General features: G+C 33.3%; 5 protein-coding genes and 1 non-coding gene across 8 annotated transcripts in view; 2 read left to right on the forward strand and 4 right to left on the reverse strand.

Moving 5' to 3' along the window:
• The first annotated feature begins 6,579 nt into the window (after positions 1-6,579).
• On the forward strand, positions 6,580-6,653 carry TRNAI-GAU (transfer RNA isoleucine (anticodon GAU)). The gene has a single exon. It is a non-coding gene; the product is annotated as a tRNA-Ile (tRNA).
• A 9,061-nt stretch (positions 6,654-15,714) lies between these two features.
• Positions 15,715-16,041, reverse strand: LOC137929508 (uncharacterized). Its single transcript, XM_068772532.1, has one exon. It carries the CDS (start codon positions 16,039-16,041, stop codon positions 15,715-15,717), a length of 327 nt encoding a protein of 108 aa, XP_068628633.1.
• LOC137929969 (uncharacterized) lies at positions 16,038-16,613 on the reverse strand. Its single transcript, XM_068773151.1, has one exon. It carries the CDS (start codon positions 16,611-16,613, stop codon positions 16,038-16,040), a length of 576 nt encoding a protein of 191 aa, XP_068629252.1.
• A 10,504-nt stretch (positions 16,614-27,117) lies between these two features.
• On the reverse strand, positions 27,118-75,712 carry LOC137920701 (eukaryotic translation initiation factor 4 gamma 3-like). 3 transcript variants are annotated; one of them, XM_068763897.1, is made up of 30 exons: positions 75,187-75,712; positions 60,376-60,401; positions 60,152-60,306; positions 56,032-56,141; positions 55,536-55,670; positions 53,862-53,923; positions 50,535-50,693; positions 49,767-49,826; positions 48,258-48,340; positions 46,987-47,749; positions 40,639-41,031; positions 39,904-40,230; positions 39,618-39,748; positions 39,384-39,486; positions 39,082-39,251; positions 38,543-38,746; positions 38,325-38,468; positions 37,959-38,043; positions 36,585-36,712; positions 35,815-36,036; positions 35,551-35,724; positions 35,218-35,377; positions 34,262-34,336; positions 33,853-34,114; positions 33,351-33,537; positions 32,986-33,165; positions 32,422-32,580; positions 32,118-32,334; positions 31,473-31,574; positions 27,118-31,389 (listed from the first exon to the last, which is right to left on the reverse strand). In XM_068763897.1, the coding sequence occupies exons 1-30, from the start codon at positions 75,240-75,242 to the stop codon at positions 31,310-31,312; spliced, it is 5,112 nt and encodes a 1,703-aa protein (XP_068619998.1). In that variant the 5' UTR covers positions 75,243-75,712; the 3' UTR covers positions 27,118-31,309. The 3 variants fall into 3 exon arrangements, with proteins under 3 accessions (XP_068619998.1, XP_068619997.1, XP_068619996.1); XM_068763896.1 differs by having other exon boundaries at positions 39,333-39,486; positions 46,993-47,749; positions 75,187-75,711; XM_068763895.1 differs by having other exon boundaries at positions 39,333-39,486; positions 75,187-75,711.
• Positions 75,713-106,545: 30,833 nt separating this feature from the next.
• LOC137919493 (facilitated trehalose transporter Tret1) lies at positions 106,546-137,816 on the forward strand. Its single transcript, XM_068762589.1, is given in 13 exon segments — positions 106,546-106,747; positions 117,282-117,414; positions 124,217-124,321; positions 125,895-126,097; positions 129,159-129,314; positions 130,562-130,645; positions 131,316-131,403; positions 131,976-132,109; positions 132,838-133,088; positions 135,462-135,570; positions 136,057-136,202; positions 136,485-136,605; positions 137,233-137,816. Coding segments are annotated over 13 exon segments (1,620 nt in total). The 5' UTR covers positions 106,546-106,744; the 3' UTR covers positions 137,320-137,816.
• Positions 137,817-139,514: 1,698 nt separating this feature from the next.
• LOC137918743 (zinc finger protein ZFP2-like) overlaps positions 139,515-144,179 on the reverse strand; it is a 13,979-nt gene continuing 9,314 nt past the window's right edge. The window contains exons 11-15 of the mRNA XM_068761632.1: positions 143,207-143,308; positions 142,136-142,296; positions 141,068-141,151; positions 140,567-140,745; positions 139,515-140,149 (exon numbers count right to left, since the gene is read on the reverse strand). Of these exons, the coding sequence (XP_068617733.1) occupies positions 139,988-140,149; positions 140,567-140,745; positions 141,068-141,151; positions 142,136-142,296; positions 143,207-143,308 (688 nt within the window). The 3' untranslated portion in view covers positions 139,515-139,987. The remainder of the gene's footprint in view (positions 140,150-140,566; positions 140,746-141,067; positions 141,152-142,135; positions 142,297-143,206; positions 143,309-144,179) is intronic.

Genomic DNA, 144,179 nt, shown 5'->3' on the forward strand with positions numbered 1-144,179 from the left:
GTCTAAACCGTTACTTAATTAATGAATACTCTGATTGTCTATTGTAAAGAAGGGTATCGATTTATTTCCGTTGATTGGTCACTATAGCTAGTAGGATTTATTGTACTATTGAGATGAGTTTACCGTAACATTAGTCCTTTTCGGTATGTTCCCACGACATTGTCAGTTTCATTTCCGTAGCACTTTCGTAGACATTTCGTAGCACTATGCGTATGAGCTACAGATCTACGTCACCACTATCTTACATGTGATAATGTACCAAAAATAAGAAATTAATGTTCTTAAAAAAATTTGTACATAGCTCGAGAGTCGAATGCAACAGATTCTGCAAAACTCTTCTTACAAGTAGTAATTTGCGCAAGCAATGTCCTCAGTCAACCGTAACCACGGAATAAGTTATTAATTTTGAAATGAGGCTTCATCAATATTCAAGTTTTGATTCAGATTTTAATAATAAATTGTCATTCATTTTTTTATAATTCATATTCTTCAGAATAAGAACCGCTTGACCCATTTAAGCCACGGAGCCGGTTGCATCAATGCTTATAATAAGGCTTCCGTTTCCTAACTTGTATTTCCAAAACTTGGAAACTGAACAATGTACAGTTTGGCAGCTATATATAAATATTACAACTTATTTACTTCGCTTCATATTATGTATACATTCTACTTTACAAAAAATAGTTGCTTATTATTCACTACAAAAGAGCTACTATTAAAATGAAACATTGTTAAATATTTGATCTAGTTGGTGCGTCTAATGCCTCTTTGTCTAGATTTCCTTTTTGTCTAGGTCATGTTAAAAATGCTATTTCCGACCTCTAGAATATACTTAGGGACGTTAAAGAATATTCTTTACTTGTTACATTTATTAAGTTAGTAATATCAACGATATAAAATCAATTTTAAATCATTATATAATTAATATCTTTACATTAAAATACGAACATCTTCTCTTTTATATACCGCATATATACGGTGTAGTAGCTTTAAAAATGAACTCATAGCACTTATTACTTTAAAGTTAACCATATTAAGTTAATTAGAATTCTGTTTAATTATTACGTATAAAATATTTGAACAGAAATAATTATAAAACTGTAATCCTCTTATTAATTTTATTCTTTTTAAAAATTGTTAAAATGCTACAAAAGTAATTTAAAACGAACTTGAATCTCGTATTTATTTGTAATATAATAGCATTTTATTATATTTTTCAATAAGAAAATTGCAAAGTTTTAAGAGTGTTACTTGGAGAATGCGAAACGAATATGCGGTTGAAATTTTGGATCTTATTCACTAACATTGAATGTTCTTTCAAAGCGCTTTTATGATGTTTGTAAAAGGATGAGCCGATAGGTGGCATGAACGTAATTTCATCTAGTGTATTACACAAAAAGTGAACAGCGTTACCTTTACTCACGCTATCTAGTCGACAAATAATAAAACATGCGCACAGCGGTGAAAACAGCATTGATAAACGTCTTGTAATTAGGCTTTAATTTAAAACCTACTACATCTTTAAATCATTAAACTTTCGAAAAATGCCATGTACTACTCTAGCAATATATATTCACATTTTCAATTTTTAAAACTAGGTTCTCATAAATCTTATCTTAAATTTATAATAATTTTAAGAAATTAAACAAATATATTAAATTTTAATGACGCTGAATTAAGTTTATATGTAGATACACTGTTTAAACTTAACTTGGCACTCGACAACTGACTCGTGCTAATCTGTTATATTTGTTAATTTTGGCCACATAGCTAAATATTGAAAAAATTAAATAAAAGAATTTTGTTCTTTCCTTTAGTTGAGGATATTAATAACATTTGTTATTTAATTATAATATCTTAACTAAGTGTAAAATAAGTTGAACTCGTCTCTTTTTCTCCAAAAAACTATACCTCTGCACCGTTTTGCACCTCGTGTAAAATTATTTGTAAACAATAAAGTTGAGAAGTGGCTTTAATATATAAACAATTAAAACGTAGCACTTAGTGTAGCTCTGCTACGAAACATGTTATGAAGGTATTTATTATATCTTTTAAGTCTTTATATCGTTTTATTATATCTTTATTATATTATATCGCTTACAATTTTATTTATCTTAAATAGATTTATTATAATAATTCGAGTAATTTATTTTTACATAAAATGCAGACTTAAATTTTATTATGATTATGTAATTAATAATTGTCAAAGACCCTTAAACTACATCTTAAATTAGGTAAATATCCTACTTTACGGGAAAAGCAGTTATTCTATCAAGCAATTATATGTACTCGTATGAACACACATATTGAATTCCACTCGAAAGTCACTACTTTCGGGCAACTATTACTAGATACTAAATCATCGGTAACGTAATTAAATAAAATTTAAAATTCCTAGGAGTGAAGACATAACATGTACAATGCCTTTGTTTGTTTCGTTTCATTTAGTGCGATATACAAATATTATAAAAATTCACTTTACTTAGTGAACATAATTTGCTAAAATATTGATGTGGTAAACTATAGCAATATATTTTACATCCTAATGATCTACCAGAAAAACTGTGTAAAATGAATTGACAAACTTATGTTTAACAAATAAATAAAATCCGACAATTTCTTGTTATTTAGATAATAGACAATATATAAAAAAAAATTCTTTCCATACTTTTTTATTCACATACATTGATGGCGTAATTTTAATGAAGGTAATTACACCATCAAAGTAATGAAAGGAAAATGAATTTATGATGTAAAACTCTTAATTTGGTCACAATTTGTAACAAAAAATCGTATCAACTGTAAATGTGGCGTTAGGTTTATAAGAAATCTATTAGCAATTATCGCGTAGCACTTATTATAGTTCCGTTCGTATTTAGTACCACAGTTATATTTATGAATTTTTTTTGACAAAAACATTAACCCGTAGCCTTTACGTAGCACTATTTTACGAAAACATTAAGGAAATATTTTGTAAAAATTAACAAAAATGAACTCGTAGCATTAATTGTAGCACTATATTCTATCGCGCTACGAATTTACGTATTCGATGGTACGATATAATAATTAATACATAGTTAAGTATTAATTATTATATCGTGTACAATTACATAAAATTTAATTGGGTATTTACTATGTTACGTGCAAATATTGAGAGAATTTGGTTGCGCAAACAGCTGCAGCAATAAATTTAATACAAACATATAACGTATTTTTTGATTAGGTAATCTCGAGCACATCGTTTTCAAAGGTATTTGATAGTATAGCCCATATGTAATGGATTTATACGTTATTTTGCGGAAGTCCATCCTAAGTAAGAAAAGGACCAATATAGCTACTTCCGACAATGCAGTAGTAGTCGTGCAATAAAAAGCACCGCCCGCCAGCCCGCTGATAAATGCGCATGTGGCAAACAATGCGAATTAAACAACTACCACCGTTAAATCACTCAACACGTGTTTCACCCCTCCATGGGGCATCTTCAGGAGTAATGTTACACCGATTAGTGCCAAACACAGAGTCTGACTTTTAGAGACTCCGTGTTTGGTACTATGGAAGTAGCTATATATTAGTCCTTTGCTTACTTATTATAGCCCATAACAAGAGTATTAGTAAATAGAGATTGATAAGAAGTAAAATAATTCAAAGTATGTGTATAATACGGTAAATGAAACATTAAACACTAACTGTGCAAGTTGAATTATAATTTCGTTATTGATTAACGAAAAATCATATACAATAAAAATTTAAACAACATTTATTTTATTTTATGGAACACTTTTTACTAGCCTAACCTTCAGGTTGAAATTCACGTAATACTTACGAGTATATTAGAATTCTCGAGAAAGTAGTAATTCGGAACTAACTGCGCAGTATCGCAAAGAAAATTTAAAGTTAGTACTGAAATTTGACATGGCACAAAGTGCAGCTTTTGAAGAATTTTTGATTATAAAAATAAATGCGTCTTTCGTATCTATTTATCTAACAAAGGTATTTTAACTAGGCAAACGTAATAAAATCCAAAAAGAAAAGTAATTTTAATAACTAACTTTAAATACAATACAAAACATGTTGGGATTTTGCGGTGATCTATATAAATCACCTTCTAGAGGACATTAATAAAAAAAAATGTTATAATGTAACACGATTACTAAGCAACTACTATTTGTCAAAATTAACATTTTTTTTTAATACGGTAAAATTAGTTTGAGAGATGGCTACAAAATATATATAGAATTACCTCGTAGCACATCTTGTAGCACAAGAAGTTAATGCTACGAAAATATTTGGGGATGTATATTTTTAACAAATTAAATCCTACTGTAAATATATATCTGTAAAGTAATATTTGACTGGAAATAAAGCAGTGACATGAAATTGTTAGTTGTAAGTGAGTTATATGACATAAAATTATTTTCGTCGCCAAAAAGAATTATCGATGCATTTCTATATTAACTTTTATTACGTTACGTCTTTTATTATTATCTTGATGTTTTGATTTAATGAATAGTAATTTTTGTCTCATTTTATTTCGGCAATGGTATGGGTTAAAGATGTAGTTTTGGTGATGAAATTCATAAGATTCATTTCATAATTTAATTACGCAATTTTCGATACTATTATTTATTTAGAAGCATTTGCTTCTTTTGTTAAGTCATATTACGTACTCTTAGTAAGTCGCACGTAATTAAATAAAATTATGGTAACAAAGACTACTTTTATAAACAATGACTTATTCATTACTAAATGAATAAGTCATTGTTTATAATATTTTAGAATCCTTCCTTTAGTGTGTGTGTACGTTGGACTACTGTGCTGTGGACACTAAATATAAATAAACTTTTATTCGCTGTGAAAACTACCGGAGAACAAATTTGAGTCGACCATTACACGACCATAACCCAGACGTTGAACTATGAATATTTGAAACTTAAATATTGTTAATTTAATATTATAATTAACGCATAGTGTATCAAAACTTCAAAACCTTTTTTAAGGGACACTGTGGCCGAGTTGGATAAGGCGCCCGTGTGTTGGGCGGGAGATCGCGAGTTCAAATCTCGCCGGTGTCTCATTTTTGATGTAGCCTTTTTCTTCGTCGAAATTTCGTCACATTTTTTACTGTACATTATTGTAACAAAAGCTAATTTATAATATTAGTTTGACAAAAGCAGTTTGTTTGTGCTGAAAACTTTTGAATTATTTTTATGAGCGAAAACTAAATATTTAATAAACATAACACTCATTTATTTTATCATAACTTTATAAATGTCCCATATATATTAAATACAACGTGAACATTTTATCACAAAATCAATCTCTAGAAATTTTTAAATGTTTGTGAATTGTGCAACTTGTGTATTAATTGCACAAATATGTAAAAGACATTTTTATCAAATATTGAAGAAGGTTTATTTATAACCAAACTATAAAGTGCCGCGCACGTCGTATTTGAGGTAGTAAAATTATTTGTAGCTTACCGTATTCTAAAATATTCATTAAAGATATCCACATTAGGACATTTGTAACACTGAAATAAAAATTATAGTAGTTTGGAAGTGTCTATAAAGTGTAATAGCAAGGTAGCAGCACTTAAAATTTATGTCATTTATTTTGATATAAACACGCAACCTAATTATAAATAATTTAGCAGGCACAATTAAATTTTGTATTTCATCTTGCGAATACATGTTCTACATCATAATGAAATCAAAATGAATTGGATAATACTACCGTCATAGATTATACGTTAATACACAACGTTCTGTTAATTATTAATAGTTATTGTAATATTATAAAACACGGGGTCCATATAAGGTGTCTTGAGAAATCAACAGTTCCAATCTTATAAGGGCCTCACGTCTTGATTAAAATTATTTTTGCCCTCTGATTATGAAATTATTTTAAATTTTGTTCGTACGTATTAAATACTCCTTAACACCTTAGAATAGTTCACTACAGATTTAAGTTATAACTGTACATTAAAATTTATTGCAGAAATGACCAAAATAGAGTTTTTAATGTATTTATAAATATTAGTAAATATGTATTTATAGTAAGAGACCAAAGTTTTTTAAAATTATTTTATGTTATTAATAACATAAAATATAATTAAAGGATTTTCTCTAGCACTCGCTAGAGGGAATTAGCTGTATTTTGCAACGCCATACGGTTTGTTTCGCAATTCGCGGAACATAAATCACATTGAAGATAGACTACCTATGCCACCTATCGGATTTTCTTTTTACAAACATCACAGAAGGGCAACTAAAAAGTGTCCTGAAAATTTAAAAATATCCTGTTTGTTAAAATACTCTTATTTCACATAAATAGCATCATTAAATAATTGTAAGTTAGAAGTAAAATTTTATTTATGTATTTACTTGTGTATATAGTCATAATTCGGATTTAAGTCATAAAACAAAAGCTTGACAATTTATTGACGAATTGTACCCGTGTATGGAATCAATAACTTTTTGAGGTTTTGTTAATAATGTCTTCATTTTTAGTGACATTTCTTTTAATTTCAAGGTACACGTTTTACGAAATATATTAAGTTTTTAAAACTGAATTCTAACAGGCACTGTAGCTTAGTTGGTTAAAGCATTCGTCTGATAAACGGAAGATCACGAGTTCGAGTCTCGTCGGTGCCATATATTTTTAAATTATAAATCTAAGTTTTTATCTATTTTTTCTTTAATAGTTTTACTGTATCAAATAACTATTTGTATACTGTAGTAAGACCCATATGAGACACGGAAATGGGGAACTGTAACAACAATGCATTGCATTTTTATATTTGCTATTAAAATTTGTATTATAGGCAATTTCTAGAATGGAACTATAGCGGGTCTACGTTGGTACATGCCTACCTAGAAGAAACCTATTCTCTCTAAACTCCAAAGTTGTAGTATATGTAATAATAACAACAAGGCCGGTAGGTTGTTCCACTCATTGGCTATTCGCACTATAAAATTAATAGCGAAATGCCCAGTGGGAGTGAAGGTATATCAACCGTGTGCGACTATCACGAATCCGTCGTGTTGTCCAATGGAAGAAAGTGTATGGAGAAATTATTAAGTGTAATTCCGACGCACACTCTCCAAAATGCAGTATATATATAGAATACCAATATATTGGCAACTTTTCGCCGATACTCCAAGCTTTGAAGCTTAACGTTCTCTCACCAAAACATCATTACTAATCAGCAAATTGGCTCGTCACTGTATGTTGTCCAAAGCTATGAGTTGATGCTTCGCCGATCACACGTGGCTACAGTATTTTACTCCTGACCGGACTTGTTCTACATACAGACTTAAGAGTTGTCCTGGTGCAATTTTTCCAAACCTTCTCCAGAATACTCAGCTTTTCGACAGATGATTTAGCTTTTGGAATCAATAAACGATCCGACCAGTTTCAAGGAATAGGCCAAACAAACAACTTAACAACAGGCGCGATCTCGCTAGCACAGGACTTTAGGACTATGACTGGTATACTATACGGGCCACTAGTTTTGTTAACGTCAACATTTTCACAATATAACAAACTAAATTAGTTATATACAATGCAACTTGATATAAAGAAACTACACAATAAATAGAAATCCATCGTATAAATCAAGAAATAACGTCAAAACTTCGCTTTGCGGGAGAGAAATTTAAATGTGCGAGTATATTTATTGAAATTATAAATACTATCTGTATAATTTATGGCTAGACTAAGTATAGAGCAGTGGTTAGAGTTTCGCTGCAAGGTTGAATTAAAATTGAGGAAACTCGTAGGTGGACTTAGTTCACCGACGAATAATTTCTCGTCTAAAGAGGCAATGGACCACATCGCTCGTGTAACCGGCCATAGCCGTTGGGACCGAAAAGGTCTCGATTGACGACCACAAACCGGTAGACGCGGGTTGGGTAGGCCACCCATTAAATAGACCGACGACATAATTAAGGTCGGGAAAAGTCACTGGAAGCAGACCGGTCATCGTGGCAAACTTAGGCTGAGGCCTGCACCTTGCAGTGGCCGTGCGTATATTTGATAACACTGAAAGGGAATACAGTTTGTCATCCTATCGTTGCTTATATTAATCCAATCAATTAGGGATCTTTACATTATTTGTTTTTTGTTTAAATCAGTTCTAATTGTTTAACAAAACTTACCATTTCCAGAATTAGACCTTTTAAATTTATTTCTCCTGACAAGTTTATCCACTGATCGTATTTGTGTAACTATTTCTCGGATATCTTTTTGAATTAACCATTTAAGAACACAAAACTCTGTTACAGGATACAAGCATCCAAATGAAAATCACTTTTGAACTATCTATGCTTTATAGAAGTTTTAATGACTGCTTATTTCACATGAACGTCTAAAGGGAAAACTTTCAGTTTTATTTACAAAGTTTTAACTACATTCTGCATAAATACACTACAGCGCTGACTACTTCTTAGGCATTATTGTTTGCCTTGGTGACATTTACAGTTTCCGCGAATTGGATTTCTACATATAAATAAATAAGCTAGGAGTATTTCAGAAGCCTCGGCACTGGCTGATAAAAGTTTTGGGTATTTGGTGGCAAAAGCTCATGAGAGAAACTCGGCTTACACTGTCACTCGATATGCGTTTGGCATTTCAATTCAAGTCTGCCATTATTACTGTCATTTTAAAAGCTTTTACCTTTACTGGTGAAAGAATAAATGACAAGAGCTTTTTCTCGAGTCGTGAATTTTTTTTATAGATTATGATTTCCAGTCCATCGATTAGCTTTCCCTTAACCTGATTAAATCCAAATTCTCTTTTTTGGTAACATAGAAAATATTCATTTTCATTTTGTATCAATAAAAAATGATTCAAAGAGGATTTGATTGAAATTTTTCTTCACAGGAGGCCGGCAATCACGGAATTCTTAAGAAAACTTACACACCGTAGCCATTACTCATAAAAACTTTTTAATGGGTTCTGACTAGTTTAAAGCGCACTTTTGCGTAGTAATATTATTAACATTTGATTCAAGGAAATAAGTGTTTGTAATTTTAATACTTTAGAGATATTTTAATATACTCTGTGGATTTAATGGGAAAACAAATGTTATTCCGGCTATTTATTTAGCATTATTTCTCTTTGTAAGAACCTTTATGGTGCCATAAAAATATGAAAAAAATTCCCAATTTATCGAGACGTTTTCGGATTTCGTGCATAGCCATACATTGGGAAATTAGTTTTTATTTATGCATATTTATTTCCTATATTTTTTTAAATAGTACATAACTGTCCTTTTCCAATAAATAACAATTTTAATAAGCCTCCAAATTTGAATTTTTTGAAAAAAATTTGTAGTGATTTATGCAGGCTGTCGAATTAATGTAAATAGGAATATATTGTTAACAATAGAAATTTAACAGATTTATATGCAGTTTTTTCAGTCAATTATGTGATTCCTATACAAAGAACTAAAGACTCTAATACAAAACAAAAAACGTAAAATAACGAGAAACATGGTGACGAGTAAAATAAAGGTCGTTTATTATCCAAACTTATTTTAATGTTGGTCTGCATGATAAGGCTACATGTGGCTAAAAGAAGTGATCAGGTTACCTTTGCTTCTGTGACATTTTAAATTTTATTACTTACATTATAATATTTATCAATAATTCTTTCATGTATATATAATAAATAAAAAAAAATTAAAATACATAGTACAATAGTACCGTATAAACAAAGTTAAATATACTAACTATAACGATAATTCTATTATAGGATGTACTCGTATATTAGACTTTCATCAGGAAAATAAATCCAAATTAACCTAATACTTTATCCATTTCTGTCATAAATACTTAATATTTCTACGTCTTAGATTATTGTAAGGTTATTTAAGGAGTGCAGAGAAGTTAATAAAGCAAGAATATTAGTAAGATTTTCAAACAGATAGTGTGTATCATACATTATTTGGAAGCAAGTAAGCGTTATATTCACAAATTTAAAGTTTTTACAACTAACGTATGTTATAAACAAAAAAATATAACAACGTAATGTATGTTGCCATAATTGGCCAATAGTTTTATTAGATTCAACACGCATTAAACTGATTCATAACTATGCGCTTTCTCAGATATCAATAAAAAAATGTTTCTATTCAAATTAGATTCCATCGGTCTAACAAAACCTGTTTCTTCTCATGTTTAACATATGGTATTCATAAATACTATCATTTTTAAAACCTCTTATACACATTTAATTTGTGTGACAACATGTAGTTGTTATTAAATATAATGTAATCTTTAAAAATAATATAATCATAGGACAATCGCCGATCTTTATTCTTTAATCTGTGTTCAGTTTTTAAGGTACAGAATAGAAATAACAAAAAAAGATAAATTTGCTTTCAATCGTTTTTATTTATAAATCACTTTCATAAAATATATTTCGTTAATAATGAATCACAATTTTATTTTGTTTAAGAATTGTCTGTTACCCTGGCAACGCACTCCTAGTAACGTATTCTTCGCTCTGCAAAGCATTCGCTCTGCGTAGCAGTCACTTTACGTAGCAGTCGCGTAGCATAATATTCGCTTAGCAATCAATGACTTGTCGATTTATACCTATGTGATATCTAGTAATGTATACAAATGATACCAATAATAAAATAGAGCCGTTGATAAAATACATTACCTCGGGAAATTTCACGGTCACCGATAATTCTTAGAATATTTAAGAAAGCATTTGAACAATAGAGGCAGTATTCATTCAAACTTTGTTATGAATATAGATGTACGCTTTTTGTAGATTGTCCATTATTTCTGAGGGCTTCTTGCCAGTTGACGTATTTCAAAAACGGCTCTTTTTGAATATAATATTGCAATAATACTAAAATTACAGTTTTAATAAGTAAATTACAAATCCCAGAAATAAACACAAAAACTGTTCTGTACTTTTTGCTTCATTTGTCTCTGAGAATGCGTAGATAATAAGGATAAAATTAAAAGTTATAATTTCATAGTCATCTTCACGTACATTCTGATCTCATCACCATAACTGTTTCACAGTAAATATGTCAAAGCAGGCTTTATCGTTGAAGTTAACTCGGCTATTTTAGACGCAATATGGATTAATTCTGAGCGCAGTCAATATTCATATATCGTTATAATGGAACATTGACAAAAAATTTTATTTGAAGTACTGAATTAATTTTTAATGTTGCAAAGGGTATTACCGAACAAAGAAAAATGCTCACTTTAATTCTTTATCAATTTTAAAAATAGATCACAGTTGTCTTATTGAAAATTCTGTGAATAAACCATATACCGTGTAACAGATAAAAAGAATTAATAATAAGTTAAATCCATTGATATGTGTTCGTAAAACAATTAATGAATACATAAATAAAAATAAAAAACAAATAAGTTTAGTAGGTCATTAGTTAAGCTATACGTTTAAAAGAAACACGTAATATTAGCGTTCCTCTACCTCTAGTAAAATATTTCGCCAAATAAATAAATATTTTTAGTAAAATAAACTATGAGTCAAGGTAAAATTAACAAAATCTAATCCAATAACAAAATATTGATCGAACTTTGATCTTAAATTCATTATTGACAATTAATGACATGATGCTTTAAGAAGTGAAAACATTTAAAAAAGGGGCGAAAAAAACTTTTAAATTTAAATCTGTTGACTTGGATCATTACATTAGCGCTGGAGGGATTCGAACTCTCAACCCCAAATTCACCTTCAACTTAACTGCATAAGAGTATTCTGATCTAGGCTACGGCGCCCATCTTTATATAGTTCAAATTTAGTACTGTACCGGTTGCTTATGTAACTGTTAAATTTAACATTAATATATTTATTTACAATAACAAAGGTTATGCATAAATGTGGTAAAAAATCATCAAGAATTCACTCGTAGGTTTATGAACGGAGCGACTAGTAAAACTTATTGTATTTAATGGCTTACCATTAACAAAAACACAAACAGTAACACAATACACATTCACCGATATATTAAACTTATTGCAGACGTCAGGACGTTGTGGAGTCATGTGGCTGTCTGCGACTTTTACATTATATTTTCCAGAATAGCGTCACTCCATTACAAGTATGCTAAGCTCCTCATAGATAGCGCTTGAGTTTTCGCAACACGGTGACGTAATAGGCAGACATAGGTGGCAGCATAGACAACTCCAGCATATAATTGAAGGTTTATTTAGGTGGCGCTGGAAACCACTGTCATAGAGAAACTATACTAACGTAATAGAGGGTTACCTTCCATACTTCAATTGACACCTCGCTAAATCGAGCAAAAACAGCGCCAGCACTAATGAGAGGAACTACCTCAAGGTGATAGTTATCTTTTATTGCTAGTTTTGTATCTACAGATGGCGTTATCATTAAAATAATAAACTTTTATATTGATATGTCCAGTATTCCCAGTATTAATAATAGCTATCTGCCTTACGCCAGTATTAAATATTCTCTGTAATATGAATAGGATAGGTTAGTGTAATATAAATAGTTTAGATTGATTTGTTTATTTTTAAAAAGCTTGTCTCTGATCACTATCACTACATAGTATAAAAACCAAAGTCGCTATCCGCCGTCTGTCCCTATGTATGCTTAGATCTTTAAAGAAACTACGTAACGGATTTTGATGCGGTTTTTATTAATAAATAGAGTGATTCAAGAGAAAGGTTTATATATATAATAACATCCATTACATAAAAAAAAATCCAAAATTAATTTATTCAAAATAGGTTGAACAAGGAATTCTTTTTGAACAATGTATTGAAATACTTTTATTTTTGAGGTTTAGCGCGGGTGATGCCACGGGGCAGTAAGCTAGTGAATTATAAAAATATGAAATAATGGAAGTGCGCGACTGAATAGGTATGCTTTTTAAAAATAATCAATTTGATCAATAATTATTTTGTTTATTATGAAAGCTTAATATTTTTGGTATTTTAAGTGTGAATATTGTAAATGCAACTTCGGGTAAGGAAATGTACGGCGTACTGTAAGTAATTTAAAAAAGCAAAGTTTGGTAAAACTGTAAACAGAGAAAGCTATAGACTATAGACCTTGAGCTAGCGTGTAGCTGAAAGGGACAAGAAATGAAAATAAGTGCAACTTCAAGGTTACCTTGTCGAAGATTATTTTACCCCATTTATCTCACTTCAGATCCAACTGCAACAAGTCAGTGGCTACTTGCATTGATACTCCGAAAAAGATTTAAGAATTTTACAAGGCTAGGCTAAGAATAATAATTGATTTTGCCATTATAAAACGGGAAAAAATATTATTTTGTAAATTTAGTTTTTATTGTACTACAAACCTTAAAATCTTGCGATAAGGGTGTTACAGAAAGAGTAGCCATACTTTAAAGGGGGGGGGGGGGTATATCTATCCATTAAACTGAAGAACTTTCCTCACGACAGTGTCGAAATCCGAAAAAAATTGTAGAAGTCCCATACTAAATTAATCAGCTGATAAGCACTTTTGTATGGAAGACCAATAGTTTTTTTATCGGATTCCCACATTTGTTTATTGGGAAAAGTTGTTCACTTTCATTAGTAGTTACACTTCCTAATATATGAGAACCCTTTGTTTTACACCCTGTATAAACATACAAAAACCACTGGAAATTCGTCAACAAATGACAAACCATCAAATGTTATCTATATCACAGAGGAACTATTCGACATGTTACCGACAGTCTTACCAACAGTGTATAAAATGCCAATGTATAAAATGTCTATGAAATTTATAGAATGCGAGATAGGGATAAGGTAGACTGAAATGTATTACAAATAAAACAGGGAACATTCATTCAATCAACCTTTTATTTAAAATTGTTTTTGGCTAAATATCCGTAACGATATTTTAATCATATTATTAGCGTACTCAAATAATCATAAACCTAAAATCGCTTCAAAAATTAACAATATTCAGACATCCAACGAAAAGAACTTTGTTTTCAGAGGCGGCTCTAGCTCGTGTAGCGCCCGTGTGCAATAAAACTCTGGCGCCCTATAAGCCTGACCCCCTTCCCCCCCGGATATAACTATTAACTTTGCCGTCATAACAAGAAAGTTTTTTCATATCCAAATATTATTTTGAAAATATGACAGGTGTTTCAATTGACACACAAAAATTTCAATTGCAATTGCTATTGAAGTTTTTAACATTATTGCATGGTAACAAATTCGAATTCGCAATAATTGTCGGCTTGCTGATCAAACGCTTGCCGGCGGGTGTCGGCACGTCCTTTTGATAGCAATACCGCTTTACGCGAGTATAAACTTTAAAAACGTGTAGTAAGGTTGATTTTAAGTTGAATAAAATGATCGAAAAAGGAGCCGCTTGCGTTTTAAACCACCGCACTTACGGCGCCGCGCTGACTGGCCGCTTCTAAATTTTAAATACGTGAAATAAGTTTTATTTAGGAGTAAAACGTTCAAAAAAGAAGCCGCCCATAGGGCGCTCGCGTTTAATGACTGCCGCCACCGCGCTGGGTGGCCGCTTCAGTGATATCATTGTTGTACCATAATGGTCCAAGATAATGCTCTTAGTTGTCTCAGGGAACGCCGTTATATTTTCAATATTTTTTTTTCCTAACCACCTAAAAGTAGGCTACGGAATATTTTTCTAAGGTGTTACCTGATCGAATTCGGTTGTATCGGCTGAAGAAGTTGAGGGCATGATGTTCATGTCAGCAGATGAAGTTGCAGTCACGACATTCATCTCGGCGGCTGATGGAGAAGCCATGCCTTGAAGTTACTTCTGAGGTTGTGACGAGGAGAATGCAAACCACCGATCTGTAAGAGTTAAATCCGATGATATCGACGCGGAAAGTTGTGGCGAAACCCACGAACCTGCGTTTACGATGGAGGAACTTCCATGGTCAACGTCAATCTCAAACGCCAAGAAGGCACCTGGCGCCGACGATCTCAAGGCGTACATCTGTCAGGCGGCGATCGACGTGGAACTCGTCTTATTTTTGGCTCTCACAAATAGATGTCTCGCACTTAACCAATTCCCCACGTAGTGGAAGGAAGTGGTTGTCATAGCTTTCCGGAAGCCCGACAAGGAAGACTATACGTACCTGAAATCTTATAGGCCAATCGGACTTTTGCCTGTTATGGACAAAATATTCGAATTTCGGTGCAGTGTACCACCGGAAAGAATCCGGTGGTACACTGCACCCTATATCAGTAGTCACCAATACGACTTTATGCCACAAAGATGTACCAAAGATTCCCTGTATAACCTGACCCAGTACCTACGAGCTAGATTGGAGGAGAAAGAGATCGTGGTACTGGTGTCATTGGATACAGAGAGAGCCTTCGATGACGCCTGGTAGCCTTTTTTTTGGTTTCGGAGGGACAATATTCCGGACGTTCAAGATGCCCCGCCTCTGAAGGGAGGATAGGGGTATGCGGGATTCCTACCCACGATGACGCCTCGCAGGCAGGGAGGGACCTCGTGCTGGATCAGTCCCTCCCTTATCGCATCCCAGGGCAGTGAGTTGAAAGCATTGACGATGTCGAGGCTTATCGCCAACGCTTCATCACCCCGAGACACGGCCTGCTCCGACAAGGCCCGGACGCGCATTATCGCGTCGACGGTCGAACGCCCCCGACGGAAGCCAAACTGGCAGTAGGCGATATCGGGACCGACGCGAGACAGATGCCCGCCGATCGGGCGGCTAGTATCCTTTCAAAAAGTCTGGCCATCTTCTCCTCTGGAGCTAGCCTTCGCCTCCTTTGGGCTCGGGTGTACTGGCTGGGTGTACAGTGACTCCCGGAACCAGTTCGCTCCCCTCTCCGGTTCGGACAGAACCTTTTTGGCGTTTGGCCAATCGGCAACGCAGGCGGCGGCCTCCAGCCGGTCTTTGTCTAGCCGCTTCAAACACCAGGGTCGCATAGTGCTGCTGTCACGGCCGCCGGAGTCAGCGACGGGCCTGCGGATCGCAACATCGAAGACGATGTGGCGATGGTCAGAAAGAGTGACCACCTCCTCTGCAACCCGCCAGCCCAATATCATACGCATTGCAGCGGGAGTCGCCATGTTAAGTACACGACCGTCTCCCCCTGCCAGCGCACGCATGAGCTGACGGATCCCCTGTTGATAAGCCGGAGATCCAGTCCGGCCGCCCACTCCAAAACGGTGTCTCCCTTCGGATTGTCTCTAGTATTCCCCCACGCCCTGCTGTGGGTGTTGAAGTCTCCAAGGACGATGGACGGACAGGGGAGGTAGGCCGCAGCGCAGTCCGCCACCCTGTCCAGGTACTCCTCGTAGTCGGCGATAAGTCTGCTAGGTGACACGTAGCAGCCTATCATGGCCAAGAGACCCCATTTAACTGCAACGCAGCCCTGTTCCTTTAGATAAAAGGTGCAGGGTGTGGTACCCTCTCCACCCCTCCAGTAGAAAGCTACGGACCCAGAGTCGTCGCCGAACCAACGAGGGTGGTCAGGCACGTTATAAGGCTCCGCTACTACTGAAAAGGCAACCTGAAACTCGTCGACGGTCTGCATCAGCAAGTGCTGAGCATTCCGGCAATGGTTCAGGCTACCTTGGAGGACTCTGAAGGGCGGGAACAGAGGTCTAAGCGACATCCATGTCCGAGATTACGCCCGGCGCTGCGACAGCTTCGGCTGCGGCCGCCGTGCTGGTGGTCGCAGGCGGAGACTTTTGACTCCTCCTGCCCTTACAGGGCGTTGGGCCGCACCTCTTACCCAGCCGGTGGTTGGAGGGCAACCCAAGGTCCGAGCACAGAGGGCATTTGCTTGCGGATGCGCGCTCTCTTACCTTGTGCCCAGCTTCGCCACATGCGAAGCATCGCATGCTCCTCCATCTCATGTATAGTTCTGGGTTCCATGGGTGCCACCCTCTCTGAACCCCATGCACGCGCCCCGTAGTCACGATAGAATGGGCCACATTGACCGGGCACTGCAACCAGCAGGTACCCATGCAAGTGTTTGTAGACATCCCCGAATTTAACGTCGTCCACCGAACAACCGCCCGCCTCTGCCACCGCTTTCGCGATCTCGCCCGGTCTGGCGGCGTTGTCGAGGTCCCTCAAGCGGATCTCGCTCGTCTTCACGGGGCATACCTGATGGGTTGCTATAAGGTGCAGACTGGCCGAAACACGCTGCCCTGTGAATCTGCGGTACCTTGTCGATAGCTATTTTAGTGATCGCAAGGTGACCGTATGGTATGCGGGAGCGGAAGCGGTAATACGACAACCCATTAAAATGAAGTACGGATTTTAGGCCTCACAATTTACGATAGACTGACGTTTAACAACCACGTCAAGAATGTCTATAAGAAGGCCGAAGGCCTCTATCGTCAACTGTGCCGGGCCGGTAAGGTATCTTGGGTCTGAACTCTGAGGTCATCAGGGCAATATATCTGGCGGTGCTGGAGCTTATAATATTGTATGGGGCGAATGCATGGGCGCCAGCAGCTAGGAAGCTGGTGGTTCGTAGGCAGCTCGAAGAGGTGCAGTGGGGATTCGCGCGAAAAATCGCGGAAACCCACAGGACCGCTCCCCTTGGACCTCACGATTCAGGAGGTGGCAGAGTTGTTCGCGATAAAACGTGGGCACTCCCGGCGAGAAATGGGTGACCGAGAACTAGCGACACCTGAAAGCTTCCTGAGACTACGCCACCCGTCTGTTCAAGTCGGCGTAGGGTTCTCATGTCTGGAAGAAGGTGCGGAAGAGGTCTAACTTGCCACTGCGGCTACCGATCTGGCAATTTACACCGACGGCAGGTGCATAAATAACAAAGTAGGTGCGGCGTTCTGCGTCTCGCGGGACGCTGTAGCGTTAAATACCAAAAAACTATAGTTGGGTAACTTCTGCACTGTATACCAGGCAGAGCTGGCATTGATGTACGTGACAGGGTATGCATGAAATCCTAGAAACGGTCGCGATATCTGACACCCTCCATCCCTTAGCATGCAGAACAAAAGAGAATATTATTAATGCGAGAGAGAAAGGCAATAAGCTGAAATTGTACTGGTTGACAGCGCATGCAGAGATGGAGAGTAACAAAAGGGCGAACCGGCTAGCTAAGGATGCGGCCCTGAAATGTAAAAAGAGACCGGAATACTAGAGGTGCCCCATTTCATTTTTTAAACGACAGCTTAGGCTGGACACGCTTGACGAATGGAGCAGGAGGTACGCGCAAAGTAGTACGGCTTCCACAACGCGGATATTCTTCCCGGACGCAAATGTAGCGTATCGCGTTCTCCAAGAAATTCAGTTGGACACAGTCTTGGTCCATATGTTCACGAGGCACAGGGGATTCTCCGAGTACCTGCACAAAAAAATAGGATTAGTTATAAAATAGTTTTATTTAAACTAGCATTAAATAAGAATAACTGATTTTTCTTATAAAGATATATTATATGCCACCTAGACCTAAGTTAATGTACCATATAAAATAAATACAGAAATAAATTGTACTATATTATAGAAGAAGCATAGGCCCAAGTAAATTTTTACACCCATTCTTTAATATTATTTAATAACATACACCTAAAGAATATAGCAAAAAATGTAATAAATAGACATAAGATATAAAGAATGAGATGATGAATGAATAGAAAGCTATGTATGTAAGTAAAGAAAGATTTTTTGATTTGTTACGTGCAAATATAAAGAATAAGTAGCATTCGCAAAAATATCGATAATAGATATCAAACTTATTTTTGCAATCCTTACTAAGAGTGTAAAACGGGATCGCGAGATATAAATAGTCGATGAATGTTACAGCAATAGTATTTCATTGCATTGATTGAAACAAAATATAGTAATTGATAGTGTTGCCATTGTACTAAGTAATAATTTATTATATTTCAGGAACAAACAGTAGTTTAACTATAGTTTTTCTGTGATAAGCTTCATTACATACTTATAGTTCGCTAAAATATAAAATTTAATCTTAACAATATAACAAAATAACTGCTACACATTGTAATACGCACGCATCATCATAAATAGTTTAATTATATTAGGACCTTTCTCTTTTCGTTCTCGCTGTTTTTTGAAAGATGGCGTTGCGGCACTCTGTGCCGGGAATTTCGTACGGTAACAAATCACCAAAATAGTACTATATGTAACCTCAAATTATAGTAGAATAGAGTTTACCACAGTGTCAACTACATATTTATTTGCCTTTTGTGAAAATGTGTACTTTTGTGCCAAATAAAGTGTTTTTGCGGGGAATTTTATTGCACTGCTTTATTCAGAAAAAATCTGCAGCAGAAGCACACAGAATTCTCGTTGAGACATATGGTGACAATGCTTTGTCGAATACAACGTGCAGAGACTGGTTTAGGCGCTTCAAAAGTAATGATTTTGTCCTTGAAGACAAAGAGCATTCTGGAGCACCGACAAAATTTTAAGACAAAGAATTGGAGGCATTGCTTGAAGAAGATCCATGTCAGACGTTAGTAGAGCTTGGGAAAACGTTACAAGTAGATGCGTCAACAGTTTCAAAACGTTTAAAAGCGTTAGGAATGATCCAAAAGCAAAGACATTGGGTGCCGTATGAGTTGAAGCCGAGAGACGTAGAGCGACGTTTTCTCATGTGTGAATTGTTGCTTCAACGACAAAAGAGAAAAGGTTTTCTGCACCGTATCGTCACTGGGGATGAAAAGTGGATTCACTTCGACAACCCATAGCGAAAAAAATCGTGGGGTATGCCGGGTCACGCATCAACATCGTCGCCTAAACCAAATATCCATGGTTTTAAGCTTATTCTCTGCATTTGGTGGGATCAGCGGGGCGTAATTTATTATGAGCTGCTTAAACCTAATGAAACTATCACGGGAGCTCGCTATCGACTTCTGTTGATGCGTTTGAGTCGCGCTCTGAAAGAAAAGCGGCCACTATACGAGCAGAGACACGACAAAGTGATTTTATTACATGATAATGCTCGGCCACATGTGGCAAAACCAATCAAAACTTACCTGGAAACACTTTAATGGGAAGTTCTACCCCACCCGCCGTATTCATCGGACATAGCCCCCTCCGATTACCACTTGTTTCGGTCGATGGCGCACGGTTTAAGCGAGCAGCGCATTTTTTTGAAGAAGCCGAAAAATGGCTTGATTCATGGATTGCCTTCAATTGCTACCAGAGAGATGGGAGAAAGTGGTCTCTAATGATGGACAATACTTTGAGTAATGTCATTGTAAGCATTGTATTTTAAATATTTTTTTTTTGAAAAAAAAAACAGCGAGAACTTATTCAGGGTCCTAATAAGTACAGTTCAAATTCGTTAAACGTGATCAATAATAACAATTATGATCGAATCTTTTCATTTTGACTTTTTATTTACCTAACAATTCCTAGAAATTCCTTATACAATGGTATTTTGCTGTAAACTTAAGGGCAGTTGTATTACTATTTTTCAATGCTATGAAAATATTCATACATATAATGTAACAATATTGAACAATAGATTTGATTGAAATTACTATTTTACTGTTCTTATAAATTTTATTTGTTGCTTTTTGCATTCCTGGAGCTGGCAGCACTGACTTATCAAAATTGTCCTGTTGCGCCATCTAGCACACACACAGATGTCAGATAGTGACAGTTACTCTGTGCAGGTAGTAAAGAATTAAACAAATCTTGTTGCAATATCTCAATAGATAGCGCACTGAAAATGAAAACTAATTTGCATGTTTCACTCGTTTATGATGAAATTATAATTTCATGGTGCTGTTTTATGTGTAAATGCATATGCTTCCTATAAAAGTTAGAAGAGTGAAAAAACATCATATCCTAAAATGGGGTAAGTAGTGCCATCTTTCGCAATTTATACGTCATTAAAAGTAGAATGTATGGAGCTATGTAGACATGGTGCAAGGTAAGGGTTTTTATGGCGCATATGTGTCGTCCAGAGCATGGTATAAAATCACACCCCTGTTATTGATTATTTCAAGCACTTTTATTCAAACTTCTTCCTTTAATTTTATTAGTCATTGACAACAGAGGCCCGATTTGATAATTCTGGCTTTTTACCGCTGTAAAAGCCCATAATAACCAATGCCAATGTCATCATACACTCACATGACCTGATCGTAAAATAACGCAGATTTTGTCACATCATTGATGCCTGATCAATCGTCTTTCTAACCATACGTGATCCACTTTTCGTCACCAGATAATCTTTTCTTAACGATTCGGTTTCATTATGTCTCAATAAAAAATCACAAATGACTACACGGTTTATTACATTTTTTTCTGAAGGCTCGTGCGTTAGACAAATGACGATATTTTACGTATACCCAGGTTTTTACAAATGGCTCAAAACTATTTTACGAGTAATTTTTAATTCTTCAGTTACGATGTAAGTATAAAGATGCCGATCTTGGTCCACTCTTACAAAAACGGCGTTCATTTTATCGGTAATTTAGCGACCAGTGCGAGTAGTATCTTTGAACTCAAAAGACTTAAGCCGACTTTGTACTACTCCTACTACAGTATTAGCCCAGTGGTAGTAGACGAAGACTTGCGATCGTGCGTCGCGGGTTCGGTATCCGGGATACTATCTAATATAATTCAAACTTTGTATTTTAATAATATAGGATTGCCACTGCTTACAAACAAGTTTTCAGAGCATGGGCAGCTGTGTCCTCTGCGTACCATAATACCAAGCTGGAATCGCTAACGCGCCTGCCAAGCGTGGCGTCCCCTTAGATACCTTTGGGCGCGGTATGTGCCTTGCAGTGCGCTTTTTTAGGCTGAAACGATGACAACGTTGGATAATACTTTTCTTGGCACTGCAAGGAGTCCATAAACGTCGCAAGTTTTCGCGGCTTGCTTTTCATTTCTTCTTTATCCAAATAAAATTTATAATGTATGGAATGTCTTCACTAGATTCACTCATTGTGACAAAGAAATACTGAAAAAAAAAGCCGGAAACAAAATTTTATTAACATCTTTTAATTTTTTAAATGGTACCTTGTCATCAAACTTAGTCGTTGAGCACGATACATTCTGAAAAAATTACGCAGCAGGGGTAAGCCCGCCACTGGGCGGACTGACGCCTAAGAGTCAAGGGAGGTCTCTGCCTTGCCGTGGGCATATATCGGCGGACATGATGAAAACCAGCTAGAAACAATCAATAAAACTTAGACACTGAAGGACGATATAGCAGCCATAACCTTTGCACACTAGTTTCTGAATTATAGGATCCAAATCATTCACTCTGGCGTCAGCTATTGGTCATAGCACCCTCTCCCTGTGCATAAATTTTCAATAGAACCGGTTGGAAGTAGCCACTAACTAGCGTTTTCCGACAATAAGATCGTCTGTCAACCGTGTGAGTGAGTAACGCAGAGGGTAGCCGATGTGCTACCCTCTCTCGCGGTTACAGGATAAGATCGGTGAAGACACCATCGCGTCGTTGGTGCACAGTCGAAATAGTCGCCGGACCTTCCTGGAGTATTGCAGGAAGGTCATATGAGAGTGTATAAAGAGAAACAAACATGTTGGATAAACAAATAAAAACCATAACGAAACAAACTGTGATAGATATTAAAACTGTATGGGACTATGATATAACTAAAAATAAAAAGTACAAATAAATAAATACCTAGAATTTAAACTCAGTGCATAATGAATATGAAAGTAAAAAGAGAAAAATAAAGTAATACAGAAACTATATACCTGTAAAATTCGTAACAAAGCATAAAAAAGAACAAAAGATATGCGAGGAATAAAAGAAGAAAGAATAGTTGACGTTCAGATGGAAAAAAGACGAGGATGTAAATAATAGAATTCTGTGAAAACATTATTATTGTTACATTGTCTCTGTGTAGGTCCCATGGGAAGAACAAACTAAAAAAATATATTTTGAGTGAATGTCTTAGGCTGCGCATTTTACTCTGTTCTACAGGCTAAATGGGTCAATATTAATATTAATAATTTATTATTGTGTTTCATCGCTTTATAAAGGGAGATTGGTGTAAAAGCGTTAAATATTTTTGCTTAAAAATGAGCTATAGATTTATCCTATTAAATTTTAACACCTTTATTCAATCACTCTGTATACAGAGAAATTATCACAATAAATCTTATTTCTTTGTAATTTAGTACACAAAATTAAAATGTAATTCTTACAATGCAGTCAATGGAGATGATGATGGTTATGATTACCATCTACATCATCATTTCGCTAAGGTTTAGTTTCTAATAGTTATTTATATGAATGTATAAAAATGTGAAGGCGCTCTTCTGTACTTCTCCATTACTGATTGAATAGTACGAGACATACTTTACGTAGGCAAATTATTATTTCCAGATGAAGAATAAAGCTATAAATGAAAGAGCTTTAAGTTTATAATAGCTTTAAGCACTTAACCTTAACTTAGTATTATAATAAGTTTTAGAAATGTGGGTATTGGTGACTTGATATTAATCCAAAACTTTTTAATAACTACATAAAATTTCTTTTTGTCTAAGTCTAGGAATTTAAAGTATTAAATAGCATTGTTGGTTTACGTACGGCACTTTAATGATGTGTTTATTTTCTAGATAAATTGGTTTCGTCCGTCTGTCTCTCGCACTGTGCCATTTTTATAATTAACTTCTACTTTTCAGTGGAAATAAGTTCTATCATAAGATATTGCATAAAGCTCACTAAAATAATAACTGTTTTTTCCCAATTTTTTTACTATATTTTACTCAGGGTCAAATAATCGCTATGATATTATTTATTGCTGCTAATTCTAATTTCCATAACAATAGGATTTTGTCGCTAGTCATTCTAAAACTTTTATAGAAGCGCACTTGTCCAAAATTTTTTAAAAACTTGGTGCTGGTTTCGTTTTTTGTACTATATATTTAGAAGTGAACCGATGACATAGTCAAGAGAAGTGCTGCACTGCTGGATACGAGTAGTCGACAACCAGTTATCGTGGCAACCTTTAATGGTCACCCACCTATGCCTTACATTGCGCATCTGTTGGCTGACATGATGACAATAACAGATGACGGACTTCAACTAACGTCTAAAGCGCAACAGGACGACAGCAATAATATGCATTTAAACTTAAAATGGCACCTTGTAATTATAATTTCGTCATTAACGAATGATATTTTTATTTTCAATGCGTCATCTATCGATATGTTGCAACAGGTTTTTTTTAATTCCTTCTTATCTACACAGACTAACTGTCACTCACTATCTGAAATCTGTTGTGCTAGATGGCGCCCAACGACGATATTGTTAAGTCAGTGCTGCCAGCGCCGGGAACGCAAAAAGCAACAAATAAACTTTATAAGTACAGAAAAATTATAATTTCAAATCTACTGTTCAATATAACATTCACAGAATTGATAAATAGCTATACAACTACCGTTAAATTTACAGCAAATAACAATCATATAAGGAATTTCTAGGAATTGTAAAGAAAATAAAAAGTCAAAACGAAAAGATTTGATCATAATTATTATTATTGATCATGTTTCATGAACTTGAACTGTACTTATAATTAAACTGTTTATGAATATGCGAGCCTTTTAATTGTAAATCAAAAGTTCAATAATAATAATTACACATTGGTGTTGTTAAGGTTTAAATTTTTATTTAAGGGAACTATAAATCTGTAATGAAGCTTATCATAGAAAAACTATAATTGAACTGTTTGTTCATGAAATAAAATAAATAAACAATCATTTAGAAGAATGGATACACTATCAATTACAATATTTTGTTTTAATCTATGTAATAATGTACTATCGCTGCGACATTCTTCGATTATTTGTTTATTGCGATACCATTTTATACTCTTAGTAGAGATTGTCAAAATAAGTTTGACATAGATTATCGATATTTTTGCGATTGCTACTTAACTAATGCTCTAACTTCTTATGTTTGATACAACTATGTGTAGTCACAATTTTCATGAGATTCGTTGTCGGTATCGATGTAGGAAGCAATTGGTCAATTAAATACAAATTTCGATATGGTGCCGACTTTTCTTTATTTTTTCCATGGAATTTCTCATCGGAAAGGACGAGGACTCCCAAATATCGATTTTTAAAACTTTAATCGTGTAATCTACACTGTGATTAATGATTTAATTTTTGTAATCTGTAATTGTAGTCACAAAACCTTTTTTTTATATATTGAATGTTATAATACTTAGAAACCTTCCTCTCGAATGACTATTTATTTAAAAAAACGCATCATAATTAGGGGTACGGAATTTTCGTATTTACGAAATAGATGCGAATAAATGCGAAATTTTAACATAAATGCGAATAAATGCGAAATGTAGAATAATGTTCGTATGATGGATTGTTAATTATTATCGTATCTCCCGAGTTGCGACTCGCCCCAATTGAACTTGAGCGAAGTTCGTTTCGGACGAAACGGTCGATGCGACTTTTTGGACACGAACTGACTCGACAGGATGAAAGCTTTTCGAAAATTCCTTCTTTCCAAGAAATTCCTCAAAATGAGCTAATTGATGGGTATGCGCACTTTCATAGGTTATTCATCGGTCTGTCATTTTAACCCTTTGACTGCGGAATTATTTTTTCAAAAACGATCGCCAGGGACTGAATTTTTACAGCAAATTTCAGAAACTTTTAATGCTAAATAAATATTTGTATTATACCATTAAACAAAATACTATTTTGCTTTCGTCTTCTGTTTACATAAATGCATACTTTAAAAAAAATTATACTTTTTTAATGCACAAATCAATATTAAATGACAATAAATGAACTAAACTTGTATTAAATATTCTGATATTTAATCATGAACTTAAATAAAAAAAAGATATCTTGATCTCGGATCCAAGTAAAAATATTTTATAAAAAAAGCATTAATTTTTAAAATTTTTGATAAAACATAATTGAATGTTTCATAGAAAAAAGTCAAATAATTTAAACATCGTCGTAATTTTTTTTTATTATTTCCCTTTGTTGTTCCTTTATAGTCATTAAAGAATCTCTTTTTACTGACATTTCTTAATTATTTTAATAAAAACGCGTTTCTATTGTTTTTATGCCATTATACTCTTTTTAACAAATAATTTGAATGTTTTTATTTTATTTTATAATGTTTTTAGTGTTTCCTACATTTTAACATTTTTTTCTGTTAAACGCATATAAGCGTTCATCGCAGTCAAAGGGTTAAATGAAAACCCCAATGTAAAGGACAAATTGTTGGCTGTCAAATGCAACTTCAAGTCTTTTGCTGAAGCAGCATTACAGAGTATTTGGAGTCCAACCAACAGCGTGGACGCTGAACGCTTCTACAGCATATACAATGTCGTCGTAACAGACCGAAGAACGGCGCTTAAGGAGTCGAGTGTTGAAATTTTTACAATGTTATCTTTTAATTAATTAAAAATCTTTAATATTAAGACTTGTACTATACAATTTTGTATTTTGTAAAACTTTATTTTCATATTTAGTAATAAAATTGCTAAACAAGTATTTTTGTTTTCTAAAAATCTAATTTGCCCAATTTTTTTTTACTTCGAAATTATAAATGCGAAATTTGCAAATTTTGAAAAATATAAATGCGAAATTGGTGATTTTTTTTTGCGAAAATTCCGTACCTCTAATCAATCCGTTGCAGTCCTAAAAATCTAAGCATACATAGGGACAGACGGCGGAAAGCAACTTTGTTTTTTATATTATGTAGTGAAAGTGATGGCTTTTTCAGAAATAAATAATTCAACCTATACTATTTATATCAAACTAACCTTTCGTATTTATATAACAAAGATTATTATTACTGGCGTAAGGCAAATAAACTATTAATACTGGTTATTTCAATATGAAAGTTTATGCGTATATTCGACGTCGTGCATCAAACCGCTTGGAACGTTTGTTCTTGTGCGCAGTCATTAGTCGATCAGTTTTCTTGATGCGAAAACATGAGTGAAGGGTGCGTGCCAGAAGTCTCTTTTCATCATCAATAATGGAATATTACAGAGGTCAGTTCCTTGGTTAATTAAAACATATCGTACATCGACGACTTAATAGTTTTCTGCTCAACAACTAGAATTTACGTAGACTATATTGGATTAATATTTTTAAATTTTAATCAAAAAAAAATATCAATTATTAAAAACACATTTGAGTTTCTTTAAAATTTATTTACATACGTTAAAAGATGATAAATCAAACTCAGTGGCAGGAACGGGGTTGGGCAGCCCCATTCGTTAAGAGCCAGCCTAAACTCCATTCGCCACTAGTTACATCAGGAATTCACGGCTCACTAAAGCCCCGTTACAATGTTATAACTAAACAATTAAATAAATATATTTTTAAAACATTAAAAAAGCTGGATATTGGGATAAAATAAAATTCTTTTTAATAATTCTTTTCATAAAACCCATGCTAATTAAAATATATACCGTATTAAGCTTGATAATTTTCTTTTTAAAATATTAGTCATTTGAGATGAATTAAAAAAATATGTAGTCTTAAGGGTTTACAATACCGGGATTCCGGACGATTTTTGTCCGGTATTGAAATCCGGTATTACATTAGTTGGTGAAAATTGAATTTATGCACAATATAAATCCAATTAAAATAATAATTTTTTTTACGATATATAAAGAATTTCATTGTATTAATATCTAATCAGGAACATTTATTACGCAAACGGAGCCGAGTATGGCACCATCGAGAAGCGGCGGTGCCAGCAATACAAATATATTGTTCATGTTTTACGTCTATTGCCCAATAAACAGGTCTTGTTTATATAAATGTATTAATGAGTTTTAGTGTTTATAAGTAAAAATTGAAAGATTAATTGTTTATGTTTTTAAGAGCATACTTTAATAAACAAGACGCAAGTTATTAATATTATTACATAAAAACGTTCAATTTAATTATAATTATTGCTTCTTTAATTATATAATACCATACTAGCCGAACGACATGAAAAATGTAACAGAATTCAATATTGAATTTCATATATTATTTGTTAACAAGTCAATATAGGTGAGTAATAACTGAAGTGAGTAATAATATAACTAGCCAATTTTTCTTATTAATAATACCGGTATTAAGATTTAAGTTCGGTATTGTAAGCCCTAGTAGTCGTGACTAATGTCCACAATTAAGATTTACTTTTATCAAACAGTGATTTAAGCTGATCAAGTAAAAATAGTTAAAATAATAAATAATATAAGTTCGATTACATTTATTTAGTGTAAAACATGCACAGATTTATGACTGTAAAATTCAATATAGTTTTTAAACGATTTTTTTTTATTTTTCATTTTAAAAATTACTCGATTATTTACTTTAAATGTTGTCTATATCTATTTAAACAAAAACAAAGATTTATTTTATTTAAAAGACTATGTGTTTTAACATATTAAAAGTAAGGTCAGGAGGTAATGGAGGCTTGCTATGGAAGTTCCATTCCATTCCTTCTCTGATCATTCTATCCGAAAACCTTTATTTTATACACATTTTTATAGCTAATGTTACTACGACTCTTGTAGACGCGGACTTTATAAAAGGAGATAGTCGCGGCGGTAGAGTCATGATGCCCCCAATGACGTAATCGTTTCATTAACTAACTTCGTCACTAAAATCGATTTGTGGGCTAGAGCTGACGCGCTCAAACGACTACTACATGTTACACGTAACATATATTCTCACATCAGATTATAGAAACACGCCCGACATGTAGCCTGAAAAAGCCAAAATCTTTTCATAAATAATCATTGCTAATTAAAATGCAAATATTATGTATTATATACTTCACTATTAACTTACTAAAACTTTAGAGATTTAAGAATAAAATGGTAATAACATGGCAAAATCTGGTTCATTGTTAATAATTTAGATTTAATTTTGTGAAACGGTAAATCCAGTAGGTGAACAATTTCAAAATATATAAAAAATAAGAAAAAAATAATTAAAATAATGCATTATACTTGATTCACTTTGTAAAACCTTAGTCGTTTAAAAATGAGATGGGGTAAACTGGCAAAGTCTAGAACTTTGTCCTTAATTTGGATGTAATTTTGACAAACTGTAACATGAACGGTAGGTGATAAATTTCATTGTATATAGAAAAAAAAAAAGAAACAAATAATTGAAATAACAATTTGAATAACTTATACTCGATTCCCTCTGTAAAACTTTAGTCATTTAAAAATGAGATGGTTTTAACTGGCGCAAAGTCTAGATCATTGTCCTTAATTTGGATGTCATTTTGACAAACTGTAACATGAACGGCTGGTGAACGATTTCATAAATGAAAAAAAAAGAAACAAATAATTGAAATAACAATTTGAATAATGCATTATACTTGATTTTCTTTGTAAAACTTTAGTCAATTAAAAAATGAGATGGGATAAACTGGCCAAGCCTAGATCATTGTCCTTAATTTGGATATAATTTTAACAAACTGTAGCATAAACGGCAGGTGATCAATTTCATAATATATGAAAAAAATAAGAAACAAATAATTGAAATAACAATTAGAATAATTCATACACGATTCACTCTGTAAAACTTTAGTCAATTAAAAAATGAGATGGGATAAACTGGCCAAGCCTTGATCATTGTCTTTAAATTGGATGAAATTTTGACAAACGGTAACAAACGGCAGGTGATCAATTTCCTAATATATGAAAAAAAAGAAACAAATAATTGAAATAACAATTAGAATAATTTATACTCGATTCCCTCTGTTAAACTTTAGTCATTTAAAAATGAGATGGTTTTAACTGGTGCAAAGTCTAGATCATTGTCCTTAATTTGGATGTCATTTTGACAAACTGTAACATGAACGGCTGGTGAACAATTTCATAAAATATGAAAAAAAAAAAGAAACAAATGATTGAAATAACAATTTAACTAATGCATTATACTTGATTTTCTTTGTAAAACTTTAGTCAATTTAAAAATGTGATGGGATAAACGGGCCAAGCCTAGATCATTGTTCTTAAATTGGATGTAATTTTGACAAACGGTAACAAACGACAGGTGATCAATTTCATAATATATGAAAAAAAAGAAACAAATAATTGAAATAACAATTAGAATAATTTATACTCGATTCCCTCTGTAAAACTTTAGTCATTTAAAAATGAGATGGTATTAACTGGCGCAAAGTCTAGATCATTGTCCTTAAATTGGATATAATTTTGACAAACTGTAGCATAAACAACAGGTGATCAATTTTATAATATATGAAAAAAATAAGAAACAAATAATTGAAATAACAATTTGAATAATGCATTATACTTGATTTTCTTTGTAAAACTTTAGTCAATTAAAAAATGAGAAAGGATAAACTGGCCATGCCTAGATCATTGTCTTTAATTTGGATGTAATTTTGACAAAAGGTAACATAAACAACAGGTGATCAATTTTATAATATATGAAAAAAATAAGAAACAAATAATTGAAATAACAATTAGAATAATTCATACACGATTACCTCTGTAAAACTTTAGTCATTTCAAAATGAGATGGTTTTAACTGACAAAGTCTAGATCATTGTCCCTAATTTAGATGTAATATTGATAAAACGTAACATAAACGGCAGGTGATCAATTTATAACATGTCAGAAAAATTGAATAATAAATAATTAAAATAATGTGTTATACTTGATTAAACACTTTCTAAAAAGTTCGTCATTTAAAAAAATTATGGTAAAAAGTCTAAAATCATTATAATAATTAAAATATTATTTCGACAAACAATAATTTTATCAGTAGGTGATAAATTCATAATATTTGAGAACATTAAAATAATAAATAAAGAAATAATATTTGATATATTGTACTGATTATTATTACTGATTATTCACCTTCTAAAACTTTAGTCATTTCAAATAGAGATGGTTTTTAAATATGACAAAGTCATAATAATTAAAGTTATCATTAAAATAGTAAATAAATAATATGATTATTAATTTTGATTGCGTTAAGTAATCTTGCGGGCTAGAATTTTAGCAATCCTTATTTTTTTACATGTTACACGTAACATATACATTCTCAAATCCGACGTCTCTTTAACAAAAGTAAACTGTCGAGTAGTTAAACGCACCCGAGCCGACCGGGCCTGACTTCGTTGTCATCTGTGCACAGGTTACAAAACCGATCACCACCCTTACCGATAATGTTGGGAAAATACGAAGGGATCTATTGTATTTCAATTTCTGTGTGAATAGATATATATATATTTGGAAACGCTAGTGCTGACGCACTCTCTATTGTAGTGTATTAGTATAAATATACACAGTAAAACTTTATGGGGGGCGCAGGCCCAGGGGCCGGCGGTGGTTTCCTGCGTCAGTCCTCGCTACAAGAGTCTTCGTTGTCAGCCTCCCTAATGTTAGTGAAGAATGACGTCAGAGCCTTCAGCATTACGGCTGTGAACAAATTGAAGTTGTAAATAAAAAATAATACTAAATATTTTTCTGAATTATGATAATAAATAATTGTATAAACACACCTTTTCCTTCGGGCTCTTTCTCTGTTGTCTCCCATGCAATGAAACCTTCTACAGAGATTATGTATTGTTCATGTAAATACTGGAATATGTCCAATGTCAACCCTGAAATATTTATAACAAAATTGATTTCAAAAAACTTAATATACAGATGGTTATAGTTTTCAATTATAATTTATGATAAATGTGCAGCAATGGCTAACTTAATGTTTTATTAGGAATTTTTTACAAGTTACCTCAAAGTGGTGCAGAGAACTAATAGGCAGGTAAATAAAAATGCACATAGATGTGCATGGTAAATTCTATACTTATTTATTACTTATAAACACTTTAAAAGGAGAATTGTAGTTCTCCCCATATACAATTATTAATTAGAGAAAAGATGCGATTCTTCTACCAATAAGTCTTCACTCTCTTTTTTGAACATAGGACAATTTGCTCATGTGAAAAGATAAAAATCTATGACAATAGACCTCCCCCAAGGACTGCACCATGACTGGTCTATCGCTGGCCGTATCCAGTGACCGAATCCCCGCACTCTTTTACTTTAGACGAGCAATTCTTCGTGGGACGTCGGCGACCATGGTTCATCTTATAATAAACGTTGTTACCTTCTTAAAATTAACGTATGTTAATGCAATAAAGTACCTTGCGGATGCTCTAACTTATGTACGAGACGTTGCACGGCGAGAAGGCAGCTGAGCTCACAGCGGGCGGCCAGCTCGTGCAATAGCCGAGCGTACTTGTGCATACGCTCGCGGGAGAGGTGCCACGCGCCGTCACCGCCCAGCAGCGCATGTGAACACACCGCTTGCATCAGTGCCCGCGTGAACCACTCGTCACTGCATGACTCCCCTACATTATCCTGTTGTGCAAGTGTCATCAAATTATTCATAACATCAACACATTTTGTTGTTAAAAAAAAAACATAATTTAAAAGGGAGTTTAGTACCTGTATCCAGCCCCGCACACATTCGCAGGTTTCGTCAGAGTTCATGAGCTGCAGCAGTTTGCTTTGCACCTCAGCAGGAGTTAGTATCTTTTTTGTTTCTTCACAAACTTTTACGCCCTCGAGAAACTCGTATTTGTTATCTTCTATCCATTTTGGAACCTGAATTAAAAATTATTAACCTATTTTTCCCTATATGACTACTACTAGATATAGGTTAAATTATTTTTCAATCAATTGAATGTAGTAGGTAGTAGATTTAAAAAGAGCACACAAGGTGTCCTGTTTTCAGTAGACTAGTATTGCCAAGGAACATTTATTTAAATCTAATACTACCGAGCAAATATGTTTTAATAGAATTGTAGAACAATTACACTTTTAAACTGGAGCATTTTTAAAAAAGAAACTGTGATGGCAGTAAATTGTTAATCAATGTCGATCACGGTAAAAACAAACCTATTATTAATGCTTTCTTAGATATTATAGTAGTAATATGAGTTATACACGATCGTTACAATTCCTTTAAAACACCGCTTTCTCCTAAAATATAAATTTATCGTTACTAACATGATCCTCGTTCATCCATTGTTTTAACTCCAGTCCTGATTCTTGCCATTTACTTTTTACAAATGAAGGTCCCATACTTTCCTTAAGATCATTTATCACAGCCTTAAGGAATAATTGTCCATGATTTGCCGATACAACTGTCTTCTCGCAAAGCCTAAATGTTTGAGGAAAAGTTATAAGCTGGAAAAAAAATTTATTAACATTACTTATTTTTTACTTACAAAACTGGAAACATCCGTAATTAAAAAAAAAACATCTTTGCCATTATGCTGGATAGGTAACTTTTAATTAACTGCTTATACACTACTGGTTTAATATATTTGTTTATTAAAATTTGTTTTTTCTTATCTATACTTTATACTTACTTTCTTCTCAATTAGTGGAGTTACAAACTTTGCTAAATAGGCATACAACATGGGTATATCAATGTATAGGTCAGGTGCAAACTCGAAGATCTCTGCCAGTCCCGCAAGAACATTGTCTGCCGAGATTGTGTTTGTGGTAACCAAATGGACCACAGTTTTGGCAACTGTGTCAATCTCTTTTGGTGATCTGGTAATATAAAAAAGGTTTTGAATTAATCACAAGATCTTCACTTTTGATGATGCTATAACTCCTTACTGTTAATAAATAAATGTGTTGAAACTTCAAAGTAATGGTTGTCGGTTAAACCTGTTAACATTACCATATGAATTAAAGCATGGAAATCACGAAAACAATTATTCAAACAGCTAATATTAATATAAAGGCAGCAAATATAAATTAATAGCAATTGTGAACACAAAGATAATTCTTATTAACTTTCTAAATTAATGACTATATTTTTATTATACTAATTTAAATTAATCTTCCAAAAACGTAACTTACTTTTCAAGTGCTATATTCACAATCTCTGTAACGACAGCAGCGTGATACTGCAAAGGAAACAGTTGACGCACATCCGCGACCACCTCATCATTGTCCGGATTAATGAGGCTAAGTTCAATCATCGACTTAACTGATTTCTTCTTGGCTTCCGGCAAGGGCTCTGCAGGTAGCACCACAGGCGGTGGAGGTTCTACCGCGGCTTGACTACTAGGCGTGGTACGAGGTGGTGCCTCGCTGGTTGAACCAGATTTACTTCCGGTATCTGTGTTAGGAAAGCAAGTTACGAATTTTTCCCGGTGTTTTAATTGTTTTATAATAGCTATTTAGACTAATGCTATATAAATCTTTTGAGGATAAGATATTAACTATTTAATAAAAGCAATATGAAATAATAACATTATCTACTTACTAAACTCTTTTGTGTTAAATGTCGACCTCTCTATTGAAGCACCCTTAGCGTAACTCGGCGCCAAATCTGGACTTGCTAGACATAGTGACAAACAATACTTCATTAGCATCATAAAATTGTAACATTAATGCTAAATAAATAGTAAAGATAAATACAAATGAATTATAAAGTTAAAAATTTACTAAGTTTTCAGTGTATCATTCATTTACTTTTAATTGAGAATATAGGGAAATTGTTAGAACCACCTGTGCAGCAATCATGTAATGGGACTTAAAATACATTTAGCAGGACTTAGTTTTTACTGATCATGTATAAACTTGTCTGTGAATAGTGACTATAGTAGTAGTTCATTCGGTCTTCTGTCAATAATTTGCCAAAAACCGCTTCTCAGAAAGTGTCGTAGCTCAGAAGATGCTAATTAATATACTCGACAGATAATACTAGTTTCAGTGCTGGATGAGTATTCACTGTTAAGGTAATGCACTCCAGTAGTAAAAAATATGCACATTAATACTTACATTGACTTATATATAGATTTCATGTTTAAGAAATCAAACAATTTAAATAATGTATTATTTTAAAAGTCAATTGTGAAAAAAGTGTATTATTTTAAATTTTGAGTAATAAATGAGTAGACAAAGTAGAACTAGGACAAGAATTATACTATTACAATATAATTAGTAATATTTTTTGTCAGGAAACAATAAACAAACCTTTTTAATTAAGTTATCAAACGTGTTGTAACCTTGTAACGCGTGAACGTATGTTCATAATGAAACTGTCATTTTAAGAGACAGATTAGTTAAGAGATCTTTTAAGTCTCCAAAACGCAAGTCATAAGTTCTTTGAAAATGTTGACGGGTAAAATGTTAGTTATCCTAGATTACAATAAAATATTGTTTTTTACATAAAGGAAAAAAGTAAAAAGGAAATTTGCAAAAATTAAAAATATTAACCTCTGAGTAATGTGGGATCGACTGGCGAGTTCTCCAACATGCTGTATTTATTCTTAGTAAGACTAATCATTGAATTACTGCTAGCTTGCACAGTGTTCTTCATTCCCGAACCATAGTTCCATGTAGTATGCTGTGGTGCAAGTTTTACATTGCTGAGGTTCTGAAATATGAGTTTTAGATAACAAACATGGTTTACACACATACATGCAGATCATTAATATTAATAAATCAACAGATTTATTGTAATCATCTCATAGTCACAAAGTTTTTTAAAGTGTTCTTAGTAATATTTGTAAATCATGTCAATCAAAACAATGCAAAGTGAATAGTAACCTTTTGTGTGACAGCTTTAAGTTTCGACATGTCAACAGTGTAGTTTGTACGCGGTGAAGCTTTCCAGTTGTTGTCCATGTAGTTATTTCCTTGCCGACGTCCTTCTCCGCCACGTTTACCACGACCGCCATCTTCACGTCGACCATACCCTCCCATTGGGGCAGCATTCATCAGCTGATGAACATACATTTATTTTAAAAATTTAGACCATAAAAGACAGATGGAATTAAATGCAAATAATTACACAAATGGTTATAATGTTACCTCAATATGCCGTTGCTGCTGATCAGCCTCCTTCTGTATCTGATCCATCATCTTGGGCTGCGAGTCTACTACGCTCTTAACGACCCAACGCCTCTGGCGCAGTTCAATAACATCTTTTATCATAAAACGCACTCGACTACTGATCTTGTTTGATTTCTTTTCCACAATTTCTTGCATTCTTTTGAATACAACCTCGAGTTGCTCCTTAACCTCACTTTCCACCTAGGCATAGAAAAAATAAATAAATGATGTACCTAGTAGGTCCATAAATATTGCATATATTTGTTATGGTTTCGTAAATTACAATGAGGCTACTCAAGTACATTTCTGTGACAAAAAGAGGTAAAAATCAGAACCAAAAATTACGTAAAAATTAAGACGTGGGTTTCGAAGTTATTATGAAAGTCCTGTTTTTCTCTTATGATGGTGGCCATAGGAATTCCAGCAAGACTGCTACGGCACAAAAGGCTAAGACTACTCAAGCTTGGTTTAAACATCCCAAAATTCACTTTATAAGACATGAAAATTTGCTCTTATCCAATCCATACCTTATTATTTCGAGCTATGGCTTAAATTTACAAAATATAGCTGGTTTTTAAGGATAGTGTGTGCAAGATGAAAATGTGGAGTCTGAAGTTATCCTTGAAAAGAATAGTCACCGAAATAGTCAGAAACAATTAAGCTGTATACAGCAATGTTGAGTAGCCCTACAGAGTAATGTGTCAAAAATAGAGGCAAATGTTTTGGATAAATTTAAAATTGTTTAATACCTGCTCCCCAATGGTGGTAAGCAATTTACAGAGACATTCTAGCTTCTCTTCTTCAAGTTTATCCACAAGGTAATTCATACAATACACCATGATCTTCGAAGTCAACATTTTCAATTTGTATAATTCACCTGCAAAGAGGAAAACTACTTTGTTAATTTGCAACTTTTACCTAAGAATCATCGCATTATTCAATACTATATAAAAATTTAAAATAAACCAGGAATAACAGATTGTTCGCATAGTGTAAATAACTTAAAATTAGCAAATTTATTATATGGTTTGAACTCGCAAGCAACATCTTGTAGCAACACAGTATTTATACTAATACTCGTACAGTTAGTCCCTTAAAATATGTACCATATTATTACAGAAATAAAAAAATATGCATAATACATACTGCAAACAAGAACAAATTCATACAATTGTTTTGGATCATAATTCGCACATAGCTTCGCATTTTAGGGCACACAATGGTATAATCATCTAATGGTTATCTAAATACCTAATGTGATTTTTTTTAAGTTTTAATTATATAAGTGCTTAAAAAATCCTGCTTGACTTTACATTAATTAATATTTTAAATCATTGCCATATATACCCAGCTTATTTTTTGGATGGCACCAAAAGTTAATTTAGGGGAAATCTAAATATCTATTTGAATAATGATGATAAACATTAATAGAATTCTGTGCAGTTTGATATTAAATGTTATCAGTAGAAAATATTACAATAAGCAATATTTCACGTACATAATGTAATCAGGTATGTTGCTCATAAAAGTAAATACATTTGGAGATACTGTGCAATTTTTTTCCTAATTTAATTACATTCAATTTTCCTATTAAATATTGATTCCTTAAGAAATTTAAATTCTCACTTGAGGTACTACAGGTATAGAATTATTAAACTGATCGTATTTATTATTAGATTGTTATCTCAATATCAATAACAAAGCATATAATAGAGGTTTATTTCAATTAGCTACGCCAAGCTGAATTTTTACCACAAAATTACAATCACTTTCACCATAACAGGTTTATTTTTTTTTGTTGTAAAGAAATGCAAAACATGCACTAACTATGTGCATTATTAACAATTCGCAAAAATAATCACAAACGGAAAATTATCGCCGCGCAGGATGAGTAAATGCTCACATGAAATGAATACACTTCATATAATGTCTGTGCTTGAAATATAAAGAACTAAAATTTTAATATATTAATAATATGAAGCTAGAGCTGGGGCTAGTATTGTCATGACATGGAAACTATGTAACATGCATGGTTCTCCAGGCAAGCAATATAAATCATTTAAACTTTGAAATAGATAAGTCTAAGCAGACAGGAGACACTGCAGGACAATGACTGTACTCACCGATGAATCTGACATTTCCAACAGATTTCATTCTAACCTTTCTATTTTCTTCTTCTAGAAGCGATTGTAATTCCTTCTTTTTGACCTGAAATGACATGGTAGTATAAAATTTTAAGAAAATAAATAAGCCCTTTCAGTTAGATGTGCAAAGAAAATTATTTAATATAGGGAATGTAAAAGTGCAGGAACAAGTGGACCATACATTTAATATCCAATGAGATAGATATGGATAGGGCAATGGAACTTCTAATAACATTCTGACACATAACAAACATGCACCAGGTATCAATAAGCCAAACAAATCCTTTAAAATATCATATGACAACTGTATACATAACATTCAAGAAATAAAATTTTTGAACTTACTGGGTCAGTACATTCATACACCTCTTTCTCCAATTTTAGTATATTTTCATCAACTTTCTCAGTGACAAATTGATTCTGGCATTTACTGATGATAAGCGCCCGGAAATTAACATACTGATCTGAAGGTGCATTATCAGCAGGTACCTGTTAATCAAAACTTATTACATATCAAGCTCTCAATAGAAATTATAATAATCATATATATATTTTTATTTAACCTTAATTGTGGTGAGTTTATTGCACATATTGGCATAAGCCTCAGAGAAGTTAGGCTCATCTATGGCTTTCTGGAATACTAAATCAATAATGCCTTGTAATCGACTTTGATTGTTGATTTCTAAGGTTTTGACTTTCTCCATGAGGGTATCAAACTTCTGCGGGGTCAATTTGTTGAGTATACCTCTGAATTTCTTGTATAATTCCTACAAAATAATATGAAATAAACCAATCAAAAATCACATATTTATAATTCTGAAAGTCAATACTAATATTATATTAATGAAAATTACTTCATTAAAAAAAAAGACACATACATTACAAAAGTTTATAGTTGGAAATCCCAGCTACATACAACAACATCTTTTTACATTATTGGAGGTAGCTCAAAGCTTGTTTATATTTATTTAAAAGAAAATTATTAGAAAATCAAGAGCATGATGAAATTGGAAACATCAATCTTATTGTTTAATTATACAGAAACTATTTTTCCCAGAGATTTCTTTCTATGTAACATTGGTGCATAAAGAGTAAAATCTACCTGAGTCTTAAAATCTTCCTCACTCAAGTTGGCATTCTTCAACCTAGTTGGTTTCCAAGCATCTTTAGTTTGATTGAGCTTTACTTCTTCTCGAGTAAGTGATAGACGTATTACAGCTTTGTGTGAACTGTTACCACTGGGTGAAGGAGAGAGCTTCATGCTTCCTTTACCTAGGAATAATATCATACATATTTTAAAATAAATAATAATTGACATACCGATTAAAAAGAAATTGTAAAAGCTAATTATACCACTATTAGCCATATTTCTTCCATCCTTCTTGGGTTCACGGGGAGTATTACCTCTTGAACTAACACCAGTGCTTTTAGCGAAGTTAGGGAACAATGAATCATTTACAGGTCTTGTAATAGGGCTGAATGGTTGTGGCTCTTGATGTGGCATACTCTACAACGAAAATTTTAAATAGCATTAAATTACAGTCACCAGGTAAAAACAAAAAAGATCAATATTATAATATTCATTACATAATCTCAAAACTTAAAGCTTTCAAGGTAATCTTGTATGATTATTCTTACCCTTATAACATTGCAAACTTCTAATAATGGTGCATTAGGCTTGCTCTTAGATAGTGGATCATCCTTCATTTGCTTCAACAAACTAATATCATAACACTTCTTGCCAGACTTGTTCATCGGTGACCATTGATCTGAGAGCAGAATTTAATGTTCAATATAGGCTGGCCTTTTTTAAAATATGTAAGAAATTGATTTGAACCAAAAATTCATTCAAAACAAAAACGGATCATTTATCAGACAAGGTAATATGTAGACATAAGATGACCTTACAAAAAAATACTCTTACCATCACTATATTTGTATTTAGGTACAAAGATGGCAGGGATAGGTGATGCAGGCTCCACCTTGATTATGGCCGGTGCTTTCTCCATTAATTCATCAGTCTTAGACAGGATTTCTTCCTGTTCATTACTTACTTTATCAGTCTCATCTTTACCATTTTCATGTAAATTGGTTTCCTTAGCACTTGCTTCATTATTTGTTACTTTATTGCCAGATTTCTTATTACTCTTAGGGTTCTTCATTACCTTTTCATTCTTGTTGATATCTTCTTTAACAGTCTCATCTTTTATTTGTTTTACTTCAGGTGCATTTCCATTTGCATTGTCAGGATCTAATATTACAAATTAATGGAGATAAATGTATTAGCATTACTATTATATGGTTGTAATTAATATACATCATTACCAAATAATTTTTATTGACATACTAATATAGGAACATTTACCAATCTTTATAACAGAAATAAAACTTTAAACTATAATTATATCTATTGAAATGCACATAAACTACTATAAAAATACAGTAAATGTAGATTCTTTTTTGTACATTAGACTAAGTTCATATTCTATGCTCAAATATTGAAGAGTATAGTTTTATACATATTAGGATGGCTAAGATAATAGGAGATGGTCTTTTACTTAACTGTCACAAACATTTAATGTTGAAACAACTTAACTCATCAATCAGATTAAGCAGAATTCATATTGTGAAAAGCAAAAAGAAATATCATTAAACAAACCTGTGGTTTTAAAGTTAAGGTTAAAATCTTTCATTTTAGAATCGGGATCTACTCTTGTACAACTTGTTATACTTTGAGTTAACTTTGCTTGAGCTTGAATTGCACTTGAAGCCTCTTTACCATCACTGTATGTATCAGGTATGGCAGTAGATTCTTTAGCAACCTTTTCAATACTTGCAGAAAGTAGTTCTGTGGCACTTGGAGCAGATGTGTCAGAAGATGTAGGCGGATCGTTATTGTTTAGTATTTCTATTTTAGTTAAAGGCGTATTAACAAGTAATTCCGTCAGTGGTGGCTTATTTACTATTGGTGTTTTTGTTTCGACTGTGAATGCTTGATTTATTTGACTAGTTGCAGGGTTGATAATCTCTGGTATACTATCAACTGAACTCACTGGAAAAAGATATATTAATGTATATACAGTTATAACATACAGTTGCATAAACCACTTGACACATGACAGTATTTTTGTGTAAGAAAAATTGACAAATTTTTCATTACTTAATACAACCTCTCTTTACATGTCCATTATGTTAACTATTACAATTTATATTATTATCTTGCAATTAATATATTTCGACACCATCAAAAATCGACAAGTATCTAATAGATAATAACATTTAAAACAATTGCCTCAAGACAATGTATATTTAGAATAGAATTGTAAATTATTAAATTTTGAAAATTAGGTGATTGGTTGCAGTTCCAAGGTCTTCCTTAACCCTAGAATCTGTGAATGACATGGATAGCTGTCGCGAAGCACAGGCTTGCGTACGTGAGGACGTGTCCAACAACAACAAATTTATAGAGGCTCACTTCATTTAGCAGTGAAAGTTTTACCCCAGCTGATAAGCAATGGACAGTGGCAATTATTCCTCGACGTCTTTTTTCTTGCGCCGTTGGCGTGTATAGGTGAGTGTTCCTAGATAATGTGTTTGGGTCACCTATAAAACTGGACTATCCATGAATGTACTCAGAGCTAGTAGAGGGAAGTGGATGCACTTCAAAGAGCGCTGCTCGTGGAGGTATAAAAATAGAATCATTGTCCCAGAATGTTTTCTGTGGTCAGGAGGCGTTTGGAGATGGAGCCGGTGGCGACACCAGGTATGTAAATGCAGGTGTCTTCTGTAAATTCGACGATCTTTACATCCTTAACGCATGAGAAGTCGTTATAGAACCGACCCGTAGACCGATCTTTGGACCAAGGTAGCCCGGACCGGGCGTGGTCGGGAGCACACTCCCCTAATGATACTATAAAATGTTCTGTCGCGCGGAAAGTCTCGTATAGGTATAAGAGACGGTCCGAGATAACACAATTGCAGAGCTTGTTAACAAGGTCCCTAATGCCAGGCAATGAACATTTTAGCGAGTGTGTGCTCGATTAGTGATATGTACATATTTTATCACATTACATAAGTATTGCGTCATCCAATTACATTACATATATATTGAATTTAATTGTTGAACACGCAAAGAAATTTCATGTGGAATTAGTCAACGGAATTTTTGCGTAGCAAACCAAAAAAAAATATGCATAGACGACAAACAAATATTGAAGGACACATGTATCATGTCAGATCGGGTTTTCCTGAAAAAAAAAGGGCTACTGAGAGTAGTACCTTAAATATCAATTTCTAGTTATTTCGTAAGTTATTGCGATGTGAGAATATTTTATCCGGCCCATATTAATCGCATTAAAAAACTTAGCTATTCCCAAAAAAATATTTTTTTAATTGTTTTCTTTAATGCGGTACCTGTTGTGCTCGGCGTAAAACAGGTTCGAATCTACAATTTAATACGAGTTTTTTTTAACTAAAATGAACCACTACAGCTGTTATGTATTTGTTTTAAAGGAAGATTAAAGGTTTTTATTTCTTACTAAATAAACCACGTATGGTTTTTTTTTTGGTCTGAATGTACATTCTTACGTTATTTATTAATAACGCTTTAAAAATTTCGTTAGTTTAAGAAAACAGCGTGGAAGGCGAAAAGGACGACATCGTTTACGTAACTTGGTTCGAGAACTCCCATGGTAACCTCGGGCCGTTAAATCACTAACAACGTTACCGGATTAGGAGGCCGCCGTGCTTCATCACTCAGGCAAGACTCGGGCTCTATAGAATAACCTGGTTCAAGGGCCCCCGAAACGGACCCTCAGTATGGACTTTCGCTCAATATACGCTTGACATTTCGACCCAAGATCGCCCGAATGGACTTAACTTCGGTGGCTAATGCGTGGCTAACAATACTACCAATTCCGAAAAGTGAGCGCGAGGAGAAGTAGCAGTAGAAATTTCAGTAATACTTCCGTGTACGATGATCAGAGGGCCAAATTCCGTAAATGTTTTCAACTGTCCTCGGCAACAAAGACGGCTTGATAAACTTCGAAAAGTTTCTCGGCCTTAAAACGGCACGATGTATGAAAGTTTTCGCAGGAATTGCATTATAGGTGGCAGCACCAACAATTAACGAATTCGGAACATGAATGCATTGTAGGTTAGAAGTAGGTAAGACTTTGGAAACACCTTTCACTTCAAAAATCCTTACGATATATGTATCCTTATATGGTTAGAATTAATAATAACTATACACAATATTTTACTTAAACAGCAATCTAATTGAACACTATTTTATTTAAAAAAAAAACTTTACAAAAAACTTCTCAAACAAAAATGTAGTAACTCTAAATATCGGTTGTAATGTTACAATCAAAATTCTTTTTTTAAAATTGCAGAGAACGAACAATGAGTTTATTTAATAAACGTAGTTATTGTGAATGAAAGTATTTTAAGTCTAGAAACCGACTGTCAAAATGAAGGTCACATGCCAGCCGTGCAATAAAGGGAAATCGATTGATGAATTAATTAGGTAAGAGATAAGGAATTAAGGAGCAAGAAGGTTATTGGCAATAGGGTTGTAAGAATGGTATAACGACAGGTCTATGGAATCAAAATTGTAACTAAATATAAAACTTAAAGGGAAAAAAATGCATACCAAATTAATCACATCACTATTCGCCTTGAGGAAAAAAAAAACTTTCGTTTGATTTTAAATACTCGTATTACTTTTTCTGAAGCAAGTTCGCAGTCTAAAAATAGCGTCATGAGTTATTTCCACGTGGGAGTTCCGTGCTTCACGACACCAGGATGTATATTTAAAATGTAGAGTAATATTAAGTATAAAACAATCTTCAAATCAATATGATTCTTCTTAAAATTCACGCTTTTGACTGGATATCTTGTAATCTTGAGACAATATGGTAAAGCAAGTATAAGCATGCAAAAGGTCACTCAAGGATTGAATATGTCTGACTTTTAACACTCGTTTCACTTGTGTCACATTACTTATTTATTACACTTAATTTGTTAAAATTTAAAATGGCAAAAGATAATTCATTTCATTGTATAAATATAAAATTGCTTGGTTAAAATTGGAGTTAAAATTTTAAAAGGGTAAAAACTCGGCCACGCTCTTATTGCATGTGAAGGAAAGCCGCCATGTTGGATCGTTTCATGCGGACGGGCGACCTAGTAAAACTAGTGTTGTGCGCAAGTACACGAGAAATCGATCGATGTCTCTACAACCGATTTTAACGATTATTTAAAATTTTAGAAATGATAATTTGATTATATAAATATTAAAAAAGGCTAAATGGTGGTTTATTATAATTAAAAATATTACGGTATTTTTAGCTATTTTGTAAAGCAAGTGATACATCGACTATGAACATATTTCTTGTTTCAGCGATAATAATTTGGATTATATTTAGGAACAGCACTATCACATTTGAATAGTTCAATTTATTCATTTTCACTGATTTTTGTCCGTGCGGCTCTTTGAAAAAATTCATGCAAATATATGGCATTGAAACCACAATACCCGTAATTTGCAAGTACAAAACGTATCAGCAGCTATATTGTATTTCATATCATTCGAATGTACATACAATGTCTCCGTACTTGTGCCATAAACAGAGATATGTATAGGTAGAAATGAAAATTTATGAAATCAATTCCTTCAACGTAACGTTACATGGAAAAATTGATCCGAATACGCGGCAAAAGATTGTTCAAATCAAGATGAAAAAATTCAAATGCGATATTCCTTTTTAATAGAAGCTACAACAGCGGATATCATTTTCTTCGGTCATTAACATCGTAAGTATAATTACTAGCATTACATCCACCACACCGATATACCACCAATGTTAACTAAACAAAACTATATATTCTTGCTTTTGTAACACTCCGAGCCGTCTAGGCTAAGCGCTCACAAAATATACTTAACAACAAACGAATTTTAATTGTCACGCTCCCACGCGAATCGACCATATAGAAAACAGTACATATGTTTCTATCTAATAAAGTAAACATAATTATCCAAATTCATAAACGTGTCACAGGTGCAGGTGCTTCAGAGTCCTTAAACAAAATGGCGGCTTGTGACCCTATAATCATGCGCGGCGATTTTATAGTATAAGTACTTAAGGTGACAAAAATGCAAAAGATCGCCGGGCCACGAATATGCGTATTTGAGTTTTGTCAGCCCCCTTAATATAGCGGCTCGCTGTATTGCCAGATGTGCGAGGCGATACGTGCTTCATAGACTTAAATTTACGTTTGCTTAAGATAACTGACAATCGAAAAAGATAACGAGTAACAAGTACAGGTACTTAAAAAAATGGTCCTTTATAATCTGCAAGACGCTATGATACACGTGATATTTTTGTCCATTGAGTAGCCGTCCAGAACTTGATTTTAGGAAAAAGGAATTCTTTCAAGCAAGTTTGGAGTTTGAGAAAATAATGTATATAAAAACTTTCGAATGGCGAAGAACTACAAATAATCGAAATTCTTGCGAGTGTTAATAAATAACATGACAATTTGTTAAGCGTTACATTATGGATTAAACTTTGGTCATTACCTTATAAAAATATAGAAAATCGTAAACCCAAATTGATGAGATAATTATGATATCGTATTTAATCTTTCGACAAAGACATTATGGACAAACAGTGGTCACGAAATTGAAAGGCAGCCAAACAGATTTAGATGAGGATGGCTCGGCGGTTAAGAGATGTTCGGATAGTATTTTTGCACTGTGTAGACACACAACGCTATTGTTATATTATTTTTAAACGTCAGCCTTGTAATAGGACATTCAAGACTTTCAGTGGCAAAAAATAGAGAGTCAATAGTGAATAATAGACGACTGAAGCCTTAACTTGCTTGTCTTAAATTGTATGCAGTGGCAAACGTTATAATTACGATTTTATTTATTTTAGTATACTTTAAAAACACAAATACCAAGTGTTTTATTTCATGTTGATCATAATACTCTCAATTAATATCTGAAGGTAACCATGTTAAGAATTGTTTACTGAATATTCTATGGGATCGTCTTATAATCAAGGACTGCTGCTACCGACCATTTTTGAGTCTATACAGAGGCAGAGAAACTTATTTTTGCATAAGTTATAATCATCATCATGAAGGTCTAAATGGTTTAAATGGATATATATATATATATATATATTTAAACATTAATATAAACGTTCTTTTTCATATGTTATTTCAATTCACAAAACTGATATACAATAGACTAGTTAGCAAAAATGTAGTCACAATTATTGTCATGTAACAAACACGATGGGAATAAAACTTCCTAACCATTATTATTTTTCCTTAACAGTAATGAATATAACTTCAAATTATTTAAGAATAAACCACAATCAAATTATTTTTTTTCATCGAGGCCAGGGAACCATGAAAAAAGTCAAGATTTTTACGTATCTACTTAGATAAATAGAGCATTCTGTATATAAACGACTTTACATCTAAATTTATTTGGCACTTTGATTTAATTATTATGAACGACAAAATTTTACAACTTTTTTCGTTTAAATACTTAATATGCTTTACATCAATTACTGACCTTACTTTCAGGATTGTATTTATCTAAAATATATTACCTGTAAGGCAGTGCCGATTTAACGTAATTAGGTGTTAAAGAAAAATATTAGATAAGGCTTTTTAAAGAAAAATCTAAATCAAATTTAATACACTTTCTAAATTTAATTTTATAAGAAAATGTATTATTTTATTTAAACATACATTTTCTTGAAGCAATGGTCACTTTATAAATAAAATAAATCTCATTAAGACTAATTTTATAATTCGATATAAACTAATTTACTTTTAAATAATCGAAATGAAACATGGTGGTGAGGGGTACTAACGAAACAATATTTTTCTAGGCGCGAAAAGTAAAAGATTACAACAAAAAAATAAATTATGTATGATTAAGTTTAAGCGATATTGTTGAAGTAAAATAAAATATGATACGTACACTCACCAATAGATGTTGGGCCGTTAAGTTTCATGAACAAATCTTTTTCTTGAAAGATGTTGTCATTCGGCTTGTCCTTTTCCTCTGATCGTACCCGCTCTCTCGGCTCACGTATTCTTTGCGGGAGCGCAGTTGGAGGACTGGAGGCGGCGACTGGAGCGGGTTGGACGTAGGGAACGGGGAAGGGAGCGAACAAGTGGGAGGCGGCGGAGGGTGCGGCGGGGGACTCCACGGGTGCCGCTTTCTCCGCGGCCATAGGCACTGCCGGCGTTATTGCTACTAGAGGAGCACTAGCATTCTCTATAGGCTTTTCTAATATATCATCTTGAGGCACGATTGGCTTATTCTTTTGCTTAGGTTGCTTATACATTGGTACATTTTTATTAGTATCTATCGCTAAACATTGCGTCGGTTCACTTGTCTTTTGGAATTGCTTTATATTTGTAGGCATTTTAGGCACTATAACAGGACTATCTGATATTGCTGAAACCACTGGAGTTTCGTTGGTTTGCGCAACAACATCAGGTCCCAAATTTTTATTTTCATTAATATTTAAAATATCAGACTTTGCTATATTATTATTAATAGAACTTATTGCGTTTAATTGAGGTTGCATATTTATTGCTACAGTTGGCGCAGTTATATCCACACTCCTGGCCCCAAAGCCCAACTTAATCGAAGTGTCATTAAGAGACACCTGGTTTGCTATAGATTCGTTCACTAATCTCGAAAACTCTTCCGCGATACTGTGCGACGGCGGCTCCTGTGTTCATAAATATTTAACAATTTAATATAAACACGTACCTAAATACAAATAATAGATAAAACTGTAATTTTAATTTCAAAAATTACCATAAAACGATTACTTAATTATTAATTCGATAACACTAAGGGAATAATTGCAATTAACAGTAAGTATGTCTTACTATTAATTGCAATTATTCCCTTTCAGACATTGTACCAAAAATGAAACGTTGGTGTAAATATACCATCCGTTTTCTGCAAGTTCAGAAACCCCGACCCGATATGGAAATTACGCAATTATTATTCTCGGTCGCAAGTGTTGGCAAAGTAACAGTTACACTTCTATGACAATAGCATTACGATCTTTTATTGAACTGAGTGTTTAAAACACTGATGTTTTCCCCCGAGCTGTTGACGTTAGGTGAAGGTGAAAAGTCTGGTTCTTTCGTAAAAGTATCAGAGCATAGTGCATTATAATTAGTTATTGAATAAAGCAAAAATAGTGTCATGTAAGGAAACATGCATACCGGTTGCGGTGTTTGTCTCTCGCTCGTTTCGTTCCCCATAAAATATGTGACATTATTGCATACTTCAGGCAGGACTTCTTGATCTAAAACAACGAAATTATAAAATTTAAATATAGCTTATTTAATATAGCTTTCCACTCATAATATTAAAATAATCGACGATTCCAAAAGTGAGTGTAAATTGTTACTTGAATAAAAATCAACAAAAAAACTTGCAAAAATTCAAATTGTATAATTTGAATTCTTTCAAACAGTTAACAATAACTATTATTTTATCGGTTTAAATTTTTTTATACATACATAGTTACCAAAAATTTACCAATTAACTGTGGTGCCCTCATTCAAAAATGCTCATAGTTTTGTATCGTCAAAATCGTGCCATGACGTGTATATTCGTCAATCACTGAATAAGTTGAGCTGATAAAATATTGGATGCAAAAGATGGGTTTATTTTAGAAAAGTGAAAATTTTATTACTAACATTTACTTCTTTTGCATATAAGCATGTAATATATTACATACATATTAAATTATGGTAAAACACGATAAATTCAATTAAATATTAAACACATAAAAGTAAGAATTCAAATTCTGGGGAAACGTTGAGACTATGCAAATTGAAAATGGGTAACGCGATTCCTCCCTGTCGAACATCTTTGGGTTGGGTTTTTTTCCATGTACTGGGTATATAATTCGGAACAATATTCCCGTCTAATCGACTTGCTCCAAATAGCCTAGTTAGATTTTTTGTTTCAATTGGATACTTCGCAAGTGTCTTCAATAAATTTGAGCAAAAAGTTGAAACGCGATAATGTTCCATGGTTTTTTTTACATAGCATGAATGCCTAAAATGTTGTGCCTCTCAAATCATGCGCTTCGTATTTGGAACGATTTTTTGTTGACGTTCATTAAATTAATTTAAGTGTAGTAATTATTCCCTTTCTCTGCGCGACAGCTTCCAATTCTTTTATAAAATCAAATTATTTTCAGACAGACGAGAGTTCCTGTCCTTTCATATTTTTTGGTTAAAATCTAAAAACGTTATCATTACTACACATAAATAAATTCATTATGCGAACTGATAAACTTTTTCAACCAGTGCATACCGAGACGCATGAGGTATGAGGTCATCTCAAACTGTTCATATTTTCTACTAATTCGTTTTATTTCGACATATCCTCAAAATATTGTAAAAATCTTGAAATTTGAAAATATGTTTTGTTTTTTTTTTTCTCAAAAATTCCAATTTAAGTAGCTAATGTTCACTGACTTATACGCATGACGAGTTTACTCGTAAATGACAGTTAACTGGTTAAATAGAATTTAAAATGTATGTACAGATCTAAGAACAGATCCAAATGAGGCGCGATAAAACTTAACTGTTCTGATCGTGATTAATAATTTCTTAAGAACATTGTTAGTGTCATTAATAAAATAGCAACCTCTTTTCCAGTCCAGAGTTATATCGAGGTATCACTTTTATATATAAGCGTATAGTTAAAGCACTCACGAGTGTCTGGGTCTATAATAGGCACTCTGTGGCTGCGTTTTGTAGGGCCGGATCGAACACCTGCAAAAATAACTGTTGTTAAAATACACACGTTAAGCAACAATGTTATTATTATCAAGATTCCAGCCGAAGGACGTCCAGTGCTGGATAACCTCATAGATTTAGGATTTTTCGTCTGAAATGCCAACGGACCACCATCGTTCGTGTAACTGACAGTCGTTAGGAGCCGTAAGGCTCTCGTGGGGCGACCAAGAGTCGGTAGACGAAGCGTAGGTAGGCCCCACAATAGATGAAACAACTTAATACAGGACGAGAGAAGTCACAGGATAAGTCCAGCACGAAGTCAGTCCTCGTGGCTGTCTTTAGTTATAAGCAATTTTTATATGGGTGATTTACAAGCTTTTGCAATAGAATCCCAGTACTCTTCCGTAAGCTATAACTGCGATTTAAAAAAATTTGCAAAAAAAGTTTTTTTGGACACCAAAAAGTAGTGTACGGAGTGTTTCGTTCAACTGTTTTCCTCAGGTCCGAGGCATTTTGTCCGAACAGTTGGTGGACTCAACTTCATGTAAAAAAGAGAAGTAATCCATCATATATTGAATTAAGAATTTGGAAGAGGCTTATGCCTAGCAGTGAGAGTCTATCGGCTGATGTGATCAACGTCGATTCGAGATGTAATAAAGTAGTGGGTAGGTGTACTGAATTGCACTTGTACAGCGTGTTGTACAGGTATGATTTAAGTAATAAATGTTTATGTATATAACTCACCGGGCATAGTGGGCTGTAGATGGGGCGGAGGCTGAGGGTGGGCGATCGTTACGGGCACGGTGGGTGCTGCGGGCTGTGGTCCCACCAACGGCGTGTTCCCACGTGTCGCGCCCGATGCGACACCGCCGCTCGCTAGCTGCTGGTTGTTCGAGTAGTAAACTGTGCAACAATCCACAGCTATAAAATACACCTTCTAGACCTGCGTGATACCCTGTCCTCTGGAGTAGGACAGGTTTATATGGAACCTCCTTTGCATTAGTGGGGCCCTGGAACGCGCTGTTGATGACTAATACACGAAACCAACGCAACAACGACGATCGACGATTGCCAACAAAATTTGTTGATATACGAATTGAATTTTGGAAACTGCTTTTGATTATTATATTATATTTGTTATTTTTTATATCTGGAAACATTGACATTGGATATTGTTTCATACCTTAATTAATAGCAAATGAATTATTCATTCATACTGTACTATTTCCTATCATTCAGTATACATTCAACATGTATTCATCAACATCTATATTTTACCAATGGTTTTGTTATGCCTAATTACGTCACCACCACCCTGTAACAAAACCGCAAGAAAGTTTGGCGGCTCCCCTCCTTTTCCAAAAGGGAAGCGATGCTGCCGCAAGCAATGCTTCTCTACCCATTTCGACTTCGCAATCCACTCACTCTTAGTCGCCTTGTGTAATTGAATTCGGTTTAATAGTTTTCTTGTAAACTTAGTCATGTGCTTGTACTTCGTCGGCTCAGAATAGATCGTAAAATCCTTGATTTTGATTTGGGCTATTACCAACCCCTAGTAGAAAAGAATATTTCTACCAAATTAAGTGTCTAAGCATCATGATTCCAAAGACATCGTGACGATTCTGTAATCAGATGGTAATTTCTTATACATAGATTATTGAATTGAAGATATTATATTTAAGAAACTTTAGATGTTGAAAACTTAATTTTATTTCATCATTAAAATTTTCGCGGTTGATTGCCATTTTGCGCGTCTGCGAGAGAGACGGCTAATCATATTTACTTTTGTACAGGTAGCGACGGCGATATATTAACTTTTTTTTGTTCCAATGTCTGTAATTGGCCAATTATAATTTTTACATATATGGTATTCTATTAGTTGCAAATACTAGATTTTTCTTTTTGGCAAAAATATAAGTCAACTTCTCAATTTCGTATCAAGAAATAACTTAAAAAAATATGAATAGAATAATTTCGAGAAAATAGGTATTGTAAAAAATCTTTCCTTTAAATACGTATTGTTAAAAGCGCAAATTCATTCCATCTAATACCACCCATTTGTTCACTTTAAGGATTTAAAACTACTTTATCCTTTTTTAACAATAGAAACAATATAAAAGTATGGAACAAAAGAATTGAATGTTGAAGACAAAGTGTAAAGCATTTCTACAAATAACTTCCACATTAAAATAGATTGAATACCTTTTATTGTCTTAAGAATACAGAAACAATACTTAAGCACTGTTACCGTTTTAAAATATTAGAATGGATTTTATTGTATTACATTGTGTCCGAAAAAGAAACAAAAAAACAAGTCAATATACAAACATATTGTTATTTCTATTTATCTTTTATCTGATAATTAACTATTTCTCAGAATGTTATTGAGAAATATTTCGTTTCATAACTAACTAATTAGTCTGCTGTTTATAACGCGTAATAATTAGTTAATGAAGAGTGAATTTCTGCAAACTCATATTTACCAAAAAGAATATCTTATTTTTGCCTCATCACGTTTCATATATTTTTCGACAAATATCAATTTTATTATCGTTTAATATATTGCTTAGAACACGTTTTTTTTTTATAAAAAATTGTCTTCGTAGTTTCAACCCATAGACGCTCACTATAAGCCATAAGCGTACCGAAAAGATATCTTTGGGGGCATATACCATAATCAGTCACGCTGCTTGGCAGGCGGATTGGTGGTCGCAGTGCGGTATTACAAACTTTTGGTACGCAGAGGACGGTGGCAATCCCGATATGCACAAAGTGTAAATTTCGTAAGTTCCGGGAACCGAACCCGCGACTTACGATCGCAAATCCTTTTCTACTGCTGAGTTACCACTATTTTTATTATTAAAAACATAGTATTTAATAAATAGTCAAATTATACGCCACTATTCGAATTATTTTGTCTTTGTTATATTGGATATTTTAAGTTAATATCTCCGCGGTTGCCAAAATTTGGAAATCCCTGAATTATACGTTTAATATAATTTAGAATTAGTAGATCGCCAAGATTTTTCTGAAATAAATGTACGAAAGCAATTACCTAAAATGATCAGATCTTTTACATATTTAAGTTTTTCCTTTAACAGAATAGTTGAAAATGTTTCTCCAAATAGGCCTAATTTTAAAAGACAAGTTAAATCGGAAGTAAAGCAATAAATAAAATGAATTTATATTAATGATTTATTTTGTGGTGTTAATTTGTAAGAGGAAAGTCATTTGTCTTCGTTTTGTTCATTGGAAATATTTTTACATATATTTGAGTGATATTCGAAAATATAATATTTACAATAAAACCATCTTTTTAGTAAATATGTCGGTAATGACAAACTCCTTGATAATTACAGCCATTTTTCCGAATTTTAAATTTTCGCGAGCTGTATTTAAATTTGTTTTTTTTTTTACATAAATTGTAATCATTGATATCATATAAATTAAAATAATAAATATGTATTAAGTTTAAATATTACAAATTACCTTTGGCTTGCATTGGGTGTCTACTAGCTAAAACGACGATGACGATTCTTTTAATTTTTGTGATAGTTGGTTACTCTTCTCAGTAAATCTTTCAAATGCTGGTGGATTTGTTTAATAACGATCGGTATTTCTTTTGCACGTAATTTTAAGTAGAATAAAATGATTGATATAAGTACTTTGGTCTTAATAGTAAAATAATTCAACATGCATTCTTTTTTAATTCATAACAGCTTCAATTCTGGGTGAAATTTCTATAATGCTATAAGGAGCATCAACTCTCATTCTTAATTTAAAAACTTTACCCTTGTCATTGCCCAGTCTTATAGTTGTCCGTAATTTGAATGACATGTAAAAATATAAACTAATTTTTTTTTTAATTTAATTACAAATATTTTTAAAAAGGAACTCTGGATCATTTATTATGGCCACAAATAATCCTTAAAAGAGTCAAATGGCTCGCGAGCTGCAGGTAGTGCAATAAAAAGGTTAATAAATCATAAAAAACTATTAAACTGAAAACCTCGCTATACCGAGCCGGTTAATTTAAATGATTTGAAATAGTAAATGCGAGAATATACTTACAAGGCGGCGTGTGGCTTGCTGGTGTACTATAACCCAGGTACGGTGCCATATACGGGTAAAACCTGTGAACAAACGATACCTTCGATTGATATCATTATAAAATGGAATTGAATATTCTTATCACTATTTTCATTCTTCTTCTTTTCAGTCGATAGTCGCTCATAACAACGCATACAGCAACTTCCCAAGACATTTAAGTCATTGGTCCACCTATTGGGAGGCCCATCCACGCCGCATCTAACGGCTCGTGGTCGCCACTCGAAAACCTTTCGGCCCCAACAGCCACCGGTTGCACGAGCGATGTGGAGCACATGCTCCACAGTCCCCTTACCTAATCTAATCTAACTTCAGAAAGTTAATTATATGAGAATAGTTTCAAATAGAGAATATACCTATATTATGAATTTTCTGTATCACTTCACTTATACCTATATCGTGAATTTCCCGTATCACCTCTCATATACCTATGTTATGAATTTTCTCTATGACCTCACATATACCTATATTGTGAACTTCCTGTATTACTTCTCATTTACTTATGAATTTTCTGTGTCACCTCTCATATACTGATGTGATGAACTTTCTGTGTTATGAACCTCTCATATACCTATGTTGATATGATAGACAGGTGCTTACTGTATCTATCTATAAAAGTAAGCCCTGTATCTATTGTTTGAAGGCACAAATCGATATAACCAATGGTCAAATAATTGTAATGGAAACAGTAAAAAAATTACTATCATCATATCAAATGAGCTCTATAACATACAGTATTTGCAAAGTTACGAAATGCAAAAAGAATTAAGTAATACATTAACATTACAGTAAAAGGGGTTTGATTAACTATATTATAAGAGAAACAATACTTACCTTAGTCTAAATTGTCCAAATTATTTCAAACATTTATTATAAAATTAAATAAAAAGTGCAAATAATACATAATACTTAAAACTAAAACTGTAGTGCTACCCAAAAGAAAAAAATATGCTATTAAAGTTTTACACATAATATAAACGTTTCTCGGCTAAACTTTATTTTTAAAGAATTTTAAATTGTATTTTTGTATTTGCAAACTATAAACTTGTAAAAATAAAAATAGTTGTTTATAAAGTTATCCCAGTCATCAACCGCATATTTTACATAAAGAAATGAATGTGTTTATTTACTTGACAATACTACTCATGTGCATATTTTTTTGAGTAATATTTGTGGTGTAACTCAAAGAGTAAAATGAGAAGCAGAGTTCGATACATTTTTTTGCTTGTTGTAACCTCAAACTGGTTTCTTTATGAGACCAAGACTCAATAATAACTCGATCGCAATTAAATAAAATAGCGTGAACGGCAATCTCTTTTTGCGGCTTGTGTTAAAATGCTGAATACATTTTGTTCATATTATCTCTCATATTTCTCTTAAGAAGACTACGTAAAAGGTAAGTTCTTATAGGGCTAGCGATGTTTTAACATAAGCGTTTCCGTGGCTCTAACGGACACCAGAGAAGCAGAAACTGTGGAAGTTTTAGTTGTTGCAACTCCAATGCATCCTCTCCCTGTCCTCTTATGAGAGAGTACACGAAAGCATTTTCCAAATAGCATTGTATTGTAACAAGTATTTTTGTTACTAAGTAAATATGTTTGATATTTCTATATATTAATATACTGAAAGCTAGCTTACCCGGAAGATGAAGACCTCGGTTGCTGATAGGTTTGAGGCAGCCCCATATGTGGTTGAAATAACAGAGTAGGATGGTGATACACCACTGGACCGGTCGCGCCTCCCGCAGTATTTCCCAAGTATGGCTGCTGTTGTCTGTGAAAAGTTTAATTATAATATTTACTTAAACGTATAATACATTAAAGTAAAAAGAATACTTTTTATTCCATATTTGGATTAAAACAATAGTTCAAGAACAAAAATAATCCTATTTACGTTAGACGATTTTTAAATGTCGTTCAATAAATAAGGAGACTAATTAAGCAAGCAAGTGATATACACATTAATTTTAACATTTTACAGACAATAACACTCTAAGCCGTTCAAAAGTTCATAAAAACTGCTAGGTGTGGTTTAACATAGCATAAACTTCAATATGAATTTTTTGTTATGAGTTTTCAGAGCTTAAAGAAAAATTCATATTCCAATACCCTTAACAAGGAATAATATATCTCACCTGGGATGCGTATTGGGACGAGTACCATGTTGGGCTCTGTAGGAGAAATTTGGATATTGTGGTCTTGCTTGTTGACTTTGGCTTTGTTGTGAAACGAAGTTGAGACCAGCCTGAAAATTACAAAGAAATAGTCTGTTTTAAATGTGATAGTGAATAAACAAAAATTTTTGTATAAATGTAAGTTTGCGAAGTGAATGTATAGCTCATTTGTTTGCAAAAGGTTTAAAGTTTTTACACATATTACTAAACACTTTGTAGTAATCTGGATGAAACATGTTAATTACAATGCATATTTTTTTATTGGAATTTAACTTTCGACAGTGCAAAGTATGCAGTAACGTATAGTTAATAACAGTTCATTAAAATATGTAGTAATCCGAATTATGAAAAAACTTTTAAGTTATTTTTTTCTTCTGAAGCCAATGATTTGTAATTAGGGTTTGCTATACGTTAATGACTTATTAACTAATCTGTATAGAAACAATTATTATACATTGCGGTCTAGTTTATCCAATGAAGGATAATTTTGATGTTTACGATACTTAATAGATTGTTTTTAAATTAAGAAAATTTCTGGATTATTAAATATATTTACGGAATAAACACCATCAGTGTGTAAATAAAGATCACTTATTAATTTGTTCAGCATGTACGATATCGCAACGCATACATCAAAAATCAATTCACCAGGATAAAATTTTGAAATAATAATATAATTTAGTAATTTTCATAAAAAGCAATACTTTAATTTAAAATCATTATGTTTTTTGCCCATCAACTGTAAACCAAGAAGACATCAAATAACAGTTCGCATAATTGAGCAAATAATAATATAATACTGGAATTAATGCTTTTAATTACTAACATATTAATAGAACACGATTTGACTAATTATTAAAAAGTAACCCCGCTAACTACCAATACCCAGAATCAGATATTTTGTTATTGAAATATTGTAAGTGCTCATTTTTGGAACGGAAACCTCACCTCTACGGGGGAGGGTACGGGTCATATTTTTGGTGAGAACCAAATTAGTACACAGGTCCCCGTACCTGTGTAATTCCTAAAATCCTACGTTTGTGAGAAATGCTAGCGGCAAAAATTTAAGACGAAGTGTGCTCAAACTTTACGTTTCTTAACCTGACTATCACATTAACCTCCCTCCTCGCGTCGCAATCCTTATTGCTCATGGTCGTGATCCGCGAATGCATCCATAACGAGTGTTTTCTTGAGAAATTATTAAGTGTAAACTCTGTAACAGTTACCTTCTCGGCACATAACACCTATTTAAAACAATATATTTAGATAATAAAGTAAAAAAGTTTTGTTTTAATTTTGTAACATTATTAATTTGTTAAATAACAGAAAAGAAAATTTAATAAATAGTTATCGGAAATGGATTTCACCCATGTTACGTACATTTACTACGAGGACAGTTTCATTGACGTACATTCATGAACGAATATAGATATATTTGCTTTCCGGCTACGGATATTTCTGTAGAAATTAGTTCTGTAGGTGTAAATCGATGGTAAATTCCGAGAAATCTGTCGGCGTTCTGTTTTTATCTTAATTAGCGATTTATTGAACTCAATGTCTAGGTATTTTTATTTCTCTCTAATACGATCACAATAATATTTTCTGTTTTCACATTATTAATAACTCGATTTATTTATATAGGTGTTACGGTGAATTCGACCATCTGATTTGTAGAAAACAAATACATTGTATTCTTTTCAATGTTTCGCATTAAGCAGCTTTTTAGGCTAATTTTGCAAGAATGCAATTGCATTAGAGTTAATTAAATAATATTGAAGCCCTACAACTAATTCTTGAGAGAAACTAAATTCGTTCAACATCTTAAATAGCGTTTGCTGACACTGCGCGCTACGTCAATAATTGGCTGACATTGAACTTTAAGACAGCGTCAACCACTATAACAGTGTCATTTTTTTGATACACTTAACAAGTATGAACATATTTAAATGGTAACATTTTTATAACGTTATATAGGAATTATAAGAAATAATGTGTTAAATTACTGTACCACGAGAACGTATACGTGGCATCTGTACTCTAGAGGTTTTTAAAAGTTCGCGTAGCGCTCCACGTGTTAATCTCCTTTAGCCAGTGAAGGAGGGCGAATTCGTTATGATATTCTTCTTAGTTTATTCACTTCTGCAGTGATGGCCACTGTCAGGAACTGTTTTGCTTTCATAAAAATCATTCAATGACAGTTTTGTAGAAGCAATACAATCCAGTAGGTTTAAATACCTTTATGTTTAAACAAAAATCTTGTTCGGCAAATGTTTGACAAAGAACTTAGTAGTCTTATTACAGTATCGTATACTACGTCCATCCGTCACATACAAGAGTAGATATTATGATGTAAGCGATGTGTACATACCACATTATTATATCGATTTTGTAACAAGTACATGACACAAACGCACCACACGTAGACTGTTCTTTTGTTGGAAGGATTTACGGCAGTTCCATTGAAATCGGCACAATAGCTTTCTCCGAGACGAATGACGTAGGTTGTTCACTTGTCTCGGTGGGAACTATATATTCCAAATTAAGGGATATTGTTGCAAAAATAGTAATATATTATACTAATATATATATGGATCAACCTGGAGAGGGTAAGCGTTTTCAAAAGGACTTATTTAGTGGGTATAAAATGTATGCTGCAGGTGTCTTTTCACGATTCCTCAATAATATGTTGCAAGACATAATAAAAGTCGCTAAGTCACGGAAGTCCCTAAATTTGGTTCAAGACCGGTCATGGTGAGTATCTTTGAGGTCTGCTGCAATGTAAAGGCCCCCCGCCTTTACGTTGCAGCGGGCGTTTTTCAGCTGATGATGTTCTAATTCAAAAACATATCTTATATCACTGGGTATAACTTTTAATAAATAGCTTATTCGATTCCACTTCTACGTTTTCGTTTATTTTCATTATAAAATGTAGGCTTCAACAAAACTAATATAATACGTAACCCTAGTACATTAGTCTTATTAAAGACTATTTTGGATGCGGTTATAAAATATAAGCCATTCGTCTACTTTAGAATTGAAAAGTATTTCTGATTCTAAAAATAAATAGCCTTATTTATTGTAACAATTGAAATTTAAAAAACGTAACCTGTTTATCATTCTTTGAGCAATTAAGAAGATTGGTGCATCGAATATAATAATAATATAATGATTGCGGACGCAATGTAAGCGTCTAATTATTCAGCCTCATTCTACAGTTTTGACTACATTAAGCTCAAAATATTTAACGATAAACTGGGTTTAACGATTTTTTTAATTGGACTCTGTGAAAAATTGTTGACTCGTATAACATCGAATTACAATCTAAATTCAACTCGGATACTTTGTTAAACTGTCACCATTCGCAGAGCAAAAGAAGGCAGAAACAAAATTTTATAGAAATATTAACACCATCAATCAAAAAATAAAGATATTTAGTTTCATAATAAGAATCATCCTTCGTGAAATAAATTTAAACAAACTGATCAAAGGTCGTATTATGGATACGCAAAGGAATTGCAAATTTTAATGGCATCGTCCAATTTTATTGTTCAAGCCTTGAGACGCTTGGCGAACAATCGCTTTATATACAAAGATCTAAAACAGGTTTCCATCATTATTGTGCATGTCAAAGTAAAGAGTACCTCCTGGGAAATAGTGAAAAGTTCAGTAAGGGATAATGCAGATGTAATTAATCCGACTTTTTATGTTATCCCTTAAATTAATTCTTAAAGCTAAATAGTTTCTAGGAATATTTCTTAAGGTAGTATGTTTCGTATTATAACAAACGAGCTGCAATCATATTCGTTTTGAATGTCTGTCATTATGCATTGTTAAAAGGGTGTAGATGAACCGAACATAACAGATCAGTGGTAACATCGATCTTGAAACAAATTCTATGGAGGAATAATTGTGAAGATGGCTGTCACTAGGACTATACACCACCGATAACGCAACATAAATTGCAATAACTAAAAAAAAACAAATATTATGTTTACATTTTTTTGAACAAAGCTTATGTTAAACAGGAATAATAATGTTAAAATAGCAAATTCTATCAATTTATTTTTAAGCATATACTGACCATGGTTGTCTTGGACATGTCCTGCTGAGGCGCTGGCGGCGCGGACGGTTGAGGTGTCGGTTGGGCGCGCAAGTTCGGCGGAGGCCCAAGGTTTGGTTGAGTCACCGGCAGGAAGCTGGTGGTCGCCGTCCCCGTCGGATGATAGCACTCCGACCCTGAAACCAAAATCAATATTGACTACGACGATACTGATATATACAAAATGTTCGCTGCCCACTACTCACTATGTGGTGTTGATGCCCGCGGATAACTGCTTCGCGCTAAGGAAATAAAAATAATAATAAAAAAGAAAACAAAAGAAAATTTCTATTAGTTAAATAATTTACGCTGCTACGCCACAAAATTTATCATTTGCTAGTTATACGAACGCAATTGCGATTGCTTATGCAAGTGCGACATTCAGCACACTTACGTGACTGCGTCAGCAGCCTATAGTTGCTGGAGGAGCCCACGCAGTTCGGATAACGCGACTGCTCGTGTTTGCTCGAAGCTGGCAGGTATTGCATCTGCACTCGCGGCCCGGAAACTCCGTTGCCATTCCCGACACCATTGCTCGCCAAATCAGACTGTCCGCCATGCGATAAGAAGCCATTTCCTCTTAGTGCGACCATTTTAATTTCATGATACAGATCCTTCAGAAATTCAACCAACCAAACATTGAACCATTCCCAGAATAATGGAGACGAAATCATCGACATAGGGCAACGCGCACTTTATCACCTCATAATACTACGACTACGCGGGTCGTGTCTGCGGCGCGCTCCGCATACTACTGCTACCGTTACTATTTCGTTTATATTATTACTTAAGAAAATGTTTAGGCACCGTAATTTGAACTAAGCTAATAATTACGTTTGCTTGTTAGGAACGTGCATATCGCTTATTGCTTTCGAATGTGCAGTCCGCATTCACAATTTAAGGCTATTTAATGCAGCACTGAGAAAATCGATAAGAAGAATCTGACCGCGCGGCAAGCCGCCGCCACCGTTGCGGCACTTCACGCGGAACCGCAATTTATTACGAAGCTCGTATATTTATTAAATTATGAGCCTTTATTTAATAAAAAATAAAATTCTTTTTATTAATAATATTCGAGACTGCCGCTAAGCCGACCGTCGCTCAGCTTACGTCACGCTTTCTTTTGTAAAAAATTACTCACGACTACAGTGGACTTTGCGAGGGGAAAAGAGATGAAACTACTATGAGCTCAAAGCTTTACGAATTTTGGGGCGTTCCCGCGTATACGCTACCCTTCGGCCTTCGTACACGGAAAAGAAAACTTAAAGTGATTCCATTGCTGCGCGGTTCGAAAAGACTTCGTAGTTCGTAGAAACTTTAGCGGCAATGAATGGCTAACAAAGTCGTATCGTAGTTCGCTCGCTAATCCTGCATTGAAAGCAACGTGGTGTATAATATATAAACGGCATGGGGAGCATTATTTTTTAGGGTTCTCTGGTGTTGCTAGACGTAAACGACAAGCAGCGCCCCCGCGTGAATCGATATATCGAATACAGCGGCGTCGGCCTTTAGACGTGCGATAGCGAGCTTGTTTATGTCGATTAGAACTTATCGTCGCAAGTATTTAAGCAACATGAGAGGGCTGGCACAGGTGCAATTATAATTTTGAATGAAACTGATTTCACTTAGAAATTAACAAGTTTAAGATCCGTTTATGACGAATGAGGCTAAACGTTTAAAAAAATGATTATGAATAAGTACGATCTAGGCGTAATAGAGACATGAAAAGAATTTTACATGATTTAACAATAAATTTTCAACTTTTTTACCAGGTTGGATGGGGTCATCATATTATCTGTGTTGTTTATATAAATTAAAAAAATATTTTTAATCGTGGTTTTATAAGTGTTTAACAAATTTTTGGTATCTTTAAAAATCGGTACGGTATCAGTAACCGTATCAGTTTATCGGGCAAAAGAAAATATCAGGAACAAATTAGACGAATTAATATATTTTTATGTGAATGTATCTTAGTTCTTTACGGGATACTTCAACGCAAAGCATTTTTAATTGACTTTATGAAGGACTTAAAATTTTATAAGAGCCACAATTTTTAATATTTTCGTTTATTCCTCTAATTTACAGACATCTTTCGTATATCTGTCGAGTAATCATTATCATCAGGGCTATGTCGCACAATTGCCTGTATTTTTAAGTAAATTCATCTTTTCCTTCTTTCGTCGTTGGACCTCGTCGCTTTTGGCGATATCAATTCATGTTTAAATTTATAATATTAATAATTACTTAAACTTAACTTAATATTATACACACGTGGACGGACCACGTAGTTAAAGTCGCGGGAAGTCGCTAGATGCAGGCAACACAAGACCGGTAATCGTGGCTATCTAGGGGGAGGCTTATTAAATTCATTCAAAAAGTTAGTAACAAAAAATGTCCATATTTTTATAATGTGATTGAATATGTTTTACTGATAATTTAATATGAGTAATTAATTACTAGAATACCATAAAATGTGAGCAAACCAACAATCTGCTAAGAAATAAACAAAAAAATTGTTAGGTTTGATAATCTGTTTTTGAGATACATTCTATGTTGAACTGGCTGGAAAATAAAGTACAAGCCTAGAAAGAAGGCATTTATAGAATATCATCTTTTTAAATCTTTGTTTTTGTACTCTTTTAAAGCCAAGTAATATAATGAATAAAAGTTTTTTATTTATTATCTATATATTTTAAGATTTAGATAAAATTTAAGACACCAAACGTAACATTTTTGAGTGATAAATTTGGAAGCCAAATCGATACCGAATTAGTAGGATGTTACCAAATGTATTAGCAATCGCATGAGCATACGCGGTCAATTATTCTTTTTACTTCACTCAAATTTGTGTAATCTGAGAACAGCAAAATGTTAACGTTCTGTCACAATTTCTTGTTATTTTTTCGCAAAAGTAAGTTTTATGTTAGGCTATGTTAGTTTCTTTCAAATTCCATGAACGTGACTTGAATACGTCCGAATAATAACACTGTGCTTTGGCAATGTGACAATGATTAGTATTTCATGATAAATGTTAATCTTAAAGCAGTAGCATCTCTCTTAAAAAACTCAGGTGGATTTAGTACTGATATTTACAACGAACTCTATGACTCCTCAAAATGTTATAAAACCACTAGTTTTATGTCGATGGTACCACGATAATATTCCTAACATATTGAATACTTACGCTCCGTTTCGATGTTGTAGCAATACTTCTCAGGTAGAGCCGCCGAAATATAGCTAACAGTACGCAGCTAGTAGCTGACACCGTACACAAATCGCACGCTGAATGCGTGGGATGGACACATTATTGCAGTAATGTAATGGCAAATTCTATTGATAAAACTGCTTAATAGAATCTATTTGATGATTGAATTAGGTGAATAATGTTTTAAATATTATGTTTTGATAGTTATTAAGGTACTTTTATTACAGAATATGTCTCAGAGTGATAACATTCGCTTATGACATTCATTTCAGCGTAGCTAATTTATGACATATTCAATAATCCAATTTGGTTTTTACACTACTGGGCCGAAAATTTTATTAATAACAACAGTCTAATCATTAAAAATAAAATCTCTAATAGTAGTTTCTGTTTATCAAGATATATACTATTATTGACGTCAATTACTATATAACCTTAGTCTAAGATTAAAAAAAGAAAAAGTTTAAACTTCGAAATTTTTAACAGGTATATTCATATCTACTCATATAAAGGTAGAAGAGATTTATTTAACTTTTGTCGACACAAATTTTATGTGACTTAAACAATTCTAGATATAACATTTCTGTCGTAAACAGGTTCCATCTAAAATATGAAAGTTACGATTAGACGTGAATCGTTTGTCTAAAATTCTGTCGTATAATGTATAAATTATATTTATTGTTACCTGTAGCAGGATCTCCACGTCTTCTTCACCGACCACAAGAAAGGCTGTAATCTTTATAGCTATTATTTAACTGGCTCTACCGATCCATGAAATTCCTATTCTTTTCAATATTCATATTATAAATTAAGGTAGAAGTATGATCAATTAATGTAATTAAATAATGTTCTATTAACTATAACAGCGCTTCAATAATTTAAAGAAATAAATCTCACCGAGAAAGATGAAAATGATTAGAATGAGCTCCTAAATAGAAACCTGTGTTCTATAAATAAGCAGTCTTAATTGCATATTTATTTCCAAGAGAAAAAATACAAATATACTTTTAAAGGTGTTATAAACAAACTATTCATAATAATGGCACGCCTAACAATTCAATAAAAAGTGCTACAAATCGCAATTCGACCTTATTTATAACTTCTGTAATTAACGAACAGATGTTTATAAACATCTTAAAATAGTTCATTGTTGACAATAAGCCCTACCGAAACTTTCGGTTCACAATTAAAAAAACTTTCAATTCTAAAAACAATTTCATTCATATTCCAAGGTTACACGACTTTGTTTTTAAGTTTTCGTCGGTTGATTTAGTAAACTTTTTTTTTATTTCTTTATTTGTTCTTGTAAGTAGATTACGAAAAAATTGTAAGAGTTCTAACAACAAACAAACTTACGGTATGATTATATCATAGTCGTAAGTGAAAAATGTCATACCTATTACTATAAATACCTTTGTAAATACAAAAGCACATCAGCTAACACGCGTCCTGTGCTGTCAAGCGTTACTTAATCGGGAATATATTGAACAAACTCTGAATTGCATAGCTTCTCGTTATTTAAAATAAACACTGCAATATATATGTATGACTGAACCATTGGAAAACCCTACCACAGGCGAAAGATGACACTAAATAATAAATCGATTGACCTTGTAACAAGAAAAAAACTGCAGATATGTTTTGCGCTCTAAGGCTTGCCGCTTCCACTTCAATTTGCCTATACGGTAACCTATGTCGGTCGTTAGTTTCTTTCGTGTACCGATCATTCATAATTTGATCTAGTAAGCAAATCCTTAGCGTGGCAAATTTAATGGCTCGTTGAGCGACAGAAGGCTTGCCAATGAGGCACGAAGTAGGTGAAATATCTGTGCCATTAACAACTAGTCCCATTAACGTCTCCTCGTTGGCTGAATTAAATTAGTTTTGACTGAAAAATCTCATTAACTGCATACTATCCTAGCTATGCTCCAACTGATTTGCATTTTTTTCTCAATTCGGGTAGAGCGTTTTCGCTATTATTATATATATTATTGTCCAACATTTACGCATTTGTGATACAAAACGCTTGACGTAAATAATGTTATAGGAGAATGTAAGAGCACATTCTGCGATAACATAATTAAAGTTATATAAAACAATGTAAACAAACTATTTTGAAAAATGCCTACCGCCACTGAATAGTAGATAAGACGTGTAAATTCCGTGTTAGTGGAATCATTATTAATCGATTACAGCCTCACTTTTCATTGCCCAGTTTATAATTATAGTTAAAATAAGTTTATTAACGATACAGTTAGAAAAGAGAACGCATTTTCTAAATTATAGTACAATGTGAGCCGACCAGTGTTTCTAAGCTGTACTTTTGTTTTTCAAGTCTATTTTAGAGCATAAGGGATATTCGGAATATCTCTCGGATTATGAATGAAATTACTTAGCTGATTGTTTTTAAAAATACGGATATAATTCTTAATGCGACAAAGCGCCTCCATATTATTTACTCATATCCCTTGTCATACTTGAACGAACTCACTAACAGCTGAGTTATGACAATCCCTAAAAGAAAAATGATGAATAAGGCGAAACATGTTAATAGATGATTAATACTGCTTTGAACAATAAAATATAACAAAATAAAATATTGCATATATTACCATCTCGTTGACATACGACGAAAGTGAGAAAAACATACACTGATCCAAGTGAATAGTAATGTCAAAAGTAAACATAAAACAAGACAATTTTGGTCGAAGAAAGGAAATAAAATTGTAATATCAATATAAAAAGTATTTTTTGGTTGTATACTCCGACAAAAGGGAATGCTCGGTTATTGGAAAAAAACCTCATACTTATAATCAAGGCCCTTCGCGCATACCGGTAAAAACCGATCGTAACACTGACATTTATCTAGGCTTTATGTTTTGCAGTTTACATGACATATAAATTTTAATAATTATGGTTGCATGGATGGTGTAAGCCAAGTTGTTATTACTATTTAAACATACGCAATGGTTACGCGATTTATTATTTATGTTATGTAAGTTAATTCCTCAATATTTCTGATATAAGGTAAGGCAACTGTTAGTAAAAAATAAGTAAACTATAAATAAACGGAGCCTTAACTTTCGCAAACTTATAAAAAGATCCAAACATACGTTTATGTCCACGCAGAAGATTCTGAAACTTTAACAGCCACGTCTACATTTTCATTTTTACAAAAAGAATCGCGTCTAGTCTAGAAAAGTATCGGAGCCTATATTTCTGTCGCAAGATTTAATCTGCAAAAATTAGTGTGTTATAATTTAGGAGAGCCGTAGCAATTGTGGCCACCACGAATGGCTTGCTGACAACCAAAAACGTGATGGTACACATAGTTTTATATTTTAAAACTTAAGAGCATCTGCATTGTTATTCATAGGTTTTTTTAAGAATAAGATTAACTACCGGGTCGAGTCTCATGGTTCAAGGTATAATAGAAAGTTAATAAAAATTTGATTTGCTAACTTAGGAGCTGTGCTATTGCTGAATTAATAATAATGGATTGGTGGATGATTCAGTTTTCTATAAAATTCCTATAACCTGTCCAAAACAATGCCTAAAAAAAGTCGTGCAACATATACAATGATATAAAATATTGAATAAGAAGAGGTACAATTACAAAAATTTAATCTTAAGTTTTTTTTTTAAATAATGATCGTATTGAAAATTTAATTTAAGCCTGCAGTTCATCATTAGCAGCGACCAATTGTAAGATGAATAGTTTGTAATTGTATTAAAAACTTTTAATTACGATTCAGATCATACCGTTATACATTCGTTTTCCATTAAAAAGAAGTTCAAGAGAATATTATATATTTCAGAAAATAGCAGATATATCTAAAATTAAATACCTTTACGAATTCTTCGTTTCTATTTGTGCCAAAAAGAAACGAGTTTGATATTTGATAGAGAAAGCATTTGTAATATTAATATTTTGATTTTTATTTTTGTTATTTCATTTACAATATTATTGAGTATTATGTTATGCGATCGTGGCTCAACATTTCTTTGCCAGTAGTCCCAAGGTTAAATAAAGAAGTAATATTCATTTATATTTTTCACTGTTTTTCGGTAGTAATGTGGTGACCGGGAATGCTCGTGAACATTAGATAGGCCTTTTAGTAAAATATATTCGCAAACATAGTTTTTGCCAAGCGTTTAGAGGAAAGTACAAAATAATTAAACACAACTTGTACAGTTTCAGATGTTAGAGTTAAAAAAAATTGTATTGTTATATTATTTAATCAAGCAGAAATCGTACGCAAATACATTCAGCTTAAATATACAACAATAGGAAACTAAATAGTATGCCATCGAGATTATAAAAGTTAAATACTAAAACGTGTTATATATATTAACTAATGATACTACAAATGATAGAGATAATGACAACAACGATGACGACGACATTCTTCTGGTTGTTTCCAAGCACCGAGGTACGTCCTGCTTTGGTTAGATTTCAACTGACCAATCGACTTCGTCTTATTTATCATATATTAGGCACACTTGATATCCGTATGTGAAAATGAAAATTTTGTGAATGTAAGCGAGTTGAGTTCTTACGCGTTACATTAAACAGCAATGGTATGTGGCCTGCGATTTTCAATATTCCACGTGATTTTCAACGAATTACCCGTTGAACAAATTCGTTAAACTGTCTCCTCACGGCCAGCACTTTATTATGGACCCGATATGATCGTTCAAAATGTGATGCACCAATTGTTGTCGCTTGCGTGGTGTAACCTCTTTAATTGCATGATTGTGAAGTCAGTTTCCAAGTCAAGCCATTCTGGCGCAAAACGTACAGATATTGGTCGACACCAGACAGGATATTCTTGTATATCATCGTCATTTTAATATTATCAATAGCTGTGCGCGGAGGAAAAGCTACTAAAAAGAATAAATATAAAAGTATATTAAGATTTCATTTATAACTATGAAAATATAATATACAGAAAAAATATTTATTGATATGATAGTGTGTTTTTTAACTGTGCATGTATTCACAAAAGCATATTTTCCATATTCATAAACAGCGACATAAGTATACATGTGATTTCGGATGTTATAAATTATTTTCAAACACAAGAATTCTAATAAAACAAATGTTTAAAAAAATAAATCATTATATGTTTAAAGGTGTACATATATAAAATGTAATAAATTATACGATATATTGAGACGATGGCCAATTATTGTTTTTATCCCTGAATTAACTACGATAAAAAAACTCTTTGACAAAATAAAAAAAATCTTGGAGTATGTATGAAATTTTAGTAATAAAATTATTTTAGTTCCATGTTTAAAGTAGTTCTTTAAATTGAGAAATTTGGGTTTAATTTAAACAACAAATTTTTATGAGATCAAATAATCTTGTTTAGAATAAACTGGTTATGTAATTACAATGAAATAAATCGTCATCCAAATATATCTCTACGAACAAGCCCAACGTGAGTCGAACTACTAAAAAAAATCAATTTGGGCCATTTTTTCTTCGAATTTACACGCAATACACTGAACATGTAATGAAATATACCGATGTTAAAGTTAAAGGTTCAAATGAACGGGATGAATGAGTCGTATTTTCCGAGTATTTTTATCTTAACATTAATTGGAGGATATTAATGATCTTAATACCTGGAAAAATCTCTTATTTCTCGTGTAACGGTGACGACGGGCTTATAATATTTAGTAGGCTTATAATAGATCGTTTTAACTTGCCGCGTTGATATTAAGATTTCGTTTTTTTTTAGACTAACACGCCTATGTCGATGATTTTCTCTATCAACTTTTGATCTGTAACTATGTCTAGGAGATCAAATTCAAGTCGTGTATGTAAATTACAACGCTTCGACCCTTCGCTGAACTTTGACATCTTTTTGAAATTCAACGCAAGTGAGACGATTTTTTAAGTTATGCGTCGAAGGATCGTGAAGTTTGACAAAAACCAAATTCATTTTGCAATAAGGTAAAATGAATGACTGGACCAGAATTCGGAAAAAAAAACAGTTCATTTTCACATTGTCGCCATTAATGTAGCAACACCAGAGAATTTGAAGGTTTATTAGATGACAATCATGAAAAGTTTTGAAACATATTTTAAGAATTGTATGCGTTTTGTTATAACCAAGAAAGTAAGCAAGATATGTCTATCTGTAAATAGACGAAACAATTTGTGAAATAAGACGGACATGGAACAATGTTTGTAGCTGTCGCACAGAGACAAATAAAAATGGAGAAGATACTGCTATCTGTATTGTGAGGTCGCACAACGCGAGGAATATTATAGTGCATTAACACTTATGTAGGCATAATAACAAGAACGACGTAGCAATACCCCCCTCGCTTAGTGGCCACGACATGTAGACCTCGAGCATGTTGCTTACTAAGATTCGCATTTTCAAATGTGCATGTTCCTCATATTTATAGGCTGCCAACGTACATTCTTCACAAAAATGGGATGTTAAAGGCATTTGCACATTGAAGCAATTAAAACAAACAGCCACTAAAAGCTATAACTAAATCAGCAAAAGCATTAACACTAGCAGTCTTAGAATTATACACATGACTTCAACTAAGTCATATGTACATTATACAAGTGTTGGGGGATCGAGGACTAGTTCGTGTATAATTTTACTCTAATCTATTGTCAAATTAACTTATACAGCACAATTATAAGCATTGTTTACTTATGTAAATTTTTTTATTACTAAGACGAGATTTAGAATTTCTAAGACGACAGTCGTCATTATATTAAATAATAAAGCGACAAATAAAACGTAAATATTTTGAGGGATGTTATAAATTATTTTCCAATTTCAATACCTAAAAACAAATAATGCGTGAATTAAAATAAATTTATAGAAATGAAGTAAATTAACTGAATATTATTGCGAGATGAGAAATAAAAATAATAATGCTAACTTTGAAAGCTTTCGTAAAGACCTACGACTAAGTAAAAACAATAATTTAAGGAAGTAATATGGACTTTGTTGTGATAATATTCTACAAAAAGTAAAAATATATTAATCACTGTCATAAAAGCACGTACTAGAAAAACTGTTTTAGACAAGCAAATGCTATTGCAATATATGTCATTCCATGCTAGGACTATGTGTTAGATTACTTCGCATTCCGACCCATAGGGACTAAAACGTTTGATCCCTTATTCTCGTCACACGTACATTTTAGCGTTTTTATAAAGTAATATAAATCAAATCACAACATTATTCTTTAAGGATAATGATCAATACAAGTTCAGATAGTTTGTTATTGGATAAGACAAGTTTATTAATAGATATGTCGCAAAGTTCTGCGTAGGTGTTCCAATTAGATGTTATTACTTGTATTTCTTTCAGCACAGAAATAGTGAAATGGTCTAATTTTACTCTTTCACGGAATTATTGGAATTATTATATCTTTAATCGAATGTGATGTAATATTTTTCTTAGTTTAACGCTAAGTTATTATATCGTAAACGGAAAGTAGGTGCGTTAGAGGTTCACCATTTACGCTGTTTTTACTCATATTTCTTTCACGACCAAAGGTTTTTTTCTATATTATCATAAAATCTTATTCGTATTTTGTATATAAATATAAATTTCGATTTATTATTAAACAATAACAATTTTTGTATAAATATCCATTATTTTCAACAAGGAGGCCTTCTAGCTATTATGACCTAATAATTTCAGGAAGCGGAGCTTAATTTGACAAATATAGGGGAAGGGTTCAGAAAAGACAAATTTCAAAAGACGTATTTTGTCAACGGCGACTGTTGGAATGAAACGGTCTCCTTGGTGTACTCGACCTCTATGCGTTGAAAAAATATACAAGAACGGTTTCAATTTTCACATTTAATGCAATTCAGCAATGTAATCTAATAAAATTGCCATTGCAAGGCAGCATCTCCTTTTAATGACGTTAATGAAAACAAACCTTTATCCATCACTAAGTTGTTACAGAATAACGTTTTTACAGTAGTCAACGATTTACATTATAACGTTAAATTTTATCATAATGTGTTATCGGACTTTAAACTTATTTGATCTGGAGGTTAATGTGCGTAACATACAAATTCGTGACGGATTTAGTGTAAGCACGTCAATGAATATAAATCCAATAACGTAAATGTTGTTTAATCGATAAAATACGCGTTTGCCGTAAAATCAATGGTATATTAAATTAGTGCCTCTAACTAAACTACAGAATAGAGTTTGATTAATCTCTACAGTATCGCTGCAAAACGCGGTGCCGTACTTCGACGGTCTTTGATATGAATGGGTCAACGAATACGGATATCAAGGAAATTAAGCTTCCAATACTTGATATGTCATCATTGAAGCTTCCCGCATATTGCCGTCGTGTTTAATTCGCGATCAAATATAATGAGTTACTACGCATGTAGTTGACAAATTATATTACTATCAATATGTTTTGGCAATCACGGTGCGGGGAAATTATGGACAATGATAGGTTTGATGTTTTTAAAAGCAACTTTGATGCATATCAACTACCGTTTAGCATGCGTGGCAATAATGAAATGATAAAGTAACAAGGTAATGTTATTACGGTGCAGAATCACACTTTGTCAGCTTCCAGCGCCAGCTCATAATACTTTAAGGAAGAGCAATACCATACGAGTGTTACATTCACATAAATAATGGTTCAATATTTAGCATGCCACATCATTAGTGTAGACAAGTAAATAATATAATTAGTGATAAAATCGGATAATATTAATACCCAGTTGAGTCATAAGTTCTGTCACATTTTTGTCTACACATATGTAACCAATTCTTTACACACCTAATCATTGAAATGACCGATTTTCTAATATCGATCTATCAGTCTTTAGCGGCAGAAACGAGCTCTACATCAATAGAGGCTGCTCTTTATCAAGGATGCTCGCAGTGTCTTCAAGTTAGCGTGATCTGGACTTTTCCGCCTATTGAACCAAATTTTAATGTATTTTATATATCCAAACGCTTAAAAAAAAGTCCAGATTAGAAGAGACTGGAAGGGAAGCAGTCAACAATTAGTTTTGAGTGTTTTTCTGTCGGAGTTGGCGAATAGTCAGTGTATCTTCTTAAACATAATAAATAAGTTCCTCAAGGCCTGTACAAAACATTAGTTTTTATTACTTACTTCCAGGAATACACGACAGTTAAAACCAAGCGTTGGCCTCTTAAACCATGATTGACAATGGAAAATTGCCTTATATACGAAATACAGCTGCTCGCTTGATCACTCTTCGTCACGATAACAATATTTCTCAACCTTACGAAAACCTCAACATTTCACCCTGGTTTAGCTTAATGTCTTCTGAATAGGTAATAGTTCCTGTTGAAGGGTTCAATATCTTTGGATTCTCGTGTTCACAGCTATTATCACTAGAAAAGAGTTTTAAGTCCTAGTACCAGCACTTCTTTACATTCGTATTTTGATTATATCCTTTGATAATTGATTCTTTTGGTTACATTAATATTATCATACCTCGATATTGTTATGCCTGTATGGAATTTCGTAAGCGTTTGCTCATCTCTTTAAAGCGTCCATATGAAATACTCGCAATTAAAATTTTATAAATATTCTTGTGGTGAGCATCATTAAATCATTTTTTTTTAATGTGACAAAAGATATAACGCGATTGGGTAGCAGTGAATACGCTAATGTAATAAGTGCACATAACAAAGCTTATAACGTTCCTAAAAGGCTGCTAAATTACGTATAACATATATATTAATTTCAAAAATACGTTGTGTTGTGTACGTTGTGTATTTAAAAGTAAATTTATACGATGTGCCAATGAAACCTGTTATAGTGCGGTCCTTTTAATGCAGTGTTGGTTTGTACGATATGAACTCCGGCGTTGTTGTCTCTTACATATTTACACTTACATACATTAAACTGTTGTAACGATTTCTATCAGTTTACACTGCGTACATTGCAGGCAAAGGCGAACGTCTTTATACGCTTTGATCGTTTGTTATGAGCAATCTCGCGACAATAGACATACAATCGTTTTCATCCGATGTGTCAACAGTTTATGTCTCGTATTCCGAATCTTATCCGCGACACGCGCGATAAAGATTAGAATAATACGGTGCATAGTCTTATTTTAATAAATTAACACGTAATTAATCATTTATTGGTTACAAAATTTTTTCTTTATTTCGTAAACTTTTGAGGAAAGTGTATATAATTGTAAATAATTATGTATGAGCGTGTACGAAAATTTTCAATTTATTTTTGGACTCGTTTTAAATCGCGTGACCGTTTTCCACCGCATAAAAACGGGTTTGACTGTATGTTAAAAATATTGGTTTCATCAGATAAAAATTTATGTTAGACTAAACTACACAATAGAATATGGCATGCATTTATCAGCAGTATTTCGTAGATAAAATTCTATTGATAAATAAACTAATTTTATGAACTTTATAATTTACCTACAGACAACATTAAATGGAGGGGACATCCCATCAAATAATAAGCAATATATGTGCCTATTCCAATGGTGAAATTAATAAAAAAAAAGTTATCTACAGCTACATATCTATTTGCAATACCTACTTGTCTACAACTTACCTCTCCTTTTCTTCTATAAGACTGGGTGACAAAGATTTCCACCAGTAAAATATTAAAGGAAAATTGTACCAGCTATTTATATTGGACATCCTATTTTGTTCCTGCAATATTAGCCATCTGCCTAACCATTTATGAGTATACTAAGACTATTTATTAAAAAAGTAATTATTACAATATATGGAAATAGTGCAACTTTTGTTTACAGTTTTATCCATGAAGTAATTTTCTCTGATTTATTTTATTTTTTAACACAGATTCAACAGGCAGATACCAAAAAACAACAACTTTGAAACAATTTAGACTAAAGTAGACTTCATGAATATAACAAATATTTCACATAGAGTACATTTTACAATTTGTTTAGAGCTTCATATTTACATTAGTAACTTGTAAATATGCCCTGAATATCTCATAAAATTTTAGTTACAGTAAATGCATTTTAAATATTCTTAAGTTACTTCAGAGCATAATTACAAAGCAAGAGTTCGCCACATGCAGACACAAGAACAGAGAAACACTCGCTTCAATCTTACTTTATTTCTTTTTTATTATCAAATTTTAAGAGGATCCATGTAATAATTTATGGCAAAATAATTTAATGCATAGGCAAAATTATATGTGGATGCCATAAGCTGTTTTTATATTCTAACTGAAATAAATAAAATTTTAAACTCTTTTTTTAGTGGTAACAGTATATAAATTATAAAATTCTTGCAATAAAGTATGTCCTTAACTTATAAAGCATGAATGCTTAAAAAGTTTTATATATAAAAAACACTAGTGTATATGGTGGCGAACAATTCACGCGTATTGCATATATATTATAATTATGATTCGAAGAGCGAAAACTAATCACGTTTGTATGGTAGATAAGCGACGTAAAAAGTAAAACTTGTAACAAAAAAATCAGATGGAGTATAGAAAATATCTACAATCACTTGAAACTTGCGATTGCTGTCTCAAGCAAACAATGAAAAGTTTGATAACCACACTGCAAACTTTGTAAAAGTAATATTTAGGAAATAAATATATTTATACGTACACATTTACGGAGGATTGAAATAGGTAGCGTGTATATTCCTAAAACAAATAAAACTAGTTTCTCGTCTAACAAATCACAATAACACACATAGCTATTCGCAATTGCGGTCGTAGCAAATGATAGTGGCTTACATTACGTAAATATAACTTAAAACTTTAAAAAAACTCTTTATTTCAAGGATACGTTCCGGGCCCGCGCTGACACGGCGCCAGCGGCACCTGATTCCCGTTACCACTCATATTCTAGGCAGCATAGGTATCGCAACACGTATACCACTCAAGGTGGCACGTTCAATCCCCCTAACCGATTGTAGGACACATCCGGCACATAGGTAGTTATTCAGATGTCAGTTTGACAAGTCGCACAAATTTATTTGTTGTTGTTATTAATTACGACCCCTTGAAAACGACGTTTCTAGCAAAAACATTTTACACTGATTACAAAAATATGGTACATATATTCTCTTTGCAATGGTATACCAGGAAATAAACCCAGACACTAAACAAACGACAGAACAAAATGGCGGATGTTAACCAATAAACAAACGGTTGTTGCTACAAAACAATTTCTTTAAATTACAAAATTTAAGTACGCTACGTTACGGTTTGTCGATTGAATAGTCTTAAAAATTGTATAAATATTTTTTTTTATCAATAACAATAATATTATAATATTATCTAATATTTAAATTGTTAAAACTGTCATTCGATAGTTCACGTTTACTAGTCACGTCACACATGCAATGCTTCTGATGTTAACTTTTTTTTGAAAATTGGAGAGGTTAGTTAAGGCAGTAACAGAATAGAGTCGTGGACCTAGCAGCGTGGTAATTTTAGTTTATGGTAACTATGGTGCGTTCAAAAAAGCGGTAATGTTTAAAATCTAATTATAAAATCATGAAAACTAATTTAAAATTTTTTAAAAAAATTTATAGTAATAGTAGTAAAAATTTTATTGAAACTTCTGTAAGTCACAAAAACTCTGGAGAAGTTTTGTTTTAACATAAATTCGTGATAGACAAATATTTGAACTGAACCGATTATTTCTTGCAAACTTAAAAATATCACATCTTTAATGTTTCATGTTTGGTGAAAAAAAAATAGTTTGGGATTAATTAAATAAAAATAGCACCTAATAAGACAAAAATATATATAAAATAAATAGAGAAACTAAATACAACAAACATAACACTTAAAATATTATTGATTTAATTTAAGTATCAAAAATAAAAAACCTTTAAAAAATAAATGAAAAGATTAATGAATGCGCTGAGTCAACATCACGCTTAAAATATATGTAATAATAATAAGGTTCGTAATAGGTTAGGAAGAGAAGACGATATGGCCTTAATATTTCGCTCTTAGATTTTTAATTTTGTCGGTATTATCAACATTCTTTAAAATGCGTTGCGTTATCATGAAGGAGTATTCATCCAGAAAAGGAAATAGCAACACGTTACTTTAAAATGGCGTTGCATACATAGTCAGGTAATGTCAAGGTCTAAAATGTAAACTTTAAAAACAACTATCAAAATAAGTTGATGTAATTACTGAAATAAATAACAAAGACAAAAATTAAAAACGCTATTATGTTTAAAAAATTATTGAATTCGCTATAAAAACTGCACCGGGCTAACGTCAGATATTCCGTACAGTCCAATCTGAATCCCAATTAAATTAACAATATTATAAGTAATACAAAGCTGGCAGTACTACTAATTGTTCAAAAATAAAAAAAAGTATAGTACATGCTTTTTTTCGTGACTAAAAGTCATTGCCTAAAGCAGTGGCATTAACAGTTTCCGCGGATTTAAAATAACAGATCGCTGAAGGCGTTTCGAATCGCCGATCGAAGTACAAAAACTTTGCTAAGTGATTACGTAAATAGTTCACCGAATCAGGGTTTACTGATATCTACAAATCGTTCATGAATAGCAAACGATAACAGCAGGATTTGTAACACACATCGCCATCTATCGTGATTGAACAAAAATACTCTACTAATGATTAGATATCCTAAAAGTCAGCAGGTTTAATTTGAAAGACAAGCATTTTTAAGGCTAATGGTAATTATAAATATAACCATTTGATAGGATCCGTGAAAACAAAATTGATGTTATATTAAAATACTAAATTTGCAATTAACGCCATCTAGTATCTGCTGTAAAAATATGAAACTTACCTTTGACAGTTCTCGTGATTAGTGTCTGTATAAGCCTAAAAATAGTTCCTATCTAGAAAAGATATTCTATTGGTTTAATTGAACTTACTAACTTATAGTAATCACATTGAAACAAATAAAATACTCTCTGTAACATATCACATTTATTGGATAACTGAGATTGTTACAAAATGATAGACTTCTTAGCTTTATGCAAAACAGAAGCTTCCGTGGGAATACTCAAACTTCGCGCATTTACGTACAAGATGTGCTCACGACCTTAATTTATGTTGGAATTTTAATATTTGTACCATCTTATACGACGATAAAAAAAAATGTGTAACTACTATACAATACTAACTACTGAAATTTTAAACAATATATATATATATATATAAATATATATATATATATATATATATATATATATATCTAACAATAAGTTTTTATTACATATTTAATATCTCTATAATATCATTACACTATAAACTGATATGCGCAAAGTAGAGAATTTATTATTTACGCTAAGTAGAGAAATTATTATTTTAACTAATATACATGCATTTTGCTTACTAATGACTTTGGTGTAAACAAGTTTTTTCAGATAGAAGGAGTTAAAATAAAGTTAAATTAGTTTATATTAACAATAAAATGTATATTGTTATGAAATAACCGTTTATTGCCGTTTTTTTTAATGGATTGCATTGCTGCCTGAGTGACATTTGCAGATTCCGCCGGCTAGAGGGCGCTGGACGCAAAGGGCTCTTAGTCTTAAAACCTTTATTAAAGTAGTAGCGAAGTAACAGAGCTCCCCGGGGAACTTCGATGCAGGTCGCTGCATACTACAATTTTATCGGATTGAGGGTCCGCTGAGCTCTTAAATCGCTTAGGCGTAAATTGGTCCCGCGAATGAACCTATATTGCATGTCTTGAAGATTGCGAATGACATGGGGTTTTCATGCGCAAAGTATGAGCTGCTCTGCCACTTTAATTGGTAGTGACATTTTACTCCGGTTTTTTTAGTACCGGATGGAGGCGGTCGAGAACGTGGTCGATTTTTTTCGTATATATTTTATTACATAATATATAATTTTTTATATAATATTTTTTATATATAATTTAAATATTCCTCTGTATTTGTTGAAGCCGACGTTAATAGCCTTGCGGGGCTTTATACCGTCGTAATGAGTTCCTGGAAACTTGTAGGTGAACCATAATTATATCAGTTGCTACAATTATATATTTATATCCACTAGGATGTAAATAATTTCATGCGTCTATAAATGAATTACAAATTAATAATCAAATTTAATTTTCAGGTAAGATATATTTTTTTTCAAATGTACTATGTACAACTTGACAAAAAAAAACAACTATATTTGAAATAAAATTTTAAACTGTATATACATTCATCGCCGTTTCAGCCCACTGGAAGGTATTGACTCAAAGATATCTACTGGAGGATATACCATAATGGCTACGCTTGGCGAGTTGGCGATCGCGTTGCGGTATTATGATACGCAGAGGGTGTTGCTGTCGATCCTCTGAAAACTTGTTTTTTACCAGTGACAAGCCGTGTGTGAGAATTAATACACAAAATGAAAATTATATAACATTGTATCCCGGGAATCGAACTTGCGACCTACGATCACAAGTGTCGGTCCTCTATTGCTAAGCTACAAAAACAAAGGTAGAAATATATGCACATATATATACATATGAATACAATGCATTTAATATACACAAATACGTATATGTTTAGTACGTAAGATTTAGTACATTTTTCTTTCCGTTCGTTCAAACGTATTAAAAATGTATTGTTTTCGACCTATGAGAGCATCTCAAAGAGCATCAAAAATATGTTTCAAGAAGATATCGTGATTTTTCAATATTATTTAACTTATACCTTCTGGTTTATAAAAATTGTGTACATGATATTTGTAAATTATTTTCGATTTAAGCATGTTAAGGCTTTTGTTTTTTCCCAAACAATTCTTTTCATGAAAATACAATTACAATAATTACACGGTATAAACGATGTGAGACAAATTACGCCGATATATTCGATGTTCTTTCACTTAATTAACTATATGTTACGACCGATTTCTATAACAACATAAGAACTGGGTAAGTCACAACGTCAAATAATAAAAGTTACTTCGTTGTCTTGGGTAGCGATTGGCCATTGGTTTGTCGTTCTGAAATTCTAAAATTAGCTTTTAAAACTATAACAACTGTCTTCCGATAGCACAGATCTACTCGGCAAAATTGTTTCAAAGTGTCTAGTAAGCAATTTGAATTTATTCAAATTCAAGCACTTGGTGTGTTTGATCTCACGTTGTAAGTTGATGTCTCATTATTGTCATTTCAGCCGAAGTACCTCCACAGCCGGACGTAGGCTTTGCCCATAGATTTCTAAACGGATCGGTTGGAAGCGGTCTGCGTCCATCGTTTCTCGGCAAGCTTTACTAGGTCGCCTGTCTACGGGTGGACGCCATAAACTGCGCTTGCCTGTCCGTGGTCTATGTCGGTCCATGTCGGTTTTTTGTTTGTCTACGAATCCGCATATGCCAGATTCGATTTCGTCTGGAAATCTCGTTAAACAGCCGCGATCTTGCCAATAAGTAAGAGATGAAGTTACAGTTTCGTAAGTCATCATAGGTAACACACATACGTTAAAGACCTTCGTCTTAAAGACACTGAGAGATATAGGATAAAACGTTTCTTAATAAGTAATAGCTGTCTATTTATTACTAATACAAAATTGTTAAAAAAAAATTTGATTACATTTTTTTATATAGTTGTAATGGAATAGGCGTTTGTCTTCCATCTCACCTGATGGAGAGTGTAGATGAAGACGAATGTGGAACATGCCTATCCAAAAGAGGCCTGTTCAATCTACTCTTAAACGCTCCAGGGTTCAACTTATCAGAAAAAATAGACCCAGGCAGGTCGTTCCAAATCTTGGCGACTCTCACCAAAAATGAGCTGTCAAACCATTAAGTTTGAATTTTGGGTATATCAACAACGTATGGATAGAACTTTTGCCTGCGCCTAGTAGTCCGAAAAAGGAATGGGGTTCAATTAATTCGAAAAGAACCTTCGAGCACTCTCCAAAGTGTATCCTATAAAAAACCGATAAGCTAGCAACTCGACGACAATGCTCAAGGATGTGTAGTCAGTCTGCTATTTAAGAGTTTTTCGTTGTTAATCAACCTACGGGAACTTCGGTCTACAGAGTCGAAAGCTTCCAGATGGTATTTTGCTGCACCGTCGAAGAGGTGACTGCAGGATCGAACTTGGGTAGTGTAAAGATTAAGCAGCTGTTCAGAGCTGAAGTACCGCCGACCTTTTGAAAAAATTCATAAATTCTTGGACGCCGCTTCTGCCATAGACTCAATTTGTTGGCCAAAGTTAAAGTTAGAGGTAATGGTAATACCTAGAAGCCCTAGATGGTTAGTAATCGGTAAGGATACGCTTGCGAAAATGAGTGTTAAATCGAAGCTACTCTTTTTCGCGGAGAAAAGACAAGCCTGTATATTGGAAGGATTGAACTGGACAAGATTGGCGTCATCCCAATCGGACACTCTGTAATGTCAGGTTCACCCGTTCAATCATGGACACTCTTCTCTCAAGGACCTTATTCCCTCTGGACTAGCTCGCGATTTGGACATGTACCTCTCAATTACGATGGCGAGGATATACATCGGCGTAGCTAATAATACCGGGTGTTAAAAAATCGTTTATATGCAGCAGAAACAAGGAGAAAACAGATCCATAAGGTACCCCAGCGTTGATTGCCATTAGATCAGAAGAGCAGCCATCCAAGACAACTCGAACCGACCGTTACCTCAGGAAGTCACATATCCAGTCGCAGAGCTCAGTATTTATGCCGTATGCTGGAAGCTTGTTAAGTAGTGCCTTATGCCAGACCCGGTCAACGACCTTTGAGATGTCTAATGAAACGGCTATTGCTTCACCGTGACCCTTCAAGGCCTCGCTTCAAAAGTGGGTGGCATATATTAGCATATCTCCGGTGGAGCCTCCCCTGAGAAAACCATATTGGTTATTACTAAGAAGCTCGTTTGCTTCAAGATGTGTCAGGAGAAGATTATTTAAGATACGCTCAATAATCTTACAGATTATACAGGTGATTGCGGCAGGTCTGTAATTGGCTGGTTCTGCATGGCTTCCTTTTTTGGGTATAAGCTGAACATTAGCAAGCTTCCAGGATTTAGGAACTTTGCCAGTTTCTAGAGAGAGTTGGTATAAACGAGTCTGAACAGAAGGCAACTCGAGTGCACAACACTTCAGTACCACTGCTGGAATGCCATCAAAGCCACTGGCCTTATTAAAGTCCAGGTTAAGCAAATATTTAAGTACCTTTTTTTGGTGGATTTTAACGGCGCTCATTTTAGGACCTAGGGTAACTGAGGTGGACACTTACCGTTGCTGTCCAGACGAGAATACTCTGCGAAGACAATGGCAAATAAATTTGCCTTCTACTTAGCGCTGTAGGCCAGGGATCCGACCAGTTTGGGCAAGCCGGCAGTAAAGAGCGACAGAAGTTTTTTTCGAACTCGAAGCGAGGCTCCAGAAAGATTTGCTCCCTGAGGGAAAGGAAGAGCTTTCGGTACTCTCACTCACCTGAAGAAACACAGCAGCATTAATATGCTGCTATTTCACGAGGTATTCTGTGAAAGCGAGGTAATTACCCGGTTCGAGCCTGACCTCAAGCTACACTAACACCAGTAGCTCAAAAGAGCTACTGGTGTTAGTGTAGCTTGACTCTACCACTTTAATTATTATGATTATGCATATTCTCGAATTTTAAATGAATTTCAAAATGAATTTGTATCAAAGGATAGATACAGATGTTAACATGTTGTAAGAGTATTGGGCTACTTTAAATTACAGATTTTAATGTCTTTTATGTTTACTGAGATCGATGATGATCAAGAAAATGTGTTATGTAGATATTACAGCGTTAGATAAAGAACAATGTAAAACTTATAGCTCTGGGTACAAAAGTAAGGTAAGTTAAAAAATGAAATCTGTCATGTCCTGCTGTAATGTCCAAAAGTAATGAATTGGTATTATTATTAATCATCATCTTCATGTCAGCCGAAAGACGTCTACTCCAAAGGATAGGCTTCCTCCAAAGATGGCCACGATCAGCGGTTATGCGGAGCCGGCATTCAGCTATTTTCCACTACCTTGAATATTAGTCGATCCACCTACTGGGGGTTCAACCCACCACACCACGTATACATGCTTGTAGTAGCCATACGAGAACTTTTCGGTCCCTAAGATCCTCGGTTGCACGAGTGATGTGTCCCATCCACTCCAACTTCAGACGAACAATTCTTAATTTACTTTAATACAAATAAATCAATGGTAATTTGCAATTACCTTTATTTAAGTTTCCAAACCAGTTCATATAATCGCTTAAACATACAACAATATTGATGTTGGCGTACATATGTAAAAAAGTGAGCCTGCGCAATGTAAAAGCAACTAGGTTACAATATTATAATAAATTCAATATTAATGAAGAAATCTCTTTCAAAATAATTTTCTATATCCGTTTATAGCCGTTTTCTGTATTTCGTCCCCATTAATTTTTAGTGGATCGTATTGATCAAACTGTTTGAGTTTTGCAGCGAATATTATTTATTTTGTATTACTTGTATTTATAGTGAGTGGATTAATTAGGAACCACCTGGATAACCTATCAAGGTGATTTTGAGCTATGTTATTTATTTCATTAATTGTTGGGGCGAAATGAAACAAGCTAATATCGTCCGCTTATAGAGTGACATTATTATTAATAATTTAACAAGACCTAAGAATTCTATTGTAAACAAAAGAAAATCTTTAGATGCGATAGTGGTTCTATGTGCAGAGACGTTCAATTTAAGCATAATTAGCTTACCTATATTTAAGACATTTGCTTCATTATATAGAAGAGAAGCGGAGTACAATTGTGATCTACGCAGCATAATTTTCAGTACGTATCGCTGGGCGCGTTTCAGGCATATTAAGTCAGACTTTGTCGCGCTTTGCCGTAACGAAAGCCAAATTGCTTTTCCGATATTAGATTGATAGTTTCCAGGTACATCACCAATCTTGGGTTTACTAACATCTCAAGTATTTTAGAGAATCAGTTTAATAGTGATACAGGGCGGTTAATTATCGGACTCATCCTTTAATACACTTTTATGGATATCGACAGTAGCCAACTTCCATTCGTCCCAAAAAATGCTGCTACAAATACTCATATTGAAAATTTCTGTGAGTGGTTTTAGGATAAGAAGTAGAATGCGGGTAAAGAATATTTTTCACGGTAGATATAAATAGACTGTAATAGTGGGACGGTTGTACAAATTACCCAGTATGTACAATTGAAAGAGAGAAAGAAAAGAGCCAAGAAACTTACCATATCATCATCAATTCCTTATCGTCAGAATCCTGAGAGCGCCGTGGATCTTGATCCTCGTTCTAGCATTATCTGATACGCTTTCGATGAACAGTTTATATCTATTGTTTATCGTTGATTGTCTGTTACACAGTAAAACACATGCGGCGTGGATTCGGTTAGTGTCAAGGTTTTGCGAACAATGGTAAACGAAGAAAGTTTGTTCACAGGGTTCACAGATTTAACTTTTGCGTCAATGTTACCACTTCACTGTCTTGTTCACTCGGCGTATTGAGTGAGTAGGAATAGGATGGGAATACAGGAAATCACAAAACTGACAGCTACATTATTAAAGCGGGCGGGAATTTTAAACTACTAAGTTTATAGCTGAGTTATTTAATAAATTTCGAATGTTTTCTCATTGTAAATATATATCACGACGTAAACATGAGATATCTTGCTTTCTTAATAAATGAGTTGCATATCTAGTCAGCGCTGGGAGATTTACCATTAGGTAAAGATAAAATAAGTGGTTTGACTTTAGTTCCATGCGTAGGGTCCATGAATAAAGAAGTACATGGAGTATTGTTTTCAACCGCGGCACCTGCGAGATTATTTTGGTTCTTCTGTGTGGCTAATTTTTGACCAACATTTGTAAAGAAACGATTGCACATATTGAGTAAATGATTGGGGTCTGATGAGCCTTGGAGTGAAAGAAGTGCGACTGGGTCTTGACAGCTAGATTTTAGTTGACATATTATTTTAATAGATTTTCATAGTCTGTTTAAATTGCTATTGCAAAGAACCAATTCTTTCTCGGTGTGTTTAGTCATTAGATTTCGTTAAAGGTGATTACCAAAATTTCTGTACCTATTGTATTATATGATTAGCTGTTTCATTATCAGGATCAGATTTAGTGCATTTCTGTAGATAATCACGGTGTCCCATGTAACACATAAGTTCTGGAGTGATCCAGGGTTTGAGATTGTACTTAGATTTGCTGATTCTTTTCAAGCACGTGGTTTTGAATAATTGGGCTTAATTTATGAATAAAAATTTGTAAGGCTTCATTCACATTAGTATTAAGATTCCAGTCAGTTTTCGAAAGCTCCTCTGTAATAGTATCCATGTTTCTTTCTACTCTAAATCGACTGGGGTGCGATGAATTAGATTTTACAATAGCTCCAACTATAACAATATCGTGATCCAAATTATCTCGACTATATTTTCTAGGCTCTTCGTCTCGGCATAGTTATAGCTTGCATTTAACCGTATATTAACCGTATTTTATTTTGCATTAAACCATTATATTTTTCTACCTCATCACCGTTATTTCAAACTTATAAAGACCACTGCTCCTGGTTCTTTATTTAACAAAACTAATGTTTCGTTTTAATAACGTTATCAGATGATGTTCACGTATTATTCGTCTGACTAGAGCTTTAAGGTTCTGGGGTGGAGATCATAGGCCGGCAGTCTAACGTTAAGGTCATCGGAATGCATGCTGCTACTAACCGGTCTTATAAGAAATATAAGATTGAACCCCATGTCCAGTTTGATCGGTAAAGGTGAACGCCAATGCATTGCAAGGAGACTTTCAAAAATCTGCTACGCCTGACAGCTTGTCAGCTTTGAGCACGGTACCCGGCCATTATGTCCTGTAGTGAAAGTAGGAGGGCATGAAAAAAAATGGAGTCTGGTCTGTGTAGGTAAACGCTAATGCATTGCAAGTAGGCCCTCTTAAATCCGACAGGCGGTTCGTCAATCTTGCGGCGCTACGGTACATAGCCTCTTTCCCTACAACACGAAGGATTCAACATACGCACTTTGAAACTATGGAATTACGTCAATAAAAAAATATTGTTCAATAAGAAAATCAAATAAGGCGAATATCACTCAACATTGACTGGACTTGATTATTTATGTTATTTTCAAAATTATTACATTAAATTTAAATTCTACATGACAATAATAGTTTTTGAATAATGAGCATATAATCGCTTACCGAGTTACTTCTCCGGTTAAGTGGCAAGGCAAGTTCGACACAGCATAAAGATATGGTTGTACATATTTGTTGAAACAATTGCCCACAGCGATGTACGGAATTCTTCCACATGCAACGTTGAAGTAAACCTTTGAAGAATACAGTCTGCTGCTGCAGCTGGACATGTTCAACCATCGCCTTAACTAAGCTTGGTAACGATAGGTCATTCCCCACAGTGTCGGTGAGTTCTCGGCGCAGCTCATCCCAAGCTGTTCGCTCCTCAAGCTTTGAGCCGTATCCTCTTCGTTACTACAATGGTGGCATATAGTTGACGATTCCCTGCCTATACGTTACAGATACTTTGGTAATGCCATCCATGCCCTGAAAGCATCAGCACCATCCGGAAGGTTAGAGTACCGTATCGCCTGTTTGTCCAGTCCTCTAGGACTGAATAAATAGCCACGACTGTGCTAATCCCTTCTTTTGGGTAGCTTAATAGTTTTTTTCCCATCATCCTAATAGCAACCGTCGAGTGAAGGATGCCTGCGATTCCAATTCCCCCGGCGAGGTTCGATCTCAAGCTCGTAGCTCCAAGCGCCTTTGATATGTCCAGACTTGTAGTCTGGCCCCAAGATTCTATGGTGGAGATCCCGCCAAAGCACGTGCTGTCTCGTAAAAGATGGTGCGGTAGCCTCTAATCACACCCATAGCCATCGCCTCTGAGGACCTCTGAGAATCATTAGCTTTACGCAACATTAGCTCGCTGTACGTAGATGATAAGATTTGTGGTAAGGTTTCAAGGGAGATTAAAAAGTCTTCGGTATTAGTGATAGACGAGGAGCGATATACTCGTATAGCAATTATAGCAGTAGTTTTAGAAAATTCGACTTTTAAACTCAAGTCAGGCTCATACACGTTCCAGACCATTTCTATCGAATATAGACTACTACACCATTATTTTGGTTTATGTATTTGTTGGTCCTGTAACATTTGTAGCCTGGTAATAAGGGAAGTATTGAAGTATCGTCAATCCAGCATTATATAATGTATATTAAGTCAAATTCAGTTTTCATTCTTTTCAAAAAAAAAGTCACGCAGAGGGCATTAAAGTATTTCTTGATACTACGGATGTTGAGTGTTAGAACTTTGAAATTGTATTTGTCACTTGCTGAAAACTGAGGGTCATTGCCATACACTGTTCATTACATGGCAGTCTAAAGTCTTTTGCTAAGTTTTCAGTGCCCATGATAAAAATATAATAAAAATAACCTAAGGCTGGGTTCGAAAGTAGCTCCCGCAAAAATAAAGCATGACTGTTAGTCATACTAAACAACGAAAGACAGTGAGTAAAATAATAACAAGTTAATAGCTCAATTACGAAGAGTGACAGATATAAAAGCAATTCAGGCTTATGGAATCGTAGTCTGTAGAATTTGATCAAAATATTAAAAATTACGGATGCGTATAGGACTTCCATAACACTGTCACAAAAGCTTATTACAAGCGAAAGTGATTTATACCGTCAATAATATCAATTAAAGGTAGTTTCGAAACTGCTCTATAAACGGAATCTATGTCCAAGTCTGCAACTGGAACTCCTGTTGTAGTACCGGTCACCATAACAAGACGTTAAGGATTTATCTCTTCTACTCTGCCAAACCTATTATTTTCACTTCATTATTTATAGCGAATTAGAATTGCATATTAATATCTTCCTGCGACTGAAGAAGAGTGGTATTGGTATAAGCGCAGTTCATCCTTCGTTTTTCTAATGCTATTATCTGCTGTTCAGTTAGGTCCAGCTTCGTAGTTATTTTGTCCAAACACTCGTGACAGGAGTTCAAGAAGCTGATCGCCACTACCAGCTTATCTTTGAAAGATGTCATCTTCCCGCATAAAAGTTAGTTTTCCCCACGAATGCAACGGATATGGTAAGTCTTTGAGCAGTTTTCGCCAATGCAAGAAATACCCTTCACTGTTATTTTGTGACACGCAGCGTAAGCTTTTTCTGATTTTGGAAACTGTACATAAGCCGATGAAGTCTCTTTGATGTCTTTAGTGTTGTTCTTTAGTTGTGGCATTTCTGTAAAAATGTATGAGTTTTAATTCTCTTAGTGTACAGTGTCTTTCGGAAACACACTATTAAAAGCACGTGTAGGTAAACTAGTATATGACTCACGGACGCAGCTTATAGCAATAACAACACCACGCGGCACAACGTAATTAAAAATCACCGCAAGAAAAGTCTTAAGCGCCGTGAATAGGGCGTCACTTACGTGTTTAGTTCGATCATTGGGAATAATTGTTTTTGAAGGTAGATAAAAATAATTGTAATTAGGTGATACTGTTAATTTCGATGTTTAGAACACAATTTAATATTGTACCGCACTATGTATTACTTAGTCAGTTAAATAAACTCACAATAAACAAAATTTGGACTCATAGTGTCACTTTGAACAACCAAAAAACTTTTTCAACCGAGGAGCAAAACAATACGATGTTGCATCCCGTACGCAAACTCGACTACTACTACAAACTTTTGTACATGCGGTTCAACCGATGCTGTCCATGCGGGTTGCGACTTGCTTCTTCATTTGACCGAAGCGTCAGGAGCAGGGCAGGTTGCGATGTGGTCGCGAACCGAACGTGCGTTCACTGCCAGCCTTCAGGGACAACTTCCGACACTCCAAACACTGAGTGCAGGAAATCTTTACACCGGGGTGCAGGATAGCGAACCCAATTGCAAGTCAGTAATAAGGGAGGCGGGAAAGTCGCGAGAAACGTCCGATCGCTCCAAACGCTGAGCTCGCAATAAATTTGTGAGATTCACATAAATGTTTTGTATATAAAGTATCGGTCAGAGATATACACATATGATAGTATTAAGGGAACCGGTTTTTAGAAATAATTTTTATAAATAATGAAGTACATCTTTATTAACCTTCATCTCAGTTCATAAAATACTGTATGTCTTATATGTCAAACATGCGAAAGGAGTACTATCATGTAGTGCGCTACCATTACAATTATATTTTTATTATTAACTAGATTCCATTCCATTAGTTCAACAGAAAAGATAAATATACAAAATGGATTTCAGAGTAGACTAGATCAAGACGACATAGTCAAGATCACAGGAAGGCGCTGAACGCGGGCAGCGATAGACCTGTCATCGTGGTGATCTTTGGTTAGGTATATGCCTTGCAATAGGCGTCTATCGGCTGACTAGATTTCAGAGTGATGCATACACTACAAATACTTTACTAATAATGTGATAATATTTTTACATCGTGTCTGTTTGATAACATCCTAACACGGCTTTTTATGTGGCTATTGACATCAAATATTTGACAGCTACATTGGAAAAGAAAAGTGTTGTTGTTACGTGCTTTTTCGAAATTATAAAAAGTATAAGTTTCTTACCATAAATTTAATCTATGTGTACACGGCATTTGATTGTACGTGTATAAGTTTCATAGGTGTACTCCCTAAGAAGTGATTACTCTGAAATATATGTCTTTAATTACTATTTGATTTTTGAATGCGACCAATAACTTCCGACAGTACAATGTCGTTGTTATAAATGAAACAGCGATGTTTAGAAAGAATGTTAATTCACAGAATCATTCGCCATCATTAGTCGTATTTTTATTATATATGGAATAACTTGAGTCGACCAATTTATTCATTGATTAGTTATACGATTTGTAATTACAGCATAGCTCTAATTCGTTAGTCACCTTAACAGAACGGACATGTGTGGTTAGCCTAAATGCTACATTTCGTACGGCGCTCTTTATTAATTTTAAAGGGGAGGGGGAAGGGGGGAATTATGTCGCTTCTTTCGACATATTTTATAGAAAAACTGATTGATTCTTACAGCAACAGCATTGTAAATTTCTGTTCTAGATGACAAAAGGATCACAATGAAGGTGAATATATTGTTGATTAGAAATAAAAATTTGTTAAAAATGTAGTCGCGTGAATTTAACTTAAGAAAGCGACATTACTTTCTTGTCCCCCTAATAGATATTTTACGCAGTAGCTTACTAAACAAATGAAGATGGTTTAAAACAGTGATTCCCAAAGTGGTCTATATCGACCCCTAGGGGTCTAGACAACTTGCAAGGGGTCTACGTCAGCGAAAAAAAAATTTTGGGGGTCTACGATTGTGGATCTCAACACATACACTGATAGTACCTATTTACTTACATCATACTATCCTATAATATCAAAACAGATTGAATTGACGCCAAATATTGATAATTTATTATTAAAGCATCAGGTTCATCTTTCTCACTAAAAATATTGACTTATTGCTTATGTTATTTTATTTGTAGTTTATTTTATATAACCGATACAAAATGTTATTTTGAGTAGTTTTAATTTAAATTCAATTAATAAATGTATAAATTAACATGTGTTTTCACTTTAAGTTTTTAACACTAAACTTCACTACAGTTAGAAATTTACAGGAAATCAATATCAGGTGAGTAGGGGGTCTACCCAACACGGAAAAACATGGCAAGGGGTCTACGACACAAAAAAATTTGGGGAACTCTGGTTTAAAACATATATTGTTTCCATGCCTTACAAAAACATCATTGCCTCGAAATTTTCTTGAAACTGTTGCTTTGGAGAGACCGTAGAACATATCTATGTTCTGAAAATTCGTATGAATTGAGAATACTTGTAATCACGCACACCATCTCTGGTGATCGTCATCATTATTGAAATAATACGTCCAGTGCTGTGCCTAGGCCTTCCAACAGGAGCGGTAAGAAGCGGGCTGCAGGCCTTACAGGTGAACCGTCCTATTATTCCCTCGCCGTTCCACAGTCTTCACTCTATGTAGGTCTACCGTTTTAACGCGCCAATCCGCTGGACTATATCAGCCACTTTTGTTCGTTTATGAAACTCTTCATTTCCGATTCGATCTCGTAGAGAAATTTTGTGCGTAGTCCTTTACATAATTCGTTGAACGACTGTGACTGTGTTGACTTAAGGTCTGTAGTAAGAGAGCACGTTCCGGTGGTGTAATTTATCATTGGTTATTGGACAAGAAGATGTTTCGCACGCAAAATGTATGCTTATAATTACTAAATATCCAATATTTTTATTGCGATTAGTTATTTCAATGTAGCTGATATTATAAATTTGCTTTGATCATTCAGAACAAGTCTCAATTAAATGTCTATACTTTTCTACCACGATTTGAGGGGACGACGGAAACTTATTAATTTTTTTTTTCAATAGAAAGTTCCACTGAACAGATTTATACGTGGTGAGTTTACATAGCGTGAAACTTTGTTTTCAAACATACATGGAAACCATTGGCATGTGGTTTCAACGTGACGGTGTGACATGTTATACAGCTACCAAAACCATGAGTTTATTGCAAAGAAATTTACCTGATCGTATTTTCTGAAATTCAGTTGTAAATTCGCGGCCTCTTTCACTGGATTATTTTTGTGTAGCCATATTAAAGACAAATTACGCAATGTCAACTCTATCGATTGCAGCTTTGAGAAACTTAAAACCACTGATTTCATTATAACAACACTATTTGACTCTGCACATGTAAGCTTCATGGTCGACACTTGTGAAGACATTCTTGATTTTTTAAGTTGAGCAACGGTCACTCTTTTTGACACAATACAAATAACGAAATAAAAAATTAACGGATTGTTTTATTTTGATTTTAATAACAATGAACTTCATAAAGGAATGAAATACCTTCCTTTTTTTGTTAGTGTTATAGTGTAACAAGCAATTCAGTTTCAGCCTATGCTTTATAATAAATATACAGGATGATTGGTCACAGATGTCAAACCTTTAAAAGGGTGTACAATATCACACATTTCCTGTCAATAAATATATAGTAAACCTTACCCAAAAACCAATGATTTCTGATATATTAAGTTTCGTTTTATGAATATACCAAGAAATATACGATTTCGAAATTCAAATTCCTATATATTAAAATGAATTATTACAATAATTAATGAAACATATTATCAATAGCTGCAGAATTTAAATGTGAAAAGTTTTTGGTTTGTCGCGTTCCAATTTGATTAACAAATGAGTTATACATTCACCCCTTTAAAGTTTTTACACCTCACCTCAGTACGTATGTAATTTATTAAAGACCTAATGAAAAAATAAAAAGATACAACGCATTTTAGAATGATTGCTCTATTAAGTGATTTGTCCTAATAATAAAAATCGTTTACATATGACAGTGAGTTTTATATAACATAATTTTAATTATATTTCCTAACATTATATTTGTAATATTATAAAATATGACTTGTGTATGTTATAACATTTTTTTTTATTTTGATTGTCGTTTAATGTCTAAAAGCTAGGTTAATGAAGTTAATCTGTGATTTCATAGAAAAAGATAATTCGGTTTTTACTATTATTCAAAGCTTTTATTTTCTTTTATCATAAGAACCTCCTTGTGACGGAAACGCGAACAAAATATTCAAATTGGATGTAGCGCTCTTATTTTTCGCTGAGCAATGTATTAAGGGATTATGTTTTAATCTAAACTTAAACAATACCAGTCCATTCGAAATTATTCAAAAATTAACTGTAAATTAAAAATACGCGTATCAAATATAATCTTTAACTGACAAATTAAATTCCCAAAATTAATGTCCTTCCGTTACTACTACTATTCGGTGAAAAGTTTATTTTATTCATTATGTAATCATTTCCTTTTATTTGACATTTTTCGGGCAGGTAATATAGCTTGCAGAACACATAGCCCATGGGGTTTTTGTTTCTGGAGTTGATCACAGATCGGCAAACACAGCGGAAGCCGTTTACCAACTACAAGGTAGACAGACATACGACGCTGGTCTTATTAAAGTAAGACAAGGACCAATATTGAGTCTCTGTGTTTGGCACTAATCAATGTAACATAACTACTGAAGATGCCCAGTGGAGGGGTGAAACACGTGTTGAGTAATTTGGTGGTGGCGGTAGTGTGATTCGCAATGTTTGCCGCATACGCATTTATCAGCGGGCTGGCGGGCGGTGCATTTCATTGCACGACTACCACTGCATGTGCGGAAGTGGCTAAATATTGGTCCTTGTCTTACTTAGGATGGACTTCCGCGAGGTAACGCCTGATTCCATTAAATAGGTCTTATTAAACTCCTACAGGAAATCAAACGGGGTGGGGCTGTGACAGTGGAAGTTTTGTGGCTGAAATGATAATGATGATATTGAGGTTGTGAATACTACTACCGTACAACCTCATGACAGCCTATCACACATTAATTCTCACCGGTTTAGTCACAGAATGCTTAAGATAGTGTTAGCATTAATTATTAAAACAATGTTTACTATTTTCAATTAAATACTCTATTGAAATTGATTTATTTTGTTTCATTTCATACTAAAACAGATTTTAATTAATGACAAATGTTTGACAGCTTGAAGAAGTGTTGACGCAAGATTTTTTTATTTAAAATGTATTTGTATTGTGATAGAGTGTTGCTTTAATTTTGCTGACAAGTTTTAATTTTTTATCTCCATAACAAACTTCTTGGTGCTTTAGTGATATTATAAAAAATAAAAGAATTGGTCGAAACGTGAGATGCTCAAGTTTTTCGCTTTGTGATTCGTTTTTATTTATATAGAATATTAAAATTCTTTACGTAAATTCAAATTCAAATCTTTGCTGTCGATTGGCGAGTTTATGCGAACTGAAATGATTGATGAGAAAAAGACCAGCTTCCTACACCATCGTCATAAAGAGTATCGAATAATGAAGAGTCTGAAAGTGGCTTATGAAATAAGATGTCTTTTTGTCATTTACTTCTGGATATAGGCCTCCTGTGTCCAACGTATTTCGAAAAACTTAACAAAGTCGTCTTTCCACTATGCGAGTGAACGTCCTATTCTCCCCATGCCGATTCGTGGCTTCGCCTCTAGAACCTTAAAACCCCAGCAGCCATCTGTTCTGCGCACTATAAGGTAGCTTGATCAAAAAATACTATAATCGTTTCGTATATTTGTTTGACCCAGCATATAATAGGCCACCCTTGGATGTCGTACAACAGAGGGACGAGTTTCCACATCAAAGGCATTCTCTGCGTACCATAACACCAAACTGCGTTACGAGGAATGCCCCAACGCATTCGTCAAGCGACAGCTTAGGCTGGGATTGAGAAATGGACAAAAAGAGACCAATATTCCTCTAGCTTTGCAGAAAAATTGCAGAAAAAGCAATCAATAGAAATAAAAGTTAAAAGTAAGAATAAACGTAAACAATAAAATAGCAAATAAAGCAAAATAAAAATGATATGTACGGAACAAAATGTTTATATTAAAATAAAGAAATGTAAAACTGTAGAATGAGGTGAGGAATGAATGATATCGAATGAAAGAGATAGCCGGAAGAAATCAAGTACGTAAGATTATAATAAGAACGCAAGAAAAGCGCGCAAATAAAAGTAACGTGAAAAAAATTATAAAATGAAATGAAACGACTCTGTCCTTCCCAAAGATAGGGGTACGAGAGGCCCCAAAGGCGGGAGCCATAATTAAAAAAAAAACACCGTACTGCGATCGACAATCCGTCTCCCATACAGTAACCGATCTGGCAATTTACACCGACGGCAGGTACATAAATAACAAAGTAGGTGCGGCGTTCTGCGTCTCGCGGGACGCTGTAGCGTTAAATACCAAAAAACTCAAGTTGGGTAACTTCTGCACTGTATACCAGGCAGAGCTGCTGGCATTTATGAATGCGACAGGGCATGCAGTTTTTTCTGCGACTCACGGTCCGCCCTAGAAACAGTCGCGAAATCTGACATCCTCGATCCCTTAGTGTGCAGAACAAAACAGAATGTCATGGATGCGAGAGAGAAAGGTAATGAAGTGAAATTGTACTGGTAGAAAGCGCACGCAGAGACGGAGAATAACGAGAGGGCGGATCAGCTGGCTAAGGATGCGGCCCTGAAATGTAAAAAGCGAGCGGAATACTAAAGTGGGGCACCTTTAATTTTTCTTTCTCTCTCTTTCTTCTTTTTTTTTAATTTTTCAAGCGACAGCTCAGGCTGGGCGCGCTAGACGAATGGAACAGGAGGTACACGCAAATGTAGCGTATCGCGTTGCATTCAGTTGAACACAGTCTTGGTCCAAATGTTCAGGGGCATGGGGGATTCTCAGAGTACTTGCACAGGTTCAAACTCAAAGAGAGTCCGTCTTGCCTTTACCTGCTGCCCAATGTATGGAAAAGCGAGACACGAATGTGAAATTGAGCTGAGGGTCGAGATAAAGAGGGACAACATCCCCTCTATAATATCCAACAACCAGTGCCGTCCCGTATTTTTTAGATTCGCTGAAAAGGTATTAAAAATAACAATAGCTCAGAACAAAACGTGAACCGAAAATAAAAGATAAAATTGACAACACTAATAATATAAAATAGGATTAGGTAGAAAATAGTTTTAGGTAAAATAGCATAAAAATAAGAATCAACTTCTCTTTCTTTTAACGACATTTACCACATAGACCTAAATGAATGTGCCATAGAAAATAAGTATAGAAATAAATTGTACTATATTATATAAGAAGCATACACCTAAGTAAATTCTTACACTCATTCTTTAATATTGTATAATAACATGCACCAAAGGAATATAATATAATACCCAATTGTAATGAAAAGACCTAAGATATAGGAAATGAGAGAAGAATGAATAGGAAACTATGTATGTAAAGTAAAGAAAGACTAGTGTGAGTGCAAGATAATATGACGCATAAAAGAAGAAATAAATGTAAATTATGAAAAAAATATTTAACGTAAAAACTTTGTAGAACCCCGCCTTCACACACGATGGGGGGAAAAGTGCCCGTCCCCCCCTAAAATAGGGCCAATAAAAAATCCGTCTGTCAAACGTCATTATTATGGTATATCCCCCATTGAATGGTACATTATTTTAAGATTACATATATGTTAATTTGAACGACATCGTTAAGGCCGCGGGGAAGTCGTTGAACGCGGGCAGCCCAAGATCATTCATCGTGCCGATCTATGGTGAGGTCTTGCAGTGGGCTTCTATCGGATGAAAAGAAGAATATCATTGTTTTCATGCCTATATTCATAGTTCGATTATCACACATCATCACAACTAAGACCTGTGTTCGCAAAAATATATTTAAAAAACCGAACGTTAGGATTTAATTTACGCATTAAGATACATATAATATTAAATCGTAATAGAACACAATATTTCGTTATTTTTATGTAGATAACGGTATAATTATAATTATTAATTGTTACCATGACGTTTCCAAGAATTTTGAATTGAACATTTCGCACTGATAAACCTGTAATATATTTCGACAAAGCCGCCTCGTCCGCACGCGCTTACGTTTTATCGAATTTTTCGCGGAATCACCCATATACCTGAAGCATATAGGATAGGATGTATGCCCGTTCGATTCACAGAATCATTAAGGCAACATTTATAGACAGGCACACTGCTTTCGGAAGCCAGGTGCTGGAATGATTGATATAATTTCTTAAATTTAACAACTGGGTTCGAGGTAATCGATTACGATACCATATAGAATAGCGATTCTTTCTTTATTGTGTTTACATATTTTCTAATTTTAAATTATCAATCTAGAAAGAAGACATATAACTACAAACAAAATTGCCTTATGCATACAACATCATTTGCATTAACGCCCGAGAAACAAATGCACAGTCAGCGTTGTACAGATGAGGTATATTTTAGCCAGATCATTCAAAAAGGAAACGCGAAGTGCGTAGGCTTCCTACTAAATGGACTACGACATAGTGAAGTTTGTGTGGAGTCAGTGGATACGGGCAGTACAAGAACGATGATCAAAACCGCACAGGCGATTTTTGGGGATGGCCTGTGCTTTGCACTGGGCGTACCTCGGTTGACACGATGATAATGATGACATTAACTTTATGAACTAATAAAAAATAAAATTTCGATTTTTTCGATTGAATTTCAGATTCGTAAACGTCCATTGCTGTTTTTGAATAAGTTAACTCAGTCATAATTTTAATTGTAAAATATTGTTAAACAAATTATAACATTAAGAAATAATTTGATAAAAATAAAGGCAATAATCTATCACGAAGATGATAAGAGGGACGGGATAGGACGGTCACATACTGGTTGACTCAGTTACGAAAGCGCTCCAAAAAACTGTCCTTACAACTTAAAAACGTGGACCTTCAGTTATGACGGAAAGACTACAAAAAAAAGTTTAACGATGTTTGTATTAGTAGTAGTAAGGAAGGTATTCCTTATAAGTTTCTCCATTTCGGATTTGGATAAGTTAGATAGAGCCATCAACACGACCGACCTTAAATATTGACCATAAAAATTAGAGGCGGAACTGTCTATTTATATTTGAATTGTATTATATAGTCTACCTATTAAATTTGTACTATATATCTTCTGCTGCAGAGATAATGTCGCTCCAGAAGTGAAATGCTACTCCCGCGAGTTACGGAGAACTAATCAGGTTTGCATCGTGAAGGTGCAATTGTGGAGGTTAATCATCTTACTCAGCAAAAATCACTGTTGATGGCAGAACTAAAATTGCAGAGGACCGAGAAAGGTCTGTACTGGCGAGTACTTACTCTCTTAGTTCCACTAACCTTTGCGATGGTTTTGGGGAAGTCAGTTACCCCTCTTGGATAAAGTAACAAACATAGATCAGCGGATGGGACCCATAACGCATAGAATGAGAATGAGACCATAAGGTTTTGGAATAAAGACCACGGACATGGTTCGCTAGAAGAACAAGCTTCACTAATATATACTAATAAGGTCACTTCCTACCGCCCTTATTTTAAATCTATGGGAGAGGCCCAAGTCCAGCAGTGGACATCCTGTGGTTCAAATGATGATGTTGATATTGATAACCTAGGTGTAAGTAGTAACTAAGTGACCATATGTGAATGCGAATGTGTTAAATAAAAAGGTATCTACGTGTCAACACTTTGGTATTTAACATACAAGGGTCGCAATTTAAATGAAGTGACTCCTGACTAATGTTGTAAAAGGTCTATTAAACACTGACCATAAACTTCTTTAATTTTTATAAGCTGTTTATGTTGTAAATATTGTTAAAAAACTTCTGTAACTTGATTTGTAAGTTTCTTAAAACTGTGTTAGGATAATTTCTCAATCATGAAAAGTTCTTACGTAATTTCTTTGCAACAATACAGACAGTTACACAAATAGTTTGGGCAGTCAAAAATTCTAACAACAGCCTCTTAATAGTTTCGAAATTTGAGTTATAATTATAGGCAGTATTCGTTTTTAATAATAAGAAATTTTCAATATTACATAGACGAAGAAATGTATTTTTTATAAAAAAAGATATAAGATCTATTAAAGTGGAAAAGGATCTTCTTAACAAGAAATATAATTTCTTCTTAGCGTACTTTTTTGTAACTGCTCTATTACAAATTTAAGCTAAGTAAAAAATTAAAAAGTCAAGAATAAATTATTACACCATATATATTTAATAATTAAAAATGCACGAATATTGTCATTAACTTGGATGAAAAACGTTTTGATCCTACAAAACGAATTTTGGTTCTTGTTTGAAACAAGTGAAGTAACTCTCGTCAATAATTAAACATTAATTGACAAAAATTTAAGAGATAAGTCGCCAAACAGCAGTAAAACACGTAAGTATTTTTGTGGTGCATTTTTGCGACAGTTTTGTAAAAATTTAAAATTCAATCCATAAACTTAATAAATATTAAGTAAAATTACTTACATTTAGCGCCTTCCCATAGAAACAGTGAATTAATTTCACGGAGAAAACTGTAGAGGCTCCGGACCACACATTCTCCACCTTCGCCATCGTTCACCGTCCAGTGCCAAACCGCCGTCGTGTCGTTTTCGCGGTACTTTATGTTGGATACAAAAACTTTTATTTATCGCTTTTCACAGATAATGTTCTACTTTCGTATTTTTAGGGAGAATCCTCGTATTGAGCAGCGTATGTGCTGTTAGAAGTAAGACTTGTCTCGAATTGCAAGCGCGCCTTTCCGCTAGCCATTACAAGTGGTCTGTAGCGCGTCGGCGCACGGCGTAGGCTTTACGAGCTTGCTGTACAAACTATGCACCTTTTGTTGATTATTTATATTTAAAATCTAATGCAATGCTATTTCTCCCGCTCTACGTTTTTCTAATGATCCCATAGATTAATTCTGAACTTATCCCTTCTTCTTAAGTATTCTTGAATCCTCGCAACAAAGTATTAACAAAGACTATTGCAATCATTGACTTAGTATTACTTTATCAAGTAAGAATTGTAATATAAGTTTACATTTAATTAGATTCAGTTGTTTTAGATTTATGTACAAAAATGGCAGTGGAGACAAAATGACTAACGATTTTGCGTAGGTACCTCTTTTAGATACTATTAAAATAAATTTTCAATATACTTATTGTCAGTTCATTATTACTTAAATCAGAGGCTGTTGCGCAGCAACTATTTCCGATGGACGCCGCCATCTTTATATCCAAGTATTCTAATTCCATAATGTTAATACCTTGAAATAATATGTAACATATATAGTGTACTTAGGATAGTTTTGTAATTACATATAACTTTTTGAAAGTATTTAAAAAGTAAACTATAGAATAAATTAGTATTTTTTATGTTGATAGGTTATTATCAATTAAAAAAACAATTAATTTCATAAGTAACAATTCATTGACATAAGTGGATAGTTTTTTTCTTGGTTACGCGTCTTTGTTCTGTTCTGTACGCTACTATTTGATTTTTGAATATAAACGGCAAAATTTCGTACTATATACGTACTAAAATACGTATATAATTGTTATATTTGTGAGTAGTAAGTATCGCTTATGTTTGTACTATTTAATTTTTTTATTTAATTTGGGGGGCTAATTCCAAAGTTTATAAAATCCAAGATGGCGGAGTATGGTAGATTTTAAAGAAGAATTTTTTTTATTTAATTTTACATTTACTATATTAACTATGTTACATAATTTAATATGGATTAGTTTATTGTACTTACATTTAAATTATTTAAGATCCTTGATACGAGCTGTGCGGCATTCATTATTATATGGATAATTTGTTTCATTTACCACGCAAAGTTTATCTGGAAGTTTTCACAAACTACAATTTATAGAACAATTCTAAGAAGCAAATATGTTGGGAAACATAATAACTAATGAATATACTAATTAACAATAACTATACTAATAATTAAACTAATAACTAAACTATATATTACAATATTACTGATCACAAATAACACACACTGATTAAGTTCAGTCAATGCAATGTTCACAGCATATACACACTTAACGATATTTTAAAAATCGAATATACTATTTTATATTCTATCTATTTGGTAGTCATGAAGTTTAACATTTTTACGAAATCCGTTATGTCACTGCGCATTGCTTTAAACCGACGCTAAGCATGATCTGGACACTACTGGATTAACGGCGCGGCACAGGATTGGATGACGCGACGAACGGCGTGAAATACGCGTAGGGCAACCTGAATTTCACGCAAAGCACTGACAATCCGTTTTTCAGAATAATTAAATTTGCTTCGAATTTAAACTATTAGTAACAATAATATATAATGATAAAAGATCTGACGTACAACAACATTTTTGTTAATCATTACGTATATTAAAATGTTAACTGATTTTATCTCGTTATAACCTAAATAATTAGTAGAATTAAAAAAAAATACTTTGGGTAGTTTTGTAGAACGTAACAGATTATACATGGTTTGTTAAATTAATTTTAAAAGCATGTTTTTTTAACCTCTTTTTATTCTTTTTCTTTTATATATTATTTAAACATTCATTAGCCCTTTCACGACCACGGGGACACCGGTGTCCCAAGCAAAAATCATGGATTAATTAAATATTTACGTAACCATTGTAAATTATTTTTTTGTTTTAATATTTCGGAAAGTACCTTTTTATTATATTTTACTAACAATATAGCATAACTAACACCGTTTGTTGTTTATCGTCATCGGAACGTTAGAGTTCTTTTGGCGCGAATGATCTGCTGTTTGGAATAAATAATTGATATTGTAAAAGTGCTTTTCAAGTTTTTACAGTGTCAAATTATCATTACCTGGTAAGTAAATTGTTATTCTAAATATTCAGTAGTAATGTATTTATGTTGTATTCTGTGATAAATCGTTTTAAAGATTATGGGACACGGATGTCCCTGTCGGCGTAAAGGGATACTCTTTATACGGAATTTCTTAACTTTTGGCCTGGTGATATACCAAAATGCTATCATTTTCTTACTCATATTTTTCTCAGAATATGTTTTGTAAGGGACGTGGAGTTTTTGAACTTCGAAAAAATAAAATTCTTCAAATTTTTGTGGGCGACAATAGCGATGAGGAAGATGACTTAGTGCTTGATGACGAAGACCAAAGACTTCTAGTATAGGATAATGACCAAGGGGTATTTGATGTCGAGGTTGAAGAGACGACGACTCTTCAACGGCAAGAATCACCTGAACCTTCAACGTCTCAAAAAAACAATCCATCTAATCACTAATCAATCATCTAACAACAGGAATTGTTTCGCCGAGTACAACAAATAACTTGCCCTATTATATTTATATTATTCATAAACAAGTAAAAAAAAGTACACTAAGTAACAAATGTACATTATTTACAACAAAACAGACTTACCAAGAAGTAAACCAAAATTTAGAGTTTAAGTAGAAAGTAACCCTTAGCGACCATAGGGACATATTTGTCCCATAAATTTCCAAAAAAATTGTAAAACTTTTTTGAATTTTTAGTATAAATTATGTTTTTAGGATGCCTATTAATTCATTACATCTAGCTAAATTAATTAAATAAGGTACCGTAACCTTATGGTCCTGAAAGGGTTAGATACAGTTTAGATCCGTGTGTTTATTTTTTTTGAAGCTGTTCCCAGCTCACACATAATATAATATAAAAATATACCTTATTATCAATTTAAATTAAATTACGACATTGGTCAAATGAACAGAACAGATTATAGGATGTTATGAAAATGTTTGCAAAGATTTAATGTTAAGTGTATGGTGAGTATGTGTTTGATTAATAATTTTATTATATTCTTAAGTGAAAGTTGACGAATAAAACGGAACATATATATCAAATATTTCGTTATGACTGAAAAAGTAGCTAAAAAAGAAGCGTCTGTCTGAGGCGTTTAGACAGTACGAAAAAATTTAATTTTGCCAACTATTCAGAACAATCAAATTTATTGTTTATTACATCTAATTGAAATATTCTATGTTGCCTGTCTTCTAACGTTTTTGCTTCGCGGTAACGATAGGGCATATTTAAATTAATTTCATTTCAATCCATTAAGGTTTATGGTTGACAATATTTTTACTCAAGAAAAAAAGTTCTTTTCAAATCTCAATCAAAAGAGACAATAGGAAGCTAACCATTTTTTAATCTTTTTTTGTCAAAAAAAATTGATAAAAATTACGGTATGTGCCAAATTCGGTACATTGAGTATTCCCATGACAGTTAAGCTTCACCAGAAGATAGGCAACCCATCACACAATTTTTGTATTAAAAAAGAAATAATACCTTATGTACTCTAATATAATCTATCTAATATAATAATACTCTTAACAATAGTTAGTTTTATTAACAAAACATGAAATATACATGGTTAAAGTTTACCTTCGATAATTTATTTCAATCATCAATAACTTTATTACAGTTAAATACGAGCTGACAGCATAAAAAGTAATATGCAAGGAGGAAAACAAATATTTTACCAAAAGTAAATAACAATGTATTCCATAATAATCTCTGATGACATTTTATTGCTTAGTGAGAAAGAGTTACACATCATAATCAAACACGTATTGTAAAGTGGATGCACTAATTTCAATCATCATTTCAGCAAAATATAAAAATCAATGGGGAAGATTTTGAAGAACTAGTAAAGTGTACGTATAAATAACAATGAACTGTGTTATTTTTTATGGAATGTAATAAATCAATTTGAATACTTGTTCAAAAACAAGTGTACATTGCATTTAGTGCAAATAAACACGGTTTTCCGTGAACAACTAGAGGTTTTGCTTCTCAGTCTGACATCTTTTACCTGTGGCCAATAGCCAACACAATCAACTTGGCATGTCGTTTTGGGTATCGGATTGGCTGGTCCTCACTTTTTCTTTATTCAAATTTTGCATGCACATTTTTATGTGACTTCATGTCTTCTCTTTTTCAAAAGAATGTTTTATTCATGCTTTATTAGAGCATCAGCTATTCTTGTCGTAAATTACAGCAAATGATTTTGCTTTTTTTTGTAAATGCCCAAAGAGTTAGGCTTTCTAGTAAAGAGACCAACTACTCAACACTGCCAAGTCAACAAAATGAGAAATATTTATGGTAATATTTACTTCAGTTCCTTATCAGGAAAAAGATTACACGCTGGAATCCTATTACTTCTAATTGTTATTATGTTGAATACTCTTTTTTGTGTAATTCTATAAGTGCCAACGACGTAAACCAATGGTCAAGCGTGGACCAGACCGTGACGCACCTGGAACCCAATGTTCCGCATTCGGAGGGCTCTGGATCGACACCGAGTGCCGGCTAAGTAAAAAGGTTGAGGAAGCGACCATCGCCTCCTTCATGCAAGAGGAAGTAGGGAGGACATTTTTCCCGGACGCCATTTCAGCCTACCGCGTGCTCCGCAGTATCTGGTCTGGCGTAAAAATTAGGGAGGAAACAATAGCCTCCCTGATAAGCTAAAAACAAACCAAAAAATTATTCATTAACCTCTGTAGAAAAATTATAAATAAAGCTATAGAAAGAAATAAAAACTAAATATTGCAAAGAAATAGAACTAATAAAGGCAAAATAAAAGCAAAATAATTTAATAATACTGTGATATAGAATAATTATAGTATCTAAGTAAAAATGTGATATACAATAAGAATAGAATTTAAGAAAATGTAAAAAGAAATGAGGAATGAATGAAAGGCGCAGAGCGAAAGGGAAAGACAGTAGAATTGTGGAATGGAAGAAACGACCGAAAGATAATGTGACGTGCGAAAGAAGAGAACGAAAATAAAAAAAATCTGTGAAAAATTAAATAAATTTGCACAAAAAGTCCCTGTCCCACAACAGATAGGGGGTACGAGAGGCCCCCAACAGCGGGGGCCACTAAAAAAACAATTGTCAAAGTATAATGTTAAGTTTTAGTTGCACTCTAAAATTAAAAAAAAAAACACTACCGCTTGCTCCAATGTCTGTGACCAGGTATTACCCAGTGTATACTTCAAAATTGTGAAGTACTAAGTATACAAGCGCCACGTAAATCGCAAATGACTTAGAGTGCCACGGGGCCTAGGAGGAGCCCCAGGCCCCAAAAATATTTTGTAACAACTCGACTCCACCTTCGGTAGTTGAGCGACTCCTTGTAAAACCGAAATGTTTTTCGTATTTTTATGGAAATGTTTGTAGAGTTGTGTTAAAATGAACTTTTTAATAATAATACTTCAAATATGTTTAATTGTATATTATACAATTTTATATATTAATACAAAGATAGGTGTAAAGTTTGTGTGTCAAAAGCAGAGTTCCCCAAACTTTTTTGTGTCGTAGACCCCTTGCCATGTTTTTTCGTGTTGGGTAGACCCCCTACTTACCTGATATTGATTTCCTGTAAATTTCTAACTGTAGTGAAGTTTAGTGTTAAAAACTTAAAGTAAAAACACATGTTAATTTATACATTTATTAATTGAATAAAATTAAAACTACTCAAAATAATTTTTTGTATCTGTTATGTAAAATATACGTAACATTAAATAAACATTTTTTTACTTCATAGGTACTTTTATAAATAATGTAAATGTTTTGATCTTATAAGATAGTATGATATAAGTAAATAGGTACTATCGGTATATGTGTTGAGATCCACTATCGTGGACCTCCATTTTCATTTCATGGACACTCAAATTTTTTTTGCTGTCGTAGACCCCTTGCAGGTTATCATAGACCCCTAGGGGTCGATCAGATACTTTAGACCAGTGATTCCCAAAGTGGTCTATCACTTTGGGAATCACTGGTCTAAAGTATCTGATTTTAAAGCGAAGTTATTTTACTATATTTCAGTAAGCCAGGAAACTCTTCCACTAGCTTATAGCGTTTACATGTACGAATTGAACATGAATACAGCTGTGGGATTCTTCCTAGGGCCGGTAGGTTTTGAGGTATTAACAACACAAAGTCCGAAGTAGAAGTGTATATACTAATTCGAGCTTCACCTTTATTTAAGCCGACGTAAATAAACAGTTTTATTTATTTAGAAAACTCTTTGTCGATGCGCCGCTGATGATGACGTAATGTTGCCCCTTCACAGCATTTATGAATATTCTTTTAAATAAAATGTTTGCTCTTCCACAGCTATCCTCGGTTAATGATCATCATGAAAGAAAAAATGGAATTCCAGTCAGTATTAAGCAATTGTTGCTCAGTAGTGGGAGCCCAGAAGTAGAGAGTAGTAGTAGGCCGCGGCCTCGATTCCTGGGATAACGTTTTATATAATTCATACTTTGTGCATTAATGATATAGGATTGCCTCTGCTTAAGTTTCCAAAGGATGAACAGCAGCGTCTTCTGCGTACCATAATACAATACTGCGATCGCCAACTCGCCTGTTAAGTGTGGCGATTATGGTAAATCCTTCCAGTGCTGTGGGCGTCTATGAGCTGAAACGACAATAGTGTATAAGCAATAAATAAGGCGTAGTTAATGTTTATTATAATGCCATTACACACCTCCATCTCGCAATCAAAATTGTATTAGTTTTTTTCTTCTTAGACTTTCTCAGTGGCGATAGACGAACAAACAGACTGTTAAAACTACTAGTCCCAGTTTTCTGTTTTGGCTATTCATTAATTATATATTATATCTAGCAGGTCCTAATATCAAAGAAGTGACATTTTAAAAACGAGAAATAGCATTTTAAAATTATAGATTACACTTTTTTAATAATAATTTTTTTTATTAAGATTGGCTATACTTGCATATGAATGTTTATTATATAATATAAGAGCTATGACTTGACTACAAAACAGTTTAGATAAATCAATTTGTTAGATAAATTTATCAGTAGTCAATGTTAGAAAAAAAACTTATATACTATTGCATTAGAAATTCCTTTTATGAATCTATCTAATCTATCTTATCGTGGACACAAAGAAGTGCCTGCTGTGTTATGTGAATGGCAAATTATGGATTTTTTAAATTTATATTTCAAATTTAACAAAGATTGTACGCCATTTATACATTGTTGGTCTAAATATTTTGTCATTGGAACAAAAAAAAAAGATTTAAATTAAATTGGAATTTCTTATTAGGCATTAAATTTTAAATGCTTTTTTAATTATTACTTTGTTAATTTTTTAGACAGAAGCTTAGCTTAGCTTTAAGCTTCCACGCTTTAAGACCGAGTAGCGTTAAATGCTTTTGACAGTTGTTGTCACTCGCCAACTACGATTTTTGACTTTTAAAAAAAAAAAAAAAATTCACGAGAAAAAATAAACGTCAAGAATGTTTTATGGTACTTTTAACAGGCGGGCAGGAATGTTTCTAAAATAGAGATGATTTAAATAAATTTTTACTTAGATTAATTTTATATTGATACCTGTTTTAAAAAAATAACATTTTTAAAAAACTGTTTTAGTTTTAAAGGTAATGTCACTAGTGACAATTTTTAAGGAACAACTACGTGTATTAGATAAAGTAATGCGAACGGATTTATTGTTGTTACTCTGTGTTGCTACTTGACGAATAGCTAGAGAGCTAAGTATTGGAGTGATGGTATAGTTAGCGGCAGTCAGTTGCGTATTAACATTGGAGCGGCATCGTCGCATGCGCTTCGTCAGTTTCATGCGCGACTTACCCGCAAGCGGATTGATTGTTAGTGATTTTGCATTATTGTTTACGTTCCCAGCATAATTAAAAAATCGTTTGTGTTTAAGTATTTTCATAAAGAATTATTAATATTTAAAACAACATAAATTTAGATTTGTTTATATTGGTAGGCAGTGAATGGAAAGTTTGTTTTGCATAACGTAGAGTAACTACAAACGGGGTTTTAACTTTATGGTAAGTACCGTTTATATCTCTGGAAGACCTATTACTAGTATTTAGATACGATAACCGTGTTGCACTGCGTATGCGCCAATTACCAGCAATTACGTATTTTCACTAAAATAATTTTAATATCATACCACCTTCAACACACTGTTAAAGTTCCAAGACGATTGTTGTCGAGAGATATGTTTTAAAAGAAGTCTGATGAATAATATTGTCAACGTATCTTAGTAGTGTCATAAGAGTTATGATAGTCTTAATGGCTTAGCTGCACATAAATACAGTCGCTGCTATCGACTTTAGTTTCTTGAGTGGAGACGTGAATCGGCAAGTGCAGCGTGGGACTGTAAATCTACGGGTGAGGTCTATGACCAACATAAAGATATACAACAACGTCCTACGGTACAAATGATGACGATGATAATTTATACACTTAATATATGTAATTTATTAAAAATTAATAATCTTTGCTCTTTCTAGAGTAACGTTAAATATTTTAGATTCAATTAAAATTTACTGGTATATTTCCAAAATTGCTTTGCGTTGGTTATTTTTCGCTGCGATTGGTTTCTGGTGTTCTTAGCGACTGTCACTTGCAATATTACGTTAACGTTTTACTGTTCTTTGTTATATCTATTAAACAAAATGGGTGAACTGTTTAAATTTTTTTAATATCTCCTACCTACCTCTGTTCCTAATTGAAAAATTGTATCTATTTGATTCAATTAACTCGAGTTATCTAGGTTACGATCGCACTGTTATTAAAGGATTCGAATCGTAATATGTTATTGCCTTGTTTTCATGTTCGTAAAAGTAATATGTTTATAAGATATATTTGAACAGCGAAGCGAATTATATTTATTAATGGAATTATAATATGCAATTTTATAGTTTTAATTAAATAAAAATACAAATTTGAGCAACAGCATTTCATAACTAACGAAGTAATTACTTTCGAACTGTCCTTCACAGACAGTTTTTATACGACATGAGAGACGAAACGAGGCCAATTACCTGTTGATAAGTCAAACAGCCCAGAGCGGGTACTTTTTTTTTAATACGATTCTGCACAGAACCACGTACGATCTCTTTACTCTGTAGTTCAATGTGACTTGCGTATATAGTGCATATTGCAATACTGCGTTCATTTAGTAATTATAACCTCAGTAATTATACCAGCTAAGTTACCCTGCAACATATCGGTAATTAAGACGTTTTACTCTTTGACAAGTTGAAGTGGCAGTGGACACGCCACATAGCCCGCAAAATAGATAGCTGGAGTATTAAGACTCTTTAGTGGAGACCTCGTGCCGACAAACGCAGTGTAGAACGTCCACCTACAAAGTTCCGACCTTGTTAGGGTCGTCATAAGACGACGGATGCAGGCCGCTTCTAACCATTGAAAATATATAGAGGACAAGTTATATCCTGCTGTCCACATACAAGCGCCGCAGGTTAGCGCACAACGAAAGTTTCTAACAAGAGCAATAGTTAAATAATTAAAAACATTTCCGTCAATCATTGAAACCCATTTATAGCATATTAAATGGGTTTAAAAAATTAATGTCAGTAAAAACGAGAATTTAATTAGGTCTATAACAAAAAATATTTTCCGTGAAAACAGAGTTCTTAATAAATGTCCTATTACCTTTAGTCTTAAAAGTTGTAGTTTTTATGTTGAATTATTTTAACACTTTTAATGTGTTTATATTTAATTATTTAAATAATTTATGTGACAATAATTAAGGTTTAAATTTTGATCAATTTATAATTAATTTTGTCGTTTTGAAATGTTCTTTATATAAAATTTGTATACAGCACGAATGAAAAATACCGATACGTTTTTCTTTGTAAAAAAATATTTTGAAATTAATATGTTTAATTTCACAGGCGATCTTTTTTTTTAAAAAAAACACAAGTGTTGTTACTATATTATAATCGAATCAAATATCAAGATTTATTTTACACAGTTCACCTTTCAAGAAGGCCATGCATTAGCGGCCATGCACTGGTCGCTGTTCTATAGTTTGCGCAATCATCGGTTCATGAATTGCCTCATCTAGTAAAATTACTAAAGTATCATGGTGTACAACTTGTTTTTATTTGTTTAATAGTTAAATATTTTGCTATGCGAAGTTTTGTATGTTCAATAATGATTATAAAGGTATTCGTATTTTATTCCATTCGTAGATTAGTTGTAAAATAAATTATTAATGAGATTCTTATAGTCCTGCCTCTTGTACGAGATTAGCAAACATTGAAGCTATCCTGATCGTCCATACTTTTGCTCTGTAGTTAGAACTTCAAGATCTACAGAAGATTAAATTACGCTCCTAGCAATATTAAGAGACAATTTCTTGCGCGAGTCGAAAGACATATTGGCGTTTTATCGTTTTTACTAATGTACAGTTATTTATAAAAAACGATAACACAATTAAATGTGACTTAAAACAATTACATCGCTGGTTTAGATAAAATAATTTAAAATAAATTACTACGCAATTGAATAACAAATTAAAGAATTCATGGGTAGATAATATTCGTTTTATTTGTATAATTAATGATAAAGGATCTTGAGTACCAGTAAAAACCCTGATAATACATTTCAATATCTCTACCCCTTAATGTAAAATAACTGAAGGGAAATAGTTTATCGATTAAGCGAACTCTTTTAATTTCATTGCAAACATTTATCGCGTGATCTGTCATCATTATCGTAATCATTACAGCCGTAGGAAATCCACAGCTGGACTTAGGCCTCCCCTATAGATTTCCCCAAGAACCGGATAGAGGCGACCTGCACCCAGTATCTGGAACGACCTTAAAAATGTCCGATCCTTGGATTCTACTCCTTAAACTCCTTCCGAGTTTAAAGTCCGCAGCACTGTCGAATAATTTCGTAACTTTACATATCTCCTCAATCCTCATTTGATGCAAGCTATTTAATACTGCTTATTGAATAATCAAGACAAGTTTTAAATTTAACAATGCTCTGCGAAGTTTATTGGTTGATCTGTTCTTTTTTATAAATTAATGGTTATCTTTGTACAACTAGTGTTAAAGTGACAATGTGTCACAAATACGGATATTTAAAACGATGATTTTATTGACATGGGGAATATGTACATAATTATTTATTCGTTTTCTAATTAAATGGAAAAAATAAAGTAATGCATGATATTATTTTTATATTTATTTGCCTAGCATCATAAAAGAGCGCCTCTTTTTCATCACGACAGCATAAAACGCGTTTTTGTTTATTTGCCATTGATTATTCGATCCAAGTATATATCTATTATGTATAAAGAAGCCATGTTTTCCTTGGTCAAGCTATAACTTGATACCGATTTTTGCGATTTAATTATTTAGTCGACATGAAATGTTCTTAGTAATAAAAATTAAATACGCCTCGCACTTGTAAATAAATCGCAAAGGCCGACGTTGAGTGTTACTAGCATCAATCTTGTAACTGTATATTCTTCGCATGGCCGATTATATGTCACTTATCCCGTATTGGAAAAGTATCAACGTTATTTACTCGTATTTACGCACCAGAAAATAGCATTAACAATGTTGTCTATTAAAAAGCTATATTATTGAAATATCAAGGGTAATTCGTTTTTGTTTCTTACGTTTCGAATTGTTTGTTCACAGCTAAGACGAATGTCTATTGGGTGAGTTAGTTATCTATAAGAGTTTGATCGGTCGAGACAGTGACCTTTGGCGCTTTTTCCTTTCAGTCACACGTTACTTATGTAATAACATAAATATATATATAGTGTATAAATCATATAGTCGTTACCGCTAAATTTTCAGAAGAGGTAATCTGATTAAATTAGCACTCTAGGTTTTGTACTCTACTCGAGGTGTGTAAAATGCAATGAACAATTCTTTTTCTTCTCAGTCAACTTCTTGCGTTCTTAACTATGTCGTCGGTCCCTCTAGTGGGCGACCTACCCGCGCCGCGTTTACCGACTGGGAATCGTTTCTCGAAAACCTTTCGGCCCCAAAGGTCACAGACGAGCACACTGCAAGCGCCAACACGCCTGCAAAGCGTGGCGATTATGGTATATTCTCCAACTGAACGGTACTTCTAAGAAATCGGCTCCTGTGAACAATTGCAAATAAAGTATCCATTTGACTTTTTACTTGGTATAGTTTTTTTTCCTTTCTGGTTATATTCAACATTAAGTTAAAAAATAGTTTCAGCGTGCGCAATGAAGTTCACAAATTACTTATAGATGTAACCTATTGACTACGATACTACTTAAATCGTTATAAGCGCTCTTATCATAAGAATTTCACTTCGTCAAGTGTTTACGGTTTGTTAAGTTGTATTTATATTTTTCAAAAGCCTTTTAACGAATGTTGTGTGACTAGAATTGGTTTTCTATAATACAGGTCTCTAGTTGCGATGTTTGTAATAACTTTTTATCAACATCATCAGTCATAGAACGTCCTCTGCTAGGAAAAAAGGCCCATAGATTTCCGAAAGCACAGGCTTGACGCGATTTGTGCCCAGCGTCTTCCGATAAACTTATATTTCACATTTTTACATTTCATCTTAGATACAACTAATAATCAAATTTGAACACAATTTGTGCTCCACAAAATGGTTTTGTTACTCTACAAAATACATTTGAATATTTATTGCGTACTTACTTTAGGTCGCTCGACACTATGTTGTCTTTTGAGTTTTATAAATTTCATTTAAATATTCTCTGTATTCTATCACAGGTGTAACGTGTGTCTTAAAACATTTTCAGATGAACAATTTAATATTTTACGTGATAAGTTTAATGTTTTCCTTAATTATTTAGAAATACTTTAATAATAATAGTTAAAATATTTTCTTTCGAGTAGACATATGTCCTTCCACAAGGTGAACAAATGGCCTTGTTTAGGTCGTCGGTCGATGCAGGATGTAGGCTGATTTTAGCCTGATTTATTGGAAAACTACGGGGAGAGGTTTACGTCCGGGATTCCACTTTCTCTGGCTGAAATAATAATGACGACGAACGGTATATCTTTTGTCGGATTTATAATTTTTTTATTCTCACAGAATTTATAAATAATTCAGGTGTTCGTAATTTGAATTCAATTCAAAATATCACGTTGTCAGATATATAAAATCGATCGATACTATTGTTCTTGAAAATATTTTTCAAGTAAATTGCAGAACGCTTGTTCGATTATCAAATCGGATCCTTTTTTTTTTAAAAAAATTGAGAGATGATAATAGTGCACAGCTCGCGTTTAGATAAGGACTCAAATCATCACATGAATGTATACGAGGTTAACCAAACGGATTCGAGTGACTGCCTTTGATTGCGTCACTAAGAACAGTCGACGCAGCTTTAAGGCCAAGGCTGACACGAATCATCGTATATATTTTAAATCATGCATAATAAAAAAATAATTAACACTACATATTTCCAATTGTTATTTTTAGACGGCTACTTTGACTTGAGCTTCACGACCTTGTCGTATACCTGTATGTTTTAAGGTAATCAGCGTATCGTGTTTAAATAAACAAAATAAAATCGTAACATCTAAGCAACCCATGCAAAGGGTTTTCGATCGACTAACGAATCGATTACTATTTTTTACCTTATTGGCATTTTTATGTATAATAGAGAGTAACTCTTTTTGACCGGGGTAAAAATAAATTTTTGTTATGGGCACTGGAGGGCTTCATTCACTCAAATTAAATTGCTTACAAGATGCATAAATCACCTTGTCAAAGATGATATAATTATTATAATTTTAGCCGTATGCCTTAAATTTTCAATGGGACCCGACTGAAGCGGCTTATGTCCAGCGGCTTCCGATAAACTTAACAATCTTGTCGCCTGTCCATCCTATGGGTGGATATCTTATGCTGTACTCTACTGTAGGACGAAGGAATATTAAAAAAAATATATGATCATTAAAATATGTATAAAAAATTCCGCCAATTAGATATGACAGAACCCTGAGGTCGTTCTAAATCACTTGTTTAGGAACCACGACTCAGGTCGCTTGGAGCACCAGGTGTAAAGGAACAAGATATAACCACAGAAGAGCTGTCACCCGATACGTGTTTCGCACTTCAATTCAAGATTGCCCCAAAGGGTCGAAGCACGAACTGTTTGGTTTCGAGTGATTAATTGGTGTGAGTAAGACAGAAACAACTCTTTCTGCTCACATAGCCAATTATAATTATTGTGATTAGCATCCTGTCTAGTTATTATGTTCTTTTATTAAAACATAGCTAAAACAAAAAAAAAATATTATTCCTTTATCGGGCGTAAATGTTATTAGTTGTGAACCTGAAGTTGCCAAGCGACTTCGCTTGCATTTAGCATTCTTTCTTGGTAAAACTGTTTTATTCGGAATTCAATAACATTTGTTTATGACCTAACTTAACGCGAAATCTTAATACTGATTGCATGATCAACTCTTTGTTAATATACCAAACTCATGAAAAAAAGAGTGCATCTTTTTCAGTTCTAGCAAAATTTTCAATTTTCATACTTTTTCTACAAACGTTAAGGCTTAAGATAAATTTATCTACTATTTTTCGATTTTTATTTTCGTTCGGCTAACGGAAAAGTACTTAAAGAGAAATTCCTCACGTGAAGTGCTGCTTTTTGGTCATATCATATTTTTTGAATAGTTGGTTGTCGATATTATGTTTGTAATATTAAATTGATGTGCATTCTTAAAGACCCATGGAGAGGGGTAGGGGCTGGATTTTCCTACAAGAACGAATCAGAAAAGAGGAGATCTGTTGAAGAAAGAAAGTCTGACATAGCGCAGCAAGTATGCTGATTGGCATTTTTAAATTAGCTGTGCACATGCTACATAGCGCAGAACATGTCTTAAGATTTTGTAATGGAAACCCACAAGACAGACGACATTGTTAAGCCATACGGAAAGCAGTGGATGCAGGCTGCTTCCAAACGGTCCTGTTGGAAATCTTTGGGGGAAGTGCCTAGCAACGAATTTCCTATACCTGAATTTATGATGGTATTTGTTTGTTTTTCTTCCAGATGGCCAGAGGTACCTTGTAAAATCGTTCTTTCAATATCAAAAAATAATAAATAATAATTTACGTGTAAAAACATTTTCTTTTGATTTTAATCATAAAAATTCACTATTTGTGTTATTTATTTTATATTAAATTAAAATAATATTAATTGAAATCTTAAATCAAAATAAAATGAATTGAAAACCTTACTCATAAGAAAATTAGATGGTACCTACACGGCCAGTTAGTTGTGATATGTTTGGCTACATTTGGCAAATCACAATTTGTTTTTACTTTTTATAATATAAGATTAAATTTATTACAATTTTTTTATTTTAACTGCCTTTTCTTTACCACCGGCTTTATAAATTCAAATGAAATTGACGTAAAATGAAAAAAAACTACACTTTATAGGTAGGCAAAACAATACATCATTTTCATTGCGTGTAATGGAAGGGATATTCTGAACATTAATTACGACAATTTAATACCAGATTACACTGTCTTATACTACAATCTTTGTTTAAAGAACATAAAATGTTATTTCTTTGATTTGATATGCAAACGTCAAATATAATAATCCCATCACGCGATATGACACCATCTACTGTTTGTATTTACAGTCAATAAAAGAGATAAATACTTTGTACGTCTTGATACTGGTCGTTTATGAGGATACCAGAGATTGACCTCTGTTATCTAGACATATGAATTAGATATTGATCTCGATTCGTGTCGAGCCGGTGACAATGTGCCACTTGTTGATACAATCGTGAACATTGCGACATCCTATTACATCAAGGTACACAGCTGTTGACTCTATTAACAAGCGTGTTGTTACTCTTGGTAACTTTACAATAACGCAAATATTATTTTGCATATATTTAAAGTAAAAATAATATTTTTACTTTTACTGTCGAACTGTGAGGAATGTTAAAAAGATAGGCTATTTTGTCATAAAATATACTAACATCCTTGACAAACCAATATGTATATTTATGCAAGTTGAACATGGCATCTGACGCCTTGCTTTGAAGTGAAGACCACGGACTGCCAAGTGCAGCGTAGAACATCCACCCACAAGGTCGCTTGAAGACGCGGGAAGTAGTCCTATTGAAAACAGCGTGGGAAGTCTACGATCAACTGTGAACGTTCTGCAGCTGGAATGATGATAATAATGATACGTGAAAGTTTAACTCTGAAATAAATAAAAAAACTATGAACCATTACACATAATATATTCTTTAGCGACCATTGCTGACAATGTTTAGAGTGACATGAGTCTTTTTTTTAAAGACATGATTTATTATGATATACATCTAAATATTCACAAGGTGTTTCTGTAAAACATCGGTAAGACGTGCATCGGTTCTGATCGTTTTAATGTTCGTTAACAAATGAAAGTACGACCAGACCCGATGCCATGTTCATATTTATTTACTAACAGGCCATTTAGGAAGTTATGTAAAAAAATTATGTATTGAACGCTAACATGTTATGTTAAACATTATCGAGCAATGATTTTTTATAACTCAATTTTAACTAGATACAAGATGAGTCGTTTACTCAGCTTTCATAGCCGTCGCGTCTATTACGGCAAGTGCTGTTATTACCTTTGAATGCGGTCGCTTAAATTTAAGGAATATAGAGAGAAGTGGGCGTCCCGTAACTTAAGTTCGACAATTTTTTTTAAATATTTAAAAATTTATTAAAACTTATGTATGAGAACCAACACAACCTGCATAGTGTATTAGTAATTGTTGATGCTTCTCTATACAAACACTTTTGCCTAAAGAGGATTGTTACGCGCAGGACTTTTTTAAATATTTATTCTTTTAGTCATCCACATAGGATCATTTAAAGTGCTCAATCTGAAAGAAACTAGAATTAGATTGAACTCCACTATAAGGCATCCTTCAATTTAAAACTACAAGGGTTGCACACATTTTTCCTTAATACAGTACTTAGAGAAATTTACTCACAAACTTTACTTTTATCATTTAAAAAATCCTTCACAGCATGATCGGATTAATTTTTGTTGTTTTTTGGTTTTCTCTAGTAATAAACAAAATAATTGTATTTTCTAAATTTCTCTACATTACTTAGGAGTGTATTGAAATTTAGTATATAATTGCCTTCAAAAGAGTTACTAATTTTATGAATCACAACGCGCGTGCGTAGGTTGTCTTTCGTCTCGATCGCGGAGGGACATCCTTGACACAGCACCGGAAAAACTTGTAAGTCATTCACCATCACCGTGTGACATTTTATTTCCTAAAATTAAAAACCAACTTACAGTGATACAAATTTTGATTTAAAGATCTAGCTAGATGAAGGGTTCAATGCATTCGCGGAAGCCGGTAAAAAGGCCTTGATGTAGGCTAAAACGCTTAAAGCACATGGAAGTTTGCGTAAACACTAGTTGAATGCTGTTCTCAGTGTTCCATGTTAATTTTCTTCTATTTGAATTACTAATTGCGTGTTAATTACGGACTCGGATAGTTCTAATAAATATCAGAAAAAATAATTATGAATTATTATTAATACAATCACAAACGTCGATGCTTTAACATAATTTATTAAAACAAAAAAATGTTATATAAATAATGTAACATTCTCGTCTACCTTATATATCGTAATGATCATTTGTCCCTTACATATCCGCTTCCTCGATGTAAATGCAAAAGCGTTTCCAAGGTTACCGGAATACCTGTTATTACTTACTATACTTGTTATTTAAAAATTTTAAAATGGTATCGCGTCTACCATTTCAACACAATGAATCACATATCATTCCAGTCGTAGGACCTCCACTATTGAACACAGGTCTCCCGATAGATTCCAAATCGAACAATCAATGTTAGTAACAAATAATATAATATAGCTACAACTTCAACATAGTTTACGTCTTTATAGATTCATCCAAGATATAACGTGTATAAAATACATTTATTTTTCTTCAAATAATGCATGTACATATGTAAAAGAGTACAATAAAAATATTTTATGTAAATAAAAGTAAAATTTATAATTTATTTACAGCATAAAGGTTTTAAAGGTTATACACTTAATTCGAAACATTCTGAATAAATTGATATCTCTCAAAATAGGTTATTGCAACACAGGCCAATAACTTCTCGCAATCTAAAGTCTATAGGGACAAATAGTAAGCCATAATTCATTTTAATATGTAGTAATACGAATTTTGGAAACAGTCTTGTTTCTTTATAATTATTACGTTATTTATTATTTATTTTATTAACCATTGATTGACAGCCAATGACCTATATATTGACCCCTGACACCTATAACTAGCCACCCTGTATATTTCGTAATTGCTTCCAAATAATAATTTACTGAAAATCAGCGCTGCAGTATGATTTAATCTGTATTCTTGTAGCTTTATAAGGGTTCATATTGTTAGTACTCTTATTTAAATAAGATCTTACGTGTAATATTTTTATATTATGTCAGCAATAAATCTTCTTTCTCTCTTTAATTATGTAATATGCTCAATAAATAAAATGTTACCAGATGAGTGGGATGGAAAAGGAGCGTTGCCGGGGAGAGGCGGATGAACAACAACAACACTACGGCTACGAGAGAACATTTCGCACAGCTCTGCCACAAGTTATAGCAGTCAGTGTTAAAAATCTGCTTTTGTTGGGTAAGTAATAAATTGTCTGATCAATGTTTGAAATCCAGTTAATACTAAATACAGTAAAAAAAGGACCAATATTTAGCCATTACCACACATGCAGTGGTAATCGTGCAACAAAGTGCATCGCCCGCCAGCCCGCTGATAAATGCGTATGCGGCAAACAATGCGAATTACACAACTGCCACCGTTAATTCACTCAACACGTGTTTCACCCCTCCACAGGGCATCTTCAGGAGTTATGTTACACCGATTAGTGCCAAAAACAGAGTGACTTTTGTAGCACTTTGTTGCACGACTGCCACTGCATGTGGGGAAGTGACTAAATATTACTTCTTTTCTTACTTAGGATGGACTTCCGCAAGGTAACGCCTGATTCAATTAAATAATAAATACAGTACCAAACATGGCATACGACATGGTTCGACAAACTTTAATGAAAGAAAAACCTTAGAGAGAAAATGTTGTTTAGACCAGCTAGTGAGTTTTAGATATGTTGAATTTTGTGAAATTCATTATAAGCAGGCATGCGCTGAACTAAGCCAACATATGACAATTTAATACAGTTAACAAGCACTGTTATAAGATTTGTATTGTTTTAGATAATAAAGTGATAATACCGCATGGATTTTATTATAGTGTAGTAGTAAGTGATAATTGTAACAAATATTAATGTGTTTTTTAAACATCATTTTAACATACTTTTTAATAGTTTTATAATTTAGCTATAATTTTTTTTAAATAATTTTTTTTATGTTATTACATACAAGATTTATTACTGTAATGTATTGCAGTTTATTTTTCTTCTTTTTCTTCCCACTCATACACTCTTGTCATAGTGGTCATGGTCATGTCCCAGACGGTTCTGTTTCCGCTTGTTTCGCTATGCGTCGCTCTGTAGCTCGGTATCTAGCGGACAGATAGCGTTTATTTATTGAGTTTTTAATGGCAGTTTTAATTAGACCTATCCATCTTGTTGGAGAGCGTACACTAGATCGCTCGCCTTACACTTTACATTGTACCGCCAATTGTGGTAATTTAATAACAACAAATTTAAAATATATAAAGCTTATTCAATATATCTCCATTAGGTTTTAATAATCCTTAAACGTTGAGGCCAGTTATTAATACAGTCACACACGATTTTCATAGTAAAATTTATCGATGCCAATGTTAAGGATTGTTTCATAAATTTCAAATTGTCATAGCATTAACACGTACCAATGTACGTATTAATGCTGGCAGTCGTTGGATCTTTTGTTTTATACGACGAACAAAATCCAAATAGTAATCTCGTAATTTTTAAGATTGTTAACGTAGCAAATGTGTTAAGAACATGCCATATTTATTAATATTAACCATAAATCTTAATTCAGAGGATTGAGATTAGATAAAGACTAATTTTCTGCTCTAATAAAGACAAAAACGTTTGTGTTCAAATAAATATGAGTGGAAAAGGTCATAAAGACTCGGCGTTGAGTCTTGTTAAAAGAACCATTATTTTTCTTTTTTCTATTGTATCTTTTATTAATACCATAACAACATTTTCAAGAATCGTGTCTTGGCATACTTGTACCGATGTTTTGCTACCTTTAGCAAAAAAATACCGCTCGGTCAATTCTTGTACACTTCGCTAAATCGTCCTTGGAGTCGGATAGTGTCCACGTTGTACTGAGCGGACTAATCGGTAAGCTTTAATAGAAGTTTTAGCATAAACTTAACCATTCTGCTCATTAAAACGATACTCAATCTAATTTTTTTCTCGTCAGTTAAAAATTTTTCTGCGATATTACTTTTATTTCTTTAAATTATTTTTAAATTATCAGATAAATAATGACCGGTGCGTCTCTTATAGAATCTAAGTGACAAATGTTCTTTTAAAATACGCGACACGTTCTTAAGTGGACGAGCTTTTACCCAGATAAAATCTTTAAATTCGATTAATATCAATATTAGTATAAATGAATAAAATTAAATGAAATGAAATGAGATGAGATGAAGTGGGATGAGGTGACGTGAGGTGAATTGAAGTGAGGTGGGGTGAAGGGAAGTGATATTAAAATTAATTAAGATAATCAAGTTCTCCAGCTGAAGATTCTGAATTAGTTATATCGGATTGTGACTGCTCACAAACAAGTTTCCAGAATATACGCGATCGCCAACCTGCCAACCAAGCGCGGCAATTACGGTATGTCCCCCATATATATCTATGGTGGCGGCCTATGCAGTGGGCGTATATAGGCTGACATCGACGACGAAGTAAGACAAGTTCGAAATTTAAATATAACATTTAGTTTTTTAAGTATATATACCAAATTTAGTACAATCTTGCACTGGTCGAAGGATTACTAGATAATAGAAAATATGAAATGTTTTTATAAGATAAGATACCATTCAAATTACCATTTACAAGGTACTCCGCTAGACGTCATGGTTTCAGCTGTAGTTGTATTGATTGTAGAAGCGAGAGAATTCTTTGTTCCGTCGTGTGTAATACCCAAAACTTCGTATTTACCAAATTCTAGCCTGGTTACATTTACGTGAACGGATGTCCCGAGTTTGATTCTACGCAAGTAGTGATTACAAATAATAATAAGCTTTGTGCGACATAAAATGTTTGTTAATTATAAACGTCTGTTTAAAGGCGTAACGCTGTTTCAATATTTTTAAATCACTTTTTAACTACGCTCATAATGTTTATAAAACATACCAGTGCGGTGAGACTGAATCAAATGATTTTTAGATTTGTTATGAATTAACAACATTGATTTGTTAAAGTCTAACTATCTTAACAGAGATAGTGATATAAAAATGCGTGAAGATGTTTAGGAAGTTACACATATATATATATATATATATATATATATATATATATATATATATATATATATATATGTATGTATATATATTAACTGTCCCTGCTCGCACTGTTGATGAATGTAGTTTCATAAAATCCATCTGTAGTATTTATTAAACATGGCAAAAAATATTCTGACCAAGCATGTTTGAAACTACGTATATTTGTAATGTATGTCCAACTCCTTAGTCTGTTCTAAGCCGACCACTACTGGGCAAAAGGAATGTTCTTATCAATTCAATTTTCTATTCTCTAAACCTAATGGTTTCTAAAGATATCATGGTAAGTCAGTGTATAGGTGAAAATCTCTTACATATGATATATATGGTATAAAGATATAAGTGTATGCATGTGCGGGTTTGATTCCCGGGATACAGTATTATGTATGTAATTATGTATGTAATGTACATTTTGTTCATTAATTTTGATTGCCATTTGAGCAGTTCTGCTAATACCACGTTGCGATCGGCAACCCGCCTGCTGTTCGTGGCGATTATGATATATCCTCCCATAGATTTTTAAAGGTTAAAACGACGACGACGAAAAAAATTGAAACAATATTGACATAATCAAAACGTATTTTATCACAACTACGTCCTAATTAAAACGGATTATCGGAAATCCTTTCAGTTCATGCCAACAGGACAAATGAAGATAAGATCAATTTGTTGCCAGAACTAATATCTATAATATCTAATATAAATCGAACGCTATTTCGGTTAAATGAATTCGCTAATATGCCTTATTTACGAACAATTGTCCCATCATATACGCTCAATAAATCTTCGTTATATTTCGTCGGAAAATTATTATAATACATGGCAATAAAAGACTTTCACTGCCTAGACCTTCAAAATTGACAAAAAAAATTAGTAAGTTGTTTCTAAATTTAACACTATTATTTTGACTGTGTACTAACATTTAATAAAGATATAAAATAAAAAACAACAAAAACATGAGTCGGTAATAGCAAAATACAATTATCTACTCATTTACAAAGTAGCAGTTTTACATGATTTCGCTTTTGCACGGTGTATAAATTATCGGTTTTTTAAAAAATTATTGAAATGCATATTCGTAAATTATCGAAATGCATAACGCACATTCGCATAGTTTTATCAGTATAGACATTTCATATCATGTATCATATTATTTAAGGACGTTCACTTCTGCACATAGGCTTCGCCCGTAGATTTCAAGTAGGACAAGCGTGTTTTGTTTTCGTTTGCCTTGCATATGGTACATATGTACCATATGCAAGTACGCTCATATTTATGATTTAGAGTACTTTTATTGTGTTAAAATATCTTAAGCTTTGATATAATGCTAAGAACATCGACCTCCTCCCTCCTTACGGCGTATTACTCTTTTTATTTTCAAAATAGTCTTCTAAATATTTAAAACGAGAGCCATCTTATACTTGCCTTAAATAATAAAAATAACAGCCTCCCTTCTAGCATTCTAATAGTAAATATAACAATTTAGATCAGAAGTTTCTTACATTAATATGTTTTAAAGATGTTTATATATATATGATTGATATGTGTGTGTGTGTGCGTGTGTGTATGCGTATGTGTCCGCCTGTGTGAGCGCGTGTGTGTGCGTGTGTGTGTGTGCGTGTGTGCGGGCGTGCGTGCGTGCGTGTGTGCGTGGGTGCATAATATTTTAAATAGTTATGTCATTTTCCTTCCAGTTTGTAACAAGTTAAAATAATTATCATATTTTGCCAAAAGATATATAGTCACTAATTTTTGCACAATACTCGTATCTAGATGCAACAATGTTTATTATTAACGCTATTCCGAAGAAGTCAAATAACACAATTAGCTTTGAAATCGTTCAGGTTACCTCATTACAATAATCTGTACGAAAATCGTATTCATGAAATTAGCTCTAAAATTATCAAATAGGCTTCCGAAAGGTATCTCTTAAATGAGGTAAAGATGTAATATTTTATATATGCTTAATAATAATTATATAATTACCAATGCTTTGGGGTCACATAAAATACTTTATTATAAATATTTAAATCTTTAACTTTGCAGTTGCTAAACGAGCCATGGCGAAGGCTTTGTCGTAATAGTAATCGACTTATCTAAGCAGAATGGCACGTTGAAGTGTTCGTCGGAAAACGCTAGATGCAGACCGCTTTTAACCGGTCCTATTGGAAATCTCTGGGCAAACCTGTGTCCAGCGTTGGACAACCAACGGCTGAAATAATGATGAAATAATGTGTCAGTTCATTATTTTTGTCTTAACCTTGATTGTACTATGTTAAAAAAACCTAGCTCTGTTAAAAGAACTGATTATAGATGACGAATAGACTTCTCTATTTACTGGCAAAATTTATCTAATATCATCTATTTCTAGTCGTTCTTGTTGATTATGACATCTTTGACAAAGTAATAAAATATTTATTTTGCAAGAGGTGCTATAATTATAACTTTTTTTGTGTTTTGTTATATATATGGAATAAAATAAAATAAAAGTAAAAATAATTCAGACTTATTTTGGCATTTAATAGTTTAGCGTCTTAAAACTTTATAATAACATTATTAAAATCATCAAATTTGTTTTTACATTGTTAATTGTATATAAATAAGTTTATTAATGAGGGAGGACATTCATCGTCATTATAAACCGGCTATTTGTAAGTTTTAATAATCGTATTCTTTAGCATCAAATTAGAAAGTAAGTACATAAATAAACAACAACGCATGTGCTAATACATTTTTCATATATTAATATTTATAAAGTGGTTGTGGCTTAAATTTAAGCGATATTTTTTATATAAATCCAGCTAAATTTTCGAGGCATCTTTTCATAACTTTCTTCTAAATTGAGATTGTACTAAACAAACTGATAATTTCAGATACAAGAGATGACATTAATCAACTAAATTACGTCTTTTTAATATGACTGCTCTGAAAAAAAACCGGCCTTAAAAAAAAAGAAAGCATTTCGGCTTCTATTGCCATGATGAAAATGAAAAGAAAGAAATTTTGGCTGGGGTGCATTTCTTCGTATCTTAATCATTGTTCGGTGTAGTAGTTTCTACAGTTTAACCTTGCTTACGTTGTCAACGGAAACGAGTAGGTGAAACTTAATAATTTAAATAAAATCGCCTTTACACTCTGGTCAAATATTTTATCAATATCGCGATTTGACTGAACAACCTCTGCTCATAAAGCAGAGTATACGCAGATATAATTTGTAATAACATGTGCATAAAACTTTTTTTAACGGTAGACATTTTTAAGTCTGATTTTAAATCAATTTATTATACAGGAGTGAATATATAGGTCATTTGACAGTAAGAAGCTTAAAAACTTTTACACCTATAACCAATCACCATGTATAAACTAGCGTACAGCCAAAGTATACCATCTGTCATTAACATCAATGTATAAAAAGATTGCTCTTTAAAATAAAATTAATGTCATCCTGTTATTAGAGCGATCTATTCTCCATGATTATGCTACATTTATTGTCTACAACAGACATTTTTCGAATTAAAGGCAGCGTTTCTTCACCGTTGTTATCACATCGGCACTGCAAATATTTATTTCTACAGTTATTTGCTACTTGCTAAAATAGGTTTAATATCATTTCTAGTAAAATATTATATTTGATTGAGTATATGAAGGTTTTAGAATTAGATGTGAATGGTATAAGCTTTAGTTTCTATTTGAAGCTCAAAGACGCTTACAAAATATCATACACTCATTTAAACCGGTCTCCTAACACGTTCTGTAAACATTTATTACCTGGAAATGTTGAACTAAATGAAAGATTTTTAAACTATAAACTTAATCGCTGTGAGTAAAGTGTACTGCGTACGTAAAATTATTGCTTTATGGATGTTAAGTACATTTTTAATATCTTAAATTTACAGTTAGATACGTGAATTTTAAATATGAAAGGATATGTTTTAAAAATTTTTTTCTGTTGTAGCATATGGTATGACCCTGGGCTTCCCCACTATCCTTATACCAGCCGTCAGTGAAGCTCGTGATGGAGAGCCCATACATTTAAACAGTAGTGAAGTCTCCTGGATCGGTAAGTAAAGTTTAATACAGTTTTTTATATTTTAAAATTACAAAGCACAGAAAAGCACTTTTAATGTTAAGCGTGTCATACGAGTTCTCTTGATAATGACATTCTAAATAAAGAAAAAAGTTTTCATTACATTTCTGATTTAAAAAATTAACTTTAACGTATACACATACAGAAACTTATATTTATGCAGTGTCTCGTCACTATATCTCTGGAACCATAAGGCTTAGAAACTTGAAATTCAGTAGCAAGATTTCTTTCGCCAAGTAGATGGGTATGTATTTACGAAATTGTATTGTAATTATTCTTTAAAAATATATTGTTTTCATACTAGTTTAGTGGCTCCTATAGGTATAAATTAGGATATTTTTTTAGTATGTTAAAGATTTTATCAACTTATACTCACTAATGGCTGTGCGGGTCATGATTCGATTATTGGTCAGAAATTTTAATGATGAGTTAAGAATTACATGAGAGTTATAAATAGTTTAAATAGAATTATCCGCCATGTTTGTATGTACAAATACATTCAGCTTATTCCTAAACAAATTAAAAAAAATCGTACACAAAAATAACACATACGTAAAGTCAGAAATTGATACGATATAAATTTTCCGTCATTATTAATTTAATTTAAAACTGTTAAAACGTTATCGTGAATTGCTTTTTAATAGCACCGAGGTAAGTAATGTAAGTAGTATTAATGTGGGATGAGCGAGAAAGAGACAGATATATAAAAATCCTCTTAACTAAACACCATGAAATTTTAAATAAAGTGTTTTATTTAAAATGGCAATGGAGGTCGTTCACTTTACAAATAAAATATCACACCAACTGTCACACAAATGCATCGTATTTATTATTCTTTATTATTACAACTCACATCTTATGCATAAGTTGTACATTCACATAAATTGCTACATTCGCCTTTGCTAACTTTTATTGTGTTATAAGCGTATTTATATATGACACGTAGTGTCACGAGGTCAGTTGTGATATTGAAGGTGTATTACTCAATTTGAATGATGAATCAAAACGTGTATCAAATTTTTAATTTTTTTGTCTGTCTTATGGCTAATTTTGTGTTTATATAACCACTGATAATTATTGCTTCATCATCATCTTTTCCGCAACAGAACATCCATTGCTATACATAGAACTCCCCTTTATATTTTCAATGTAACCAGTTGGAATCTGTCTGCATCTAGCGTCTTCCAACGACCTTAACACCTTGTGGGCGGACATCCTAAGCTGTGTCCGATCCATAATGTTCACTCCCTCTTCTCTCCGGTATATACACACACACAATTATATTTTATATATATATATATATATATATATATATATATATACACATAAATCATCATAGTGTCATGGATATGTTTATGTATCATAGAGTTGTGAATTATAAAATTTCATGTACCAGCGCTGTGTTGGGGTAAGATTGTATTGTTTTGTGAATACTCTATTCAGCTTATCGATAAAATAGAGATAATTTAAAATATCGCGTCTAAGATATAATTTCAGATAGTAAGTTATAGTACAATTAAACTGACCATATAACCTTTCTACCCAGGATCAATAAACTACATCGTAGTGCCGCTTGGTTGCGCGCTATCAGGTGTAATAACAACACCAATGGGGCGACGGCGCGCTATGCAAGCTGTCAACCTCCCATTTTTCGTCGCATGGCTTCTGATCTATTTCTCAACCACCGCTGGACACCTATACGCCGCACTCCTCCTCACAGGCCTGTCGGGAGGAATCCTAGAGGCACCTGTAAGTCCAAAAGAAATTATTAAAATGTTAAAAATAACAAAGAGATATATACGGAATCATTTCAGTCATAAGGCATTCGCTGCTGGACAAAGTCCAGTCACATAGATTTCCAATAAGGCTGATTGGTAGCGGTCTATATCCAGTGTCTTCCGGCGCCCACAAGGTAATATACAACCTTCAACATATTAAATAATAATTGGATTTTAATAATTCACAAGATATACTGCAGTTTTTCTTGGACTAACTTTACACGGATGTCTACAATAGGCCAGCATATTTGTGATTTATCGAACAAAATCAGTTCCGCAATATACGTATATAACATAACTCTATAAGTCTGATTTAATTATTTTCAGTGCATTATGTCGTATAAATTACTGATATGGGGTAATGCTGCTGATGTCAACATAGTTGTGTGGTACAAAAGACAGAAGTTCATGCAATCTTTAATATGAAACCGAGATATGTTCTAAGAAAAAAAAATTTAGCGAAATAAATATTAGGACTATAAATAACTGAACATATTTTACAATCTGTTCTATGCCCGTAACAATATCAATACACTTATTAAAAATAGGGACGTCAGGTTGGCATTAGAAATAACGAAGCTTCATAAAATTAGTGACTTTTCTGTGGGCAACTGTGCATAGTACACAATACACTCTCATTTAATGTTTTAATCTCAGAATTTTCTCGTAAACTATAGAAATAATTAAATAGAAGCTTGTAAAAATCCTTTTATAAGTGTGAAGCGTTTTTGTGTGATTAAGAACATTGTGAAAATGATTAAAAAAACCGAGTTGAATTTATCGAGAGCTATTCTCTAATAAAATTGCTTTTGAAACACTTGTAGCTTAAGTTGTTATTTGAATATAGATTCTATCAAATCGGGCTCTTCTGGCGTTATTCTCATATCGTACACAACTGTTTTCTGTAATTGATCTTTTATAGATAGAAATATGGTATAATTAATTATAATATATGATAAATTAATAAATACATAATATACTTTTTGATAATGAGTCAATTGACAGTATTTTTATATAACAATAATGGGTCAAAATAAAATCTAAAATGTATGTGTTTCTGATTAAATATAAAAACAAATATATCTTTGGCTCGGGTGTATTCCTTAGTTAAATGACTGTTGATCGGTTTGCCAGTTATTTTCATCTGGTGCAGGTGAAATCCTTATAAATAAAAAATAAAAAACTTCGTTTCTATACCTTGATTAAATATTTTGTAAACGGAGAGATTATACAACCGTCTCTCATATAAACAAGTATATGCAAATAACATTTGCAATATGCAGTTTTATTAGTAGTTTCTCCATTTCGTCGGTCGTGTCCGTCTTGAAACGTCTTGAATTGTCGTACCCAACGACAAACTCTTTGCATACCAATACATACTACAGTTACAATGTAGAAGCTTACTATTATCGCAAATATTTCCATGACTGCTTCAATCGATTTGTAATATTAACTAGCGCACGGCAAATGTGCATTAAAAACTTATAAAACTAGTAACGCCTGTAACTGGTGGACTCGATTTCAAGAAGCCTTCTATGTAGATTTACAGTGGAAACTATTTTCGTTGCTAAAGAATAATGAATCTTAGATCTTACACGCATGATTGCGTTTTAAATGGACATAAAAAGGCACGAAACTAGTTTTAAGACGCAACGAGCGCTATGTGATCTTGGGCGTTGAGAGTTATATGGTAGCTAGAATTGAATAAACAGAACTCAATATCTCTGTGAGATGCATTTGCTCGTTACTCGTAATAAAACCACACGAAGATTACTGTTTAATTGCTGCTAAAATTCCGATTTGCCCTGCAGGCCGTCCTGCAGCCTTTAGCCAATTAGCTTTGACAATCACTGGATAAAAATTTTAACACTAAGCCGAATCTTTACCCCATCAACATAAACACAAGACGACGGATTCTAACGCAACGGTTTTTTTTTTTCTTAAGCATAGAGCGCATTTTTAAAATGTTTTGCAATGTAAACCTTTGAATTTTATTTTAAAACGGTGTAAGTATACTATGTGTCGCCGTACGGCTATGGACGAAACGTAGTGATCTTTATATCTCTTAACCTTGCTGCAGTGAAGTACATTCCATAAAATAAAACTTCTAAGATGCAGTTTTTATTGCGTACTTTATATGTTTTAATACGGCAACGGAGGATATTATTTTAATTCACAAATGATACATTGGTGACTCCTAAAAGTTTTTTCGTTATATGGTCCAGTTTTAATATAAATATAAAAATATCTGTATAAAAATATTTTAAAATTCTTAAATATAACTTTTGATTTTCGAATTTTTATGTAAAAGTAGTTTAGTAAATTTTGCACACACATTTCCACATTTATTATTATTTTTATAACTTACATGTAACTTAGTAATTAGGTTATAGCGTAATTTTGGATTTAACTTGTGAAAATTCTCAATGTATAAATCATTTATGAATTTCTGAACAACATTTTACGTAAGCAAAACCAATGAATATTTACTAGAAAGTAGTCGAGCAGGTTACAAAGAAATAATTAACTTCAAACTTGATTATATCAAACAGAAAACTTGATTTTGTTATTGGTCGTTTTTATTAAAACACAAATCAATAAGTAACAACATTCCTATAAATACGAAGTATAATTGAAAATACGAAGTCTGTCACCTCAGATTTTTATTACATAAATACTTCAAAAATAAACATAGATCACTGAATTAGACTTATTAGAACAGTGGTAGTGACTGCAACTAGTGGTCGTAGGCAGTGGGTTCGATTCTCGCGATACAATCTGATATAATTCACAATTCGTGCATTAATTATATAGAATAGCCACTGTTCATAAACAAGTTTCCAGAGGATGGATAGTAGCGTCCTCTGCGTATCGTAATATAACATTGAGATCACCAAACCGCCTACTAAGCGTGATCTTTGGAACTACCAAATAGATATCTTTAGAAGAGGTATATAGCTTGCAGTGGGCATCTATGGGCCGGAAGTACGAATAAGGGTTTTATTGATTTTCACAAAATTATACAATAACAGGTGCTGACATACGTGGCAGAGATCACACAGCCACACCTACGTGGTGCCCTCTCTGCAACCAGTTCAATGTGTATCATCATCGGTGTGTTTACCCAGTTTCTCTTCGGCACCCTGATGTACTGGCGCACAGTGACCTTGATTAACATGGCAATTACGGTAAGTTATATTATAATAAATCGTTGTACATTTATGTAATAAAAATTCATGAGACGTCAGCGTTCCACGGATTCGCGGGTATAAGTGTCGAGCGGGTGTATCTTGTTGTAGGGACCAGAACCGGATGCGGTACTCGGGGCTGGCGACCTGCTTAGCAGGTTTAAGGAGACCTTGCTTTATATTAAAATACCTACCTTTTTACTTAGACTGATTAAACTTTTCCACCTAACTAACCAATTTTCGAATATAATATTATAATTTTCGAATATATAATTTCTCCAATGCGCCTTTAAAAAAAGTTAATGTTTCGCTTCTGACAGGCCTAAATCTTTTATACGGTTATAGAGAGATTAGTTATTTTGTGGACACTTGGTCTACGCAATACTTGTTTACCTTGATTTTGTGATCTTTAGGAAAAGTGAAACATATTTTGTCGATTTCCTCGTATACTATGCAGCGGAACTTAATTCACTAGCGATACAGCATTTAACTGTTTTAAGATAATTTACTTTCGATTGGTGAATGTTTTTATTTAAAGATGTATTAGCGAGCAGTGGTAGCCATGCAATAGAGGCCTAAGACTTGTGACCGTTGGCCGCGGGTTCGATTCCTGGTACACAATACATAATTCACACTTTTTGTACTGATTATCAGTCCAGTGTCCTGTGTCCTATGCGTACCATATCACACTGCGATCGCCAACCGTTCCAAGCATATCTTTGTGGCAAGACTACCCCTTGCAGTTGGCGTCTATGAGCTGAAATGACGACGAAAACGAAATATGTTACTATTAAATAAAAATAGTGTAAGGAAACCGACCATTTCTAGAACCATGTATATGAAACGTACATACGGTCTTCAAATACGGCCTGCAAGATCGATAGATAAACTTCTCTTTCTGAGTGGAAGTATCTTCGCAACAGACCCGGCAACACACACGCAAACGCGCACGCACACCCCTACATTTCACAATAACTATAAATAATTGCTTGTCGGTTTTTACAACAAAAAGCACACTTGCTGTCAAGTTTTTAATGTTAAAATGTATTGTAACGTTCCAGTGTTGTATATAATTATATAAAGATTAACAAATGTTATCAATATTCATCATTTCAGCTATAGGGCATCCACTGCTGGGTATAGAATTATTGGAATTAATAGATCGGAGGCGGCCTTACCAATTCGTAATGGACTGTGGATGAAGTGTTTTAAAAAGGCTGCATATTAAAATGTAATAATTCTCGCAGGTCTTAGCTGTAGTGACTTTATTCTTCATCCCGGAATCACCCCATTGGCTCGTCTCTAAAAGACGATATTCCGATGCCCGAGAGGTGAGTTTTGTAATTACACATATATTATTGTAATAGATCTTCTTAGAGAAGAACATTTTGAAATACATTTAATTGTCAACAATTATTTGTCGTACTAACTCTTGAGATGTTTTATTGCTTAAACGACATAAAACATGAATTAAAGCGTATTCATAATTTATATGAAACATATCATATGAGACTCATATTTGTACTAACTCATCATGATATATCTGGAACAAAAAGGTTAAGAGATTTGATATTTACTAGAAATAATTCTTTTAAGAAATTGAGATCAGCTAAGGACAGATTTTACAAAACTCCACCTGAAAGTAGGGCGGAAAAGCCGTTCATTAGACATGCAAATTTTCTATCGTTCTAATAGGTATAAAAATTGGTAAATTATGTATTATATTATGATTTTTAGAAATTACATCACAAAAGACAGTCGAAGGAAAGATATTAGATTTATATTAATAAGGAGAAGAGTATAGATGCATTGTACGCCCATAAATATTTTAAAGTAAACAATGAAAACCAAAAATGCAGAACACTGAAAAATAATTATGAAATCGAGAGAACCGTTGGAACTTCTGCAATAGATATTGTTATTTTAAAACTATTAAAAAAACATTAACAGTTATGATTTAACATTAAAGGTACAAGATTAATATTATTATGATAATATCAGAGTTTACAATGGCTTCGTGGTTGGACCACACCGGAAGCGGTCGAAGAAGAACTCAAAGAAATACAAACACAGCTTAACACAAAAAAAGGTTCGTGTGACTTTTCTTAAATAAGACTTAATCTTAAAAGAACATCCGCGAATTAATTAAAGTATAATGTATATCGCATAAAAATATATGTAATCTAAAATGAAAAACTAAAAGTCAAGTTTGTAGTAATTTTTTTAATTATAAATTACTCTTTTATATACTTCTTAATTGAAGGAACTTTAGTATGAACCATGAACCCGCTTGTAGCAAAGATTGCATAACGAACATTAACAATAGATTTGTAGTGTGTGTAAAAGCTTTATAGAAGTGAAGGTATAGCTCATTTGTCAGCAGAAAGCTTTAAATTAGTGTAAAAACTCATATTTCCTATCTCCATTTCCACTCGGAAATATGTTACAATCAAGAAGACATAAAATTAACCACAAAAGAAAGAAAGTTTTCATAACCGTTTAATTATTACGTTATTTATTATTTCTGAACCCATTTGTTGTTTAAATCGAATGTATCATTCAGTAATTGATAGTGCAGTTAGCTATACAAGAGCCTTTAAAGCTTTCACGTCTATAGCTAGCCATCCTATATGATGTTAAATAAATAATAAACTCTTCCAGCCGAGGCGGAGGATACACAGGAGACATGGTCTGAGAAAATAATGCATTACTGGCAACGAAGTTTTCTTATACCTTTCGCCCTCGTGAGCTTCAGCTTCTTCGTAGGCCACTTTAGTGGTATGAGCTCTCTTCAGGTATTATTTGTGTAGTAGATTAAGAATTTCTAGTGGGTGATTTTATTGGTATAAACCGACCAGAACCGCTGTACCGTTAGGAAAGCGCAATTTTTTTTAAGTGATAACACGAATAAGAATTTGATATGAAATGATACGCCGTACTCCTAACAGAGTAATTATTTAAAGATTTTTGAAATATTTAAATCTCTGTAGCTCCGTTTTTTCCCTCCACCTTTTGGGCATCTCATTACGTCAGTGATTTCTTACTTACATAGAACATTGGTAGTAAAAGAATAACGCAAAGATATATTAAAAATCGTCAAAATTGTCTGAAGACATACGAAGATGTTCTAGCTTTTTTTTAATCATGTTTGAAAGTCTGTCTAATTGCAGCTGTTGCACTTGAACATATACATGTAATCGCATTAATTCTAACCCGACAGTTCCGACCGATGACGTACTTCAAACGAAGAGGGAATAATCGTCTTTTTTTACAGACGATGGACTTCAAGTACCCGCTAACTCATGCGCATCTTAATTGTAGGAACTTCCTGATGTTATTCCCACAGGTGTATATCCCCGTAACCTTGTCAATACAAGTATGCCATCTAGAACAGTCATTACGTTTACCTCGCAGAACTGGATATCATTTCAGTTAGGATAGAAAACCTCTCTAAACTTCTAAAATGTTCTAATCCTTATAGATCGAAGTGTACAGATTAACGAAAACACCACCGACACTGCAGACATATGCAGTGTCTATCTTTCAGGCGTTAGAAGCTCCGATAGACAAATATCACGCGACGCTCGTACTAGGGCTGGTACAGATCGCAGGTGCAGCTACCTGTGTGCTTCTCGTTCGATTGACCGGCAAACGTTCCCTCACACTCATCTCCACAGCCGGCGCCGCCTTATGCTGTCTTCTACTCGCCGCCTACGACATATACATTAAGCAGGTCAGCTAACATGTTACCTCAATTATCTTTCACATAAATGTGTATATAATGATTTTTCTCATTTACATTTGTAGCATGGAAAACTGTACGCGTCCTTAATGGATATCGGATACCCTCAAAATAACCTCACGATGCCAAATCCTGCTACTGATTCTGTAGTAAGTTATAGAAGCTATATTAATTTGTACTATTTTAGCATCACGCTTGAACGTAAAAAAATTAGTTTCGAAGTCATCATTATTTTAGCCGTATGACTTTAACTGCTTCTCGCATAGATTTCAATAAGACAACCGACAATTCCCCGAAGATTTTAATAAGGAGAAGCCCACCTTATGGGTCATCGTCTCACGCTGCGCTTGTTGGTTTGTGGTTTCTAATCCGAAAACTTAAGGTCTATGTATAAATACACACACATACACACAGATATATATATATATATATATATATATATATACATACATACATATATATATATATATAACTCAATTGAAAACTATGACATGACTGAATATTTTAATAATTAAAGTAAAAATTTGCAACTCCTAACAAAAAACATTATCAATAGATATCCCTTCACGAAAATACCAAAGCATAAATGGTAACAAATATGTGAATTCAAGCGATTGTGGACCGTATAATCAAGCTATAAGAGTGAACCGGAGTAGGCGGCGGCGACAACATTGTCTTTACAAAGGCATGCCGCCAGACAGCAGCGGCGTCTCGAAATAACATAATTTATTGTCTTTGCAAATGTGTGAAAAAATGTATACTGTTTGTTTACTATTTTGACGTAACAAAAGTCACAGAGCATTTACAGATTTGTTTTTATTTTTTGAGATTTAATAGTATTAGTCTCGGTTACTTAGTAATATTCTATTGTGTTAAAAATGACTCAATCGAAAAGAAATGCAGTGCATAATTATGAATTTCACAAAACAAATAATTCAAGTTAATGTGTCCTATGTAAAAAAAAAGTTAAGCATGATTATGGTTTAATAATATTATTTTTGCAGTGGAGTTTAGGTCAAGCTAGACAATACAAGTAACTAAGTATAACTTGTGCTAGATATACACGGCTACAGATCCAGTTACCTGCTAAAAACCAGTAGGTATAAGCTGGACTCGTGTATTATTATGGTAGCGAAGGATCTCCACGACGATCTGTCCTGTGCTACTCGCCTCCGGTGACTTTTCGCGACCTTTCACAGATGGTCTACCTCGTGAAAGGCCTTCCCACGCTATGGCTTCCGGTCATTCACGAGTTTTCTTGCCCCATCAGCCATCCTCTTTACGAGCCATGTACACCGCCCATAGCCATTTAAGTCTATTAATTCATCGGGCTATATCCACCACCGTAGTTTGGTTGCGGATCCCCGCGTTCCTGATTCGATCGCTCAGGGAAACATCGAGAATAGCTGTTTCCATCGCCCTTTAACTGAATTTGAGCTTTCTTACGAGGCCCATCTTGAGCGGCCATGTTTCAGTGCTATATATTATACAGTGGTGTGTATATATATATATAATAAATGTAAATGTAATGGCAATAACCTAAATAGGCCGGTTCCATACTTCGATTACCCTAAAACTAAAACACAAAGACTTGAGCTACGTCACTCATTTCTCTTTAGCTTTATTATGCATATATACTTAATACAATAAGATTTAAATAGTACACTTGAATGCAGACTAACCTATTAAGAACCAGCATAAATGAAACTCGTGAATTGTGCAACTTTCATAACGCGCGAGTTCCGCTTATACTGACTCTGTGTATGTTGATCTGCGCCCGAGTGTACGTAGGTAAAAGTCATTCGGCGTCTCTGTGTATATTAATCTGTGGTCACGGGTCGTAATATTGCTGCCGATATAAATAAAGAATTATATTTCTGTGGAATTCCTTGTTTCGATGCACCGCTGACGATGACGTAATTTTGTTGCCCCTACAATTCTTTTAACGGTGACATTGTCATCCACGCGCACTGCAATTATAAAACTTGATATTTTTTGTATTTTTTTCTGTTTTTGACGTGGATCGTATTAACAACAACAGACATACAACATTGTTTGTTTGATTCATAGTCTTTTTATTATTCATTTGGAACTGTTACTTAGCTGGACACGGTAGATGTCAAAACAGTTTTTTTGTAATTAGTATCTAATTCTAAATCTATCTAATATAGGTTAATATATATTTATATATATATATGTATATACATATATATATATATATATATATATATATATATATATATATATACGTACCATTAAAAAGAAAAAAATAAAGTTTTAAACCGAGTTAGTAATCTTGCCTCTAAGCTATGCTTATAACTGTAACCAAATACTGGAAATTTGTCTGAAAACTAAGAGATTTGATACATAAAATAGAAACGTATAAAGCTGTACTAATAATGAAGTAACTTTCAGAAAAACCCATATTCCTGGATCCCTACTACGTTGTTGATGCTTTTGGCGTTTATTACACACACCGGAATTCGACTACTACCTTGGATTCTTATTGGAGAAGTGAGATATCGTTTTTTTACTATTAATTACTCACAGACAAACACAAAAATTAAATAATTGATCATTTTCTGAATTCCTATATATTATTTACAGATACGTAAATTTTGAAGCGCAGTAATTACTAATTCACAATTTTTAACATTGTGCTTTTAAGGATCCGCTGTGAAATCCTTAAAAAACTAATCTCGATTTAACCTATGATCATCCATTTCACAACAGTCTATCACGTCAGATGGATGTATGAAAACTAGGAGAGGAATAAATATTGTCAAAAATTTTATTTTATTACGAACAACTCTTATTCAAAATGAACAATTTTATAATTATAAAGAATAAAATAAATATTTTTTTATTTAGCAACCCGTAGCATTTTAACACTGGTTGATTATTATTTAAAATTGTTTGGCTCTTTGTAAACTGTTGTACCAAATGGACTTTTGTGAACAAAAATTTTGGAGATTATTAAAAAGTAATTATACTTTACAGGTCTTCAGTTCCCGGACTAGATCTGGTGGGGCTGGATTGGCCAGTGCAGTGGGATATGTCTTTGGGTTTCTCACTAACAAGATTTATATAAGCATGGTGGGCACAATCTCTATATGGGGCACGTACGGCTTGTATGGACTTATCTGGTGAGATCATTCATATATAACGTTATGTATATAGGAAATTTTAGAAGTTCGATGAAGATATAAATGCCGTAAACAGTGCTAACATTATTGTATTTAAAATCGAGGTGATTTTGATTATGATTTTTATATATCACTTATTTAATACACTTTATTGTAGTGTAACATAAGAAATACATAGAGCTGTAATAACTAAAAAGTACAATGGCCGGTTTTGTTACTCAACCATATAACAGTAAGTGGTAAGTATATACTTACCGTTTTTGTTTTTTTTATTTCCATAAGTTTGACGGGGTGCTTGGTGTTTTTCTTTGAATTGCCCGAGACAGAAGGCAAGAACTTGAACGACATAGAAAATCATTTTGCCGGTGTCAAGTCACTTACCAATGAGGTTTATCGTTCGAAGGTAATTTCACCATTTATTTATTTTTCATTAGGTAGACGATACAGTCAAGGTCGTGAGAAGTAGCTTGATTCGGGCAGCAAAATGTTCGATGTTGTAGCGGTCTTTAGGGGGAGGTTTATAACTTACAATTGGCGTCCATTGGCTGTCATTATGATGATCCAATTGATTAATAAAATACTGTTTTCTTATAATATACCATAGTTGAAATATGTATTGCAAGCATTGACGTAACTAAATTATTATACTCATTATTTATTCTATATTTCTTAACCGATAGTGGGTATTCATATTGGTAAAATATAAAATTCAACCAAATCATAGGACTATGAATACAGGGATATGTTGTTATAAATATTTTAAAGATTATTTTATTAATTGACAGATTAAAAAAGTACTAAAATGTAACTTTAAACCACGCAAAGACGGCTGGGAACTGATTTAATAATATATAACTGACGAATTAATAAAATACGGAAAACAGAAATGATGGATTTTGTATAGCTTTTTGTTATATTTTAATTGACAGAATTGCCTCCATCTATTTAATGGGGTGCGTAAAATGAAGACTTCCCACATCGCAACGATAACTTGTCTGGCCTCAAATTTATTTATTTTTTCTCTTTCCAGAAGCGTAAACTTACAAATGATCCAGAATCGAATGAGCAAAAGGGCGTCACTAACCCGACGTTTGAATATGATACAACAAACCTTTGAAAAAACTAGTAAATCTCGTAATGGTGCAAGAATAAAACCAATTCTCTCAAATGTACAATTACCAATAAAGCATTTAGTTGCGTAAGACAAATAATTACTATGTTTTAAGCGTTTATATCAAGGTAGCCAATACAATAAGGTTTATTTTGTAATAACACTAGAGTATTAAATAAATGTGAGATAAATATATTCTCAATTGTCTTTTAAACGATTCATAGATAAAGTTATTTAGCGATGTTTAATTCAGTATTTTAAATTTTATGTATAACTTTGTGTATTTATTGTTACTGTAAGCTTGTAATGGTTGCTAAAAGCATTAAAACAAATTCGTTTTATTTCTTAAGTTTATGGAATAGGACGGTTTTTAAGCACATAGCGACATCTAGTGATCCAATAACGAAATATTTTATTTTACCTAATTATAATAAATCAAAAGATGAATATAGTGAAACTAGTTTTTAGATTAATTTAAAAATTGTTATTTTACTTTTTCGTTTTTAAACAGGGTTTATTAAAATAAAATGTTAAATTAAATTTTATTTCTTCGATGATGGAAATTTATTTTTATATGTAGTAATACCAAAATTAAGTATTTTATAAGCATATTGAAATGGTAAGTATTAGTTGAATTGGATTTATTACGTTGTGATTTTGGTTTAAAATAAATCGTCGTAAGCACAATGTCTTATTAAGTTAAATAAGTGAAAAAGAATAAAGACTAAGGAAAAAAGTTTTTAGTTTTATTAGCGCCAATAACTAGCTGCACAAAGTATTAGTTAAATATTTGTATAAAGAAAGTTAAGAAGTAGTTATAAGTATTCTCGATTCTACATTTTCATCGATTGTTTATCAATATAAATGCCTTAAATATGGAGATTTGAAATATTTTATTTATTTATACGCTTATTCTTTGCTTACATTTAATTCTTTACTGAAACGAGAAAACAATCAAAACAAGAGATAAATCTATTTGTACATGTTGCGGAAACCAGCCTGTTAAGACAAGAAACAAGAGTTATAATATTAACAAACATAAACTTTAACAAAGTTATATAAATTTTTAGATATAAAATGTCTATAATTAGCCAGATATTTTGTTGTTGCCAAACAAAAATTCCAGACGAATAGAGATCTTATCGCTGTTTAAAGCCTACTAACCAAAGATGTATGTAGATTATAGAATATTCTTGTACAGAAGTGCATCATTGTAGCGAAATATGTAATTATTTTCTCAAGCTCAAAAGGCGAGGTCCACAGTCGATCAAGTCAAGAATGGCAAGCGTAGGGCATTCACTTAAAAGGTAGACTGATGACCTTATTAAAGTTTTTGAAAGATAATGTACAAGTCTATGGAAGAGGTCTAAGTCCAGCTTTGGATGTTCTACATCTGAAATTATGAAGATGATGATTTAATTTTTTTAATTTTAGACTTCAGACTGACCTGGCTAAAGAGGGATAAACCATTGTACTACATAGACAAACGGACAAACATGAGGGTCTTCAAGGCCAAGAAGGAGAATTTATTCTCAATGACATAAAACTGTCTATAGTTTACAGAGTAGTTACACAGATGAATTGAAAAGGCTGTTAAAGATGTTTGATGTTGGCTGTTTGCAACCAGTTTGGTTATATAAATATATGGTGGAGATCTACCTCCAGCTGTGAACTTTCTGATAGTTTTTACAAGATTGTATTGTTATTTAGCATCTATCTTATTTCTCTTGATGTAAATTTTATCAAAATCAAAAGTTAATTAGAAAAAAGGTTTATTATCAAAAAAATAATTACTTAGGTCATCTAGTATTAATTAGTGCATGGTCGAATCAAAAATGTGGAGATCCGCAGAAGCACCAAAGTGGCAGTGGGCAGAGCACATTGTTCATGTAACCCACGGTTGGTGGGGTCGCAAGGTTCTTGAGTGGTGACCACAAGCTTGTGGACGTGGCGGGGGTAGGTCCTCCGCTAGGAGCACCTACGACATAGTCAAGGTCGCAGGAAATCGCTGGAAGCGAACAGTGCAAAATAGGTCATCTTGGCAATCTATTCTTTTATAACCTTCGCTATTGGGGGTCTCTTGTTCTCCCATATCCTTGGTGATCTTTATGGCCCTTGTAGTTGACATCTATCGGCTAAAAAGAAGTGGTGGTTGATAAAAGTTGTGTTTGTAAGAGTGGGATAACTTAAATAATGATTCATTTTATTCCATATAATTTTATTATACTATTAACAATAAAATCTTAATTTACACCATTGAAATGAAATATTGCTATGGCACTATCTATGTTACCATTAAAAGTTTTGGACATAGCTAGAGATTCCTGTCGGTTTAAAGTTATAATATACAACTAGTAAGTTTCATATAATTAAAAGAAAACACGAGGGATCTGTCTTTATGTAATGCATAAAAAAAGTTATCTAATCAATAAATTTTAAAATAGAACATCAGCACTAAAATTATATTTAATTGTAACTGTAAAATTATAATAATTTACATAATTAAAAACAAAATAATTATTTATTAAAATTTGGTTTAACACTATTTCGATTTTTATTCAATACATTTATGATCCCTTTACAATTAAAAAATACATTAAGACTTTATTTGACTAAAAATATCACAATTGTATGTTACAATGTGAAGAGAAAATATTAAGTTTCATGATGAGTTTTAGCGGCGTGGACGAGTTGTTATTTGTGCAGGTGGGGGTATAGACAACTGTGGTGGAATTGGAGTGAACAGTGGGGTTGACAACGCAGCCGGTAATGGAGCAGGCGTAGAATTCGGCGGGTAGTGGCCGTGTGTACGTCTGTGGTTGTGTAATGCTGTACCCTGAAAAGTAAGACACAATGACTTTTAATTATCTTCAGACACGCATTTTTTCCCCCTGTCGGTGACTTTAGTTATTCTGCGGTTCTTCTCATTTCTAAGCCGACCTAGCAGCGAAACTCATAGCATAGTTCTCTCCATTACTTTCTGGGTGACCATGAGCTTTGTTAAAAGGCCCACCATAAGCAACAACATCTCAGATACATAAGTAATAATTAAATTTTAGTAACAACGTAAAAAGATTTTTAACTCAAGTAAAATATTGTATTTAGTAGAAAGCTGCTATTATAGACAGCTTACAATACATGCTTAATGCATTTTATTCAATAATGTGTGGCTACTTTGACATTAAGTTGTCCTCATAATAAATCAATGTCTCGGAAGAGTTGTTTTGATTTATTTATTTAAAAAAAAAATCACCTGTATAAAGCGGTCGCCACATATCTCGCAAATGTAGGGCTTATCCCCCGTATGTCTCCTTACATGGAGATTAAGATCGTTGCTTTGGGAAAAGGCCTTCTCGCAGTACGGACATTTGTATGGACGGTGACCAGTATGTACTCTCATATGTCTGGATAGCTTATTGCTGCGAGAAAATCCTGTAACATAAGCACATTGTACAGTGAATTTAAAATAGTTTTTATGTACAAATATAATCATAAGATCAGCCATAGGAAGTACTTTATTCAAGATAAGCTTCTTCCATAGTTTTCATTTTACATTAATCAACAGCAAATGAAAAAAATACATTCCATTTCTAAACTTTTACATGTATAACCAATCACCCTGTATAATAGGAATTGCGTTTGACAACTATATGTTTATAGTTCAACAATTATTTAAATAAATATTAAATGTGTGATGTGTATACAGTATATATATACAGTCCTAATTAAATTTGAGCTAGCTTTTAATGTGTACCTTTTCCACACACGCCGCAGATGTAAGGTTTTTCACCAGTATGAGACCGCCTGTGACATTGTAGGTCTGATGATCTTGGAAATCCTGTTAACATAGTATTCGATTTAGCATAAACAATTTAACTATAAGTTTTTTAGCAAGAAAATTGGAGAACAAACAAACGTATGAATTATGTAGAATACTTCAGATTAAATACGTAACTTGATATATTATAGACAACTTAAAGTGCCAGTACCAAAGACAGTTTTCTTGTTAATTTCCTTAGTTATATCATTGATAATTTTAATTAGTGATCCTATGTTAAGTATGAGCCGGCCTAGTTCGAAATTTCAATTTTCATGACCAAAGATCATCATATATATATATATTAGGTGCCCACTGCAAAGTATAGGCCACCCGCAAAGATCGCCAGCTCGTGATTACAATGCCACAACCTTAGGGTTTCATCAGACAAACGGTTGTAAAAGCGATGTGGTCCGCCCATTGCCGCTTGAGACTAGAAATTCTCCGAGCTACATCGGCGACATTAGTTCTTCTGCCTCTTCTCATTTCTGATTCGACTCATAGCGAAAGTTTGAGCATAGCCCCCTCCATTGCTATTTGGGTGATTTTGAGTCGTCTTAAAAGTCTCTGATCCCTAAGTCATCATTGGCAGCACATAAAGGTCAAAGGCCTATGCATTTAGACATTGCAATATTCTGGAAGAAAATATGTTTCGCAGTTTCCAGAACGCTGCCATCCTGGGTTCGGCAAGCAATCTTTCTTGAAGTTGTACTTATCAAACTGGACGGTTTGTCATAGGTATATATAATCGTCTACAACTTCAAGCGCAGCACCTCCGACAATTACTTAAGTAGCCACGATATAGACGTTAGACATCAACTTTGTCTTGTCTTTGGAGGTTTTACCAAGATCATCAAGCAGTATATCTGTTGGTGTTTACCTAATACAATGTATTGTTTCTTTTTAGCGACAAAATTTTCACGGAGACATAATGTAAAAGTATTCATAGTTGTCCAAAAAAGAGTTACCAATATATAGAGTTACAAATTATATAAGCTCTTATACCTTTATCGCAGAAATCACATTTGTAAGGCTTCTCGCCAGTATGTCTCCGCATGTGAACGATGAGGTTAGAAGAATTGGTGAAACTTCGGCCGCAGTAGAGGCAGAGACAGGCACCAGAGGCAGCGCCCCCACTGGCGCTTCCATGCACCCGCATATGCGACCTATATGCAAAATCACATATCTTAATTCAGTTAAAATCGGTACTTATTTGTTTTGAGAATGATTTATACTCATTAATATATGAAATATGTGAAAATGTTTAGTAAAGAAATCACTATGCCTGTAGAGAGCTATATTGAGATCATTTCGAGATTGAAACCCTCTAGGACGCATTTTAAGTTTAAGGATGTCATTATACAGGGGCACAATTTAAATTTACTTTCTATGAAAGTGAACTCTTCTAATATTTTTATCATCATTTTCATTAAAAATTGGAATTACTAGATACGAAAAAAAATCTTATTATTGTATTAAGACTTTTTTTGTACCCCATAGACAATAAATAGAGAAAAACAATAAACAGCGATCTTTACCAGATAACCTTTGGATGGAGTTGAGAGATATGAAGAGACAAGAGATTTTAATAGAATAAGGGCAGTGGTAGATCAGCGATAGAGAAGACTCATCATAGGTCAATCATAGGTCGCGGGTTCGATTCACTCGATGCAATATTACATAATTCACACTTTGTGCACTAATTATATTGGATTGTCACTGCTCACAAACAAGTTTCCAGAGGATAGGCAAAAGCGTTTTTAATACCACACTGCACTCCCCATAAAATTCTGTGCAGGAAGTCTACGCTCTGCAGTGAGCATCTACGGGCTGAAACGAAGGCCTAATGAAGTTATTTTTTATCACAAAATGTTTGAAAAAAAGCTGTAGATTAAAAAAAAAAGATTTTCCTGACAAATGAGGCTTTAAACTAAATTCATCGCCTTTTAAAGCTTTTAGATTTATTTCCAATCTCTTTGTATAAAAGGTACAATATTAGAGCAATATCAAGATAAAATATTATAATAGTGTTGTATTAATGATTGAACTTATGATGTATTTCCAAAGGCACTGCACCTTAAGTTGTCGCTCCTATGAAAGCGCTTCTTGCATATGTCGCATTCGTAAAACTTATCGTTTGATTTGTGATTCTTTGCATGCCTCGCCAGCAGATCCTTCCTATATAATCAAAGAATACAAACATTACATTTAAAACTAATTTAAACTTTAAAATCAACAAATTCGTAGGGACAAAATCAAATATTTTAGCATCAATTTGTAAACTGATTATATATATTGTAATAAATGTTTATATTTTGTAAATTAATATAAAATATTCACTACATATCACAATACGATCGCCAAACTGCCAAGCGTGGCGATTATGGTATATCTCCTACATCTTTGGGGAGATCTAGGTCTTGCAGTGGGCCTATATGAGCTGGAACAAAAACTCACAAATACATTTTCATATTCCCTCCATAATTATTAATTCACAAATACATGATGCAAATATTTAGTTTAAGTAATAATTAAGTAAATATGGATTATTAACTAATAAGATACAATGTATATGAACATTATATTGAAAAAAAAAAATATTACAACTTTTGATTACTAATAGTTTCTGTTGGAAGGCCTTACTTGCATTTATGTAACATATCACATTTTTGTAATAATTGAACTTGTGTGTTCCCTCGAAATCTTTGGCTTGTTCCGTTAATTTTTAGTTAGATTGGGAGCATATCTCTTAGGCAAACACTTTGTAACCAGATAGTAGTGTCTTCATTAGAGGACATTCGTTTGGACTGTCTTGACCTACGTTTAGCAAGAATATTGAAAAGTGCGTCTAGATTTGAACAGTTGAGGTTTGACAAGCTACCATTTCATCTACATTTTAGTAACAGTAAGAAGAAACTGCCCAATATGCGCCTATACGTGGAACCACCTCAATGTCCTCGAATATGATGTATCTGGCTGTCGTGAGCAATTATATATTCCAGGATGGACTACATCATTAGTGGCGCCACCTATCAAGTGATGAGACGTT

The sequence above is a fragment of the Battus philenor genome, unplaced genomic scaffold (genome assembly GCF_028537555.1).
Source record: "Battus philenor isolate CCGP_79_NKW_IND1 unplaced genomic scaffold, ilBatPhil1.0.hap1 SCAF_1, whole genome shotgun sequence".
Taxonomy (NCBI): domain Eukaryota; kingdom Metazoa; phylum Arthropoda; class Insecta; order Lepidoptera; family Papilionidae; genus Battus; species Battus philenor.

What these genes read in the sequence shown, in the direction of transcription:
- LOC137929508 (XM_068772532.1), bottom strand. Translation starts at nt 16,041, where the DNA reads ATGATATTGGGCTGGCGGGTTGCAGAGGAGGTGGTCACTCTTTCTGAC.
- LOC137929969 (XM_068773151.1), bottom strand. Translation starts at nt 16,613, where the DNA reads ATGTCGCTTAGACCTCTGTTCCCGCCCTTCAGAGTCCTCCAAGGTAGC.
- LOC137920701 (XM_068763895.1), bottom strand. Translation starts at nt 75,242, where the DNA reads ATGAGTGGTAACGGGAATCAGGTGCCGCTGGCGCCGTGTCAGCGCGGG. An exon ending in GCGGGCATCAACACCACATA is followed by an intron (nt 60,307 to 60,375) that starts GTGAGTAGTGGG and finishes TTTTGGTTTCAG; the next exon opens with GGTCGGAGTGCTATCATCCG. An exon ending in CCGAGGTCTTCATCTTCCGG is followed by an intron (nt 53,924 to 55,535) that starts GTAAGCTAGCTT and finishes GTTTGTTCACAG; the next exon opens with GTTTTACCCGTATATGGCAC.